The following is a 144,179-nucleotide window of genomic DNA, read 5'->3' on the forward strand; positions in this document are numbered from 1 at the left end:
GAGCCTTTGTCAGTTTTGTCTGTACAAATGAATTCAAGTATTTTGGAGGGAAATGTTTAGGCCACAAATCCTTCGGACGTTGTTCAGCTCCAGCTCTTTTACTGTACTCTTCTTTTTTTGTGTGGGAAATGATCCAAATTCACATCACAGTTTTTGTTTTGTTTTTTGTAATTATAGCCAACAGTGACACATTGTGGTATTATGTAAAATTATGCCAGTCAAATGAAATATGATAAACAATAACTCAGGTAAAGTTTGCCTTCCTGTCTGTAGATTGGAGCACAGAATGGACCAAAACGCATCATCAACCATCAACTCAGCAGGTGAAGAAATGGTGACGTCCATGGCTGAACAATATAACAAAAGAGATCTTTTTTTAAGTAATTATGAGTTTTGGCATATCACAAACAGCAATTAATTAGTTAATAGAAAAATTGCAACTTATTTAGGCCAACATGTCTAACTAATCTTGGATCCCTTTAAGCTGTTGCCACTAAGTTAACCATCGAGCCACGTATGTTGGTGTATAGAACACATTTTAATGGGCATCAAATATTAGAAAATAAAGGGAATTTTGTGGAACATTGAGTCATGTCACATAATTGAAGTATTTGTGTTGCTTTTTATGTGCTCCGATTCTGAATAGAACGTGTGTATTGGGATTAGGGGTGTGGAATTCAGTGTCTAGCTGTAAAATCATGAGGTACGTTATTTTTGCATTCTTGTTCTACTACTTAAAAAAATTCTATTCAAAAATCAGCTTACCATCTCCGAATTAACATGTATGCAAACATTATATTTAAATATTTATTTCAATGTAATAGCTATTACATTATAGTGAAATGTAATAGCTGTACCCCCAAGAGGTCAGATAGTTATTTCCTGAATGAAGTCAAATAACGTCAAAATGTCTTTTACTTTGATATTTCAGTCACGTGCATTCCAGGTGATTGAATCTTTATCTGGGCAAACAGCAGAGAGTTGTGTTGGAGTAAATTGAGTTTTGTGTCAGTACGTTCTATTCATTGGCAGTGAGGCCCATGTCACCATGTACAGCCTCATGCTGTGGAAATTGCATGAACTGGTGATCAATATCATTTTGAGTTTTGGGGAACATTGTCCATAGTCTGTAAACTTTAATGAACTTTTTCAGACATTTGTCAAAATAAAATGCCATTAAGCGACAGATGTGGTCTGCAGATGTTTGATAGACATTTGCTTCATGTTTGTAGAAAAATTTTGATGAATGTAAAAATGAAACTATTAAATGTTCGGACTCTGATGGGAAGGTTCTGAGAATGTAATGGTTACGGTTAGGCTGTAGAAATGAATGTAAGTCAATGGAAAGTCCCCACAAAGATAGCCACACAAACATGTGTGTGCGCGCGCGCGTTGTTTGCTACACTCTCACGCGCCTCCAAAATAAACTCCAGATACGCGTCGCCTCGTCCCGCCGCTGCCAGGCAGCAGGGCGGAGAGTCAGCCCGCTCTCATTGGATGACTTTTTTTCCGTGAGTTTCTCGTGAAGTGCTGGTGGGAGGAGAATTTCCAGCAAGAACGGATATCAAAAATAAACCCCCGTCATGTCCGAGGGAAGAGCAAGACGTATAAATACCCGTGATGTGTCCAGAATGCAGCGCGGTTCAGAGGAACACAGAAAGACTAACGCAGACGGTTCATAGACAGACACTGCCTGGGAGTGTAAGAGATTTAAGGATAATAGTCCCTGGACTGGGGAGGACGCATAACTTCCTAAACATCAAGCTGCATTTCCCCCATGGCAGCAGCTCTCTGCGTCTCCGCAGCTCTCTGCGTCTTGTGTCAGAAGATGCGCATCACGCCGCGTTTCGTCTCTTTGCTCCTCTGCCTAGTCAACGCAGCAGCTGCCTCCCAGTTTGAGTCGGAGGATGTTGTACCTGTTCGGATTAACGGCAGAGTCGGCGGCCGCTTCTGGAAGAGAAGCGAAGAAAACCCCATTTTCACCCTCAAGGCGTTCGGCAGGAACCTGACTCTGAACCTCATCCCAGACACCAGTTTTCTGTCGCCGGCCTTCAACATCCAGGGCGTCAGCGCCGCTTTACGCAGCGCCTCAGGTGCCCAGCCCGGGCTGCGCTCTGACCACAATGGCTCCAAGAACCGGACACAGGAGAGCGAAGGACGCCTGCGGAGATGCTTCTACTCCGGAAACGTGGGTCAGGACGAGAACTCGCTCGTAGCGGTCAGCCTATGCTCGGGCATCTTCGGCTCCTTCATCACGGACGGGAAGGAGTATCTGATCGAGCCCAAACTCCGCAGCGGCCAGCGGCCGGACTCTGCCGAGCAGCTGCATGTGATCAGGAGGAGGAGACTCGCCGAGAACCGCGGAGTTCCCCTCCTGTTTAATGGCGCTGCGGAGACGCTCCGAGCGGAACGTTTTACGCACCGCGGCAGTGAAGCACGGAGGGAAGCTCGCCGGAGACGCTTCGTTTCAGAGCCACGCTTCATAGAAACCCTGGCCGTAGCAGACTCGACCATGACCCACTTCTATGGAGATGAAATAAAGGTCAGGAGACGTGAGATCACTCTCTCTTTCACGGTCAACTCCAGCTTTTAGATTGAGCTTTCCCGAAAAATCAAAAACCCATTTTAACAGCATATTACAGATCAAAGTGTTGATGAACCTGCTTTACAGTGTATAAGACAGCTCCAGTAACAATACAGAAAACTTTAAGGGACCATAAGAACAAAATAAATAAACCAAATTAACTATGTGATGAAAACCAAGATATTCTGCTCAGTCTCTGCTTAAATGTAAAGAAATTGGGTTTCAGTATAGACTTAAAGTGATTATTGGTTTGAGAAGCTCCTCTTTCCAAAACATCCTCCCCCAAAAACTAATAGTCACGTCACAACTGGTTCCGTCCAGGATTGAGGAATGTCTGGTTGTCAGAGTCCAGACTGGTAAGACATTCTGTTTAGAATCTTAAAAAAAAGCAGAAAAATTCAGACTGAGTTCTGAAATGGACTGATGGTCAGTATACATAAAGTCTAAAATCAAGCGATATGAACCTTTTTGTGCAGCTTTCAGCCATGATTAATGATTAATCATTATGATCCACACTTTCACAAAACGGGTCAAACACACCAATTACTGTCTCTAACTGATGTCACAACCTGCAAACGTTAATGTGATGGTGAAACCTGACTTTCGTCAAATATCTCGCTAACTTTCCTTAGGGTCTGTCTATGAACCGGGTTGGGGGAACCCAACAGATGGGTTCCCCCAACCCATCTGTTGAGCCTGAATTCAATGCTGGAAGAAAATACACCAGGCATCGGTTTGTTTTCCTCGGCTGCTTCATAGAAGGTGCTTTTTGACGCAGAGCGAGGCTGAGAGGAAATCGTTGGGCTGCTGATCTCCACAGGCTGAGAGGAGTCAGGCAACAGAAACGCAAAAAATGCTGGAGCACATTCCTTTAAGCTTTGTCACACATTGGCGCCATTGCTTCACCATCATCCCAAAAGATTCATGGGGTTTGCAAGATTTATTGAAGGCCATTTTCTTTTCAGAGCATCAGAAAAGAAATCTGATGCTCTGATTTCTTTTGATATCTATAGATATCTATAGATATATATTGATATCTATAGATATCTATAGATATATATTGATATCTATAGATATCTATAGATATATATTGATATCTATAGATATCTATAGATATATATTGATATCTATAGATATTGGCTTTAACCAGTTTGAAGACCAAGTTCTTTGTAAAGGGTTTGACACACATTGAACTTCTCCACATTACATAATATTTAAGTTAATGTGACAGACCAACATGCAATAGTTGGTCTAGTAATTGGGTATTTGCAGTTTTAGTTTTCTGCTGCACGGAAAAAGATACATAGTGTCTTGTTTGTTTTTATGAAATGAAATAAAACGCATGTTGGCTATATTTAGGTCTCAGGAGCTTGTGAAGGAACTCTGTTTGCACATTGACCAGCTTTCTGCTGACACTGCGAGCTTTCAGAGGTATTCTGTCTGAATATTTATCACTTTAGCCAAAGTTCACAAAGTTTAAATCTGATTTATGTACAGCTTGCTTCACCAACCGCTGAGCTGTGCCACAAGCTCAAAGTTTTCTCCACTTTAAAACACCTGAAGCTCAGTCAGGTTGGATGCAACAGATTCTCAATTTGATTTCAGTCTCAATATTCACTGTGTCTATTAATGCATGAACATGATTCAATTCAAATATTGAACCTCCCCACAAGGAATGCACAATATAAACGGTATAGTATAAAAATTTGCCCTGCGATTAAGATCTGTAGTCTATCGCTGCTCCGTGTTTTACACTGATGGGACTATTATGTGCTATTAAGACAAATGTTCATTTTAATGCAACTGACAGTTTGCAAAGCTTGAGGATAATGTCCTGTTCACACTAAACGTTTATGAGCAGAATTCATTTTGGTGTTTAATAAAATTCATTATCAGATCAGAAATTTTGTTCATGCAATTCAAGAGTTTAAATTATTCTGAAGTAAAATAAGTAGTTATTTTAACTTGATATTGTGAGTACAAATAATTGCGATATGTGTTCTCTTTAACTAGGAGAGGAAAGTTTTTTCTTACACATTGTGAAATAATTATTTGGTTTAAATTGCAGCATTAAGTTAAAACTCAATACAATATTAATTAACTTTAAAAAAACAATGTTTAGACAACTTGACTCTTGTTGTTAAATCAACTTTATGAACTTTAATTTGTGAGTTAAAACCAAAACAATTTTCTTGTTGACTTTAATTGCATTTTCAAGGCAGCAGGTGGACTTTTATTTTCAAGTTAAACCACCTTTAAATGTTTTACAGTGTGCACATATATATGAAATTAAGTCAGACACATCTTGGCTCTAGAGGCATCATTGTAAAGGAAGATGAGTAAAATGCATGCCACATTTTTCATTTTTTTCAATTAGTAAAAGATAAAAAGGTGTGGTTTTACAGCACTTTTCTTCCACTTCACTATTAGAAGCTGCTTTGTGTTGACCTGCAACATAAAATCCTTATAAAACACTGAAGGATGATGTAACGTGAAGATCCTGGCTCTGCTGCCTTTAAGCAAAACAAAATCAGCAGATTTTCTTCAAGCTCTGTCTGTTTGCATTTAGCCCCGTCCTCGGCTGCCAAGCCCTCTTAGGCAACTACACAACCAGGATCAGATGAACTAAATCTTACACCAGCGACTCTCCAATACAAACACACATTTCAAATCCCCCCTCCCCCCCCACCCCGACCTGTAGCTGTTCATGTAGATGTGGAAAACTTTCTATGTGGGACTCTGAAAAGTGATGTCAGCCACATCATGGCATGTTTTCCAGCTTTTTCTCTTACACACTCCCAGTCAGCAAGCAAATCATTTGACCTCTAGTGTCTGAAAACCCGTTCCAGGCGTGGCATGACAAGACATCCCAGTTTTAGAGCTGATCAGTGTCTGATTTCTCCACGTGCCTCTGACTTTACATTCTAACTGACTTTAGGCCAATATGTTCTGCTCTCATTAGAAGCTGAAAGGGAAGCCATGACTTTATAGTATTAGAATGATCTATCTAACAATAGTCATTGCTACCTTGTAGTTTTAAGAAGATGGGAGCATCATGTGATTAATCTGTATCTTTATGCATTTACACAGCAAATTTGGAAGTGTTCCATCAACTCCTACAGAGTTAAATTTTACACCTTTAAGGTGTCTATATAGGTTCACACTGGATGGTGTAGAAGTAACACTTTTGAAAGTGTTATTTGTGATAGAGTTGAATCAACACTCACAGTAGTTGAAATCAAATACACATGTAGCACCCCACTGCTCCATCACCTGTTCTCAGGGCAGAACTTTAACTCACTTGCGGGGTGGCTACTTGGGTTGTGATTTTCAGGTAGATACCACGCAGGTTTACCTCATATGAGTAGCCATTACTCCACTACTGTTGTCATTCTTTTACCTTCCCAGTTAAATAATCCAGACATCCACGCACAAAGTTGCTTTTCTTATTTATCTTCAACACACAAACTAGCCTGGCTTCTTCTACCCTGAACGTTGGTAGGAATTTAACATATCAGTCTCTATAACCCCTTATATACATTTACAAACATTAACAGTTCTTAAACTTACACCAACTTCCCATTTCAGCATATAACTTCACACATCTCCGCACACAGGGCCCACACTCTCACACATACAGTCCAATACCCGTTGACGCTTCCGTTGCAGGCCTGTTGATGTTTGAGTTCGCTGACACGAACGCAAAGTCCTTGTTACTGTTCCTCTTGTTGGAACCGGGTGGACCCCAGAAACCGGCTCGCTCCGCCGACGTCCTCACCGTCACCGCTGCTTCGCGAGTCCACTTTCTTTTTTTTTCTTTTCCTATAGCGTCTCCACGCAGGATTCCTGTAGCTTTCTTTATCTTTAGGGAAACGTCCCCACCATCTTGCTGCGTTACCCAAAAACGGGCTCCGCTGTAGTTTCCTCTAATTAGTAACAGTCCTCGCTTCCCATTACTCAATTGTGAACTATACTCCGCGTATAATCTTATTTCTAACTCACCAACTATGTTTTACACGATTGTTTTTCGTATGGTTCCAATCCCTCTTTCCTTTTTTCTTCCCCTCTCTCCTTCCGCTCTCGTTCTCTCTTCCCCTTCCCAGAATCCTCTCTCTCTCCTCTTTCTTTCCCTCCGTACACTTCACTTCCCCTTGTAAATCTGTTACTCTCAGACATAGGAATTCATCCCTCTCCGTACTCTACAATAGGTAAATCACCGAAATATACATTTATGTAACTCCATTACCCATTCTTAACCCCAGTTACCTAGCAGAAGACATAAACCCCCACTTCTTGTGGTTCTCAAACCCCAGCAATATACAACAAAGCTCATACATTCATGGTGCTTTGCACTGAAGGTGAAGCTTTGAAAGTTCACTGGAAGCGGCCATGGATGGTCTTGTGATCACTGATGGTGAAGTGTCTTTGGTGCTGCTCTTGTTTTCACCAACATGCAGGAGGAAGACTTCCAGCCTGGGAGGAAAAACAAGAAATATAGCAGAAACATTAGGATAATAAATACATTTTTTAAAAGTAGTGTGAGCAAAACTAATCAGACTCACATTTGTGTGACCATCATATTCAAATTACTGTGCCCACCTGGTTTACAAGACAAAGAATAAAAAAGTCAGAAATAATTACTAAAGAAATGAGTCAGTTTATAGAAAAAAATTTGAACAGCATTAAAAGTTGTGCCAACCTGTCTGAAGAAATATGTTGAAGTCTTCATAACAGGCTTCAGTCACCAACATGACACACTGACAAAGAAAACACATTTTGGCAGTTTTTAGATGTGTCACAGGTACCAAACACCAGAGTCAAATGGCTCAATTGCCTCCTCATTGTGTAGATTTGTTCTCCAGAGTCCTGCTAATCACCTAATTATTGCATTCAGATGGTGCAGCAGCGGCACATCTAACTGTTGCAGGACAGTGGTCCTCCAGGACTGAAGTTTGACACCTGTGGCTTAGATCAAGCCACAGGTTTGATCTAAGCCTGTGGCTTGGGGGAGAGCACAGCCACTCCCCCGTTTTGCAGTCTACAGCCAAAAACTTAAAGAAAACGACCCCGCAGCTAAATAATGCTAATTCAAATGGCCTCCAGATTTTCCTGACAGTTTCAATGTTAGGTTAAGATAATAAACAGTCATATATACCGTGATATCCAAACAAATAAAAGTACGTTAAGCAAACTGTGTATATGAATCAATACTCGTGTAAACGGAAAAATAATGCCTCCATAAGAAATAGTCAAAAACATGGTAATTTTAACATGGAACTTACCTTGTTATAATAAGCTCCAGACAAGACGCCATACTGCTGCCTCCAGTCTTCAGGCAAACATATGACGCTGTAGCGGAACAAGATGGCCGGCCAGGGGGCGGGGCTAATGACCGGGGGCGGGGCTAATGACCGGGCCCAAATAATAAAGCTCACGATAATTTAACTTTACAACATGGACATGCCCGCAACAGCGGAGCTAACAAGTTTCACCACCACAGAGAGCGACTGCCATTTTGAATCCATCTGACATGAAGTACAACAAACCAAGAGAAGAACAGAAACATCAGGCTACTGGTCACTAATGATGAAACAACACAAATTCAAAACATGTTAACGTTCTGTAGCTCTAGCTAGTTTGCTATTTGTTTCCAAGTGACTGATGATGACGTTAGTGACAAGCTTTACCCAGAATGCACCTGGAGACAATAAGGACAATTAATTTGTAGGTTTGTGTGTCAAAGTCAAATATAAGAGTGAAAATAAAGCCAGTCATGTGGCACAACATTTTATTCAATATTTTACACCCACTATGTCACTAAAATCAGTCAGTCTGGTAAAGTTTTTAGCAACCAAGAGTCAACAATGGGGCACCTACTATATAAGCTATCTAAATCAACACCAGACTGAGTGTTGAGTTAGAAATCAACACTTGACTGGGCAAACTCCTTAGGGAATCTAACACTCACCAACACTCATGTTGTTGAATTAACACTGTATTCTTAACATTCCACACTTGCACTGGAAATCTAACACTTCTGAATTTGCTGTGTGGCATTAAAGCTGCAGTGTCCAACTTTTATAAAAATGTGTGTTTTTGCATATTTTTTAAAACCTTTTCTCTGTCATGATGATATAGTAGGAGAAATGTGATCAAATGGAGCAGAACCTGCTCTTCCCCACAGCAGCAGGCTCTGCTGTGGGGAACCAGCTGCAGCACAGCAGAGACCACGCACACAGCAATAGAAGCCACATTTTTTGCAGATGACCTATCTCATGTTATACTGTCATGACATAGTGAAAGCTTTAAGAAATATATAAAAATTACATTTATATAAACGTTGCATACTTCATTAATAAAACAAGCAAAAATATGTTGTATTTGACTAAACCTCATGCATTCAACTTAAATAAAGCAGACTCTGTGTAACACATACTAAATAATGACTTATAAGACATAACTAGTAAGCAAGAGATTGTGTCAAAAACATTGTTTACTTCAGAAGAAGTCTAAGACACAACATTATAATTTTACTAAATGGAAAGAAGCAACTTGTTCTTTTGCTTTTCTCTGCAGCACTACATCCTCACCCTCATGTCCATGGTGGCCCAGCTGTACAAGCACCCCAGCATCAAGAACTCAGTGAACATAGTGGTGGTGAAGATGTTGGTGGTGGAGGACGAGGAGGCTGGACCGGAGCTGTCCAGCAACGGAGGCGTAGCTCTGCGCAACTTCTGCTCCTGGCAGCAGCTTTTCAACCCACCAAGCCAAAGGCATCCTGAGCACTACGACACGGCAATGCTGTTCACCAGAGAGGTGAGAGGTGGACCACTGGTCTGCTGTGTGCTTGTGATGAGCTCAGGGTTTTACCTTACGCTATGCTTTTAGTGAAATTTGCTCAGAATATGGTTTAATCCAGATGGAACTGCTGCATACTGTGTGCCAGGCATCAGAAAGTAGAAGTGAGGTATCATGAGTGGAGGGATCAGTCAATCACTGAGCTAAGATCTGCTTGGGGATGTATTAAAAAGTCTCAAATGCACTCAGGGGAAATGCTTTCTGGAATAGCTTTAAGCCAAGCATTCAGGTTAAGTCATAACAGAGCAATTAGTAATGTTGTCTATCACATCCATTAGGCACATTCTGCATCTGGCAACTGCTTGTAGCAGATATCCAGACCAACCCGTAACTCTAACTAATGGTTGTGTTGATGGCAACAACTGCTATCAGATAAAGTGAAATTAGATTTAAGTCTTTGACTTTCACAGTCCAATACCATCATTTTTTGGCTCATTCAAAGGAGGACTAGCGTCTTTCACATATAATTTTGTCCACTTAACAGTTTGATCTTCGGGCATTTTCATGCCTCCAGTAGATTTGGTTCTATTGAGGACCAAAACTTCAACATTTGTTCCATTTTCAGCTGCTGCAGTTCTCTTCCAGACTGCACTGTGCTAAACGATCTAAACCATTTGAAGAAATGGTTCCCCCCCTCGCCTGTGGTGGCGCTGCACCAAGAACCACTTAGGGAAATAACAGGAAAACCTCAGAAGACACTGAGCACAACTTCCTTCTTCACAAAATGGAAACAAAAATGGAGCAGCATCAGATTTAAAAGGTTGTAGGATTTCTCTTTTGTCTTTGGCTAAAGACTACAAGCCATTTCTCTCGCTAGCGTTTAGCTTGTTCACAATAAGTAATAAGTCAATTAATGGCATGATAAATTAAAAATGTCTATTTGCATGATTCATGATTTTTTTCTCTTCTCTCAAAAACTGGATATTTGGTCTCAAATATTCTTTTTTTGAAGGATGGTTTTGTTTACAGAGACATTATAATTCATTTTATTTGTTGTTTCAGTTTTTTTGTTTATTTATTTTAGTTAATTTAAATAATTTCCAGTTTTCTACACAAGCGCTAGACTTGCATGTTTATTTTGGTTGTATTTACCCAGAATGCCCTGCCCTGTATTCATTCCTGCATTTGGAGTGGTCTTCAGTTTGCTTGGTGTTCACATATGCATTCAAAGTGCACCAGAGTTCACTTCAACTGTACCCATATTGAGGTTTGTAGGCAGACCAGAGTTCATTTTTTCTGTTTGTACCAGAGTTCAATTGCATATTCACACCTCCACAAATGAACTGGACTTTCTAGGCCAACAAACCAGAGGTTAAAGTGGACTAAACAGAGCTCGGCACCCACATACTATCAAACCACCAGTACGTTTTAGACTCAGTCTGAGGTTCATTTTCTAAAATCCATGACAAATGTAGCAGGACTCATGCTTTCCAGATAGTTCTTTACAGTCAAGAGAATATTTCCCCAAATGTTTTCAAAATCATCATCGTTTTTTGATTCATGTGAGACATTAATGTGCGTAATGTGAACTTTGTGCTCTTTCTTCTTCAGTAGCTATTTCTGCATTGAAACTCAACCATGGATGCCATTTTTGTCCAGTCTCTCTTTTCTATTGTTGAATCATTGGACCATTAGCTCTGATCTCAACATAAATAAATAAAGGATCCCAGATACCTTGTCTGGGACCCTTTATGGTGGATTTGGTGTCTATGGGCTGTTGAGATTTCATAGTCAACTTTACTGATTACCTACATTTCTTGTGTGACAAAGTCCTTCATTTCCCACAATCCAAATGGATACTAGCAAGTATAATTTAATTTAGTTTGAATTACTTCTTATACTTTTTTATAATTGTTTTGCAGTTTATTTGTGTTGTTTTGTATTTACTGTATTGATTGAATGTTTTGTATTTACTGACACAACTTGTATCATTAATTATTTTATTCTTTGTTTTTAGCAAGACAAACTGAGCATTGTCCAGGGACAACAGATGAAAAATAGCCGTTTAGCTAATTCTGGTGCATTTGCAGAAATGTCAATTAAAGTGCATTGTCCCCACCGGATAAATGAAATTAAATTTAATGTTTAGGCCCATTTTTTTCCCACTAGCTCAGCCGGGTTCTCACTGTGGTTTGCTGCAGTCATAAAGCCTTAGAACTGACTTTGTTATCCTTTCCAGTAATATTTTTCATCTATTCTTTAATTTCTATGAACCAGGGAATGATGTTTTACTTTATATTGTCAGACAGGTTGTGCGACAGACTGGCGACCTGTCCAGGGTGACCCCGCCTCTCGCCTGGAACGTTAGCTGGAGAGGCACCAGCACCTCCTGACCCCACTAAGGGACAAGGTGTAAAGAAAATGGATGGATGGATGTCAGACAGGTTCTATTTGAGTGATTTATGGCATTAATCAGATTTGTGTGTGGCTAGAAAACTGAACCACAACCCCTGGTCAAGATTGTTTTGTCATGTTACCAAACTGATAAAAAAGTCAAATAGAAATCATCCTACGTGTAATTATTAATGCTAGCCAGTACTATCGGTAAAAATGTGACTGTGCAGATGTGGGGCATGTGTTTAAATATGATTTATTTTTGAAATTGTGAATCTTGGCTACATTACTGAGGATGATAAAAAACAGGAAGCTACCCATATGTGCCAGAATTTGTGGAAACAGTAATTATTTATAACTATTCTTAATTTAGGTGCATTTAAAGTAGCCTTGGAAAATAAAATGGTCTATATGAGGTAACTCAGTGGGAGCCTTTAGGCATGTGGAGGACATGAAACCGATAAAGGTGCTACCAATATCATTCCAAAGTAATGTTCTGATTGAACTCATATTTCACCATGTGGGTGAACTTCAGTGTTCTCTGTTGACAGCTGGAATATTTCATAGCAATTGAGCCACTTGTATTTTATGTATTGCTGAGACGTCACTGGATGCATAAATGTGAAGGCCAGATTGAAGTGTGAATGGAAGAGCAACTGTATGGGTCTTACTGACTTACAGTGACGTGAAAAAAATAAAGAGTACCGTATTTACTGTTCATGACTACGTCTATATTTACATGCAGTCATGTAAATTCATTTTTTCTGAATGAGTGTGGTGCGTGCAAACAGACTTCATAAATTACTCCAGCTTCCACACTGTCAACAGGCAACAGAATGTGAGGGCTGAATCAGTCATGTATGGGCTGTGGACAGCTGACCGGGGCACCACCAAAGGTCATTCCAGACAGTTGTTTGTTCTCATAGACTTACAGTAGGCAACTTAATAAATCTAGAATTGTTAAAGTGGCTGAATGAATAAATGAACATTTGCCCAACACAATGGGCAAATCCACTCCACGAGCCACCTCTGACAATGGGAGTTATGAGAAGTTGAGTGGCAGGTAACACTGTGATAATGAAGAAAAAGATATTTCTCTGAATGTTGAAGCCTTCTAAATTCTCTCTACTTCTAGGAATTTCTGAATTAATCATTTGGGCACTAGACTGCTAATATGGAGCTAAAGCAGAAGTTCAGACTGGAAGACTGCGCTTCCTCCATTCGCCCATCGACGTCTGGCGTTCAATCAGCAATCAGGCTCTGCATAAAGGATCCACACCCAAGCCGTCAGCCTGTTCCAAGCTGCGTTCAATCCATTCATCTGCACGCCACAGCTTCTCAGCCAGCACGTCTCAGCTTCTCCACAGCTTCGTGATTCCCCGTCCTTCGACCTCTCATCCTGCATTGGTCCTTTCTTTTCCCCTCAGTCGCTCCTCGGATGCAAGAGATTTCTCCAGGCTCCAGCCTCGATCATTTCAAGCAGCTTCTCCCGCCTATCTCTCACCTGCCTGGGGTTTCACTTACTCCACGATTCACCTCCGAAAACATAACAAGCCCTCTGGTCACCTTGTTAACTTTGACCATTGGCCCGTGACGCATGACCTCCCGCACAGTCAGTGAGACAAGGTAGGTAACTGCGGAGCTCTACGTGGAGGTGGCAGCCTGTTTAAAGATGCCAAGTAAAGAAAGACGACAGAATCAAAAGAGAGGATTTGATGGAAGCAGCAAAAGGCCGTCTTACTTCGCCTGCCAAGCTTCTCTCACTTCCGCATGCCGTCATGGTCAGCGCCTTTCCGGATTTCCCCCTCTACGCCCGTCTCGGGCTGTCAGGACGCTCCTCAGATGCAAGAGATTCCTTGATGATTTCAAGTAGCGTCTCCCCCTTTCTCTCGCCCGACTGGGATTTCTCCATCTCCCTCACCACCTACTCCACGGTCCACCTCTGCCAAGCGGACACGTGATCCCACCGTTTCAACCCGCACCGTCTTTCTTCGCCTCAGCTCCTTCACACCAGCGCCACGCTATGGATCAGCAATGCCTACGGTTTCCCTCTCCTGCATGGCAGCTGTCAGTCCGCTCAGCAACACCTTTCTGGTTTTCCCTCACTACGCCTGTTTCAGGCCACCAGGGTAAGACGTAGAGTTCTCATGTCTCATTCGAGTTTCGCAATACTTCTTAACGCAGACACCTGTCATTAGTTTATCCCCTCCCGAACATGTTGGCCATATATTCATGTGCCATTCGAGTTCTAAGGTCTAAGGACTTTTATCCGAACATCGACTTAGTTAAAACATCGTCACCTGTTTCTCCGAGGCGCCTTTAAACATAACATTAGTTCAGCAAGTGACCAGCTGTTGCGTAAGAGCTGCAAGGCGTATGTTAGAATCCAGACAGACATGGAGGGATCATCTTCCGTATAAATAGCAGACGCATGCGCACTCAACTGCAGAGCAGTGCAGCCCATCTTTAACGGGTCGTTTGGTCACCACAGTTATCCATCTGCTTCACATTAGTTATTTGTCGCTAGTCAGTGCACTATTCTTTGTCATCTGAGCTATATTATAACTTATGCTACCCAGGCCCGGCAGCATGGGCGGACATCTGGGTGCATTGCCGGCTTCAGTTAGTTGGGTCCCGGATGTTCTGCAAGCCCCGTGTTTTACCTACATGGCCAACTCTTTGATACTCCTGCATCAATTTGATACCAGAGTTTCCTTCACTTCCCTTATCGTGTCCTCTGCAACCTCGTTCTGCAATTAAAACAGTTTTTATGTGCCGTTAACACATCGTAATCTATTTTTCAAACCTACAAACGCAACTTGAGCCCGGAGACGTTCACACCAGTCGCCAACGGCATAGGAGCTGCTAGTATAACGTCTAGTTAGTACTTTGCTCAATCTTTTTTAATCAAGGTCTTTTTATTATTATTTTTTTACATAAATCACAAACAAAAAACTGACAAAGACACACACAAGAGAAATCCCTCCCACCCCTCCCCTCCTATACCGGATCTACTGCCCCAACATGAATCCACCTTGTATTCATACATCAGTCGATATAAAGCACATGTTTGTGTACAAAGAGCCAATATTTGATCATTACACAAAGTTATCTGCCGAAATTGTTTCTACGTAAGATATAAATGGCTGCCAGATGTCAAAGAATTTGTTAACAGATCCCCTAATGGTATACCTGATCTTCTCCAAATGAATGTAAGACATAACTTCTCTTAGCCAGTGTCCATATACTGGAGGATGTGGATCCTTCCATCGAAGAAGAATGAGTCTTCTAGCTAGAAGAGAGCAGAAAGCCAACACAGTTCTCTGATGTTTGCTGAAGGAGGCCTCCGCTGGAGCCACCCCAAAGAGAGAGATGAGTGGTGATGGATGAACAGTTTGTCCAAATATTCCTGAAAAGGTGTCAAAGATGCCTTGCCAGTATCCATGTAACTTTGGACACGACCAGAATGTGTGTAAAAGTGTGGCTGGAGATTGTTCACAGCGATCACACGTCGGATCCAAGTTCCTTTTGAGTTTGCACAATCTGTCCTTAGACCAGTGTAGACGATGTACTACCTTAAATTGAACTATAACATGTCTCAGACATATTGAAGACGAATAGATATTTTGAATAATTTTTTGCCAAACTGTGTCTGATATGGATTCCTCCAAGTCCAACTCCCACCTGCCCCTCAAAGAATCTAGATTGGTGTCATTAAATGAACTGAGTAACGAATAAACTTTACTCATAGAATGTTTTGTTACAGACTTGCACATCAAGATCTCATCTACAAGAGAAGTTGGGGGACGTAGAGGAAAACACCCAGAGCTTGACATTACAAAATGTCTCAGTTGTAAATACCTGAAAAACTGTGACTTGTGGATGTCAAATTTCTGTGTTAGCTGTTCGAATGAGGCAAACTTATTGTCTATATAAAGATCATTTAGAGAAGTTATTCCCTTTAAACTCCAAGCATTGAAAGCAGAGTCCATTAGTGAAGGAGCAAACATGTGATTATTTGATACTGGAGCAGATAGTAATAATTCCGTACTTTTAAACAACCTCCTACACTGATTCCAGATTTTTATTGTGTGAGTCACCACCGGATTAGAAGTATAAGTTGAGATTGGTTGATTAAACGGTAACTGGGAGCAAAGTATAGCAGAGAGAGAGCTAGCCGTAACTGAATTCCTCTCTACAGTCACCCAAGTAGGAGCAGGATTGTCCTCTCTCTGCCAGTACAATAAGGCTCTAATGTTAGCCGCCCAGTAGTAATATAAGAAGTTGGGAAGTGACAAGCCACCAAGACCATGGGGTGTAGCTGTAGCATCTTACTGCCCATCCGTGGGTGCTTTTTATTCCAAATAAATGACGACAACTCACTATTTAAATTTGTAAAGAAAGTCCTGGTGAGGAACACCGGCACGCTCTGAAATAGATGAAGTAATTTGGGCAGTATTACCATTTTGATCACGTTGACTCTTTCCCACAGGGATAGAGGCAGGGATGTCCATGTAGCGACGTCCTTCCTAAGGTTCATCAGGAGAGGCAGATAATTTGCTGTATAGAGATCTTTGTGATTGTGAGTAATCCAAATACCGAGGTATTTAAATTTGGCAGGGCTAATTTTGAAAGGAACTGGACCCATATGCTGCTCTTCCATTGGAGTCACAGGCATCAATTCACTTTTTTGAAGGTTAACCTTATAGCCAGATATGTTTCCAAACTTTTGAAGTAAAATAAGTAACTCAGGAACACTAGATAAGGGATCCGAAATATAAAGAAGTGTATCATCAGCGTATAAGGAAACTTTATGTTCAGTGCCAAACCGATTGATACCTTTTATTTTGGGGCTGTTCCTTAAAGCCCCTGCAAGTGGTTCAATCGCAATTGCAAATAAGAGTGGCGAGAGTGGGCACCCCTGCCTCGTACCACGCTTTAGTTCAAAATAACTGGATAGATTACTGTTGGTGCGTACTGCAGCCATTGGCAAGGTATAAATCAGCTTCACCCATGAAACAAATTTAGGACCGAAATTAAACATCTCCAAGGTCTTAAAGAGATAGTTCCACTCCACCCGGTCAAACGCTTTCTCAGCGTCCAGAGAGATTAAAATTTCATTACAATTATGATCGGGTGGAGCAGAAGTATACAACACATTAAACAGCCGCCTGATATTAAAGAAGGATTGACGATTTTTAATAAAACCAGTCTGGTCAGGTGAAACAATTGTGGGGATAATCTGTTCGGCTCGTTTTGCCAACATCTTTGTAAGAATTTTAACATCAGTGTTTAAAAGCGATATTGGGCGATATGAACTGCAGCTCAAGGGATCTTTATCCTTCTTCAAAAGCAACGAAATTACAGCCTGACGCATAGACAGCGGCAATAATTGTGCGGCAAGGGATTCCTCAAAAACTGATAACAACAGGGGAGACAGTAAATCCGAAAATTTTTTAAAGAATTCTGCCAGGAAACCATCTGGTCCTGGAGATTTTCCATTTTGCATGTTATTAATTGCAGAGTTTATCTCAGCTGAAGAAAAATCTCTTTCCAGCTCATTAGATAGGTCAGAACTTAGTGAAGGGATTTTAATATCTTTAAAAAAGTCATCCAGTTCAGTTGGGTTAAGTGAGGCTTCAGAAGTATACAGAGATTGGTAAAATTAGCTGAAACATAGACTAATTCCTGCATTCTCACAACATCTTACACCATGCTCATCATTTATTGCTGAGATATCCTGTTTAGCTGAGCGCTGCTGTAGCTGCTGTGCAAGAAGGCGCCCAGCCCTCTCACCATGCTCATAGTAGCCATATCTAGATTTGGATATTAAATATTCGGCCTGTTGGGTAGATGAGATGTTAAACTCTGTTTGGAGTAATATACGTTTCTTAAGTGAATCATGTGTAAAAGTATGGCAACATTCCCTGTCCAATTGTAGAATCTGATCTGTTATCAATTTTAGCCGTTCGATGCCTGTCTTCTTTTTGTTTGCACAGTAAGAAATGATTTGACCTCTCAGGTAAGCCGTTAATGACTCCCAAACAGTGCTGAGTGGCATCCCAGGAGTCCGATTAACATCAATAAAAAACTTAATTTCGGAAGCAAGCATATCGACAAAGTCTTCGTCAGATAAAAGTATGGGATTAAGTCGCCAAGGACGATAGACCAATTGCGTAACAGGAACATTCAGTTTCATTATAAGCGGACTATGGTCAGAAATGACTATCGCTCCATAATCACATTCTCTCACTAAAGGTAGAATCCGTTTATCGAGGAGAAAATAGTCAATCCGCGAATAACTCTTATGAACATGGGAGAAGAACGAATACCGTCTTAGGGTCGGATTTCGAAAACGCCACACATCAACCACTCCGTAAGTGTTAAGAAATGAATTAATTGACTGGGCAGATTTAGAGAGAGAGGTCCTTCCCACTGTACTACGATCAAGAGAGGATAGCACACAGTTCACATCTCCCCCAATTATGAGATTATGTGTTGAAATATTAGGCAAATTTGAAAAAAGCGTATTAAAAAATGTTTGATCATCCCAATTAGGAGCATATACAGAGACTAAAATAACTGGAAGTGCGTACAGTTTTCCCACCACTATTACATAGCGTCCGGCAGCGTCCGTTTTAACACTGGATGCCGTGAATTGCACCTGTTTACCAACCAAGATGGCTACCCCTCTCGATTTAGATTGGAAGTTAGACTGAAACACCTGACCAGACCATCGCCTGCTTAGATTTACACTGTCTGCTTTACGCAAATGGGTCTCCTGCAAAAAAGTAATATTAGCATTAAGCTGTCTTAAATGTGTCATAACTTTCCTAAATTTCACTGGACCATTAAGGGATTTCACATTCCAACTCACACAGTTAACTGGGTGACTGTTGATGAACCTATTAGTATTAGGACTGCTCATGTAAGGTCAATTGGACTGTAGTACAGTATCCACAAACCATCACAAAAAGATAACCTGACAAAAGACATTCTCAAAACAGATAGATCCGGTATAGTCCCACCCCTCTCCTGGATAAAGACGGAGAACCCACCAAACCAAAAAATCCACACATTTGTGCTTATACTGGGGAACTTAACTCCCTGCCTGGGCTCCCGCCATAGCTAAATAACGGTAACCAAAGTAAAAAAGGTTTCCTTACTTTAAAGCATTATTGCTGTTTATGCTCCTTGCTGCATTAATAAAATGAATATATCACTAACCAAGATCTGGACAGTCCCCCTACAAACTCTCATACATAGAACAAAAAAGAAGAATGTTGTCCCTCGGAATAAAGTCTAAAATTAAATCAAGATATACCGCGGGACGTAATGTTGGAAGGTTCCATACAACCTGACAAGCATAATGGCTCAATGGGGATTGGACCTGCGGTTAACACCGGTCCTCGCTTGGCGACGCTGAGATGATTTTCTTTTTAACGTAATCCATTGCTTTATTGGCATCCAGGAACTCCTCGTCTTCCTCCCCATGATCAGTGGCGCTTTATCCATCTGTAGCACCTCCGCTAGCAGCTTAGCCACTGCTACAGTGCAGCTGGATTCTGGCGTCTCGGGAACCCCAATGATCCGCACGTTGCACCTTCTCACGCGCCCTTGCATATCGTCACACTTCTTTTTGAGCCCATCAACTTCTTCTTTCAGTTCCATCACGGTGGTGCGTAGAGTAACAACCTCATCGGACCAGGTTGACAAGCCTTCTTCTACCTCTTTGACGCTCTGTTTCACGTGGTCCAGGTCGGCACGAAGTAGCATTGTGCCGTTAGCCACTTCCGCTCTCACCGCTTGTAGCTCTCCCTTAATAAAAGTGAACTCTTCAGCCAAAGCCTCTTTTATTTTGGATTTAATCACAGCTGAAATATTGGTTTTTATAGCGGCAAGTATGTCAGACTTCAAGGAGAGTGCGTCCGCCTCGCCGCGGGAGGGAGAAGGAGGTGCTGAGCTTCGGGCTTTAGCTGTAGTCTGCTCCGAGGCGGTATCAGGCCTAGCAGCCGCAGAGCTAGAATGTTTGGATTTCCTCAAGTTTGTTGCCATTTTTCTACTCTTCCAGACAAGAATTACTCAGGGGTCGAGTCCGAACAGACCAAATGCTCAAAACAGCAAGGACAGTTAGTAAAGAACCATAAACAGAAGAAGTTTGAGCGGGAGCCCACGCGAAGCACGTCTTACTCCTCTTCCGCCATCGAGCGCCCCTGATACTTATTCTGACACAAACAAGAAAAAAAAAGCTCAATCTAACCGACCGAGTAGAGTAATGCGGCTGGATGCAGGTGATGTTAGCTTAGTTATGACTAATCTCAATACAACCCGTTAAGCTTGTGGCTATTGTCGTTGTGTATGTTCAGCTACGTAGATTCATTCTGCCTGTTAAAGATTTTAGGTTGTAATTTTGGAAAATCTCTGGCTCCATCTTCTTCTCACGGATCCCAGGTTCTCCCGGCGGGCCGAAGTGAAACCACACAGAAAACGAGTGTAGAGGTCACAGAATTAGAGTTTAATCCAAAAGACAACGTATGACATTACAACAGAAACTGCACAACAGAGACCTGCATTAATTTACCTGAGACAAATGGAAAGAAGGAAGAAAAAAGAAAGCAAAGATGTGCTTAGACGTCTTTGGAGAATTGCAAGAGCAAATCCGAATAGTTACTTCTGTGTACAAAGTTTTTTAGTAAAGGCGTATTCTAGTCTTTTATTTTCATTCAAATAAGGCGTATCCTTGCTCATCCAACCAGGAGCTGTCTCTGACCCTCTTTAAAGTTAGACACTCCATGCACTTGGTTTTCAAGATAAAGCCCCAGTTGTCACTTTATCTAAACAAAGTGGAAGCAGAACTTCTCTACTGGCCAGGACTCCTGCTGTTTCACGGCTTTTCACAGATCAGTGTGAAGCTGGAACTTCTGATGGTTTCCCACACAAAGGGCAGTTCAAAAGATCTTGGCAAACAAAATGCTTTATCTACAGGTAACATAAAGGTTAATAGGGCAGAATAAGTTATTAATCTGAAAACTATAATTAGGCTTTAAAATCAAGACATGGCAAATTTTAAAACTAGCATATTTTAAATTAATTTTTATGACCTAAATAGCCGATTCAATCAGTTAATCTCGTCTGGAGCAGGGGTTCGCGTCTCGGCTGGCCTTCACATATCAGCGGCTTGAGGCATGAAGTATCATTTACCTAATTGTGGACTTTTGCCCTGTTGCGATGGTGATACGTGCAGTAGAGTGGCTTGCCAACGTAACATAGAGTAGGCTAATAATTCTTCTTTGGTTTGGTTGAGTCTGTCCAGCGCTTCTACTAATTATTAATCAGCCTTAAATTTTTATTGATGAGGGCCTTTGTCCAATCATTGTTCCAAAAAAAAAATATAAAAATTTCTCAGTGTCCATTCACTACTTATCAAAACCAACCTTAAATAGAATCTGGTTTACTCTCAATGTAAAACATGTCTTTAGCATCTGATTTATAGGAACTTTTTTCCAGACGCACAATGTATAGTGGTGTTTCATATTTCATTCAGGTAGCACAGTACAGAACAATCCAGAGGATTTAAATGGCCTGGCAGTCACTATTCCAGCAGGTGATCAACAAGTGATTCTTTTTGTAGTTTTAGATTTTTCTTAGTTTTTTCAACTTCAGGATATTCCTGGTCTACTTGCTTCACCGCTATCAACCGATCTGTCCCATATTCTGATGTGTTCAGTTCAAGTCCCATTGGTTGCTTCTCAGTTCTTATCTCAAGATCTCCCGAAATCTGCAGATTATTTCCCAGGCCGTCCTGCCACTTTCAGGTTACGCAGTCGGTTCTCTTGCTTACCCTGGTCCCACACTCAAATGTGCTCATTCCAGTCTCACTTCTGGGCCAATAGCCATTAGACACTCACCAGTCATTCTTGAGGGTCTATCACTACGGCAACCAGCTCTTGCAGGTTTTGCAGGTCTTGCAGGCAAAGCTCACAGCCCATTCTAGTCTGAACTCCCAACCCCACTGCCGGGTCCAGTGCAGTTCATTTGCATGTCACGTCTCAACACGTCAAAGCTTTTTGATGAGTTTAAGATGGCATTTCCTTTCTATTTCCCATTTTAAATTCAGCCCTTTTTGGGGGGGATCTCCTATGTAATTGTTCCAGCTTCACCTTCATTTCAGCAGCTTGAGTTTCCAGCTTTTTACGAAATTGTTCCACAGCCTTGACCCGTTTCCTGAGTAGCTATCTCCGCAAGCAATCCCTAGTCGTCGCTCTCATCAGTTGTGTTACCATAAAGCTGAACCTTCACCAGTCCGTTTCATGTCATCAACCGACTTTAATCTTATTTCTGCTTGTTTCACCCATGATCATTTTGACTCTATTGTTGATGAGCCGTCTCTCTCCACCTCTGCCCAGTCCAGTTCAGCTATTAGACGGAATCGCTCATTTCATGTTTAATCTCAGGTCTCGCTCTGTAATTTATTAGCGAGAGCTCCCTCAGTGCCTAGGTGAGCACTGCGCATTTCGCTGGTGGGTGGTCTTTTCTTACCTAAAGCAAGCATTCTTATCCAGTGATCCGTCCCATTTTCCTACTCGCGCCTCCATGCTGCCACCTACAGGTCACGTCACAAGCACACTCCTTTTACTGCATCCAAAGTCTAGTGAGTTTCTCTATTATCTCTTTCATTATTGATTATTTCCCCTCTTGACTTTTTCCTTCTCTCTCCATTGCTAACTCCTTTTTTTGGCTTTTCCTCTGCCCCTGCAGCTGGCCCATGCCCTAGCCTTTCTCTGTGTTGGTCCATGTCTCAGTTGTTTTTTCCCTCATACTTTTCAGCGTGGCTCCCTTATCCTCCTATCCTCCATGTTTTTGTGTCTCCTATCTGATCCCGTTTCCTGCCAGGCTCCACGCCTTCAACTATCCTTCACTCTCATGTCTGGTATTATTTCTGCCCTTTCTCTTAGCAGGCCTTCACTCTTCAGTTGGGCATCACAATCTCATGAAAACCCCCCTATCAATGAAATTTGAATCCTCCTACCAGTTTCTCACCCCCTAGTCTTCTGCACTCCATCGGCTGTCAACCTGTACTGTATTTTTCTCCCTGCATCCCCTTGTCTGCACTCAAGTTTTAGGTCTCACCTTTCCTCGGGCCTCGGCCTCAGCCCCCTTTTTTGGGGGGGAGAGCATCCCTAATCAGTTATCGGGATGTTCATCAAGTTCACATCAAATCTCAGCTCAAATTAGCTGCCGGGGTCTGAGCACCAAAGAACTGTTACTCATTCCTGTCATTAAATATTTTAATTGTTCCCCTTTGTCCGTCTGAGTCTCTCCAGATTAAAATGGAGCTAAAGCGGAAGTTCAGACTGGAAGGCTCCGCCCCCTCCGTTCGCCCATCGACGTCATGCTCATCTCTGACCTCAGCGCTGGACCTCACCCGGCGCATTCAATCAGCAATCAGGCTCTGTGTAAAAGGATCCAACACCCAAGCCGTCAGCTGCTTCCCAGCAGCGTTCAACCCACCACCTTCCCTTCTCCACCCACATCCTTCTGCTCTAGGATGGCACCCTTTCCCGACCACCACCACCAGTGTCGGGCCCCGGGGGAGAGCATCTAGCTGCCGGGGTCTGAAGAACCATTATTCATTCCTGTCATTAAATATTTTGATTGTTCCCCTTTTTGTCCATCTGAGTCTTTCCAGATTGAACTAATCCCAGTAGTATGAGTTTTCAACTTGGTCAGTTCAGGTAATGTTTCTCATGTGATGGCACCAAATCAAAATAAAAGTTGCTTAAAAGCACTTTACATAAAAAACAAGTAAGCCCAGTTCAAATCCAATTACATGCATTTCAGTCACTGAAATGTTTGTATTCAATCCAAAGAGCTCTGCTTGATTCAGATGAAATTCCATGGTAAAAATATCTGATTTAGACTACTTGGTATATTTTTTTCCAGTGGTAGCCACTGCAAATTAAAAAGTCATTTCCACTTACCCTAAATGACTAGAGCCCAATCAACAGGGTCAAATTTGTTATTTCACACAACTTGTACTTCAGGAAGTGATTCTCTGGAACAAACCTTTCAGAGCAGACTATGCTTTCATTTTTATAGCTATGTTGCCAAATCTATGTTGCCAAACATCACTAGCATCACGATGCTAGTGATGTTAAACCTAAAACAAGACATGGCACAAATGTTTTCACGGCATGTTTCCTACATTAGGAAATTCTATATGAAAGACAAATAGCCACGTTTAGCTGCTGTCATATTAAGTCCTCATGTCTTGTGTTGTGGTCCATCGGATTACAAAACATGGAGATGGAGTGAGGACAGACAGGTCAATTGTGGATGCAGAAAACGGATTGAAATGGAAAAGCTGGAATCCATTCCAAGCTGGGGGGAATGTCAACAGAAACAAATTTTGCTTTACGGAGGCCTCGAGAGGAAATAATCAGGGTTTGAGTTGTGAGAAACCAGTTCTGTCAACTTCTAGCTGCTATGAAGATGCTAACAATGCTTTAGGTGAATAAGTCAGGTATTGTTAAAGTTTTAGAGATCAGCTCCCTGGTGTTGAGGTTGGTTTAATGACAAACTTGGCATTTATTTGCTCTCTGCTTGATGCTAGAAAGTAAATCTGGCCCCTGGATCAAGCGAACGGTGAACAGAACACATGGCTTCTCTCTGTCTTGTGTTGGACCTGTTGACGCAGCTTTCAATCAGGGGAAACCATCATTCATGCAAACCCAATTTATGATTGTTTTCCATTTATGTAGCAATACGGTTTGAAATGTAGAGGGCAGAAGTCTCCTCATGGACAAGCTGACTTTTGTTTCGCTACAAATCAGTCCCTGCTATGATGAAGATACTTCAGGGGTCGGGGTTAAATGTCTGGCTGGCTCAAGGCTGTGAATGCCTGCCAAGCATCTGTCAGAAGGAAACTCTGTTTGCTGTTGTAAACCTATAATTGCGCTGTAAACCTGTATTTCATTTAGTGGAAACATTTTTTTCTAGTATTTCTTTTTAGCAGTACTGCTTGCTAGTATGCTTCTATGATGGCATAGAGTTTCACATCTAGAGCTAGTTTTACATCAATGCCTATGCTTACCAGTGTGATTGCTACTATTGTGGAACACTGTGTACCTTTGCATGCTGGGGTACATATTAACTGTCTGCATCTTCGAGTCCAGATGTCTTTTGAATCCCAGAGTTTGGGGTGAGGTGAGGTCACAAATGCAAGGACAGGCTTCTGTCGCCACGGAAAAGATTTCTGCTGTGCTACCATCTTCTTTTTTCCAAATCAGAGCTGCGGACAGCTGCATGCTGACATTTAACTTCTTTACTAAAGAACAGATGCTCTGAACGACATGTTTATTTGAAAATAGGTTAGTATGACAGATGCTAAAGCATTAATAATTAAAAGATTAAACATCCAGCAGTATTTTGTGCAAACAATAATAACATGTTTATATCAAGCAGGCAAATGTATTTATCATAGGTTTGACTTTATGCCTTCTGCTGAGCCATTACATAGTTTAGAACAATTGAAGGAGCATCCAGAATCTGTGGCAAGATCAGAAAACTGCTGTTCACAAAAGCTCTGCATCTAATCTGACTGAGCTTCAGCTGTTTTGCAAAGGAGCAAAACTTTCAATCACTACATGTGCAAAGCCTGTAGAGACAAACCCTAAAAGACCAGCTGGAATTACAGCAAAGTATTCACTCAGAGGGGTGAATACTATTACACACCACATTTTTCAGTTTGTTTGGAAAAAAAAATGTTCTAAATTGTGTACAATCTTCCTTCTACTCCACAATTGTTTCCCACTTTGTGTTGGTCTTTCACATTAAATTTAAATGAAATATACTTATGTTTGTGGTTGTAAAAGGACAAAATATAGAAAAGTTTAAGGGGTATGAATACTTTTTTCACATATTGTTTTTTTATGCCAAATTAGTTTGAGAATTGAGCCATTCCTTCAAATAACAAAATACAGTACCCACACAGCATGATGCTGCCACCATCTTACTTCACAGTGGGGACGTTGTCTGGGCTGTAAGTTTCTGCCGTTTTCCTCCTCATTTTGACAGAGTGGCCATTCAGCTCCCTACAGAATCTGAATCAGAATGAGCCTTAATTGTCATTGTACAGATGCATAACAAATTTGTTTCAGTACAGAACAAAAAAAGATAAATGAGCAACGTAAGACAGGGGTAGACAGGTGAGGCTGCAGCCATCATGGGAGGCACTGCCCTTTCATTATTTCCTTTATTGATCCCCAACAGGAAATTGTTATTAATAATACAAATATAACCATATGAGACAAAGTTTATAATATAAGTTTATATATAAATAAACTTATATTTATATAAGTATATATATATATATATATATATATATATATATATATATATATATATATATATATATAAACCCTACCCTTTGCAGGTAGAAACAACTTTCTATGGCGCTCTGTGGTTCACTTTGGTAAAGCGGGTCTCTGGCTGAAGCTGCTCCTGTATCCGTCCAACACGGCATGGAGTGGATGAGACTCGCTGTCCAAGATGGCCTGCATCCTTGTCTCTGGCACCACTGTCAGAGAGTCCAGCTCCACTCCAACGACGTTACTGGCCTTCCGGATCAGTTTGCTCAGTCTGTTGGTGCCTCCACCTTCAGCCTGCTGCCCGAGCACACCACAGCACACAGGATGGCCCTGGCAACCACAGTGGCATCCTGTGTGCTGTATGCAAAGTCTGGGAGATGTTGAAGGACCTCAGCCACCTCAGAAAGTAGAGGCGACTTTGGCCCTTCCTGTAGACAGCATCAGTGTTTTTGACCTAGTCCAGTTTTTTATCATTGTGGACGCCCAGATATTTATAGTTCTCCACAATGTCCACACTCACCCCCTGGATGGTAACAGGGGTCACCAGTGTCCTGATCCTCCTCAGATCCACCACCAGTTCCTTGGTCTTTGTTGCATTGAGCTGCAGGTGGTTCAGCCCACACCATGTGACAAAGTTGTCCACAACAGCTCTGTACTCCGTCTCATCTCCCTCTCGGATACAACCAACCACATCTGAGTCATCTGAGAACTTCTGGAGATGACGGGTCTCAGTGCAGTGGATGAAGTTATATGAATAAGAGCGTGAAGAGGAAGGGAGAGAGGAGAGGCCCTTGTGGAGCTCCTGTGTTGCTGACAACACAATCTGACACACAGTGTCGCAGACGCATGAACTGTGGTCTGCCAGTTAGAAAGTCCACAATCCAGGACACAAGGGGGATCCACCTGCATCGCCATCAGTTTCTCACCCAGTAGAGCCAGACAGTTGGTGTTGAATGCACTGAAGAAGTCGAGCAAAACTATCACAGAATCTGCAAAACACATGTCTGCATTTCACATAACAGAAAAGACAATTACTTTATAAACATGTAGAAAGGAACGAATGTGTTCTTTTGTGCTTAGAAAATAACAGCAGGTCCTATGTGTGTTTTTATGGGGGTTTTGGTCATGTGACAGTTATGAGAGCACAAGAAAATGGGATGGTTAACTCAAGCAGAAAAGCAATGCGGTGCTTTAGGTGGTATCAGAAGTGTGGAGAAATTCATATAATATAGATGAGTAAAATATTGGTCATCAGCCATAAGAGGAAAAATAATACAGCGAACCCTTGTTTTTCTTAGTGGTTGCGTTCTGAAAATAACCCGTGAGGCGAAATCTGTGAAGTAGTTACCTTTAGTTTCTACAGTTATTACACAGCATAAATAAATACATTGAAACCAAAGAACAAAACCTGTTTTCAGGTCAGCGGATGTGCATGTGCATCAATCAGGCCTCAATGTGATCCAGAGTCATGTCATTAAAGCGTCTCCTCCAACCCGCCCCGCCAGATTCACATCTGGATCTACGGCAGAGCGATGGATCTCATCAAACGAGCCTCCGGTCGGGTTTTGCTGCCTCTGGCCACAGTTGTTTTCCAGCAGGCATTCAAAGTTTCAGTTTCCATCTCCTGAGTGGCTAATCTGTATTAAACACCGTAACGTTATTGGCACTCAGGTGAAGAAGCACGGAGACCGTTTAGCCAATCAGGACGCAGAACACAATGCACTGTGAAAAAAACTACACAAAAAAATCAGTGAAGGAGCGAGAGAGAGAAAGGTGAATCGCGTTATAGCGAGGGATCACTGTATTGTCAACTTCCTAAAATAATGGCCCGAGTTATTTTTGCATGAAGTGATTTGTTTTTGGCAAAATAACTTAGTCCATTATTTTAGGAAGGTGACAATATGGTATATTGATATTGGAGCACATTTTCATATTAGTGCCTCCTCACTTTAGGGGCTGTGAATACTTCTGTACACTATATGACCCCAAGTTTCCGAATACAACGTGAATGTAAGAGACGGCGCGTGAAGCTACGGTCATTCACTAAACAACACAGCTGTTTGGGAAGAACATTTTCCTTATGAGGCAGTAAACACAATCCCAATTGTTTGGACTCGATTTTCTAATTTTTTCTGCTTTATCATTGCAGGACATCTGTGGACAGAAGAGCTGTGACACACTGGGTGTGGCAGATGTCGGGACGATGTGCGATCCCAAGAGAAGCTGCTCAGTCATTGAGGACAATGGCCTGCAGGCCGCCTTCACAGCTGCTCACGAGCTCGGTGAGCTGTTCTTTACAGTCATTGATTAAGCTGCTGAGTGCGAGAGAAACCACAGAGTGAAGTAGAAAAGCTGGGTTGAGATTGTTTTGAGAACCTGCTGACTCTCCCCCTGCAGGCCATGTGCTGAGCATGCCCCACGACGATTCCAAGACTTGCGAGAAGCTGTTCGGTGATATGGGAGGGCATTACCTGATGGCCCCTCTGTTTGTTAGTCTCAACAAATCGGTGCCGTGGTCTTCCTGCAGCTCTCTTTACATCACAGAGTTTTTCGACAACGGCCATGGTGAGTGATGCTGTGGTTCAGGCTTATGCTTCAGAGACATCGGCTGTGGTTTTCTTATGGGGCTGATTCAGGGATATATTAAACAGAATGTTCTGCTCTCATGAATGATGTCTTTCCTGCTTAAACATGCCGCTTCCCCTCAAATTGCAGGTTCTGGTGATGGTTTATCTTACACCAGCTTTCCACATCCTCTTCTCTCCCTTTTGCGTCTCAGGCTTTTTTTCACTGAGAGTCCATTTCCAGTTCTGCCTCTCCTCTACTGTGTCATGTGTTTTGGATTGTCATGTCCTTACTAGACCAATCGGTGAACCTTTCTTTCCACTGAGTCATGGCATGGACTCCTTCCTGTTCTCCACCTCAACAGCCAAATGCAACAGCTGGTGCTGAAAAAAATCTGTTCATTTTATTGATATTTATTTATGATTTTTCAAGGTTAAACAGCCAAGATAGAAGAACAAACATAAAGAAAAACAACAAAAAGTAAACAAAAGCAACAAAAACAAAAATCCACAAAACAGAACAGTCAAAACACTGAAGGTCTGATGAGAGGATAAAATATGGGCACATCAGACCGTAGAGTGTAATCAAGCATGACACAGAGTCCAAGCGAACAACAGACATTTCTGGAGACATTGTATCAAACAGCTCACCATAGAATATGGAATATCAATAACAGGTAAAAACAATACATTATAATCACGGTAAAAATAATAATGAAGAAAAGATAAATAAAATAAATTAAAAGAAAATACAGGCCCAGATGAATACGACAGTCATTTTAGACCATTATTTTGTATGTATCTATTGAAAGGACCCCACACATCAAGGAACTTCTGAGGATTGTCAGACAAAGAGTGTCGAATTTCCTCAAGATAGATACAGGACACCATATCATTAAGGCATTTCTTAAAACAAGGCGAGGTAGAGGATTTCCATTCCCGCAAAATAACTCGCTTTGCTACCACTAAACCAAACATCAGTGACTGTTGTAGAGACATGGGAAAAGTAAGAGAGGATTTAGAGCAACCCAAAATTATCAAATGCTTATCTGGACATAAAGGCTTGCCATAAGCATTGCTATAAAATTCAAATATCCTACACCAGAAGTTCAGGGCAGGAGCAAAACAGATGACCCAGAGTCCCATCATCAACTTTACATTTGTCACATTTTGGTGAGACACAGCTTATTAAGTTTAGTTTTAGAAAAGTGCAGCCGATGGATAACTTTGAATTGAATAAGTTGCAGTCTAGAATTAATAGAACAGGTTTTGATTCTCGACAGACTCAAATCCCACTGCTCATCCGAAATCTCACCTAGTGTATCAGAAGCCCAGGCCTCTTTTATATGCCTAGTAGATGGGGATGAACTGAAAAGATTAACAAACTGAGAAATTAGCTTTTTAGAGGTAGGGGGCTTTTTATAAGCTCATAAAAACTATGCTGCACCGGTATGGAGTCATAGTGGGGAAAGTGTTGTTTGACAAAATTCCGAGCTTGCAAGTACCTGAAAAAATGGCTAGAAGGAAGACTGAATTTTTTTGATTGGAGTTACGTGAAGGAAGCAAAGTTATTATTGATGTATAAATCCTTAGCCCGCAGCCTCAAAGAGTGAATCACCAACTTAACAGCAGCTATGCCCTTATTTAACCAGTGCTTACAAACTACATCCGTATGGCTTAAATGCCGAGTTCTGACAAATCGGAGTATAGATGGAAAAACCAGGGAGATTCAGGACATTCTTAATCTGCTTCAAAATCATGAATGAATTTTTTTTGTATAAAATTATCCTTCAGCAACTGAAAAGACAAAGAAAGATTGGAAAACAATACTGCAGGTAAGGAGGAAGTAGTAAGTTGTAAGGACGCGAGGTTTTCATTCAACGGCCATTTGGGCAATAGCGAGTCAACCACCTCACCTCTCGAATGGAGATGAGTCCAGAAAACCCAGGATCTGGCATTACACGCCCAGTAATAATATCGAAAAACAGGAAGGCCTAGGCCACCCTCAGCAGTAGGTTTCTGTAGGTGGGACTTTGATATTCGAGGATGTTTACCGGCCCAGACAAAAGGGGTTATATATATCGTCTTAAAAAAGGAAGCAGTGAGATAAATGGGTATATTCTGAAAAAGACAGGTACATTTCGGGAGGACCACCATCTTGACAACATTAATGCGGCCAATCAATAAAAGAGGAAGGAGCCTCCACATGTCGACCATAGATTTAAGTTTGTTGATTAAATCCAGAAAATTATGTTTAAAAAGGAGTTTAGGGTCCCTTGTGATATTTATCCCCAGATACTCAAAATAACTAGTGGAAACCTTGAATGGCAGGTTGCTAAGAAAAGCAGCGTCTAGACCATCTGAAAGAGGCATAAAAAGACTTTTATCCCAATTAATAGTGAAACCGGAAAGCTTGCCAAATTTATTTATAAGAGTAAGAAGTGGAGAAAGAGAGACTAACGTCTGAAAGGGTCAGGATAACATCATCTGCTACAGGCCAATCTGTAGCATACTCTGAAATGCCAGTGAGCAATGGATGGGTCCTGATGGAAATAGCAAGGGGTTCCATGGCCAGTGCAAATAGCAACGGTGAAAGACAACACCCCTGTCTGGTTCCGCGATGTGATAAAAAAGAAGCTGACCTGTCGTGATTAGTCAAAACTGAGGATTTGGGCTGAGCGTAAAGCATTTTTAGTAATGTCATAAATTTATTGCCAAAGCCAAATTTTTGGAGAACCAAAAACAAATAGTCCCATTCAATTTGGTCGAATGCCTGCTGAGCATCTAATGAAATAACTGCAGAGGCAGGAAGGTTGGTCTGGTACATAACATTTAAGAGTCGACGAGTGTTGGAAAAAGAATACCTGTTGGGGATAAAGCAAGTCTGGTCGCTTTATTCCCAACAGGGGATTAGTCAAAACCTGTTGGGGATAAAGCCAGTCTGGTCGGGATGGATCAGATGAGCTATGTGTTTATTTAAACAAGTAGCTAATACTTTAGCTACTATTTTTTGGTCACCATTTAGTAAGCTTAAAGGACGGTATGAGGCAACGTTAGAGCCATCCCTTCCCTTCTTCAGGAGAAGACAGATATGAGCATCATACAAACTCTGGGGAAACACTCCCTCCTCTACTGAAGAGTTCACCATACGCAAAAGAAGAGGAGCAACCAGATCTAAATAACATTATAGAAATCTATTCCAAACCCATCCGGACCACAAGCCTTACCAGAAGATAATGAACGTATCGCAGATTTGATTTCTTCAATAGTAAAACTAGAGTCCAAGTGGTACATTTAAATTGTTTAGAAAGGCTTTAGTGTCCGAACTGGTAGCACTACTCTTGGAGGTGTATAAAGTACTGTAATAATTAAAAAAGGCATCATTTATGAGTTTAGGGTCAGTTAACAGTTGGCCAGAGGGAGAAGAAATTTTATGAATAGCTCGATCTGCCAGTGTGCCTTTTATTTGTCTGGAAAGCAAACTGTCAGGCTTGTCCCCAAGTTCAAAATGCTTTTGTTTAAGTTTGCGAATGCAATTACCAATTGTTCCCCAAGCATGTGGTTATATTCAGATTTTATCTTCAGAATTTCACTAAGTATATTTTCATCATTTGAATTCTGGTACCTGTCCCCCAAAACAGCCAATTTAGCCTGAATATCTGCAAGACGCTGTGATCTGGTCCTCTTGATTGAAGACTGATAAGAGATAATGTTGCCCCTCAACGCTACTTTAAACGCCTCCCACAAAACTGAATCAGATACATCACCGTTGTCATTAAAAAGAAGGAAATCTGAGATTTTAGCTGAAATGTAGTCCTTAAATGCTTGATCATAATTGATGGGGGGAATAAACTTCCAGTTAAACGATGGAGCATAAAGATTAAAGTGGATCTGTAGTAAAAGAGGGGCGTGATCTGAGATTAAGAGAGTGGTACGATGAGCTGACTGTACTTGAAATTAATTTAGAATCAATTAAAAAGTGGTCAATTCTGGTAAAACTACCATGGGAGGGGGGGAAAAAAGAGTATTTACGATCGGAAGGATGCTGAAGCCTCCAAATATCCACTAAGTTTAGTGACATAATGACAGACACCGATTTCAAAGAAGAAGCAACCTGACTGGAGGACCTATCCAGCAATGGATCGAGATAACAATTGAAGTCGCCTCCTATAATCATGTCCCTATTATTAAATTGTGCAATAATGTCAAATATCTTGCAGACAAATTCAGGGCAGTCGCAATTTGGGGCATAAATATTCAAAAGAGCAACAGGAATGGAATTGATTTTGCCAGTGACAAGCACATATCTCCCTCCCAGATCAGCAGACATGGAGTTAAAAATAAATGGAATAGACTTGGGGATAAGGATTGCAACCCCTCTAGCCTTGGAGGAAAGACTTGCCTGGTAAACCTGTGACACCCATGAAGATCTCAACCGTCTCTGCTCAGTTGGATGAATATGAGTCTCCTGAAGAAAGACGATATCAGATGAAAGTGATTTTAAATGTGAAAACACCTTTGCTCTTTTAAGTGCTTTACCAAGGCCTCTACAGTTCCAGGAAACAAAATGAATAGGACTCATGCCCGACTTAAAAGTTCTATTATCCTGCATTTATCAAAACGTAAAAAAAGCAGCTGACAAGATAAACCAAACAGAACACAGGAAGTTTAACAACAACAAAACAAAAACCCCAAAACTCACCCTGGCCGCAACAAGAACTAAGCGGCATATCCGTCAATCTAGAGTGGAGGCTGCCGGATAACAGAGAGGAAAAACCCAACATAGGTAATCTAAACCCAACGAGTCGTGCTTACCTCCGGAAACTGTATGAATGTTAATGTGCACCAAAGCTTAATTGAACTTGCAGACTAACTTTAGCATAGAATGATTAACATAGTCACTTAATATGAATATGAATTGGCAAACCGCTCTGCTTCAGTAGGTGAAGTGAAGGATTTCACAGTGTCATTTAAAGACACTTGCAGCTTGGCAGGAAAACGCAGGGAGCACTTTGCTCCAGCCTCCACCAGCCTTTTCTTCACGGTGTTGAATGCCAGGCGCTGCGCTGAAACCTCCGCTGTGTAGTCTGGGAATATGAAAACTTTCTGGCCTTGGTACATCAGCGGGGCTTGCTGCCGACTCAACCGCAGAATATTCATCACGTCGCGGTCATTGTGCACTCTGGCGATGACGTTCATTGGGAAGTGGCTTCGGTCTCAGGGCACAATGCGCCCTATCAATTTTTACGGGCTTCGGAAAGTTGTCCTGTCCCAGCAGCTCCAAGATAAATTTGAGACTAATTCTGCAGGGCGGCCACCCTCTACTCCTTCAGGTCGGCCACCCTCTACTCCTTCAGGTCGGCCACCCTCTACTCCTTCAGGTCGGCCACCCTCTACTCCTTCAGGTCGGCCACCCTCTACTCCTTCAGGTCGGCCACCCTCTACTCCTTCAGGTCGGCCACCCTCTACTCCTTCAGGTCGGCCACCCTCTACTCCTTCAGGTCGGCCACCCTCTACTCCTTCAGGTCGGCCACCCTCTACTCCTTCAGGGCGACCACTCTCTACTCCTTCAGGTCGGCCACCCTCTACTCCTTCAGGTCGGCCACCCTCTACTCCTTCAGGGCGACCACTCTCTACTCCTTCAGGTCGGCCACTCTCTACTCCTTCAGGTCGGCCACCCTCTACTCCTTCAGGTCGGCCACCCTCTACTCCTTCAGGTCGGCCACCCTCTACTCCTTCAGGGCGACCACTCTCTACTCCTTCAGGTCGGCCACTCTCTACTCCTTCAGGTCGGCCACCCTCTACTCCTTCAGGTCGGCCACCCTCTACTCCTTCAGGGCGGCCACTCTCTACTCCTTCAGGTCGGCCACCCTCTACTCCTTCAGGTCGGCCACCCTCTACTCCTTCAGGTCGGCCACCCTCTACTCCTTCAGGTCGGCCACCCTCTACTCCTTCAGGTCGGCCACCCTCTACTCCTTCAGGTCGGCCACCCTCTACTCCTTCAGGGCGACCACTCTCTACTCCTTCAGGTCGGCCACCCTCTACTCCTTCAGGTCGGCCACCCTCTACTCCTTCAGGTCGGCCACCCTCTACTCCTTCAGGTCGGCCACCCTCTACTCCTTCAGGGCGACCACCCTCTACTCCTTCAGGGCGGCCACCCTCTACTCCTTCAGGTCGGCCACCCTCTACTCCTTCAGGGCGGCCACCCTCTACTCCTTCAGGTCGGCCACCCTCTACTCCTTCAGGTCGGCCACCCTCTACTCCTTCAGGTCGGCCACCCTCTACTCCTTCAGGTCGGCCACCCTCTACTCCTTCAGGGCGACCACCCTCTACTCCTTCAGGGCGACCACCCTCTACTCCTTCAGGTCGGCCACCCTCTACTCCTTCAGGTCGGCCACCCTCTACTCCTTCAGGGCGACCACCCTCTACTCCTTCAGGTCGGCCACCCTCTACTCCTTCAGGTCGGCCACCCTCTACTCCTTCAGGTCGGCCACCCTCTACTCCTTCAGGTCGGCCACCCTCTACTCCTTCAGGTCGGCCACCCTCTACTCCTTCAGGGCGACCACTCTCTACTCCTTCAGGTCGGCCACCCTCTACTCCTTCAGGTCGGCCACCCTCTACTCCTTCAGTCGGCCACCCTCTACTCCTTCAGGTCGGCCACCCTCTACTCCTTCAGGGCGACCACCCTCTACTCCTTCAGGTCGGCCACCCTCTACTCCTTCAGGTCGGCCACCCTCTACTCCTTCAGGTCGGCCACCCTCTACTCCTTCAGGTCGGCCACCCTCTACTCCTTCAGGTCGGCCACCCTCTACTCCTTCAGGGCGACCACCCTCTACTCCTTCAGGGCGGCCACCCTCTACTCCTTCAGGTCGGCCACCCCCTACTCCTTCAGGTCGGCCACCCTCTACTCCTTCAGGTCGGCCACCCTATACTCCTTCAGGTCGGCCACCCCCTACTCCTTCAGGTCGGCCACCCTCTACTCCTTCAGGTCGGCCACCCTATACTCCTTCAGGGCGGCCACCCTCTACTCCTTCAGGGCGGCCACCCTCTACTCCTTCAGGGCGACCACCCTCTACTCCTTCAGGTCAGCCACCCTCTACTCCTTCAGGGCGGCCACCCTCTACTCCTTCAGGGCGGCCACTCTCTACTCCTTCAGGTCGGCCACCCTCTACTCCTTCAGGGCGGCCACCCTCTACTCCTTCAGGTCGGCCACCCTCTACTCCTTCAGGGCGGCCACCCTCTACTCCTTCAGGTCGGCCACCCTCTACTCCTTCAGGGCGGCCACCCTCTACTCCTTCAGGTCGGCCACCCTCTACTCCTTCAGGTCGGCCACCCTCTACTCCTTCAGGTCGGCCATCCTATACTCCTTCAGGTCGGCCACCCTCTACTCCTTCAGGTCGGCCATCCTATACTCCTTCAGGTCGGCCACCCTCTACTCCTTCCTTGACGCCAACAATCCGAATGTTTTGTCTGCGCGAGCGCCCCTCGAAGTCGTCCACCTTTTTTTTAGGAAGCCGGTTAGCCGCCGCTAGCTCACGACTCCAGGGCCGAAACACAGGCATCGGTAGAGGTCAGAGCTGCATCCATGTCATCCAAACGGTGCCGGACCTCACTGTGCTCTGTCTGCAGGGTTGTTTAACGAGCTTCAATGGAGTCCAGACGTCCTTCCAGTGATTTCTTGAGAGTATCCACGAGTGTGTAGACTTTAGAAAGATCATCTTTGTGGCTATTGACGGCGGCTAAGATAGCCTCGTTGCTAACAGCGGAACCCTAACCCTGGGCGGTCGACTTCTGGGCTTCGTCTTTCCTTGGCATAATGTGAAATGCCAAAACTGAAATAAACTGAAGAAACGGATGCCAACTAGTCCTTCAGTTAAAAAAACGTATAACTTTGGTGTAGTAATTAAATGTTAAATGAAGGCAGTGACACAGAGCTCTACAAAACACGTCTACTCCATTACTGCACACTAGCGCCCCGATGGAAAACATCTCTGGTAAAAAGTCACGTTGCTCTAAGTGTTCATTCTGAAATGCTAATGTGATTATCAACTTCACTCAAATGTAATAAATTTCATTTGAGGAATGATAAAATGCCTTGTTTTTTGATTAGCCAGCAAGTTCCGATTCTGAGTAGTAAGATGGCAAAACATGATGCATCTAAAGGTTACAGTTCATTTCAGGACATGACTTGCCCTGAATTTTTGCCTCATAGCGTCTCAGCACATTTACAAGGCAACTTTATTTATATAGCACCTTTCAGCCAGAGACAATTCAAAGTGCTTGTACTCTAAAAAGTTAAAAACAACATACAACAAGAAGATAATAGTTAAAAAATAATAGAAAAAAATATAAAAAATCAAGCAGATTAAAAATAAACAAAGCAAACATTAAAAAAAATTCATATAGTGAATGAATAGAATTAAAAAATTTAAGAATAGGCAACTTCAAATAAAAATGTTTTTAACCTTGTTTTAAATAAACTCATGGTTGGGACAGACTTACTTATTCCAGAGAGCTGGAGCATGAAAACTAAAAGCTGTTTCACCATGTTCAGTTCTGACTCTTGGAATAATTAGTAGGTTTGACTCTGATGATCTTAAAGGTCTGAATGGTATGTAGTGCTGAAGAAGATTAGAAATGTAGTCTGGGTTTTTATTATGAAATGCTTTGTAAACTACTAAGGAGATTTTAATTTCTATTCTTTGAGCTACTGGCAGCCACTGCAAGGATCTCAGAACTGGACCGATGTGCTGATCTCTTTTTGTTTTAGTCAGGACTCTTGCAGCGTCATTCTGGAGAAGCTGGAGCTGTTTTATTGCTTTTTTTGATAATCCAGTAAAAAATGCCATTGCAGTAATCGAGTCTACTAAAAACAAAGGCATGAACTCATTTTTCAGAATCTTGTGGGGACATGAGATGTCTGATTTTAGCAATATTTTTTAGATGGTAATATGATGTTTTTATGATAGATTTGATGTGATTATCAGGGTTCAGATCGGGATCCATGTTCACCCCCAGATTCTTGGCTTTGTCAGAACATTTTAATCCAACAGACTTTAGGTGGGTCATCATTTTAATCTATGCTCTTTTGATCCAAACACTAATATTTCAGTTTTGTTTTTATTTAGTTGGAGAACATTTTGGCACATCCAGACATTAATTTGCTCAATACAGTCAGTGAGTAGTTGAACTTGACTGTAATCTCCTGGTGAAAGACTATTGTACAGCTGTGTGTCATTGGCATAGTTGTGATATTCTATTTTATTTCACATAATTTGAATGAATGGAAGTATATAGATATTGAAAGAAGTGGCCCCAGGATGGAACCTTGGGGGACTCCACAGATAATATTGACATTTTATTACATCCAGTGTTAGACGGAGGTCATTGAATACTTTCACAAGAGCAGTTTCAGTTCTGTGATGTTGATGGAAACCTGATTGATTGACATCAAAACAGTTGTTCAGGGCTAGAAAGCAATTTATCTGTTTAAAACAATTCTTTCTAATATTTTAGCCAAAAAAGGTAAGTTAGATATTGGTCGATAATTGCTTAGAATTGATGAGTCAAGGTTATGCTTTTTGAGAAGTGGTTTAACTACCGCAGTCTTTAAATCCTGAGGGAAGACTCCAGAGGATTGACTTATTAATTATTTGTAAAAGATCAGGAGCAAAAACTTCTGAGACCTTTAAGAACAAACTGGTGGGGATAATGTCAAGGGAGCAGGTGGATGATTTCATATGATGTAAAGTATAACTCAGATATTTTTGACTGACCAGGTTAAAGTGAGTCATCCTAGTTAAGGTCTGATTAAGGGAAAACAGTTAACTGATTCTTTGTAACAGAGAGAGAGGAATTTACCGTCTCCCTTATTTTCACCATTTTGTTTATGAAAAATGTGGCAAATTTGTCACAAGCCTCAGAGGAGAAACATTCACTGTTAACAGAAGAAGGTGGATTTGTCAACCTGTCAATCAAACAGTTGTTGATAGAGGTAGAAATGATGTTTGGAAAAAAAACTCTTGCATTTCTCAGTTCAAGATTAAAAATGTTTCGTTTGTCTTTGTATATATCCAAGTGGGCTTGTAGTTTAGTTCTGCTTTTCAGCACTCTATTCCCTTTTCTAACTAACTCAGAATTTCTCCAAGGTGGTTTACGTTTCCCAGAGATTACTTTTGTAGTAACAGGAGCAATGGTGTCAATAACTTTCTCGATTTTGAAAATAAAATGGTCACTCAGAGAAATACAGGAGTGTATAGCAGTTGAAGGAAAAGCCTGAATAAATTGATCGGCAGTAGTTTCTGTAGTGCAACTTTTTGAAATGACTTGTGCATAGTTATCTTTTTGAGCAGGGAGAAAACTGTCCCAAAAAATACAAAAATGATCTGACAATGCTACATCAAGCACTACAATTGTATATATAATCAGTCCTTTAGAAATAATAAGGTCCAAAGTGTGTCCATGATTATGTGTTGGTTCCAAGACATGTTGGATCAGTCGGTAGTTATGCAGGATCTGACATGGCTCTTTACTGCCTCGATCCAATGGATTGTCAATATGAAAATTAAAATCACCAACAATAAGAACAAAATCAACCAAAATTAAGGACAATAATTCAGTAAAGTCATCAAAGAAGTTTGCACAGAATGTATGAGGTCTGTATATATTCAGCAGCAAGATGTGAGAGAATGAGTTTAATTGTAAGGCAACATATTCAAATGATAAAAAGTTTAAATAGGATACCTGCTTACAAGTAAAGGCAGAATTGAACAATACTGCAACTCCACCTCCTCTTATCGGTTCTGGTCTGGCTTATAAAGCTAAAATTTGGAGGACATGATTCAACAAGAATAGATGAACGGTTATTTTTGATTCAGCCAAATTTCGGTCAGGAACAAAAAATCAAGATGATGATCAATATTAAAGTCTTGAATTAAAAATGATTTTGCTGCCAAAGATCTGATGTTTAATAAAGCCAATTTTAATATGCAGCATGAAGTCTTCCTTCAGATTTCTGTTTGGTTTCAACATGGGTTATGTAGAATAGATACTAAATTTTGCAGTCTAAAGACTTTTTTGTCTCTGCGTGATTTTACTAATTTGTGTCTGTTATTTATTAGAATTGGTATTATTGAGGGTCCCTCAAAAGTAGAAGTTGATTTCACTGTGCTGAAGTCAGGGAGATGAATCTCACTAACTTGTATATTTTTTACAGCATTATTCTGTTATCCCTCAGTTTCATGATGTGGAGGAGCTATGCCTAAAAACAGGCTGTGTTGATGCACACAGTCAATTCTGATTACTTAAAGCTGATGATCTCTAACCGTAGGAGACTGCCTCCTGGATGTCCCAGAGAGCACCATTCCCCTGCCACCGGAGCTGCCGGGTACCATGTACAACCTGGACCAACAGTGTCAGCAGATTTTTGGGGAGGAGTTTGTCCACTGCCCCAACACGTCAGACAGAGATATTTGCAGCCAGCTTTGGTGCCGAGAGGACGGTACGGGGCAGTGTTCCACCAAGAACGGCAGCCTGACCTGGGCCGATGGCACTCCCTGCAGGTCCAATGGGACCTGTCTACATGGAGCATGCAAGATGACAGAGGAAGTGATGCAACCACTGGTATGATCATTACTTTGATGTTTGCTTTCAAAGAAATATCTTTGCAAAGGTAAAACATCAGTTTTTAATTGTTTCAGATTCAGTGCTGCACCCCCTGCCAGCATTGTCACAATAACACACAATGCGTGGTTGTGCATGTTCTCAACGCTGGAGGGCAAAAAGACTATTATTTTACTTTCCATCCATAGCCACGCTGCTGCGGTAGAACAACTCGGTTAACTAAATGAAACCTGGAGATGTTGGTATTATTCATTTAGCAACATGTCCTACAGCAAAGAAAATAAATCAGAAAAACAATTGAAGTCAAAACTGCTAGTATTCTCCATGCTTTCTAATCTAAACTTATGTAAACTTACTTATAGAAAAAAAGTTTATTTGGTTGAAGTGAACTCTGGTGCGGTTCAAATGCATATATGAATGTCAAGCGGACCGGAGACCAAAAGCCAGAAGCAGATTTTAGTGCAGAGTATTCTGGGCAAATACAACCGAAACAAACGCACAAGTCGAGTGCTAGTGAGAAATGGCTTGTGGTCTTTAGCCAAAGACAAAAGAGAAATCATCCAACCTCTAAAATCCGACGCCATTACATTTTTGTTTGGCCTTAGGCTGCACCCTTCGCCCCTCTATGAAGTGCGGACTCAGTCGAAGTGCACATAAGGGTTCGAGTGTGCAGGTTACAAGGGTGCAAAAATTTGAGAATTGAGACAGTACGCCCCCGTGTCATAACTTCAACATCCAAAATGGCGGAACTGGTCACTGTTTAACCATTTGTGCTGCTAAAAAGTACAACTACAAGAAAAATCTATTTTACATGATTTTTGCTTTCCTAATTTAATGCTAAGATATTTGACTGTTTAAATGTGTTTTGTTATGACTTGTTGAATACAGAGCAAAATTTGATGTAATCACACATTCTCAGTGAAACAAAAATGATTTCAGTACTTTACATTTGAAAAAAGCTCATACTTTTTCCTTTTTTTGCAGCTTCCTCTGTGAGCATTGCCATATTTCCAATATGGCAAAACATACACGTTAAAATGTATTCATATTAAATGTAATAATCTATGATTTAACTGATTAGAGACATGATTAAATATTCAACTGCTCCTAAAAAATAATTTCTTTTATGTGGCTAAAAGTTAGTTTGGTGTAAATGTGTTATAAAGTGGAGCTAATGTGCTAACAAGCATCAAGTTAAGGACAAACATATGGCATATATAAAAAAATAGAAAAAACAATCCTGATGCTACATTGTGAAAAATAAAAAGACTAATAGAACTAACACGCCCTTCTTTAAAGAAAACATGAATGTTGTGACTTTGTAGACCAAAAATGTTACAAGAATTTCATAAGCAACACCATGACATCAATTTTCTTCTCCTCTAGCCAGAGAAGAAACCCAGGGTTTCCCCTAGTGGGCTAAAGGCCTAGTGGGCCGCCAGGCTTTATGTGCCCCCCCAGCCCCACCCCCACCCCCGACTAAGTGTTGTGTGCTTTTGTTTTTATTAAAAAGATAAACAATTATATATATATATATATATATATATATATATATATATATATATATATATATATATATATATATATATATATATATATATATAATGTACTTCACCGAAGTCCACATGGATGCAAACTTAGGGTAAGAGTGGAAATAGGACCCAAAATGGGGGGGGCGAAGGAGAATGCAGAGAATATGGGACACACTACGCACTGAAGCCCTTCAACATGGATGAGCATTTGAAGGACAGAAGGGCGGAACAAGGGTGATAGTGCAAGTATTGGAACAGGGCCTTTGTCTTTTGTGAAGAAGGAAGTTGGCTCAGAGGTTGGTGTCTTCTTCAGAGGTTTTTGTGATGTTTCCTACAGTGGTTCTAGGTCCAGCGCCCCCCCAAGGGGGAAGGGTGAACAGGTTTTTCAAAAAGTTTGGTTCATTTTACTCAGGGCAGTGTGAAAGAGAACCACAGCAAATGAAAATGGAACAAATGTTGGAGTTTGGTCCTCATTTGAACCAAGTCTACTGGACTCTGATTTGTGAAAATGCCGTCAAATATCAATAGGTAGTACAGTTTGAAACAATGTGTGTAACTCGTGTTTGCAAAGCAGTTCAAATATACTGACCAGAGTTTTGAATTGCCAATGTTGAGTCAAAATGTAGACTTTGAAAAAAATATTCATAAATACCAATAATAGTTTATAACATAACCTAGAAATGAACCCAGTGACATTAGGGACCAAATGCAGTGATTTTTGTCTTTTGCATTGGATCTCTGACAGGAAAAATCTAATATTTCTAATAAAATGGCTCCAAGCTGCCTTTGGAGGAAACTGGTTGGGGCTGTATCACTAAGATTTAGAGCTGCAAATATTACACAATCTTTAGATAAAATACTTCCTATAGTGTTTGATAAACAATCACTAAAGATTTTTTTTTAGATTTTAAAATAAAGAAAGATAACATTTTTGTAATAAACTGGATGGATACTTTTTCTTCAATGGGATGTAGATGTGGAAAAAGCTATGAAAAATTCTTTATTTTATGTTCTCTGAAGTTCATCTATACGTAATGTCTTTGAGCTCTTGAAATCAAAGTCTAAATATTTGTTGGCACACAATCACACCCTGTAAAGCTGATTTTTGATTCTAAAAACATACAAAGTTTTCAGCCTTTCCACCCATTAAAAAAAAATTAGATTCTTTTAGAGGTATTCTTCTGTTTAACATTTACTGTAATTAGTCCATCAGACGGGCTGCATAGTGGTGCAGTTGGTAGCACTGTTGCCTTGCAGCACGAAGGTCCTGGGTTCGGGTCTGGACAGACTGTCCAGCGGGGTACACCTGTCCAGGGTGGACCCCGCTTCTCGCCCGAAATGTAAGAAAATGGATGGATGGTCCATCAGACCTGCATTTGTTTTTATATCTATTTTTAAAAACTTAGTTGGCTCTCTATTGCTTTATGCCAAAGTCATTGAGAGCCACTGTGAAAAGTGCAAAGAGCCAGGCCCCTGGATTAGAGTGAATACTCTCAAAATACTGATTGCATTATGTCTTGAATTTGGTGAGCTCACACAAAAAAGATTTCTTGGTACCTTTTACGCTTTTGTTTATGCTGTATAGCTATTGGCCTGTTCCATTTAGCTTGATTGTTCTGATACATACACACATCTCTGTGTGGATCCAGGTGGGATATTTACTGATCTGAACTAATAAATACGGTGGCCGACAGGTGCAAATGCGCAGCAACAGAGAAAACATGCAAAAATTTTTTTGTTTGCACAAAGGAAATGCAGCAAACAAAAGAAAAGAAGCAAACAAAAAGTGCTGAAAACCGGAAGTGCTCCAGGCCACTAGAGGGAGTCGAACAAAAATCAGCTGTGTCCAAATTTAGGGTCTGCATCCTTTCAAACGGGTGTTCAGAAAAGCAGCAAATTATTTTTGCTGTATTACCCTCAAAATTACACAAAAGGATTTTTTTTTACAATGTTTTTAGGTGAGAATGTAGATCTGAAATATCTACTCAGTACATCAATAAATCACTTAATTCCAATATTGCTCCGACGTTTTCAGACCTGTCTGCTCCCGCTGCATTAGCAGCAGCTGTCAGCTGGTCGGGCGCTCCAGGTTCGGTACACCGAGAGAGAAGCATGTCTCCCGGCAAATCGTTTTAAAAACTCCTAATAGTTTTGCTCTATGAGTGGAGGTGGAACACAGATATTCAGCCAGGTAATAGCTGTAAAATGTTTTGGTTCACTAAAGTATTTAATTTATTCCTGAGCAAATGGGTTTGACTGATTAAAGCTAAGTCTTGCTGCGAGCTGGAAGTCTGGGCCTCCGTTCTGAAGCTGCTGCCCCCGCGACCCGAACCCGGATAAGCGGCAGAAAATGGATGGATGGATGGATGGATGGATGGATGGATGGATGGATGGATGGATGGCGTCTCTCTTTTTTTGTTTGCTGCATTTCATTTGTGCGCGTGTCTTTTTTTTGTTTGCATGTTTTCTCTGTTGCTGCGCATTTGCACCTGTCGGCCACCGTATATAAAGCCTCCAGAAAGGAAACACCAAACAAAAACACACTCAGTTGCCACATAAAGTCCTGAAACATGGCAGCCTCTACTAGCTGTGAGTGACACATGCGGCAAGAATGTGGGCAGACAGCGTCAGGGAGCGTTTGCCACACTTCAACACAAATTTAGCCCTGAGTGGGTATTTTAATACACTGCAGCCTCAGACCCAGAAGCCCAGACTGTGGTTACGGCTGCAGCCTTTGGCTTGGAGTTCAAACCAACCACTGTGACTTGTTCTTTTCTTTCTCTGTGTTTAACCACAGAGGGCTGTGGATGGCGGCTGGAGCTTATGGGGACCATGGCAGCGGTGCTCCAGGACCTGTGGAGGTGGGGTGGAGTTCTCCTACAGGGAATGCACTGATCCAGTGCCTCAGAATGGCGGGAAGTACTGTGAGGGACAGAGAGTTCGATACCAGTCCTGCAACACAGAGCCTTGTGACTCCAGTGAAGGTAATATCAATTTAACTTACAAAAGGTCAATGGACACTTTACACTAGAACCGTCTTTCTCAAACTGTGGTCCCCGGACCACAGGGGGTCCGCAGCCGCCCCCTAGTGGTTCACAAGGTACAGCATGTCAATGGCCATTTATTTCCCATGAAGTGAGCTCGAAGTGCAACACGAACGAAAAATAACAGTGTTTAAAAATAACAGTGGATAATTGACTTAAAACTGGATCATTCAAAAGAAGAGCTATTGAGTGGAAGAAAACAACGACATACAATGCATATCTGCAGGAATATTTTTTTAGTTTTTCTGGCTGAGTTGCAGAACTTTTGTTTTGAGGACACTATTACACTATTACGATACATAGCATTCCACTGGCATGCAGATCTAAGTTTGCCCAGCCTGGTGTTGTGGCTGTGCGAAGTGCGATATGGTGAGCAGCGCTGCGCCTTGTGCTGACTAACTGAATCTGTAACACCTAGAATAAAATAATTATTTACGCTCTGCATACTAGGGCTGAAAGTATGCACAACCCAACCCTAACTTTTAAGTCTATTTTGCTTTTTTATGCTTCTAATTTACAATAAGGCATACAATATTATTAATGCCCACAGCATAGTAAATAATTTCTTTTTTGATTTCAATGTGTTCTCCATCATTGCAAAGCTTAGAATCCACACTTTCAGAATCTGTAAAAAACTCAAAGTGCCCCATATAGACATGTTCATAGTTCGACATGGCCAGTCACATTTACAAAACACCACCACTCTTCTCATTGCGATGAACAAGGAAGACAACACTGAGTCAGTGAGTTAAGAGATTAATATTTTAATGTCGGACTGCATACTTTAAAATATTGTGCTGTAGCTGGCAATTTCAATTATAAATTGTTTCAAATTCCAGCTTTTTCAAGTGAAGTTACAGTCAAATGTGATACACACCACATGTGGATCTATCCGCAGTAGGACGTTTTAGTAGCTGTGTCTCCATTAACTATAAAATTGCACAAATTAAAGCTACAAAAATAAATTCACTTATTGGAAGCAAGGCAATAAAAAATAAAAAAAAAACCTCAAATGTTTTGCTAAAATATTTTTGTGGTGGTTTTTCGCCCATATCAAAATAGATGTATTTCACAAAAACTCTAATGAAAACCCCTTTTGTTTACATCACTAGTCAAGTGATCAACACCCTGATGTTACTACCAGCAGAAAAGATGAAGAAGATGATGGGAAGTGGTAGGAGGATCATAGTATCTTTTTGCAGCTGGCTCCATCAGAGGTCTCTCAGCATCATACATTTCATAAAAATATTGTGTGTCATTCGAATGTGTTTGAATCCATAGTTCTCTAAAATGACAGACAGATTCCCCCAAATGCCACATAAGCTGGTTGAAAGTACAAGGGGTACGTTGCTCCAACGCCTGAATAAGTCGCCGATGTCTCTGTGATGGCTGATCGATGATGAGTGCTGGCAGGATGGCTGAATTATGAATATATCTTATGTACGTCCTTCACTGCCATAATTTGTAATTACTTATCACATGTACAATTTGATTTCGAGCAAAATCAAAACTCAGAAACTCCAAAATTACAAATTTGTGGGGTTTTTTATACAATAGGAGAATGTAGACAAAGATTTGTGCACATTTGTAATGGAAATGCAGCTACTGACCTCCATTCATTTCAGTAATAGATGGAGGTAAAACCTAAAATTAATGCTTGGTAATGACTTAAACATTCATGTTAATGTCAGGATTTATTCCTAATTCTAACACTTACTAACTCCTCCCATGTTCCTTACAGTAACCTTAACCAAAACTTCATTAAGACCATACCTATAAACTGTTCCCCCACATCAGACTGTTTCAATCATTGAACTGATTCAGATGGAAGTCATTGTGACACCGACAGTCACTTGAAAAAAGTGGGTCTGTTGCATTAGGACTGACCATTCAGCATATATCAGCAGTGGTGGCCCTTCCTACTACTACTACTACTACTATTACTACTACTATTACTACTACTACTACTACTACTACTACTATTACTACTACTACTACTACTACTGCCCACCAACAAATTAGTAGATTTTGTTTTCAGGAGAAAGCAGGTAACCTAGTCTCCCAGTACTCAGCTGAACTTACTTCAGTACTCATGCATGTAAGTAGAAGCAAACTTTCTGGCAACAACTGACAGTCAAGATATATTTTATTTTTAGTTCTTGAGCAACCTGCCCCTTTCTAATGCTGCCCTGGGCCACTGCCCATTTAGCCCATTCAAAAACTGCCACTGTATTTCAGACTATGTCCTAAACAGGTGACATGGACACAGCAAATTTGAAAGTGTCTATATTGGTCCACTCTTGATTGTGTTATAGCAGCACTTTTGAAAGTGTTGAGAGAGTTGAATCAGCACCCTCAGTAGTTGAAAGTTAACACACGTCAGTGTTGATTTACCTAACACTAGTGTATAGTGTCAAAAGTTAACACTATGAATGTGTGAATTTAACACAGAACTGTTAAATATAGATCAACACAGAAATCAGAATTTTAAAATACTACTGGTACGGTGTGCTGTGGTGGCGCAGAGGTTAAGCACAACCCACATATGGAAGCCCTAGTTCTCAATGTGGCGTTGCAGGTTCGCTTCCCAGCCTTTGCTGTATGTTTTCCCCTTCTCTCATTACCCACTCTTCTGTCAATTCACTATCAAATAAAGGCCACTAGAGCCAATAAAACCTTTAACCAAAATACTACTGACAGTCAATAATCCCCAAATTCACTTTAAAAAACATTAGATGTCACTTGAATCTACATAAACACCAACACAAGTTGCAGTTTGAATCTACTTGTATTTCAAAACAAGAACAAAATCAAACAGCACTGACAGCACCGAATACAATCTGCTATGTTTTCTTTCCCAAACATTTCAGAAAACTTCTTGCCATAGGGACTGTAATAAACTAAGTCCTTAGTTGGAAGAACATAAAACAAATCCTCTTATTGATACAGTATGCATTTAAATGATCATCATAATAAAGACTGTCCACTCTGCCAGGTAAAATAAAAGCAAGCACCTCAACTGTTGTGCAAAAATTCCATCAATGTTGAAAACCGTAGTTGTAGAAGTTGTAGAGGAATTCATGGTACTTTGCACTGATGGTGAAGTGTGCTTTGAAAGTTCATCAAAAGCAGCCATGGATTGTCTTGTGATTACTGATGGTGAAATGTCTTTGGTGCTGCTCTTGTTTTCTTTTTTTTGTTTATAACTTTATTTTTATTTTTGTTGATGTTATTAGAGCACACTCAAGAAGAAAAGTCAAACAATACATAGAAATTATAAAAGACAAAAAATACAGAACAATCGAAACAAAAATCAAACACCAGGGGGAGACTCCTATTTTAGTAACACAAAACACAAGGGGACCATTCATATCCAAAATTAGTCCTGTATCGTTGATGTGACGTTTGTCCAATTTTACCATTTGTCCAGGCATTGCTGTTCCTGTATCCTCAGTCTATATGTTAGAATCTCCATCTCAAATAATGAGTTCACTGTCTGTATCCACTCCTTTGTGGTAGGAGGTTCAGATTTACACCACTTTCTGGGTATCACCTTTTTGGCTGCCACCAACAGAATTTTTAACAAATACCAGTCATTATTAAGTACAATATTGTCCAAAAGACCAAAATATAAAACCAGACCAGACTTAGGTATTGAGTAACGTAATATTGTTTCAATCTTATTGTGTATTTCGTTCCAGAACTGTGTAATTCTAGGGCAAAGCCAGAAAATATGCGCATAAGAGATTCGCCATGTTGGAAAATCTCTCCAACATGGCTGCGCTCTAGATTTGAATTTACTAGTAATTTGGGGTGTTATAAAAAATCTAATTATATTCTTCCAACAATGTTCTCTCCAAATTCTGGAAGAGGATGTTGTAATTTGGGTCTTCCAAATATTCAGCCAGCCATTTGCGGTTAGCAGAATATCAAATTCCCTTTCCCATTTAGTTTAAATATTCAATGCGTTAGTACCTCTATTTTCTAACAGATATTTATAAAGTAAAGACACTAATCTGTGTTTTTTACCCTTATAGGTCTCGATCAGCATTTTGACAATCCCATTTTCATTTGGGTTTATTTTTTGTTTTATTTCTTTGTTATAAAAGTCCCTTAATTGCAGGTATCTAAAATGATCTTGAGTTCTTAGAGCAAACTCTTCCTGTAGTTCATGGAAACTTTTAAAGTGTCCATCTTTAAGGACTATGCATAATGCTGTTAAGTCTCTTTCTAGCCATTGTTTAAATTGTGGGTCCTGAATAAAATATTTATTGTAGGCTGGCCACTGGATCAGATATAATTGTTTCTCTAATTTGCATTTTCAGATTATATATAACCATTTACCCAGTGGAAAAACTAGTAATAGCATTAACATTCTTAAGCATATTCTTAGTGGTCTCTATATCTCCAATGATGCTCCGCAATTCTCTTCCATTTACTTTTTGTTCAATATTTTTCCATTTCGCTTCATAATTTTTGGCACTTATATTAATTATAGGAGCTATTTGGGCAGCTTAATAATATTTTCTAAAGTCAGGTAATGCCATACCTCCTTTCTCTTTTGGCATTTGTAAATTTTCAAATTTTATTCTGGGTTTTTTTAGCGTTCCATATGAATCTAGATATAATCTGGTTCCATGTTTTAAACTGTCTATCCAGGATTTCTATAGGTAATGCCAAGAAGAGGTACAATAACCTTGGTAACATGTTCATTTTTATCGCTTCAATTCTGGAGCTGAAGTCTAGTGTTAGGACATCCCACCTTCTAACATCCCTCCTAATTTCTTGGTCCACTTTAGTAAAGTTAGCTTTATATAGAGATCATCTATGTTTTTTGTTAATCGTATTCCTAGGTATGTCATTATAGTAGAGCTCCAATTTAAATATTTTCTACGTATCGTTTCAGATGGTGTATAACAGAATGTCAAAATCTGTGTCTTTTCCAAATTTAATTTGTGTCCTGAATAGAAACCAAATATCTTTAACTGGTTGATCAGACAAGGCAGCGAGTTTTCAGGGTCTGATAAATAGCAAATTACATCATCTGCAAACAAACCTATTGTATGGGACTCATTATTATCACTCACTCTTTCTCACTGTTTATTTAATGTCACATGCTGTTTTTATTTTAATTATGTAAAGCACTTTGAAATGCCTTGCTGCTGAAATGTGCTATACAAATAAAATTTGATTGATTGATTGATTGATTGATTGATTGATTGTGTATATCAATACCCTGAAGATCCTTATATTGTCTTATGTGTTGTGCCAGTGGCTCAATGTAAATTGCAAATAAGGTTGGTGATGAACAGCAACCCTGACGTGTAGAACGCTCTAGTTTTATATTATCCATTAGATTTCCATTAATCTTGATTCTGGCCACTGGTGATTGGTATAAAGTCCTCACACACTGTACAGCTTTTTCATCAAAACCAAATTTTTCAAGTGCTTTATATAAGAAGTTCCAGCCTACGCTGTCAAAAGCTTTCTCTGCATCAAGACTGATTAAGATAGCTGTTGTTTTTTAATTTTGAATATGATCTATTATGTGAAGTGCCCTCCTGATGTTATCTCGCGTTTGGCGACCTTTAATAAATCCTGTCTGGTCCTCATCTATGATATATATCTCCAATGAATTGCTCAAATCGTTTTACTAAAATCGAGGTATAAATTTTATAGTCCATGTTTAGAATAGATATAGGTCTATAATCAGAGCATGTTTCACTCTTCCTCTTTTTTGGAATGACTGATATAATTTCTTCTCTCCAAGATGGCGGCAGCACTGCATGTTCCAATGTATAATTAAATGATTTTTCTAGTAATGGTAGAAAATCTTCACTAAAGGATTTGTACCACTCAGATGGCAGTCCATCACTTCCTGGTGTTTTACCATTTTTTAACCTATTAATTGCCTTTTGTATTTCTATTCTTGTTATATGGGAAGTGAGAAGTTTGTTTTGGGTTTCTCCAATTGAGGGCAGGTCCAGTGACTCCAAGAAGGATTCTATCTGTCCATCTGTAGCAGAGGGAGGTTGACTGTAATCTCTGGTAGTATGTCCTAAACCTGTCCTCAATAGTTGCTGGATCATGTATTATTTGATTTGTTTCTTCATCCTTTAATTTATAGATATTTCTCTCTGACTGTTGCTTTTTCAGTTTCTTTGCCAACAGTTTCGTTCCTTTAGATCCCTCCTCATGATGTGATTGTTTAATAAACTTTGATTTCTTTTCAATTTCATATGTAAGCATTTTATCAATGTTGTTTCTTAGTTATTTTATTTTTACAAACAGGTTGGGATTTTGAGTTAATTTATGTTGTTTTTCTAGATCTGTTAGTTGAACTCTTTCTTTTTCATAGGCTTCCATGGTGGATTTCTTAAAGGCCGCAGTTTTTGAGATCAATTTTCCTCTTAATACAGCCTTGAATGCATCCCATAATATCACTGGATTAACCTGTCCATCATCATTGTCTTCTATGTAAGTTTTTATATCGTGGGAAATTTCAGCTTTGATTGTTTTGGAGTTCAACAAGCCTACATTTAATCGCCATGCTGTTTTGCGTTTTCCGGAAGATAAATTTAGTTTTAATGTTAGTGAAGAATGGTCAGATATACTTGTTTCTTCTATTTTACATTCCTTTACCTTATATATATGAGATTTATTCATGAAAAAGTAACATGAAAAAGTAAGTCAATTCTAGAATAACTTTTATTGGCCACAGAGTAATGGGTATAATCCTTTATATTGGTTTTTAATTCCCTCCCGACATCAACAAATCCAAACTCTTCAAGTGCCAATTTAAATTTTTTTGTAGTTGCATTTTGTTGTTTTTTACTGTTTGTTGTATCAAGTCTTGTGTTTAATACCATATTGAAATCCCCAGATCAACATTCCCTCTGTTTCTATAATTATTTTATTGGGGAGGCTATTTAGAAATGATATTTTACTATTTGGGGGTTGTAAACATTGACCAGTGTTACCTTTACATTGTCAAGAGTCCCCTTCACCATCACATACCTCCTTCTTTATCTGACAGATCATAGCTACAATCAAATTTTACTGAGTCATGAATTAGAATTGAATCTCCTCTTTTGTTTCCATGTCTGAAAGAGCTGTGAAATATATTTGAGTATCCAAAGCCCCTGAGTTTTTCATGTTCAGATTTAGACAGGTGTGTCTCCTGTAAATAGATTAACTGTGCTTTCTCTTTTCGCATTTTAATTAGAATTTTTTTACATTTTATAGGATTATTCTTACCATTTACATTCAACGAAACTATCTTGATATTATCAGCCATTATTTAGTTTCATAAGGTCACCATGTGATTTTAGAAAAAGAGTCCCCAACAAATAGCTGAACAAGCTATTAAAACACAGATGAACAAATAGAACAGAAACTTCCAAAGGTAGAGATGTGTGAAGACATCCCTCAGAATCCCTGCTGGTGGGGTGAGGGCAAAGTACCACCCTAAGGTGGGGGCCCTCTAGTAGCAGACAGGTCTACTTGTACTAGGCAAGTCCAACATTTGCTAAACGCTACAACGTTTACTCCATTCGGTATTTTGGTTAAATGTCTAACAAATGACTTTAGTAACAGAGGGGAGACTTATATCCAAAACAGGATTAAAACCAGCTGGTAAAGACATTCGGTTCTTAAATCGCTCATACATTACTTGAAATGTTTTTTATAATAAAGTAAACCTGTTCTGATTCAACGTTCAGAGTTACTGGTTCTCACGTCTGAACTCTGAGCTTCTCCCTCGCACCTCGTCCTGCATCGGTGTCGTTAATCCGTTTCCATGGTAGCATCGAGTCCAGCCTCTCCTTGGTCACTTTTAACTTGTTCTCTCTTGGTATCCAAGTCAAGCCGAAGCCTCTCTTGATCATGTCTGACGCTGCTTCGTCTGCGTTCTCGTAGGTCCGAACTCCAGAGTCCCAGAAGATTCTCATCTTTGTGAACGGCGTCTGGAATCTGACACCTTTCTGCTTCAGGGCTGCCTTTAATGGGCTGTATGCTTTACGTTTTTCTATGACCTCCGACGCATAATCATTATCAAAATAAAAGCACTTGCCTTCCACCTCCACTTTCTGTTCCCAGGCTTTCCTTAGAACCATTTCTTTTGTGTGAATTGCAAGAAATTCACAATTATAGATCTCGGGGCCGCGTTGGGAGGCGGTCTGGGTGCCAGAGCTCGGTGTGCCCGCTGAATCCGTAGTTCACTTCCATCCGATAGCTTCAGCTGCTTGATCAGCAGATCGGTGACAAACTCAGAAACCGATCTACCTTCTTTACCTTCTGGAACTCCATAGATACGAAGATTATTTCTCCGGCTTCGGCTCTCCAAATCCACAAATTTGTCGATCATAGCTCTGTTCTTTTCTTTAAAGATTTTTTTGGCTCTAGTGGCCTTTATTTGATAGTTAATTGACAGGAAAGTGGGTAATGAGAGAAGGGGGAAGACATGCAGCAAGGGTCACCAAGGCCGGGAATCGAACCTGTGACAGCTGCGTCAAGGACTAAGGCCTCCATATACGGGTTGTGCTTAACCCCTGCGCCACCACAGCACACCCTATAGCTCTGTTCCTTTCTAATGTCTCAAGCAGCGGCTCTTTCATTTCCAAGCACGCAGCCTCCAGGTCAGCTATCCGGGTCTGCGCCTCGGTGATGCTGCCCTTCTGGTTCTGCAGCTCGCGCATCATTTCCTCCCTGAATCTGTTGAAATCTTCCTTCATTGTTGCATTTACATCTTCTTTGAGTTCTTCCATGTCTTGCTTCATCTCATTTTTAAACTCTTTTAAGTCTTTAGAAAGCATCTTGATACTCTCCAGTAACGCGTGTTGTTGTAAGCTAACGCTAGCCTTCCTCGTGGTAGCATTAGCCTCGTCCTCACTACCGTCTCCCGACTGTTCGCCAGTATCTTGTGTTTTAGATGTTTTCTTTTCGATCTTAATTTTCAGCATCTTCGCCCTTTAAGTGGTTTAGACTGAAGTTTTGCTAATTGTCTGAGTTAAGCAAGCAGGAAAATTTAAATACTGACATGGAGCAGCCTGTTTTAGGGCTGTAGTGATGCAATAACTTCACAATACAATACGATACACAATATTCTGCTAATGATACAATATATATTGCGATATTCAACAAATGATACAATTCAATACACTTTTGCGATTTTCTGAAAGATTTTAGAGGGACAGAGTGATTTTGGTGACATTTTGTGACTGTTATAGAGTTGGACTGAATTAATTGAACTGAAAACTGATTAAAAGCACCAACTACACAACACCTGGCTCTGGTTGGACATAGACACTGACTTAAAGTCGACAGCTGGACAAAATGAATCAAAGTAGTGGTGAGAAAACATGTTTCTTTTAATTGAAACAGTACAAACTGTAGCTTACATGCATTTGTAAAGTACCTGCTCTGAATAGTTTGGTACCATTTTAACCTTGACGCTTAACATCTGAAGGAATCACTCTAAGCCTGATGACCGAATCACTCTCCCAGTGAAGCAAGCAGTGAGTGAGCAAGGTGACAGTTGGATGTTATGATACTTGCGGATGAATATCAATTTTTTTCTAGGAAAGAAAATATCGATATATATCGCAAAATCGATATTATTGCACAGCCCTAGCCTGTGTCTACGTGGCCATCTTGTTGCAGCGCTGACCCGTTAGTCCGCTGCTCTTGTTTTCACCAACATGCAGGAGGAAGGGCTGTCCTGGTTCCACACCAATGAGGAAGGCTTCAACATTGGCTTTGGCAAAATGCTAAGAAGATGAATAATAAAAAATATTTATTATATATAGCAAATGGTAAACTAAGCCAATGAGAAAGTGATTTTACACAAGAAGTAGGATCATTGCAATAACCACATAGTTGCTCATAAAGGACAACATGGTCCACAGTTTGATATGAGCCGTCTGGATTCTTCATGTGGCCTTTGGACGTAGGAAGAAGCACATGAACCAACAGAAGAATGCCTGTTTTTCCAGCCTGGAGGAAAAACAGGAAAAATAGTAGGAACATTATAATAATAAAATATTTTAAAGAGAAGTGTGAGCAAAACTAACCAGATAGATAGAAACTTTATTCATCCCTTTGGGATTTACCCTCAGGGAAATTGTAATACAGTCTCCCACACAGCACCAATACATCAAATCCTTAACATTTTTTTTTTAGCATTGTTTTTTAGCATTTAGCCTGATTCTATAGTTCCTCTATTTCTATTGTACTCCTGTTAGCCAGTGAGTAGTTGAAAAGTTTACTTGCATGATTGACAAAGGAGTTCTATAGTCTGTCGGTCCAGCACTTTGGAAGAAACAGTCTCCCACTGAACCTGCTTTCCTGGCTGCTGATGACAGTGTGCAGAGGGTGGCTGGTGTTGTCCATAATAGCCTGGAGTTTCTGTAGGATCCTCCTCTCTGGCACTGTACTGTGGTGTACTGCCACCCCAGCACACCACAGGGTATATAACAGGACGCTGGCGACAACAGACTGATAAAGCAACCCAGCAGCTTCCACAGATGTTAAAGGATCTCGGCCTCCTCAGGTAGTACATCCTGGTCTGAGCCTTCTTATAAAGCTGCTTGGTGTAGCTTGTCCAGTCCAGCTTGTTGTTCAGCCACAGGTCAAGATATTTCTAAATCTGCACGACCTCCACCTCTCCCCTCCTATCAGAACTGGTCGTGGACTGCCTCTTTCCCTCCTGAAGTCAATGACCAGTTCCTTCATCTTGGAAGTGTTTAGCTGCAGGCTGTTTCTATGGCACCAGACAACAAAGTCCCTCTGCAGGCTCCTGTACTCCTCTTCACCCCATGATGGCAGTGTCATCAGTGTACTTCTGAATACGGCATGTTTCAGAGTTATAGCAGAAGTCTGAGGTGTACAGGGTGAAGAGGATGGGTGACGGCACCGTCCAATGCGGGGATCCACCTGTGTGTGTCACTGTCATATTCATTCAAAATACTCTGTCTACCTAGTTTAGCCCAGAGAGCATTTTTCACCATCTACAAGATAAAAAATTCAGAAATAATTACCATGAACACAACTCAGACATTAAGTATCACATAATCATTAGGGATTATAGAAATTAGTCAGCTTACAGAAACATTCTGGACAACATTAGAAGTTCTTTCTGAAGAAATGTGTTGAAGTCATCATAACACGCTTCAGTTACCAACATGATGTACTAATAGAAAAAAAAGGCAGCCACTGTGTCATTATTTAGTGTATGTATAGAGACAGAAACATTTTGGCTTAGCTTTGATCGCATAGCTCAAAGCACCGGTCCAGCACAGCCACTCTCCCCATTATGCCGTCTAAAGCCAAAAACATAAAAAAAAACGACTCCGCAGCTAAATAATGTTAACTCAAATGGCCTTTCTTACAGTTTTAATGTTCAGTTAACCACTTCACACCTCATGCTACTCCTGCTTGGCTAGCTGCTAACAAAACTATTAAGCCTAGTGTGTTGAAGTCCAGTCCTCTAGAGCTGCTGTCCTGTAACGTTTAGACGCATCTTTACTCCAACAGACCAGGATCAGCTCTGAACAGACCTGCTAATGAGCCTTTCATTTGATTCAGCTGTGTTAGAGCAGGGACGCCTCTGAAGGTTGCAGGATGGTAACTCTCAAGGACTGGAGTTGAGCAGCCCTAACAGTCATATATACCATGATATCCAAACAAATAAACTTACATTAAGTGAACTATGTAAATGACTCGATACTCTTGCGCAAACGGAAAGTAAATGCATCCATTAAAAAAATCATCAAAACCATGATAATCTTAACATGAAACTTACCTTGTTACGATAAGCTCCAGACAAGACGCCACACTGCTGTCCCTGCTGCTCGGACAAACACGTGATGTCACAGATACATTACAATTGTGGGAGCAACTCTGTCTGGTGTTGATTTCAAAATCAACACCAGACAAATTTAACACTCTGGAATAACACCAACTCTTTAGGGAAATTAAAGAACTAAAGGTGAATTAGACTAAACAAGTGTTGAATTAACACTGTATTTTTAACATACAACATCAGCACTGGAAATCTAACACTTTTGAATTTGCTGTGTACATATGCACACACAGGCATAGTTTGTATTTTATTAGAATTTTGTGTATCAGGCCACTGCAATGGAGCAGATATATTTGTTCACAGAACATCTATATTTATACTAGAGCTAAGCAAGATCAGGTTTGTACATAAAAAATATCACAGTTCCATTGGCATCAAAAGAGTCAAGTAATGTAACCTCTTCTGGCTTTTACAACAGCAAGGTGTGTCAATGATTGGTCTTCCGCTTTTCAACTGATTTTTTTATTTATTTATTACAAGTTGTCCCAACAACCGAAATGAATCCCTGCTTTAAGTGGTGGTGGAAACTTCATTCAACATTCCAGGATTTTTTTGGTCATAGCTCTAAACTGTACCCCAACTTCAGAGTTGAAAGCTTTTGACATATGAACCCTTTACTGCAAATCAAGCTGCAGCATTTCTAGACTAGTTCAAAATAAATTTAAACAAGACATGTTGTGACATCTTTGCTAATAATGAGGTGATCTGATTATAAGAGTTCTACAATTAAGCAAATGTTCTATATCCCATGTGTAGGTAAAAGTTTCAGAGAAGAGCAGTGCGAGAAATACAACAGCCCTAACTACCTGGACTACAATGGAAATGTCAAACAATGGATCCCAAAGTATGCAGGAGTTTCCCCCAGAGACCGCTGTAAGCTGTTCTGCAGGGCAAGGGGCAGCAGTGAGTTTAAAGTATTTGAATCAAAGGTACAGTATCTACATGGAACTGCACAACACAAATGAAATATCAATTCGGTTAGATGTTTTGAGATAAATAAAATAATTGTGCAAACATTTTTTAAAAAATATAATTTGCTATCAGATATTTTTTTAAGTACGGTATTTTCCGCACTATAAGGCACCTAAAAACCTTCAATTTCCTCAAAAGCCGACCTTATAACCCGGTGCGCCTTTTATATGGACCAATATTGAGCCACAACAGGTCTAGCACCTACGGTAAGCAGCCGTTGACTTCATTTTGCCCCGTAGAAGCAGCCGCCCCGGTGCATGCTGGGATAGTAGTCAGAACGCTGACAACTATCCCAGCATGCACTGCGGGCCCAGTCGCACAAGGCTCTCCTCGCCGACCGGAGTCTGACTGTTTTGCTGACATTCCCTTTAGTGCAGCTCCATCTAGTGGATGCATAACGTAACTCCAGCCTCTACTGTAGCGTCTATTCTATACACCTTATAAATGAAAAAAGTTTTAAAATAGGCCATTCATTGAAGGTGCGCCTTATAGTGATTTATTGATTTATTTCACAGTATTGATCTAGTCTCCACTAAAGTCCTTTATTATAATGTTAGGAAACTTTTGTGGATCTTCTGATAAATGTTACTGATTCAGTAGCTGTTTCATTAGCTTTCTGCTCTCATTTATACCTTTAACTTGAGGGTTATAATCGGATCTAAGCTTGGATGTTTTGTTTTTTTTACCTGAATTCACTGACAAAATCTTGGAATTAAAACTATCCTGAAAGCTTAAATATGTAACTTTTATAAAAGTATGTTTTTTTTACATATTTGTCAACTATGTCATGACAGTAGGCTATATGACAGATCATCTATGACAGTTGCAGAAATGCATTGCTGTCAGAAACGTCCACTCAGAGCCAGGAGGAGGGTCTTAGCGCTGTTAATCAACCTTGTGTACTCCTTGCTCAATGTGCTAATGGCTGAGAAACAACTAACAGTTACAGGAAACTGTTTATTTGCCATAATCTGTGACCCAGCTAACTATCCAGAGAGCAAGAAGGAGGATGTGAGCAACATGGGTGAATTTCTGCCTCCACAGGTCAGAGGAGGCAGAATTGCTAAATCTTTTCACAGATTATCTGTCTCATTAATATGAGACAGTCATAGTGAAAAGTTTAACAAGATTATCTTCCCTGTATCATTGCTGAGTTTTTAAAAAAATAAAAATGCGGTTTTATTTGAATGCTGCTGATGCGTTACATTTATAATGATACCTGTGCGATTTCTCTCTGCGCCCCAGCAGGTGATTGACGGGACAACCTGTGGCCCTGACACCACATCAGTGTGCGTTCAAGGCCAGTGTGTGAAAGCAGGCTGCGACCAGGTGATCGGATCTAACAAGAGGGTGGATAAGTGTGGAGAGTGTGGAGGAAATGGGCTGAACTGCAGAAAGATAACAGGCTCCTACAACAAAGGAATGTAAGACCACAACAACAAGCCGACACATTAAAATCTGCCTTTATTAGAAATGGTAGAAGTTTCTGCTTGCTAGTCAAACAAAACGGCAATAACCTTGTGAGCTCATTTAGAAAAGCAGTTTGAAGCTTATCATTGTTATCACAGGATAACCTAGCTTAGCTTAGCATACAGTAGGGTAATATAAGACTTTACTAACAGTTGATATATCAGCTGAAGTAAAAAAAATTTTGGTAGCACTTTATAATAACTAGACCTTACTTAGCCGTAAATAGCCAATAATAAATAGTTAATACTCAATTTTATTCATGAATAAACATTGAGTGTGTTGGTTTTGGGAGTAATTAGTCATTGTAGGTAAAGGATTCATAAATGTGTTAATTTATAGCTTATTAAGTATAAATCATTCTTAATTAATGTTGTTTTCAAGGTTAATTAACTTTTTATTAGGAGTTCAATATGGCTAAATAAAGTGTAGTTATTATAAAGTTTCACCAAACTTTCTTAGCACCTGATGTTGATGAAACACAAATTTAGCAAGTGAGAGTGCGACCTAAAGGCTTTTCCTTTTTGCTCTATTAGCTATGGCTACAGTGACATTGTCACTATTCCCATTGGTGCCACCAACATTGACATCAAGCAGAGGAGCCATCGAGGAATCAAGCATGATGGGAACTACCTGGCTGTGAAGCGAGAAAATGGAGCTTACATCCTCAATGGTAACTTTTCCGTATCCACAGTGGAGCAGGACATTCCCATACTGGGCGCTGTGCTGAAGTACAGCGGCTCCTCCACCACATTAGAGAGGATCCAGAGCTTCAGGCAGCTGAAGGAAGCCATAACCATCCAGGTCCTGGCCACAGGAGGGGGTGTCAATCCCCCCAAGATCAAATATACCTTTTTCATCCCTAAGGACACGGCGTTTAGCAAATCTAAAGAGAAAAAGGGCTTGTACTTGTCTCTACATATGATCAGCGATGTCTCTGACTGGGTGCTGGGAGAGTGGTCTGAGTGCTCCAAGAGCTGTGGCTCTGGGTGGTCCAGGAGGAGCGTCGAATGCAGAGACGGTGACGGCTTCTTCTCCAGCCAATGCGACAGGGAGCTGAAGCCCACAGACATCCGGCCTTGCGGAGATGTACCGTGTCCTATCTGGCAGATGGGTCCTTGGTCTGCCTGCTCACGAACTTGCGGTCAGGGTGAGCGCCGCCGCAGTGTGTTCTGCATAGACTACACAGGGAAGACTGTTGAACCAGAGATGTGTGATCCAAATAAAATCCCAGAGCCAGTCTCTGGGCAATGTAACAACCATGACTGCTCATGAAAAACATGATTACAATGAACAGTCTTTTTTTTTGTTTTTTGGTCAGAGTGCACATACAAATCCTGGATGGGAACACCAGCAGCAGACATTTTGGAACAAAAGGACCTGGACTCTAAATTTTAGAGAAAAGTCTTCAACTTTTGACTAAAAAGAAATGACAAACAACTAAAATCTAAAACTGCCTTGGTTTTATTCCTAAGAATTATTTCTGAGATATGAGCATGATTGAAGGGGGTTGGATGAACTTGTATGTTGATATTCCTGGTCCCATTATAATTTGTCTTTTGTTAGCATTTGACATCCACTATTAAGATTGGGAACAGTGAAGATCTACCTCAGGATGCACATGTGATGCTATGTGTAAATGCTAGTGTTTGATGTAGTGTGTGCTTTCTCTAGAATGAGTTTTAAAAGCAAAGAATTAACTTCAGGAATAAATTTGCCATACTTTGCCATTTGTTTTCTAGATTTAGGTGCCACTGTGAGTCCAAAACATTAGCAAGAGCCAACAGAGTCTGTATATCCTGGAGAACTTTGATTGAACGATTAAGACATGAGGCTATGTAAGCCTTTGGGAAAAGTGTTCATCTTGATTAAAATCAGATCTGAGTGAATTCACCAAGATGATGATGTCAGTTCTTTCAAAACCATCCATTTTATACCCTCATTGATAAACCACTGCATCCATATTTTCTATGAAGATGGTAATAAAAATGCTCAGATCTCATGTTTAATTTAATGTAATTTTGTAATTTCATATTATCTCCTGAAAACTTTTCATCTGGCCATATTTTTGCAGTTATCCATATTTTTGCCTATTAGCTTTTATGAAATGTGTGAAATTGTAACCTCTGGTCAACCATTGAATAAATGCTTTCCTGTTGATAGAAATTATTCAAGAGAATCATAAAACTGCATTATTTTAACATTTCTTATCTTCCCACCCTCACCATCACCCTGTAGGTACAAACTCTTACACAATTGGTGAAGAATAACTAAAACTATAAAGGTACAAAAAGATTGTTCATGACTCTGTTTCTGGTAGAAAATGCAGTATAATTATAAAAGAAAAAAGTCAATGAAAAACAAAAATTCACTGTTCATAACTGAACAGTTATGAACAGTGCTTAGGGCTTGCACTAAAAGACTTCCACTGAAAAAAATAAAAAACTTTTCTGCAAGTTATTATATTGTGGATTATGTTTTCAGTGTTCTTCTAGTTGATTGTTTTTTATTCATTCTGAGTTTTCACCAAAGAAGACAGATGTAGTCCAAAGCCACAGAAGCTGAAATGATCAAAACATGAATTTGTTCCATTTAAACATCGTGTGAAATGTGTAATCTTTTTTACACAGACAAGACATCCTCTGTTTTGTAGTTTGAGCAGCGATAAAATATTTATTGCAACAACAAATCTTTTTTTCAGTTCCTTTATGTCTTATAGTGCTAAGTGATAAACATGATATATGTACTGATAATTTAATTTGCTTTCAGACTTTGTGGTCATTTCTAACTCCTGTATGTATATTTGATGTATTCATTTATTTTGTTAACTTACAGTATAATATAAGATAAAAGAAATGGGATATAAGGCTAATATTCCTTCAATGAAGGATAATACTAAAGTATTGTTACAGCTTTCTAAGCTGTTTATTTTTGTAAAGTTTTTACTTTGATTATGTCATTATCATGGTATATGCTGCTGTCTTTGAATATTGTTCATTTTTTGTTTTTTCATAAAATGGTCAAATAAACACTTTTATGTTAACAAATGCCTCCTCTCTGCACACGAGTAAAGGAAAACCCCAGGTAAAACCATACCGGACCCCATGAAAGTAATCAGATTTTGTCACGTTAAGCCATGAGCTTCAATGTTTTGAAGACAGAGCGACACAAACTGTAGCGTAGCAGTAAAGTGAAAGAAAACCAGACATGTTTGTTTTGAAAGTAAAAATCTTGAAAGTGTTGCATACATACTGGTTCAACTTCTCTTGATTAGCTGATTGATTCATTTTATTTTAATGGGGCTGTGCATATTAATGACTGTAAATATACCAGATTTAGCATAATGTTAATTTCCATCCATAGTCCTCTAATAACTCAAATTGACCTAATTACCAGAAGAACATTCCACCTCTGTGTATTTTTTGTAAGTTGTAAGTAAAGTCTGGAAAACAGCAGACAGATCAAAATCATAGAGAAGTTTAAAGCAGAGTTTTGAACATCTTGCATTTGTTCAGTCCATCATCTAAAATGAAAGGAGTGTGACAGAGCTTCAAAGCTACCAGATGACTGCCTACATAAACTGAAATATTTAGCAGAGAAGCAGCCAAGAGCCTCAAGGTTCCTCTGAAGCAGCCGCAGAAATCCACAGCTCTAAAAGGAAAAGCTGTGAAAAAGGACAGCTTAAATCTTGTCCTCCACATATTCAAGAAAGCCTCAGTTTCAAACTAACGTGGAAGAATATGAGTGTGAGTAAATGAGCCCAAACCCGAACTTTCTTGTTTATGTGTCACTAGTGAAAATCACCATCTGATTATCACCGTTTTATCAAAGAAGCCTAATTGCCTAAGACATTTTTTGGCAAAATTGAGATACATGCCTACCTTTACTCTCATCCCTCTGCTGCATCATCCTGTCTTATTACCGATGTCTTCAGCCCATCAGAACTCTTGTTAGAGTCCAAAATCACTGTCTGTCTAAGTCATCTTTTTAACTTAGGCATTTTTGCTGCCACATACAAAGATGACACACCACATGAGAAACAGGGCTCTGCTTACCACCAGTGAAGCATTAGCTTTTCTCTTTGAGTCATTTGGTAAGTTAGTTCACATTTCTTCTACTTTGTAGACAGTAAATGTACATCCAGTCTTAGGAAATGTGTGTTTAAACTTTTCACCACATTTCTGTATGATGAAGTAGTTTAAGACTTTGCCAACACTAACAAAGTTTTACCAAGAATATTGTGTGTAATTTCTAGTCCAAACAATTTCTTTACACTTAAAATAATAATATCAATAAAGTGTTGTCCAACTTGAGGAAGCTGATTAACATCTGTTCTGGTGAGTTGCTAGGTAACCACTCCCCTCTGTCTCCCCTGCAACTTTCTGCAGCTCCTTTCTGCCTGTCGGTAAGGAGAACCAGGTGGACTCAATCTTCAACCTCCTAGCAATCAGAGTGCAGCTACTTTTGGTGTGACTGACTTGTCAGTCCTGGTTTGAGAGCATGAGATGCAAACAGTGCTGGAACATTTAAGCTCAGAACTGTGAAAGTTTCAACAAGCTGTGAGAGACGGCTGGTGAGGCTCAATGCTGCTGCTCATGCTGAATTGTTTGTTGTATTAAGTTGTTTAGTCTTGTTGAGGTCAAGTTACTAGGTTGAAAAGAAAAAAATATAAAGAAGGTAAATACACTTGGTGTTTATTGGTTAAAGTAGAAAGAAAAAGGAAATGTTGGTTGTAATGTTTGTGAGGGTATTTAACAAATATTGATAAAAATGCTAATTTATTTATTGCTGCTGAATTTACTATAAAATATTTTCTATTTATTATTCTTTTGATATAATTGGTTTGAAAGGGTAGAAGTTTGATTTCACAATGTATTTACCTTGTTAAATTCAGAATGTAATATATGTGTTTCTGTTTCTTTTGAGGTTTTTCACCTATGGGCTATTGAGCTATTGAGATTTGAGCTATGTGGACCATCATGAAAATAAAGATGAGTCAATGAAATTAAAGTCTGAGTGAAATCCAGTTCAAAGATCACAGTGGAAACGATCCCTTTCAAGTGGGGATCACACAGTAAACCAAACCGGGAAAAAAACAAAAAAAAACTTGACAACATCGCAAAAGCGCAAATAAAACCTCAACTGCATCCACAAAAAAGAGGTGCCAGGGACAAAAATGAGGAAGTTCAAACCGTCTCTTCCATTCATTGTAATGGGCAAACAAGATGGATGCTTTGGACCCTCCGGAGCATCTTCTTTATCAGGCAGTTATAAAACAAAGTGTCTTCAGTCAGAGGCTTCTGCAGAGCTGTAGTAACAGATTGCTGCAGGAGAACATTCCTGTTAACAGCCATGAGCTTCTACAACACATTTTTAATGAAACATAAGTTACAACATTAAATTTCCCTTTGGGATAAAGCATTTTTTAAATTAATTGAATTATACAGGTAAATGAAAACCAACAAATGTGGCAAGTTGATTTCAAGACAATGAAGTCATGAAGGAAGGATTTAAGTTATAGTTTTAGGAAACAATATGTTGAAAAAACCATGGTGATGGAAACAGGAACAGTTGTGCTCTGTAGACTGTGGAGAAGATAGAGGTGGACTGTAGCACTACTTTGACTAAATATTAACCTGTATCATAAGATAAATGAGTAGAGCTCTTAATCAAAGATAAATGATTAAAATTTAATGTCATTAAATACTTTTCTAGGGCCCCCAAAATGGTATGTATATATATAAAAATAATTAAAAAAATTCCCTTCTCACCCTCTGCGGGTAGTCTCTCTCTCTCTCTCTCTCTCTCTCTCTCTCTCTCTCTCTCTCTCTCTCTCTCTCTCTCTCTCTCTCTCTACCAGAGGCCTGGGAGCTTGAGGTTCTCCTCCAGTATCTTGGCTGTGCCTAGAACTGCACATTTCTGGACTGAGATGTCTGATGTTGTTCCTGGGATCTGTTTTAGCCACTGCTCCAGTTTGGGGGTGACTGTCTGCCCCGAGGGCCCCGATGACCCACTTTGATCTTGGGGCTTCCAGTCCATATTCTGCACAGATGTTCCTGTACACTATGCCCGCCACTTGGTTATGTTGTTCCATGTATGCTTTCCCTGCCAGCATCTTGCACCCTGCTATTATGTGCTGGACTGTCTCAGGGGCCTCCTTGCACCACCTACACCTTGGGTCTTGTCTGGTGTGGTAGATCTGAGCCTCTATTGCTCTGGTGTTTAGGGCCTGTTCCTGGGCGGCCAGGATGAGAGCCTCTGTGCTGTCCTTGAGTCCAGCTTTCTCCAGCCATTGGTAGGATTTCCTGACATCAGCCACTTCAGTTATTTGTCGGTGGTACATCCCATGTAGGGGCTTGTCCTCCCATGATGGTACCTCCAGCACCTTGTCTTCTGTTCCCCATTGCCTGTTGAGGCTTTGTCCTTGATGTATTTATGGATCTTGGATGTTTCATCCTAGACAGTGGCTCTCACACTCACTAGTCCTCTGCCTCCTTCCTTACGGCTCGTGTTCAGTCTCAGGGTGCTGGATTTGGGGTGGAATCCTCCATGCATGGTTAGTAGCTTCCTAGTCTTAACATCCGTGGCCTTCATCTCCTCCATTTTCCAGCTAATTATTCCGGCAGGGTATCTGATTACTGGTAAGGCATAGCTGTTTATTGCACGGATCTTGTTCTTGCCATTGAGCTGGCTTCTCAGGACTTGCCTTATTCATTGGAGGTATTTGGCTGTGGCTCCTTTTCTTGTGACCTCATCGAGGTTGCCATTTGCTTGTGGTATTCCCAGGTACTTGTAACTGTGCTCTATGTCTGCTATTGTTCCTTCTGGGAGTGAAACTCCTGTGTGGATGACCTTCCCTCTCTTTGTAACCATCCGACCACACTTCTCTAGTCCGAATGACATCCCAATGTCAGTGCTGTAGATCCTGGTGGTGTGGATCAGTGAGTCGATGTCTCGCTCGCTCTTGGCGTACAGCTTGATGTCATCCATGTAGAGGAGGTGACTGATGGTGGCCCCATTCTTGAGTCGGTATCCGTGGAGAGTCTTGATGATTTGGCTGAGGGGGTTCAGATGCAGACCAGCAGTGGGGACAGAGTGTCTCCTTGCCACATTTGATGGACACTTGTGCAAGTGGTTTGCAGTTGGCTTCAAGGGTGGTTTTCCACAGCCCCATCCAGTTTGCAATGAAGGCTCTTGGAGTCCTATTGATGTTGTACATCTCTAAGCATTCAATGATCCAAGTGTGTGGCATTGAGTCATAGGCTTTCTTGTAATCAATCCAAGCGGTACACAGGTTGGTGTGTCGGGTTTTGCAGTCTCAGGCGACTGTGTGGTCTACCAGGAGTTGGTGTTTGGCTCCTCTGCTATTTATGCCTATACCCTTCTGTGCCTTGCTCATGTATTTATCCATGTGCCCACTTATCTTAGCCGCTATGATGCCTGACATGAGCTTCCATGTTGTAGAGAGACAGGTTATTGGCCGATAGTTGGATGGGACTGAACCCTTCGAGGGTTCCTTCTGTATCAGGATTGTGCGCCCTTCAGTTAACCATTCAGGGTGAGTCCCATTTTGTAGCAGCTGGTTCAGTTGAGCTGCCAGTCGCTCATGGAGGGCAGTGAGTTTCTTAAGCCAGTAGGCATGGATCATGTCAGGTCCTGGTGCTGTCCAGTTTTTCATACCCGAGACTCTGTCTTGGACATCTGCCACAGTGATGGTTACCGGGGCTTGTTCAGGGAGGTTGCTGTGGTCCTCTCGTAGAGAGGTTAGCCACTGTGCATTGCTGTTGTGGGACGCCTCCCTTTCCCATATGCCTTTCCAGTATTGTTCAGTCTCCAGCCTGGGTGGGTCTGCTCTGTTGTTATTACCCTGCCATTGAGAGTACACTTTAGCTGGTTGGGTGGCGAAGAGCCGGTTAATCCTCCTGGCTCTATATATATATATATATATATATATATATATATATATATATATATATATATATATAGCTAGCTATACAGCTGACCGGGTTCGAGGCCAGGCTGGGGCAAAAAGTTACAACGGTGACATTGAGCTGTCAGTGTGGGTCCTTAGGCAAGACCCTTGGAGCTATATAGCCTACCTCATACCATGAGAGACACAAATAAGCACGACATGCCGGCTCAGACGTCGCCCGGTCAAACAAGCTCTGCGTCAGGTGCTGGGGAACCAGAGCACCCTGATGAAAAGTGGGCTACTGGAACAAGACGGAAATGGGCGAGAGGTGAAAACATGGATCTGTTGGAATGCTACTACTCAAGTAATCCTAGTCAGAGGGGCTACATGCAAAGACTGTGGTTAGCTCGACATCCCCAGTCAACACCAACTGCCAAACAACTAGTAGCTCAGTGTTCCAATTTCCACAAACGGCAACTGCTGTCACAACTTGAGATTGACGAGGTACGACACAAGTGCTACGGGAAGGAGCCAGGATGCCAGGTCAGAAGGGAGTCAACTACAACTCCCCGCCCAGAGATTGGGCATGTAGCCCCAGTAATGAACGAACCATCTGAGCTGAACGAGGCAGCAACTGACCTGAGAGAGAATCATGGCCCGAATGAACACCAGACGACCCCGACGCCAATTACAACGGCTGAGTGAAGTACCATCAGAAAGGGAATTTTTTTTTTTAATATATATATATAAATTCCCTTCTCACCCTCTGCGGGTGGTCTCTCTCTCTCTCTACCAGAGGCCTGGGAGCTTGAGGTTCTCCTCCAGTATCTTGGCTGTGCCTAGAACTGCACATTTCTGGACTGAGATCTCTGATGTTGTTCCTGGGATCTGTTTGAGCCACTGCTCCAGTTTGGGGGTGACTGCCCCGAGGGCCCCGATGACCACAGGCACCACTGTGGTCTTCACCTTCCAGGTCTTTTCCAGTTCCTCCCTGAGGCCCTGGTATTTCTCCAGTTTCTCCTGCTCCTTTTTCCTGATGTTGTAGTCACTTGGTATTGCTACATCCACCACAACGGCTTTCCTCTGTTCTTTATCCACCACCACAATGTCCAGTTGGTTCTCCATTACCATCTTGTCTGTCTGGATCTGGAAGTCCCACAGGATCTTAGCTCGGTCATTCTCCACCACTTTTGGTCCCCACTTTGATCTCAGGGCTTCCAGTCCATATTCTGAACAGATGTTTCTATACACTATGCCCGCCTCTTGGTTATGTTGTTCTATGTATGCTTTCCCTGCCAGCATCTTATCATGCTTATCAATGTCTCTCATGGTATGAGGTAGGCTATATAGCTCAAAGAGTCTTGCCTAAGGACCCACACTGGATAGCTCAATTTCACTGTTGTATCTTCTTTTTTGCCCCAGCCTGGATTCGAACCCAGGTCTCCTGGGGGAATGACATATATATATATATATCTTCTTTGTGTGCTTTGGTAGCTAACAGCTGGTAGCTCTTGAATTGCTACAAAATAAAGCTGTATTTCCTCCTTCGGCCCACTGGCTGCAAGGTTGACACCTTGAGATGCTATTGATCCTGTGTCCAGACAGAGATAATCAGTAGCCCAGCATCATGACCTGTTTGTTCTGAAGATCCTGCAGCTTCCACTTCTCTTCCTAACATGGCGCCTCCTCACCCTGACTCTCATACTGACAGGAGGAACCACAGAGCTCTGTTAGGTTAAAGCTCATCTTCTGAAGTTGGGATATTTTTCCTCCAACAGGTTCCAGAGGAATCAGAGGAAGATTTCATTTCTATGTCATTTGTGAATCTTAGAGCCTCATTTTCAACAGTGGAGCTATAAAGATTGAAAAAGGTTATTATTTAAGTCTCATCAACATCAATATTTCCATTAAATAAGAGGCAATATATATATAACTATTTTTTAAAAATTAGACAATTTAATTTCACATAATTATCACGGTTTGTTAAATACTTAATGAAACATATTTACCGTGTTTGATGTTTGTTGTAAATGACAATAATCACAGACGAACGAGGTAATTAGTCCAAGTTTGTTGAGCGTTCAGAAACTACAGCGGCTGTAAAGCACCACAACAAAGGTAAACAAAGGTAAAATAACTGAACAGGTGATCAACTCAAAACCACCCGCACCTTTTTACTCTCTCTCTCTCTCTCTTTGTCGTTTAAGCACACCTGTTGCCGTGGCAACCGCCATGAGCCGAGCTCCTCCAGCCGAGCAGGGATTACGTTAAAAACATAACATTCAGTCCGTTATGATATCAGGTTTTCAGGCTTGGTATTTATTTTGCATCATTAATAAGCTCCCTGAACACAGCGGTGGTTGATTGGTTCATTTTAACTCCTGCTCTGCTGGTTATTTTGGTAATGGAACCGAAACGCACAGAATTGCGCAACACCTTGTTGAAACAATAATCACTGAGATTATTATTGTTGTTGGGTCATTAATTTGAACATGTTTTGTTGATTTTTTGTTCTTTAATAAAGTTATGAACGTTATAAGCCAATCAGAGGAGGACCTGCTGGTCTCAGCCTCCTGGCTGCGTTCAGTTTGTCACCTGATGCTGAGATCCACGTGTTGCAGCCCTGCTATGGTAAAGCATGAACAGTTCAGAAACAATATGAAATGGGAAAAAAGCTATTAACTAATTAAGTCGTGTTTTAGATTGTTCTTGAAAAACTAATCAGTCACGGCTGCACAGTGAACCCATTGATTTTTTTTACAGCTGACAGCCGTACCCCCGCTAAATATTTTAAGGGTACGGAGTACCCTACCGTACCCGCCTACTTTCACCCCTGGATATATGGCCGTCAGTTCCAAGTACACCTCGCTGCAGCATGCAGAAAGGGGCGGGGACGGACCACTGTCAGCCTCTTACCTTATATGGAAATGGGACCATTGCACTCCGGAAGTGAAGGGGGCGCTAGTGGCGCTATTTCCTGTACCAGCCGCGTTAATAATAATAATAATAATAATAATAATAATAATATAATAATAATAGAAATAAAAATGTAACGTGGTATGTCCCTTTAAAAAAATAATTAAAACTATTGTTTTTTAATGTTAAAATCACATTAGTAATAAACAACTTAAAACAAGCAACAATAATGAATTATTATGTATATGTATTTATCTATTGTCACCCAATCTAGCTGAAACAAAAGGCTTAAAAAATATTTAGGAACACATTTATCCATCCATTAATTATCATACACGCACGCATGACCCTGGGCAGATCACCAGTCCATCCTAGATTAAGAAAACAGATACCAAATACTTCAAGAACGCTGTAGTTCAATTAATAGATTGTGATGTAGTGAAACGTACTCTTATAATAAATAAATTTAAATCTAAAATATAACTAGTGCCAAAAACTATTATGCTTGGTTGCAGGTGAGCTCAACTATTGTCATTGTTTACCATAAAGTCTCATTGGAAACCTTTCCTGTAAGGACTCCAGCTTAACCAGTAATCTGATAAAAGACACTGGACTGGTGTCCCACTATTCAATTTAGAAATTCTATATCAACTCTACCAGTTGTATTTGATTCACAAACTGCGCTCAAATATTCAATTGTTGCAAAACCCAGAGAGACTTTTGTAAAACTTTAAATGTAGCTTCAAACTGGAAACACTCAGAGAAAATAGGTTTTAGAAAGTTTATTTGACAAGAGAATGATCCACTGTGGATTAATCATTGTTTCTGTATGAAAAGCTTCTTTGAAGTCACCAGATAAATAAATCAGGCTTATGTGTACATTCTAACGCTCTTCAATTCAGCCAATCAGCTCATCATGCGCCTCCGTCTCAGCCTATCGGCGCCGGTCTCCTCATCTTCTTGAATTACCCTTCATAAAGTCCGGCTTGATGTGAACAACTGCTCCTCACCTGAGTTTCCATCACCTCCACCCGGTCTCCACCGTCGCTCAGCATACCTTTAATCTTTGTATTATGGTATGTTTCTAACTGAACATGTTTCTGTATTTGGTTGCTTTATTTAAATAAAAACTGTTGATTCTGATTGCTAAAACATAAACGACTGAGGTTTGCAAAGACAATTTTTATTTCTTCCAGTCATTGTTAAAGTATATGAAACGTTACACATGAAATACTGAAAGGTATTATCTTTGCTTGTATTTCAAAATTTTAAAACAAGGTTATCCAATTGTTAAACAATGCTGTTACAATATATTTACAACTACTTTATTGGTTCTACTTTCTCTTTAATATATTAGAGCCACAATGTTACTTTTCCTGGAAACAACAGTTCTACCAAAAAACTAAATAATATAAATCAACTGAACTACAACAAAAGGAACACTAAAAAATTTACATAATGTTTAAAGAACACATTGTGAAAAACTAAAGGATGACAGAACAAATCCAAATGTCAGCAGAACAGATTTACAAAGATGTCACCAAAAAAGAACAATGTGTGACAACTGAAATGTGTGAAAGACTGTGGAAAACAACTATTATTCTCCTTGCATTCAGTACTGACATCCAGGGCAGTGTCCAGGTCTGCCATCACAGTAGTAACGAGGGTAATCTCCTCGTCTTCCATTTCCAGTGAAGCCCACACAGTCTTTATATTGCCGGTTACAGGAAGAACACGTAACAACTGCAAAAGGAATCCGGTTTTCTGCCTTGAATGACTTTGAAAATTTACCCGTTGATCTCACCTGTAAATGAATGATAAATTTCATGTAGTTTAAATCTAATTTAACATGTTTTATGTGGAAAAAAGTCAAAGGTTCTTACCATCCAGCCAAGCAAAGTGAGTCCTCTTCCTGAACACTGGGTCAGACACAATGGCTTTAAAGCGCTTGCAGGTTAATGCCAAGGTGAGGTAAGCTGCATCTCCCTGTGCTAGTATCACCTCTTGGAGAACAGCTTCCAGTACATCCAAAGGCATCTGAAAATTACAGAAAAACAGGTGCATTGCAAGAATATCACCAGAATAATGGCTATGACGCATATGATTATGAATGTATCTTTACCTGCAAAATTGGTGGCATCATTTGTACCTGCATGGTGAGAAGCATATTCATATTGCATGTTCTCCCTGTGCATGGTGGGTTTTCTCCAGGTTCTCCAGTTTCCCCCCACAGTCCAAAAACATGACTGTCAGGTTAATTGGTCTCTCTAAATTGTCCCTAGGTGTGAGTGTGTGTGTGCATGGTTATTTGTCCTGTGTGTCTCTGTGTTGCCCTGCAACAGACTGGCGACCTGTCCAGGGTGACCCCTGACCCCGCCTCTCGCCCGGAACGCCAGCTGGATATTGACACCAGCAACTCCCGACCCCACTACACAAGGGTGTAAGAAAATGGATGGATGGATGGATATATACATACACGAACTATTTTGTCATATGTTATACTCTTATTTGAGTAGATTTTGTTGATATGCAACCTAATGCGAGTTACTTCACAGAATGAAGAGCATATTTTAACCCATAAAAAACACGACACACAGGTTTCTTCTAACCTTTATTTGTTGACTTATATTAATATTTTTAATTTCCATTTTTAAAATAACTATCAGTGCACATACCTTCATTTTAATTCATGTCTGCAGAAATAAATGGGTAATATTACACTGCACATTATGATCAGTAAAACCGTACTTAATAGTAGATATATCACCTAATACTGTTACTCTTACTAGTGTTTTTTGCAGTTATTTACTACTATAAATATATGAAGTAGAGGGAACTACACCCACCTATGATGGCAGCTTTTAGTTTATAAAAAGTGTTAGACTTTCCAGAAATGTTGGCGTGCAAAAACATATTTCAAAAAGGATTAACCTTTTTCTAGTCTTTTTTATGAAAAAAAACCAACTACAAAACTGTTAAGAAGGTAAATAAATAAATGATAGTGTAAGTGTAGCTTTACATACCGTTATGTTGAACCGTAGCAGTTCTTGTTATGTGATTCTGTACCTTGAACGACTCATCGGCTTTGTATGAGCAAAGAGGACAGAAATATCCGGAATAATCTTCTCTCCGTTACGAATGTTACAAATAGAAACGTGGATCTGTTAAATAAAATAAAAAAACAAAGTTTGAGCATAAAATACACTTATCAATTATACATTTTATTTACTTTTCTATTTTTATCTAATGGTGCCCTGCAGGGAAATAATTAGCTATGCTACATGCTAAATTTAACCTTACCTTCTATGAATTACGCATTTCAATAGTCTACAGCTGTTTATTATATGCTCAACGTCATCTAGAAAAGCGTATTGATTTACTATGTGATAAAAATTTTAAAGAAGGTAAAAATACCTTTTGCTGACTTTGCGCCTTTTCCATTTTGGATCGTGTGCCGAACACATGAACCCTCTCAAACTTCTTTCAATCGGCATCTCAAACCCGCTTCTTTAAGGTATTTATACTAGAAATTAGGAAAATAGCGCCCCCTTCACTTCCGGAGTGCAATGGTCCAATTTCCATATAAGGTATGAGGCTGACAGTGGTCCGTCCCCGCCCCATTCTGCATGCTGCAGCGAGGACCTTCTCGTCAGTTCGTGCTAAGCTATAACGATCTGACAGCGTCTGATGATCTGATAAAACATCGGAGCGTCGCTGAGCTTCGAGGCCTCAAACACAGCTGGCAGCTTTAATTTCAGTTCTATCCTACGGATCTACGAAAAATAAAAAATAAACTAAATGTAACTCTGTTGAAAGGAAAACAGTATTAATAGTTCAACCCATTTTGAACTATCCGATCTGATCTCACGCTGAGACCGTTCAGACTGTAGGAATGAAGCGGAAGTGTTTCGGTTTCCGAGGTGACGCTTGTGTCGCCAAATGTGACACTTCCTGTTTCTTCCAGTATGACACAGTGTGGGTTGCGCGTTGCATTGTGGGGGTAAAATATAGCACATAGAAGACAACGGGGACCACAAAGGAATGAAAACAGCACCTCGGTAACTTTTAGGACCTGTTTATGGGAATGTGACTCCGTCAGAGCGGCATTCAAACGGTGAGCCGGGGCGGCAGGCAACTGCCTCAGAGGAGCGGGGAATGTGAGCGGGTGAAGCGGCGCAGCTGCAGCAGGGCGCACCGCTGTCTCCGACTGCTTTTTGTCAGCTGAGCCATCAGCATCCAGAGGCCCCGGCTGTTTTCCCAGGCCTCCCGCCCAAAGGTAAATTCAATTCTTACTGTCATTTACAAATGAGGAGAACCCGTGTGTGAGACGCTAACTCGCTTCTTAGTTGCGTCTGCTTTGGGGAGACGACCTGAGTTAACTCGGTGATATTTGATCAGGTAGCGTTAGCATAGCAGCTAACGACGGTTAGCTGTACCATCAAAACAAACGGTTGGACAGGCCGAAGCGAAAACTGTTGACTTCCAAATAAGATTAGTGACATGTATTGTTTGAAGTTGAGGATGAAGTTACTCAGTTTTGTGCACTGATTTGTGGAAGTTTGTCTTACATTAAGACTTAATAGAAATAACAGATTTAGGAGAACTTATCGATGCAACCAGCTGTTTTATGTTAAGTGGGCTTCTGTTGAATGTTCGTCTGACTTGACACTTGAGTTTTAGCCAGTTAGCCCTAAGCTGCCCTTTATAATCATAGCAGATTTGTATTGAGCATCTTTCCTCTTGCCCTGCAGTTGATGCCAGCTTTCCTCTACCTGTTTTTGTCCTGCCGATAATGAAAACACTAGATTAGTAGAAGGTCTGAGTTGATGGCTCCGCCTCAGGGGCGCCGCCAGGAATCTTGGGCCCCATGACAAAATATTAGATTGGGCCCCCTGCACTGTTACAATTTTTTGAGTCTATTTGACCCATAAAAAGCGTCGCAATTTTAAAGTCTTACAATTGCCTTGCTTTCTTTTGTCCAAGACTGACACTAGCACAATATTTACTGCTAGTGAATTTTACATGCAATAGTCCGCAGACAGAATGCAAATAGGTTGCTTAATTTTTTCTATTACTTTTAGATCACTGAAATGTCTCTCCCCACCAGCAACAATTGTAGACAACGTGCAAAGTATAAATAAAGCAATCCAGACTTCTCAAAAAATGCTATGTAGTTGCATTTTATTCAAGCTTCTCCATATTTGTAAAAGCTGTCATCATATGATAGTTTGCTATGAAACAGATAATCTATGAAAATATCAATCTCCTCCACCTCCTCCCTGAGCTACTATTGCTGGCTAAAGTACTACAACATTCCAGCCAAAACAACCAATCAGAACCATTAGAAGTGTCTTAGCACTGTCAATCAAGCTCATTCATTCACTGCTAAATGTTCTAATGGCAGAGAAAAAACTTATTACAGGAAAACAGTTTATCTGCCATCATTGGTAGCTATGCTAGCTAAACTCAGCATTTACAACAGGCTATGCTAGCTGTAGCACAGAGCAAGGGGGAGGGAGGATGAGCAGCCACATGAGATTTTGACTGACGGCGCTAAAACCCGCCTCCTGCTTCTGATTGGTTGTTTCTAGATAGCACTGGGAGAAGGCAGAGGAAATGTTTCACCGATTATCTCTCATCCTATACTGTTACAACATAATTACAGTTTTAACAAATATGTAAAAAAAATATATATATAAAATATACATACTGCAGCATTAATTTCAGTTAGGAGAGGACAGGTCAGGACGGACGTGGGTTAGAGCTGCTGCTGACTGACTCATCTGTTAAGTGTGGTAAAAGGTACAGGGACAAGTTAAATATATGAATATGTTGGAAACTTTTATTTCCTTAATTCATTAAATGCTAGTGAAATGGAGGTAAACAATAGTCTGTAGCTAAGCTAATTATGCTAAGTGGTTGATAATCTCACGCAGTCTACTCGCCTCTCGGAGCAAAACTGTGTTACAAATTGACACTCTTGTCTTTTTCCCTCTCTTATCTCTATTTTTTGGAGAACCTGACTGAATTATTTTTCTTGACGGCATAGTAACTGCCACAGTCGTTCTGGTCTTCTACTGACTGAACACTGTCACAGTCAAGTGCGCTAAGCATGAATGAACCATTTCATATCAGATAGATTTTAACTTTTCCCCCCTATACCGTGGCCCTGCTCCGCCAACGATCAAAATGCATTTTTAAAGATGTATTTGTGGAATGGACGAGCTTTAGTTTTTGTCTTTTAAGCTTTGACTGTTGCAAAAACACACCACCACCAATGGACTGCAGCTCTAACAGTTTTCCCTCAGAACCCGACACACAGTATACAAGAGTCTTCTGCTGTAACCACAGTAACGGTAACATAAAGTAACAGAGTTCTATATATGACATCTCCCCTTTTTCAAAACAAACCATGTTTGTAGAAACTTTAAACGCCATTACAGGATTCTTTGTTAGCCACAATGACTAATTGTAATCAGTCTTTCTATTCAGATGTCACTTCATGCCTGTGGATATATTTAACGGAACTAAAGGTGAATACTATAATTAAAAATTTAAATGAACCTCTTGACACTTCCTAAATAAAGTATGCAATTTAAAACATAACCAAAAATACTAGCTCTCTTTTATAAAGTTCAAAATCAAGATTGTTACCAAAGTAAGCTAGTTGCATGAACATACACACATACTTACGTCTCTTATATTTCCCCCCCTTTTTTAAGTTTTTTTTAATTAACAATCCCCTCCCCCCAAAAGAGAGCATCTAACAAATTGCTTGAGAATCTACAAAGTTAATCTCTGAACTGGTTTGCATAAGCATCTGTATCTAGTTCGAATGTGTCCTAGTGCACTCGTAGGGGTGGGTGCTGGGACCTCAGACTCATTCGAATCTGCAGAAGCAGAATCTAGAGCAGGGGTATCCAAAGTGGGTCCTCGAGGGCCGGCATCCTGCATGTTTTAGTTCTCTCCCTAGTGGTAGTAACAACCTACTCAGCAAGTCAGGATTCTGTTTAGGCCTTCTGTTGAGCCATCATTTGATGCAGGTGTGTAAAACCAGGGAGAGAACTAAAACATGCAGGATGCCGGGCCTCCAGGACCCACTTTGGATACCCCTGATCTAGAATGACGACTTGTGCTGGGGCACTACTGTCCATCTCAGCAATTTTAGTTAAAGCAAGTGGTGCAGATGGTGCTGTTGCTTCAGCTCTGAGTAGGGGTGTAGCGATACAATAATCTCACAATACAATATACGATATTCTGATCACTGACATATCCCGGTATTTGGCAGGCGATACGATTCAATGCACTTCAACAATTTTCTGAAAGATTTTCGAGGGACAGTGTTTTTAGTGATATTTTGTGTTCTATAGACTTAGATTTAATTAACTGAAAACTGATTAAAAACATCAACAACACAAAATCTGATTGGACAGAGACTTAGAATCTACAGCTGGACAAAATGAACCAAAGATGCAGTGAGAAATTAGTTTTTGTCATTTAATTCATGTGGATTTGACATAAAACTCAAAAGTTTCAACAGTGATCCGGGAGCTGAGTGGGGAGATTATCAACCTCTGTAGACTCTCAATTTGCAAATGATTGCACTTATGTTTTTCTTTTGGAAATACTGTGGCTGCATTTTGGACCTTGAGTCACAGAAAACCAAAATCTGATTTGGAAAAATTGTAATTTTTTTACTGTGAAACGCTCAAATATGAATGGTTTTTTATAATTTAGAATGACAATATACACTGTAAATTTTTTAAGTGATGTAGAAATATTGCAAGCAACACAGTTTTATAACATTAGCATGAAAATGAAGGCAGTTGTTTGTATACAATTTTTGACAAAACATTATAGGTCAAAACAAGATGCTAAAAAATGTGTGGGTGCTGGGAGGAGTAAAGTCTCTTGGACTATTGGGAAAAGGCTCTTCTACCTTGGCTCCCGGAGTTAGCCGTAGCTGTAAGTTGTTTACTTCTAGCTGCTCGGGGAGTGGCTCTGCCTCACCCCGTAGTGATCGACTCCTTGCAGCTGCGCAGGGTAATGGTAGCTACTCTCTGAGTAGCTGCCTCTCAGGCTGCCAGGATCTCATCGTACTCTCAGTCTCTGATACTCTTTGTCAGTTGCTAATAAGAATGATCGATCAGCCATTGTCATCATGGCAATCCTCAGTGTGCCGCGGACTCTGGCTGCGGATTTCTCCTCTTCGTCTTCCAGCTCAAAACAGAGCGCCGCTGCCTGCTGCGCATTCATCCTTCAGGTAATCCTTTATATACACAACAGAAACCACTAAGCTAAAATAAAATTACGAAATGGATGCCACCAGTCGCTCCAATATCCAAACTTTGCATTAATTACGCGATCTCACTGCTTTTGCCGCTGCTCCATTCGCGCCTCTACTCTGTTACCGCTTCACTTTCACGGTTACTTGCGCAACTTTACTTAATTTCTTATCAATAAAATACAGCCCATCATTATTTATTGAAGATTTGAGATTTCCAAAACAAAGGAATCTAATGTTGCGTTTCATTTTTTTATGTTTGGAAGCTCTTTCCCTTTCACATCACCGGAAAAAACGGTTTTTAACATTTCTCTGACATTCGGAAAAATATGGTTTACTTATTTTAGCATAACTCTGGTTTTACTTGACCTATTAACAATTTAAAAACTGGTGTAGGGCTGTTGTAAACAATTATTTTAGTAATCGAGTAATCTATAGATTTTTCTTACGATTAATCGAGTAATCGGATAAAAACTTATGAAATAAAATATTGGTAAATCTTCCATAACACCAGTGTTGCTATCGGATATCAACATCAGTCTATTTTTTCCACATTTGAGCTTCCCTACCAGTTACTTTTTTGTAGACCGGGGGAGCAACAGGGATATTTACGGCTCCTCCGTTCAGAAACTCATCTACCAGCCATGTTCCGCCTCCCGTTTGATCAGACCGGGATGATATAAGTTTATTGTGCGGTTCGTCCGTAAAGCTGCTCTTACCCTGTAAGCATCAACCCTCAGCCACCCGCCGTGTTCAGTCTCTCCGCTCACCTGTAGAAATCCTCCTCAGCTTCTTCCCGCCGTTCAACCAGCAGCTCCGGAGCAGAAAGGCTGCCGAACTCCCGGCATCGCGCCGGTCATTTTAAGGATGTTTATTGGTCCCACAAAAATGATGAAAACCCGGAATTATCACCAATCAGTAAAATCCCCGCGGGCCCAACTTGAAGATTGGACGTTATGCCGCTAACACATAGCTTCTATCAACAACTCGGAGGCGGAAGTCAGAGCTCCGCTCAACGCAAATAATGTTCCGGCTGAAACACAGTGCGCTAAATGATAAAACATAAATTAATGAAGCTTCGAGGCAGGTCAATTTTCCTCGAGGAATTTTAATAATCGAGGTACTCGAATCACTCGAGGAATCGTTTCAGCCCTAAACTGGTGTGTAGTTTATAATGTGCACTTTAAGAACACGTTGAAAGTTAGACTGGTGGAGGCAGAGTCTTGCTGCTTTTTGCTTGCTTTTTAACCAGACATGTTAAAAAGACGGTATAAGCCTATGACCCCTATGGTTTAACGTATCGGTACTTGCGGATGAAAAGAGACTTTTGTGGAACATGGAGTTGATCTGCGGCACGAGAGCTAATAGAGGGTCTTTATTTTGAAAAATCCTCTTTGCAGTCTGCATTGCTCTCTGCGCATGACCAGTTCCTTGTGAATGGTGAGGGCTAGATGTGATGTGTTTAAAATCAAACTCGCTTGCCGTCAGCTGAAATTCTGCACTGGCGAACTGGGGTCTATTGTTGCTCACAATTTCATCTGGAATTCCAAACCTAGCAAAGGTTGCTTTAAGCCTCTGAATTTTTTGGCTGGTGGTTGTAGATGGCAGGTGTAAAACCTCAAAAAATCAAGAGTAATAATCTGATATAAGATAACTGTTCTTTATGTATGTCAACACCAATTCTTTTCCATGTTCGATCAGGCAAAGGAGTGAAAATGAGTGATTCCTTCTATTGTGTTTGTTTCTGTTCTTGGCAAATCTGACATTGCATCACAACTTTACTGAGATCTCCAGAGAAACCAGACCACCAAACAGATTAATTTGCTCTCTCTATACTTAGTGAGCCCCTGATGGCCATCATGTATTCTGTTGAAGATCTCTGCCTTCTCTGACTCTGGGATGACAATTCTGCAACCTATTATGACCAAGACATTAGCTTCTGAAAGTTAATTTTTCACTTTCATTTATGCTCTGATCTTCACCGGCACTTTTCTGCTGTATTCTGGCCACCCATTTCTGATATGTTTGACGATAGTCTAAAGCCCTCCATCAGCTGCTGTGGCCTTTCTAAGACTGTCCATCCTTGATGGTGATGCAGGGATGCTTTGGATTATGGGAGCCACATAACTGTCCAGCTCTGTGTGCATGTCCCTCTTTTTTTGTCATGTGACAGTGGGCTTCGAGACAGAGCATCAACAAGCATTTTTCTTGGTACAAATACTGCTTCAGGTTTGTATCTCATAAGTTTCGTGAGAAGACGCTGACACCTCAAGGGAACATTATCAATGCTCTGGTTATTTACTAATGGCACCAGTGGTTTTGATCAGTTTCCAGCTTGAACTGATCCAGACCACAAAGATATTTGTCAAACTTCTCACAAGCCCAAATACTAGCCGGACATTCTTTTTCTATCTGTGTGTAGCATGTTTCAGCATCTGAGAGGCTTCTGGAGCAGTAGATAATCGGCCTCCATTCTTCTCCATGAATCTGGAACAGCCTATAACTTCTTGTGTCTGCTGAAACTACTGTGGGTTTGGGGATGTCCTAGAAGGGAAGGACTGGAGCTGTAGTCAGCATGTTTTATTTTCTCAAATACTGACTGCTGCTCAAGGCCCCAGGTTCAGACGTTGTTACTCCTCAACAGTTCATTGCATTACAGTGGCAAGGAAGAGAACAAACCTCCCAAGGTTGTTCATAATTCCCAGGACTGTTTTAAGCTCCTGCAAATTCTCAGGTGGTGATAGCAGCTGAAAAGCTTCCATTTTTTCTGGGTCTGGCCTGACCCCTGGATGGTCGATGACATGTCCCAGGAAGCGCAACTGGCTCTGTCCAAAAGAACATTTTTCCCTGTTTAATTTGAGACCAACCAGTTTGATGTGCTGCAGCACCCTTTCTAGCCAGTGGTTGTGTTAGTCTTTTGTTGCTCCATGTATACCAGAATATCGTCCATGAAAACGTCCACACCCTCAAGCCACTCCAATATCTCCAGCATTTTCCACTGAAAGATCTCAGGTGCGCTGATGATAAAAATGGTAACCTCTTGAAACGGTACCTGCCAAATGGAGTGATGAAAGTTGTTAATCTGCAGCTTTCTGTGTGTATTAGGATTTGCCAGAACTCACTGGCTGCATCAAGAGAGGAAAATACTGCAGCTCGATTTAGTTTAGAGGTTTTTTCATCTGGAGTGGGCAATATGTAGCGTTCCCTTTTCATTGACTTATTTAATTTAGTAAAGTTTACACAGATTCAGGCTTTGCCTGAGCTCTTTTTAAGAACAGGGACAATGGGAGCACACCATTCAGTAGGTCGTGTAACTCGTTCTATGACACAATTAATCTCCATTCTTTCCAGCTCCAGTTACATCTGTCCATTCGGGAAACAAAACCACACAAAAAATTACTGTAAAAGCGCACACCCGGATCGCGAACAGGGTGAAAAGCTCGCAGAGTTCAGTTGATTGTTTTGGATCAGATAGATCCAACTGACTGAACTAGTGCAGATTTCTCTGCAGAAGCGACCAGGAGGAGTTTGTGAGGCTGTGCGTTCAGACCCCAGTGAAGTGCTTGTAATTTAAGTGGAGTTTAATTTCATTTATTATAAGTTATTGGAGTCACACAGTCAGTGATTCTTGTCACTGCGGAGAAAAAGTTGGATGCGTTTATCGGATTTATTGGTGATGGGATCTGGATTCACGGTTCAACTAGGTGAACATTAACTAAACCGCATAAAATGCGGCTAAATAGCCTATGTTAATATGTTATATAATATAATATAGAGGTGTGCCGATTGATCGGCCACCGATCATAATCAGCCGATTTCCGTGAAAAAGTGTATGATCGGTGATCGCCGATCACGATCTCTTGTTGTCAATCACCAAAACGATCACTTCTCAGCCTGCCTGTGCAGCTCAACCCCTCTTTCCTTCACACTGCGCAGGCGGGCGGCAATAAATCCTGTAGTGTGGAACTTTAACACTCTGAGTGAATGGGGAAGTGTGTGTGTTGCAGCAGAAAATTACCTCGGGGTGAAGCACGTCAAAATTCATCAACGCAACGAATCTAATATGGCATTTAAAAAAGCAAACACCTGACGAAGTTTGGCTATATTGAGGCTTAATGCAGGAACAAAGGGACATCCGGAGTGGCCGGTAAAGCAGCGCACAACTACCAACACTCACCTGTATTAGCATCACGGTCAGAAAGTTAAACAAATAACCTGAAAAATAATTGAAGTCTTCAAGCTGCCGGTGTAAGACGCTGGTTCTGCTCTTGCTCTTGGACCGCTACGCGCTACTGGTAGCATTTATTTCACAGACGGAGCGCCGCTCAACCTCCACCCAGCAGTGAACTCTCACACCGAACGTTTGCCTAAAGCTGCAGGACGTAACTTAAACAGTAATAATTTTAGACAGGATGGCAAAAGTTTTAATACATAACATAAGACAGATGATCTCTGAAAAATAATCGATCTCCTCTGCCTCCTCCCCGTGTTCTGCAGTCCTCACAGTCAGAAACAACCAATCAGAACCAGCATTAATCAGCTGGCCACCATCAGGAATTTATGATTTAGCAACTCAGGATTGTTTATTTTGATGCAGCCTGCATTTGAATGTTTCCTTTATTACTTGACATTATTTGATATAGGCAGATTTATTTGACTAATTTATGGAACTTGGAGCCTTGCTTTTAAATATTATTTTACTGATTGCAGGTTTGATTGTCCTTTTGACTGAATAGCTGCTGTATTGTGCCTGCAAGTATTTTGCATGTTTATGTCTAAATTAGGTGAATTTATTGCCAGAAATTTTTTAATTTTGCCAGATCACTTAATATCATTTTTACCTGAAGCGAAAAATTAACAGTCAATTCAGGCGATTGGCAAAAATCGGTGATTGGCTTCATTGGTGATCAGTAAAGGTGTGCCGATCGATTGGCCACCGATCATAATCGGGCCGATTTCCGTGAAAAAGTGCATGATCGGTGATCGCCGATCATTGGCTCTCGTTGCCGATACCGATCACCTGCATCTCATTTCTCAGCCTGCCTGTGCAGCTGGTCTCCTCTTTCCTTCACACTGCGCAAACGCGCAGCAACAAATCCTAAGCGATGTGGAACTATAACGCACTGAGTGAATGGGGACGTTTGCGTGTTGCGGCAGAAAATTGAAGCACGTCAAAATGCATCAACACAACGAAGCTAATACGACATAAAAACAATGCTATACTTGACGGAGTTTGGCTACATCAAGGCTCACTGCAGTAAAAAAGACATATGGAGGATCAGATAGCAGGTAAAGCAGCGCACAGCTACAAACACTCGCCCGGATTAGCATGACGGTCAGAAAGCTAAACAAATAACCCGCAAAATTATTTAAGTCTTCGAGCTGCGATGTAAGACGCTGGTTCTGCTCTCGCTATTGAACAGCTGCTATGCTACAGGTAGTAATATTTGACAGACGGAGCGCCGCTTCTGCTCCACCTGGTAGTGACTCTCACACCAAACCACTGCTTAAAGCGGCAGCATCTAACTAAAAAAAATACATTTTACATACGTATTAAAACTTTCGCTGTCCTAACATGAGACAGTTAATCTCTAAAAAAATAATCGACCTCCTCCCTGTTCTGCATAATTACTCAGCTCAGTCAGAAACAGCCAATTAGAACTAGCAGTAATCAGCTAGCCGCCATGCTATCAGGAAGTTTTCATTCAGTAACTCTGGATTGTTTATTGTAATGGATCCTGTATTTGCCTTTGAATGTTAAGTTTTATACTTGAATATTTTGGCAATGTTGAGAGGTTTTATTTTGGCTCTTTGCATTATTTAGCCTCTTCAGAGCCTCCATATGTTATCAGTCTGTTAAAGATAGTATTACTGATAACAGTACAATTTGCACAATGCTTGTTTTGATTTTTTTCTTCTTGGAAAAAGTTATTAAAAACAAGTTTTTGTCTAAATTTAGGTAAATTCATGGTTCCTTTTTCCACATAATGTAAGGTAGTGTTTATGATAAAAAAAAAAATAATAATAATAATTATGTGATCGGTATCGGTGATCGTCCCTCATGGGTGATCGATATTGGTATCAGCAGGAAAAAACCTGATCGGCACATCCCTATATATATTATAATTTAACCGGTAAAAATAGTACATGACCGATCTTTTTTTTTCTTTTTCTTTTTAATGTTGTCCATCAAGATGACGGAGGACAAAAGTCTAGCGCAACCTCTTTTCTTTATATATATATATGTATGTATAGGCCTGTTGCGATAAACGATAAATCAATTAATCACACGATAAATTAAACCTATCGACCTCATTTTAATTATCGGCTTATCGTCTCTTCCTGCCTTTTTGTCTTTCTATTGATGACACTGATTGAAAAAAGGCTCAGCTCCGGTGCTCTCCACTGACCCTCCCTTCCTCATTTCCTTAGTCTAATGTCCAGCGCACACTACACGAGTTGTCGGCCCATTTTCAAACCCTGAGAGACACATTAGCCGACAGAAATCCTAGTTATGACGGTTCGATCAGGTTCGTCGTGCCGTGTGGTGTCCAGCTACCTGGGCCAAAATAATGGCTATAAGTCCAGTTAACTAATTTTAAAATCAGGCATTAATCAATGCTTCACTAGAATCTACCTGTGATGCAGCGTAAAGTCCTGACTGAATGAAAATCATTATAATCTATTTATGTCACGTTAACGAAGAACAGCTGAAAACTTACTGGGTTTATCAACTGCAGTAGCAATTTGGCTCCAACTCCTCTCCTTGTCGTTTCTAAATTCTTTGCACGAAAGGTTGAATAAATATTAATGTGGTTTCCACAAATCATCTCTAATGTCCGCTGGACTTCGGGTTGAGTCGTGTCAGCTGTTTGGGATTCCCCTCACTATTTCCCCCCAGAAAGCGCGGAGGAGAATCTGCGCCTTCTGATTGGCTACCTGTCACATTCAGCTTTAATCTCCCAGTCGGGGAAAACCCCTGATTTAGATCGGAGCGGCCACGACGATCTAAATCACTACAGGATGATCGGTTACGAAATCACCAGCGACAATCTTAGAACGGCCAATGATCTAAGATTGTTGTAAGGAGAAAATTGTTGCCCCCATCTTTCCACTCCATAGATATTTCTCTAGAACTGCCCCTGGTTGAGCGTTACCACTACCTGACAGCTTGATGGAAGCCGAGAGCAGAGGGGCTATTGCAGAGCAGCTGACAGTAAAAAAAGAAAGTATGCTTTTATTTCTTACCATCTTCTAGTTTGTGATCATGTTAGCGATGGGATTTGTTTGTCACACACAGAAACACATCTACCAGGTATGCAACGTCACGATGCTCTTCGCCACTCACTTGTTGCGCCGGGGATGATATGAAATTTATTTTCCGGTATTTTCAGTAAAGCTACGCATCTATAGCATAGCAGCCTTAATGTTCGGTCTATCCGCTCACCATGTAAATAATCCCGCCGTGTTCATTCCTGCTGTTTGCTCTGAACCAGCGACTCCGGGAGGAGAAAAGCTGCCATACTCCAAGCATCGCTCCCATCACTTTAAGGATGTTTATTGGTCCCCCAAAAAACGACAAAAACCCAGATATTATCATGAATCATTAAAATCCTCCCAGGCCGAACTTGAAAATTGGACGTTATGCTGCTAACACTTGGCTTTCGTCAACAACTCAGGCAGAAGTGAGAGCGCAAATAAAGTCCTGGCAGGAATATGGTGTCCTAAATAATAACATAATATAACAAGGCTTCGAGGCAAATTAATTTTCCTCAAGGAATTTTAATAATCGAGGAACTCGAATCACTTGAATTGTTTCAGCCCTAGAGACACTGAACCAAACTCATATTTAAACATTTGAATTTTAGTTTGGCTTCTATGGGTCTCAATAGTTTGCTTACTGAGAAATACACGTTTGTTGAGCATTACCAGTTATACTAGACATTTTTGGTCCTGCAGCTTGAACACATTTAAAACTTTTTAAACCATATTACATTTCACTGTAACTTTTCTGATACTCCCAAAATTACGCTTAAGAAATTTCCTTGTTTATTGTCCCCCCAATAATGAGATGGGATTTACTCCCTTGCAGGAGGGGTTCATTCCACCGCTCTTAGAACTGCAGGAAGCTTAAAAATCCGGATATTCATTTTTAGCTAGCTTCACTACGTAGCCAAATTTAGTTTACAGAAGGAGCAAAAGCCACTCGAGTGGAATCCGTTCATGTGTTAATATTTGTGGGGCATCACGCACATTGATTCTACAGATTTGGTATCAATATAATATTAAAGCTCACAAATTAGTCTTTATTTTGATACCCATTTCAAAATAAATTCTTTGCGAATAAATAGAAAGATGTCCAACATAATGTATCTGATTGTTACTTTTACATGTTCGGGTTGCCATTGTATACCAGAGAGGACTGCTTTCTTCAAACAGAACCCGAGTTTTGTAAGGCAGACATTTGCTTCTGTTGCTTGAACAAGAAAGACGGCTACATCAACAAACATGGACAGACGTGACTAGAAATACCTTTTAAGGAAGATGAAACAAATGTTTTTCTAGAAGAGTTTAGATATTGTCCAGTTTTCAGATGTAAATCAATCAGGACTGAAATGATTCCTTGAATGAATTTGAGTACCTCAATTATTAAAATTCCTCGAGGAAAATTTACCTGCCTCGAAACTTTGTTAATTTATGTTTTATTATTTAGCGCATCGTTTTCCGGCCGGAACATTACCCGTGTTGTGCGGAGCTCTGACTTCCGCCTCTGAGTTGTTGACGAAAGCTAAGTGTTGGCAGCATAACGTCCAATTTTCAAGTTCGGCCTGTGGGGATTTCATTGATTGATGATAATGCTGGGTTTTCATCGTTTTTGGGGGACCAATAAGCATTCTTAGAATGACTGGCACAATACCTGGATTACAGATGCTGAGGAGGATTTATACATGTAAGCGGATAGACTGAACAAGGCAGGCGACTAAGTAGTTGATGCTTATAGTGCAAGTGTAGCTTTACGGACGAACCGCACAATAAATTTCATATCATCCCGGTCTCAACAAACGGGTGGCGGAGCGCATCGTGGCGGAACATGGCTTGTAGATGAGTTTCGTGTGGCAAACAAAGGTGCCAAAAATATCCCTTATTGCTCCCTCCCGCTCTTACTTTCGTCCCCTGGTCTACTGGTCCCCGGCCTGTCCCCTGGTCTATTTCCTCCTCTCCACCCCCATCTTACGTTCGTTCGTTCACCTGCCCACTACCCTAAGCCTCCCACTTCAGGAAACATTTTCCATATTCTCATACCCAAAGCTTGACAGGTATGGGGCAAGGTGAGAGTTCATCTATTAAACTGACTGAAGATGAATACATAAACTAAAAGCTGGAGCATAGACATTTTTATAAGCGTATTTGTGAGCCTGCCTCTTTATTAACTTGAATATAATTTCAGATTGTTGCATAACTTTTCTTCAGGTTAACTTAGAAAGTGAGACGTTATTGTTACAGAGTTGCTCAAAAATGGAAAATTGGACTGATATCCAATAGTAACACCGGTGATATGCCAGATTTACCAATATTTTATTTTATAAATTATTTTTATCCAATTACTCAATTGTAATCGATAGATTACTCGATTATTAAAAAATTCGTTTACAACAGCCCTAAAATTAAGACTTTGAAAGAGAATCTTCTTGACAAACGTTTTTTTCTGTTAGTTCTGTTTGCTTTATGTACTACTGCAGCCCTGTTCTGTGTCTGACTTTGCCTCTACAGGACCAACACAGAGCGTTCCCCTGTCCTCTGTATGTGCGGTGGCTAGAGCTCTCTCCCTGTGAGAGCCCCCTCACTTGAGCTTTGGCCTAATGGAAAGTCTCATGCCTCAGAGTCCACATGTCTCATAGACAGCTGCTGAGCGTCCTGCAGCACATTGGCTTCAAATGGGGCTGGCTCACATCGCTTTGCATCTGCTTTGATTGTTCTTACATAACTTGGCATTTTGTTCTCCAAGCTCCCCGCCCTCTTTTCAAACCCTTGCTAATGCTGCCCTCCATTCCCCCTCAAAGAACACCATTGTAGGGCGCTCACTGCCTTCCATGATGCACATTTTTTTGCAGCTAACAATTATTTCAGTAATCGATTAATGGATAGATTAATCAAAAATTGGCACATCCTGCTGATTTTTTTCATTTTCCACTTAACCCTTTTTAATAGACATACATTAAACATCCAAATATGCAATCATTTAATTCTTTTCACTGCACAAAAAGTGGCGTTTTTGACCCTGTACACTGAAGCGAACTCAGCTCGTAACAACTTGCAGGACAGCGCACTGTCACTCACGGGAGTCAAAAACTGTTGATTGCAGAATCCCATAAGTGGGGGTTGGAGGTGCGGGGGAGCGGACTGGCAGGAGGTGTTAAAGACTCTACTTAGCATATGAATAGCCTAGCATATGCAAAGGCACTTCAGCAGACCAACGTGAATTCTCATTAGATGAAAAAAAATGACATCGCAATTCATCACTGACGTGATTGGTTGGTTGATGTGTCCCCATTGGACAGCACACATCTTTATAAATAAACCCCACCCCAAGTAATATTTTTAATGCTGTTTTAATCTATATATATATATATATATAATATAAACAGTGATCCCTCATTTTTTGCGGGGGTTGCTTTCCGAAAATAACCCGCCTTAAGCGGAATCCGCCAAGTATAGTTACCTTTATTTTTTACAATTATTACACAGCATAAATAAATACTCTATATTGAAACCAAAGAACAAAACCTGTTTTCAGGTCAGCGGATGTGCGTGTTCATCAATCGAGCCTTAATGTGATCTGGAGTCATGTCATCAAAGCGTCTCCTCTAAGCTGCTTTGCGAGATTCACAGCTGTATCTACGGCAGAGCGACGGATCTCATCAAACGAGCCTCCGGTTGGGTTTTGCGCTGCCTCTGGCCACAGTTTTTTCCAGCAGGCATTCAAAGTTTCAGTTTTCATCTCTTGAATGGGAATGCTCTGTATTACGTATACCGTAACATTATTGGCACACAGGTAGAGAAGAAGACCCGAAAAATCCAAGAAGCAGCGAGACCGCAAATGGTGAACTGCGTTATAGCGAGGGATCTCTCTCTCTCTCTCTCTCTATATATATATATATATATATATATATATATATATATATATACTGCTCAAAAAAATAAAGGGAACACTTAAGTGGCCCGAATGAGCACCAGGCAAACCCGATGCCAATTACAACAGCTGAGTGAAGTACCATCAGAAAGTCTCATTGAAGATGTGAATGCAGCATTGAGGTCGATCCCTACCAACACCATAACGGAAACCAATGAGCTGATGTAGAACTCGGTATCAATGATCCATGAGGTTCAATACCCACCATGGAAAAGACGAGTAGAGGCTAAAATCAAGGTAACAAAGAATGAAGTGAGCCAACTGTTAGAGCACCAAAGAGGTGCGATAAAAAGATAAGTACCCAAGAAGTACAACCAGATACCCATACCTGAAGCACTCAAAACTGCCAAACAAAGGCTCCAAGCCTTGGCCAGCCTCCTAAAGAGATACACGAGAGAGAATGAAGCCAGGAGGATTAGCCGTCTCTTCTCCACCCAACCAGCTAAAGTTGAAGGAATAACAATACTAGAAAGGCATATGGGAAAGGAAGGTGTCCCACAACAAAAATGCATGAGCGACTGGCAGCTGAAATGAACCAGCTGCTACAAAATGGAACTCACCCTGAATGGTTAACTGAAGGGTGCTCATGTCAGGCATCATAGCGGCTAAGATAAGTGGGCACATGGATAAATGCATGAGCACGGCACAGAAGGGCATCGGCATAAATGGCAGAGGAGCCAAACACCAACTCCTGGTAGACCACACAGTCGCCTGAGACTGCAGAACCCGACACACCAACCTGTGTACCGCTTGGATTGATTACAAGAAAGCCTATGACTCAATGCCACACACTTGGATCATTGAATGCTTAGAGATGTACAACATCAATAGGACTCCAAGAGCCTTCATTGCAAACTGGATGGGGCTGTGGAAAACCACCCTTGAAGCCAACTGCAAACCACTTGCACAAGTGTCCATCAAATGTGGCAAGGAGACACTCTGTCCCCACTGCTGGTCTGCATCTGAACCCCCTCAGCCAAATCATCAAGACTCTCCACGGATACCGACTCAAGAATGGGGCCACCATCAGTCACCTCCTCTACATGGATGACATCAAGCTGTACGCCAAGAGCGAGCGAGACATCGACTCACTGATCCACACCACCAGGATCTACAGCACTGACATTGGGATGTCATTCGGACTAGAGAAGTGTGGTCGGATGGTTACAAAGAGAGGGAAGGTCATCCACACAGGAGTTTCACTCCCAGAAGGAACAATAGCAGACATAGAGCACAGTTACAAGTACCTGGGAATACCACAAGCAAATGGCAACCTCGATGAGGTCACAAGGAAAAGAGCCACAGCCAAATACCTCCAACGAATAAGGCAAGTCCTGAGAAGCCAGCTCAATGGCAAGAACAAGATCCGTGCAATAAACAGCTATGACTTACCAGTAATCAGATACCCTGCCGGAATAATTGGCTGGAAAATGGAAGAGATGAAGGTCACGGATGTTAAGACTAGGAAGCTACTAACCATGCATGGAGGGTTCCACCCCAAATCCAGCACCCTGAGACTGTACACGAGCCGTAAGGAAGGAGGCAGAGGACTAGTGAGTGTGAGAGCCACTGTCCAGGCTGAAACATCCAAGTTGGATAAACCATACTCGGTGAATTTGACGGCGAAAGTTTATTTGAACAACATTTTATACTTGATAGTTGCGATATAGCCATTTTAAATATCATAAATTGAAATTACCACAATACATCGGGTGTACTCAATATATCGCCCAGCCCTGCTCTTAGGTATATATATATATATTTTTTTTTTTACAAACCTTGTGTTTATTACCTAAGATGGAGTAGCTTTCAACAAATAAGCAATTTCACCTTGGAGATCAATAAAGTATATTCTATTCTATTTATTAGAATAAACTCTCAATAAACTCTATTTATTGAGAGTTGTTTTCTCCTCTAAAGGTTTTGAATTTTAACTGATTGAGAAATGAAGCTTGTGCTTCGCTGCTTCCAGAATATTCAGGCGTATACAGGGTTTTATCTGTCAGAATCTGTCTCTTGCTTTATGTGCTCCCTCCCTGCCCTTGCCTGCCCTGCTTGCTCTGTTTTTGTCCTGTCTTTTTCTATATTTTGGCGCCTTTCTTTGCACATACTACAAATCTACAAATTATGGATCTACAAAACCGGTCTCTCAATGCAATTGATCAAATTTTCTCGATGAGAAGGCTGGGCACAGGAGAGCCCTCTTGTCCTGCAGGGAACTGAAATGTCTTAGAGAGACTTTAGGGAAGATTGAAATTTATAATCCTACTGACCTAAGACATTCAGTATCTGAATTGGCTTTCTCCATGTCGCCTCGGAAAGGTTGCATATTTCCAATCTCCTTGAAGATATGTAAACATAACGCTCCTTCCCACTTCACCCCCTCCTGTTGTCCATACAGCTGTGGAGCTGAGCGCTCCCAAGGCCTTGATAACAACATCTTATTGGACTTCTGCCAGGAGGCTGAGCAACGTGGTTTCATGGCCCTGTGGTGTCACCGCTTTCACTCATGTCTTTCTTTGCCCTTTGTTTTGTCTGAATGTTGCCATTTGCCCCAATGTGTCCTTTACTCTTTTTTTGTTTTTATTTTGTGAAACTGTGGAGTACTCACTTTAACCCAGAAAAGGAGTTGGAACAAACTTGGAATTCAGAGACTCTAGTTTATTAGTCACTCTTTAGCTTATATTTTAGAAACTGTAGAGTACTGACTATTGCAGAGAGACTCCTATTACTGCAACCCAGAAAAGGAATTAGAACAAAGTTAGAATACAGAAAAAATTCTTCCAAACAGAAACACTTAGGTTTTATTATTACTCTGAAACTGTGGAGTACTCATTACCTTTACAAATTTAGAGCATACTTAGAAAGTGCAGAGGATACTTACACTTATCAAGCATCCCAGAAGTCCACAGGGATACTTATTCACTTACACTAAAGCCCCTTTTGCACTGCACAGCTGGACCCAGGTCGACCCGATCGTTTTTGCATTAGCACTTCCAGCCTGGTACCACCCGGCTCCCTGGAACCCCGAGAGCTGCGGTTCCAATCGGGCCGGCCAGACTGGGCCTGTTTGGAGTTAGCCCCCGCTGGTTCATTGGCTGCGGGGGCGGAATAAAGACCAGATCTCTGGATCACAGGAGCACTAGACTTTCTCGATTGCTGTCATTTCAATATGTTGCATCAATAAATTCTCGTCATAATACATTTTTACCCTACAGTAAGATTACAATCACCTCTTCAGCCAAACATTTCAATGGTAAAGGTAAATAACATTTCTCCAATTGAACCGATCAGGAAGTCGGCCAGGCTATGAACGAGGGGATTTCCGCATCTCGCGTTGCTCCAGCCGGAAAATCCTGCCTGCCGCAGCGGTAGTTCAGCTGGCTGCGAGTCCAGCTCAGAGACGACATTCAGATGAGATTTTTTTTCCGTTAAATGTAAAACTGAGGTAAATGTTTCCCTCAGCTTTCACGCTCATGAGCACATACAGAAAAACAGGACGGGAGACTCAAGAAGAAAATTGTTCTGCGGTCGCTGGGGAGATCGCCTCGGTAGCTATAGCAACAAGTCGATTTATGTGACGTATCCTGCTCAACGCACAACGACCAGGGCCATAGCACCAATAGAACTGGGTCGAATGGAGCTGGGCAGTGTCCGGACACTGCAGTGCGAAAAGGGGCTTTATTTAGCAACCCAGAACAGGGATTAGAACTTAGAATCCAGAAAACCTACCTTAGCAACTACTTTTCAAACTCCTATTCTTCCAAACCAGAAAAGAAATTAGACCAGAGGATACTTGCTTATACTTATCTACCAACCCTGAATATGAGTTTCTAGATTATTTACTTTGAATCAACATTAGCTTTATCTTCTTTTGCTCTTTCCTTTGTATTTTATTTTAATTCCTGTAAAGCACTTTGTATTGCCTTGTTGCTGAAAATGTGCTATATAAAATTACCTTACCTTTTATAGAATTCTCTAAAATTTGTTAATTTCTGAAGAATCTGTGGTTAAAATGTCTGATTTTGATTTTACATTGATTACACTGCAGCATATTCACTAATTTCAATACTATTACACCACCAGTTCTCCACATGAGATAGGAACTCTTATGGAAATGAGAAAGTAATCAATACGCGAATGGGATTGGTGTGAGCTTGGATGACATGAAAATTCCCTGTTACTTGGGTTCCTTGTTCTCCATACTTCATTTATTCTTACATCCTTTATATAGTTAAGAAGGATTTTCCTGGTCTGGTATCAGTTTGAGTAGATTTATCCAGACTTGGGTCCAGGGTGCAATTAAAGTTCCCTCCATTAATTATAACATTTCCAGGGTTGACAAAGTTAGGAATAAATTTTCACAAAACAATGTGTTAAAATATCTTATCGGTTTACCTGTTTCTAAACCAGCTTGTCTTTCATGACTCACTGATCATAGGTAAACCCTAACCCTTACCCTGATTTTAGCTCTTTTAAACTTAAGCTATGCGAGCCATGTTGGCGTCCGCATGGCAATGGTGTTTTTGTGCTTGTCTTGCTTCTTGAAAAAAGTTTGCACTGTTTCACAGATGAAGCTTTAGACCAGGGGTCCCCAAACTTTTTCCTGTGAGGGCCACATAGCTTTTCCCTTCTCTGGTGAGGGGCCGGAGTCAGTTTGTAACAGAAAAAGTGTGACACGTGTATCACCTGCGCTGGTGGAAATTGAGGGGGGGGGCGCATTACTCGATTGATTTTTACCCAGAAAGCATATGGGCAAAAACCGTTAGTGAAACGGTCACTGGGGCTGACTAGTATATATTACATTGAGGGAAAGTAATTTAAGTAATTTTAACATATGAATTCCTCATATGTTAACATAAAGGCTCGTTTTGAAGTATAAACTGCTACTTACAGGCTTCGAAGAACTCGACCTGGAATTCGACCGTTCATAACAAACACGTGTGTTCATCTGCTCTACCGCTAGCAAACAACCGTACTGATTAAATAGCATAAAAGTCAAGCAGTTCCCTAAAAGTCCAACAGATGGCAGCAATGCGCCATGCAAAACAAAACACCCTCAGTTTACAGGACACTCTTCCTGCTAAAGAGCCCCCTGGTGGTTAAACCGGAAAATACAGCATATGAAAAAAAATCTGAATGCTCCTTGGTATTGTTCAGGGGGCCGGACCAAATGTGGAGGCGGGCCGGATCTGGCCCGCGGGCCGTAGTTTGGGGACCACTGCTTTAGACATATCAGTGTCATATATTTTGAGCCTTACAGGGGTTTTTAAAAGGAAATTTTGAACACTGTCCTAGGAGCTATTCACTGTGCCACCATCTTGGATTTTGGTCATATGACCCCCCTTCTCCACATGGTTTTCTTTTAAGTGATACGCACACAGACACAGGGTTTTATCTTGTTTGCTTGGTGCATGTGCCAAACTGGCATGGACCACACATCTCAGAGAAATGATGAGTCCTCCCCTACGTGCTTAGAGGTTTGAACTTTATAATTTTTCAGTTTCACGTTTCCATTAGACCTAGATCCACTAATAGATGAGAAACCCTGGGTTTCATCAGAACACATTTGACAATATCAATCTACTTCTCTTTGGAAAATTAAAGTGAAACTAATACCCATCTGAAAGCATAAGTTTTTAAAATTTCCAACAAAGTGAGTGGAACCAAGAGAAATTCAGCTGTTTAAGAACTGTTTGACTGAAGAGGCCAGTAAAGAGAAGGTTTTAGTTTTAGGCCAAATAATGCCGAATTACAAGAACTGCACAAAAATGTCAAAATTCGCACAGACATTCAATCAATCAAATCAATCAAATTTTATTTCTATAGCACATTTCAGCAGCAAGGCATTACAAAGTGCTTTACATCATTAAACACAAAAACACAGTCATGCAACATTGAATAAACAATCAAAAACATAACATTTCCTGCTGAAATAAAAAAGGGGGACTGCAACCCACACCCCTTTTCTTGCCAACGCTTGAACCCGGGTTGGGATTCAAATGCTAATTGTTGTTTATGACATAAAGACCCTCAATAATAGAGTTTATCAGGGAAAACAAATATTCCATGGTGAATTTCACTTAGTTTTTTTTTTTTGCCTTTTCCATAAATCTTTTCTAATTTTGGTACTTAAATACACATCATAAAATGTTGATGAAAACATGGATAGTGTTATATGAGAAACAATGATGTTCAAAAATGGATAGATTGTCTTTTTGCTGAGCATTTCTGACTATAAGAATATATATTTCTTTCATTTCTACAGCATGCAACCAACATAGTGGAAAAGAAAATATATTTGAAGTAGAGATGCGCCGATCAGGTTTTTTCCTGCCAATACCGATTCCGATCACCCATGAGGGCCGATCACCGATACCGATCACATAATTATTTTTTTAATCAAAAGCAATACCGGTTACATTATGTGGAAAAAGGAACCATGAATTCACCTAAATTTAGACAAAAACTTGTTTTTAATAACTTTGTCCAAGAAAAAAACTAATCAAAACAAGCATTGTGCAAATTGTACTGTTATCAGTAATACTATCTTTAACAGACTGAAAACATATGGAGGCTCTGAAGAGGCTAAATAATGCAAAGAGTCAAAATAAAACCTCAACATTGCCAAAATATTCAAGTATAAAACTTAACATTCAAAGGCAGAAACAGGATCTATTAAACAGTCCTGAGTTACTGAATGAAAACTTCCTGATAGCATGGCGGCTAGCTGATTACTGCTAGTTATGAGTGGCTGTTTCTGACTGAGCGGAGTAATTATGTAGAACAGGGAGGAGGTCGATTATTTTTTCAGAGATTAACTGTCTCATGTTGTTTTTAGTTAGATGCTGCAGCTTTAAGCAGAGGTTCGGTGTGAGAGTCACTACCAGGTGGAGCAGAAGCGGCGCTCCATCTGTCAAATATTACTACCTGTAGCGTAGCAGCGGTTCAACAGCGAGAGCAGAACCAGCGTCTTACATCGCAGCTCGAAGACTTAAATAATTTTGCGGGTTATTTGTTTAGCTTTCTGACCGTCATGCTAATCCGGGTGAGTGTTTGTAGCTGTGCGCTGCTTTACCTGCTATCTGATCCTCCATATGTCTTTTTTACTGCAGTGAGCCTCGATGTAGCCAAACTCCGTCAAGTATGGCATTGTTTTTATGTCGTATTAGCTTCGTTGTGTTGATGCATTTTGACCTGCTTCAATTTTCCGCCGCAACACGCAAACTTCCCCATTCACTCAGTGCGTTATAGTTCCACACCGCGCGTTTGCGCAGAGTGAAGGAAAGAGGAGACCAGGTGCACAGACAGGCTGAGAAATGAGATGCAGGTGATCGGTATTGGCAACAAGAGACCGTGATCGGCGATCACTGATCATACACTTTTTCACGGAAATCGGCCGATTATGATCGGTGCCGATCGATCGACACACGTCTAATTTGAAGTCTTGTTTCTATTATCGCACGCAAGTGATGAAGGGCATCTGGGGGAAAAAAATCTGTCACTTTTTGGAGTCTTTTCTTCCATCCAACACAGGAAAAGTGAAAAAAAAGTAACTTTAGTGGAAAAATAAATATTTTCCTGTGTGTTGGATGAGAAAATAAAGACCCCAAAAAATGGCATGAGTTTTCTCTCACTTGCCGTTCAGGGCTTTGGTATGGAAGTGTTTAACTGCCAGAGCTTGGAAATAAATTCAGGAGCGGCATCTCATAAAAATGAGAAAACTTTGTTTTAACGAGATGCAAAACTCGTTAAAACGAGTTTCTTGTTTTAATGAGAAACTTTCCTGATTTAACGAGATGAGTTTTATGTCTCATTGTAAAGAGAGAGTTTTTTGTTTTAACAAGGTAAAATCTGACAGATTACGACTTGTTAAAAATGTATAAATGGGCTCACCATGACTACTTCTCATCCAGTTTACTCTAGATGGCATCTAAAGATTTTGAAGTGTTTTTTTTTTTTCTTACAATCCATCATATTTAAAAGAAGATATTTTGAATTTTGTGAGCAGGGGTTGCATTAGCAAATATGTTCCATATTTGACCAGTATTTTTTTGACGAGCTATAATTCACACCCTTGACTGACGCACATGCGCAGACATTGTAAACTTTATATAAAGAGGCAACTAAAATTAGTTTTTAAAAAAATCCTTTCTGAGTATCATCCAGGGTGGAAATTATCACCCGCCACTGGCCAAATGTGGGTAAAGGTATGAAGTGGCGTGTAAATTGGAGCAACGTCCGCCACTGTGGCGGGTTGACAATTTTAACAGAGAAAAAAGCTGCATTCAGTTTGAACTTCTCTCACTAGGTTAGGACTGACTGTCTGGAGTACAGAATGATGGACATACTGTCCATATCTGGCGGTCCTACGTTGTCATAATTTAATAAAAACAAAAAAAAGTATATAAATATATTTTTTATGACTGCAACAGCCCAGTGGTTAATTTTATTGTCGGACATTGAGCTTATCCAATGAGCTTCCTCAGTCCTCCTTGGTCCGACCCTTCCCTCCGCAAAACTACAAAAAAAAAGCTAAAAAGCACATAAGCTAATTCAGAAAAATGTGTCAAACTGAACGATGTGTCAATTATAGGGATGCTCTGATCAGGTTTTCTGCTGCCGATTCCGATACTGATCACCAATGAAGCCGATCTCTGCCGATCTTTGTTCTAAGTTAATAAATAAGTTAACTTAGAAAGTGAGCTATTATTGTTACAAGCTAATTTTCTAAACTACAGAAAAGTAATCGTTAGTGAAGCTCAAATGCGAAAAATTGGACTGATTGATATGCGATAGTAATACTGCTGTTATGTTAGATTTACCAATGTTTTATCTTTTTTTTATACGATTACCCGATTAATCGTAGGAATAATCGATAATTACTCAATTACTAAAATATTTCTTTACAACAGCCCTAAATGTCACTGATCTAATATCTGCTCCACCTTTACAAAAATTTAAGACTCTAAATAAAAACAAGTTTTAATGAGTGACTCCACTTGGTAAAATTCCTCAAATATTGATTTATTGTAGTGGCTCTCAATACAAGTTATATGCTATTTAAATTATAACTTAAGTTGCTTTATTTTTAAACCTTTTTTGGTTTTCCCATGTCCTGGAAGGCTGAGAACCTGGTCAATATCTGGGAAGTATAACTTCAACTTAACGTTCAAAGCACCAAGGTTTTTATGGAAAAATATTCAGATTTTATTGTGTAGTTTTAAAGGCTATACTTTGAAGATGGTAAGAAATAAAAGCATACTTTCTTTTTTTACTGTCAGCTGCTCTGCAATAGCCCCTCTGCTCTCGGCTTCCATCAAGCTGTCGGGTAGTGGTAACGCTCAACCAGGGGCAGTTCTAGAGAAATATCTATGGAGTGGAAAGATGGGGGCAACAATTTTTTCAGGGCTGGCAGCATATGTCAGTGTATTAAAGATATATATATATATATATATATATATATATATATATATATATATATATATATATATATATGCCTGTCACACGATGACCACTTTTGCTGGACGATTGTCTAAAAAATTATTGCGATAAACGATAATATTGTTTCAAGACCTTTTGACACTGATTTAATGGAAATGACTAATAATGCCTGCTATTTCCTGCCATCCATAGATACACTTTATTTTCAAAAGAACACATAACACTGGAACTGATAAACTAAATAAACAAAACAACCCAAAACAAAATAAAATGGATTCTCATTCTCCATTAACAAAAAAAATGTACTTGAATAAAAACTAAACAACATAAAGCCAAAGTGGAAATAAATATTGCATTCAACCAAAAGAGTGCAGATTATGAAGTCTGTATACTATATTGTCCTTCAGTAATCACTAGATTTAAATGGAGAAGATGATCCCACTACCTAATGCAATAGTTCACACTACACCATTTGTTGCCCCTATTTTCTCCTTACAACAATCTTAGATCATTGGCCGTTCTAAGATTGTCGCTGGTGATTTCGTAACCGATCATCCTGTAGTGATTTAGATCGTCGTGGCCGCTCCGATCTAAATCAGGGGTTTTCCCCGACTGGGAGCTTAAAGCTGAATGTGACAGGTAGCCAATCAGAAGGCGCAGATTCTCCTCCGTGCTTTCTGAGGGGAAATTATGGAGGGGAATCCCAAACAGCTGACACGACTCAACCCGAAGTCCAGCGGACATTAGAGATAATTTGTGGAAACAACATTAATATTTAACATCTCGTGCAAATAATATAGAAACGACAAGGAGAGGAGTTGGAGCCAAATTGCTACTGCAGTTGATAAACCCAGTAAGTTTTCAGCTGTTCTTCGTTAACGTGACATAAATAGATTATAATGATTTTCATTCAGTCAGGACTTTACGCTGCATCACAGGTAGATTCTAGTGAAGCATTGATTAATGCCTGATTTTAAAATTAGTTAACTGGACTTATAGCCATTATTTTGGCCCAGGTAGCTGGACACCACACGGCACGACAAACCCAATCGAACCGTCATAACTAGGATTTCTGTCGGCTAATGTGTCTCTCAGGGTTTGAAAATGGGCCGACAACTCGTGTAGTGTGCGCTGGACATTAGACTAAGGAAATGAGGAAGGGAGGGTCAGTGGAGAGCACCGGAGCTGAGCCTTTTTTCAATCAGTGTCATCAATAGAAAGACAAAAAGGCAGGAAGAGACGATAAGCCGATAATTAAAATGAGGTCGATAGGTTTAATTTATCGTGTTATTAATTGATTTATCGTTTATCGCAACAGGCCTATACATACATATATATATATAAAGAAAAGAGGTTGCGCTAGACTTTTGTCCTCCGTCATCTTGATGGACAACATTAAAAAGAAAAAGAAAAAAAAAGATCGGTCATGTACTATTTTTACCGGTTAAATTATAATATATATAGGGATGTGCCGATCAGGTTTTTTCCTGCTGATACCAATATCGATCACCCATGAGGGACGATCACCGATACCGATCACATAATTATTATTATTTATTTTTTTTTATCATAAACACTACCTTACATTATGTGGAAAAAGGAACCATGAATTTACCTAAATTTAGACAAAACTTGTTTTTAATAACTTTTTCCAAGAAGAAAAAATCAAAACAAGCATTGTGCAAATTGTACTGTTATCAGTAATACTATCTTTAACAGACTGATAACATATGGAGGCTCTGAAGAGGCTAAATAATGCAAAGAGCCAAAATAAAACCTCTCAACATTGCCAAAATATTCATGTATAAAACTTAACATTCAAAGGCAAATACAGGATCCATTACAATAAACAATCCAGAGTTACTGAATGAAAACTTCCTGATAGCATGGCGGCTAGCTGATTACTGCTAGTTCTAATTGGCTGTTTCTGACTGAGCTGAGTAATTATGCAGAACAGGGAGGAGGTCGATTATTTTTTAGAGATTAACTGTCTCATGTTAGGACAGCGAAAGTTTTAATACGTATGTAAAATGTATTTTTTTTAGTTAGATGCTGCCGCTTTAAGCAGTGGTTTGGTGTGAGAGTCACTACCAGGTGGAGCAGAAGCGGCGCTCCGTCTGTCAAATATTACTACCTGTAGCATAGCAGCTGTTCAATAGCGAGAGCAGAACCAGCGTCTTACATCGCAGCTCGAAGACTTAAATAATTTTGCGGGTTATTTGTTTAGCTTTCTGACCGTCATGCTAATCCAGGTGAGTGTTTGTAGCTGTGCGCTGCTTTACCTGCTATCTGATCCTCCATATGTCTTTTTTACTGCAGTGAGCCTCGATGTAGCCAAACTCCGTCAAGTATGGCATTGTTTTTATGTCGTATTAGCTTCGTTGTGTTGATGCATTTTGACCTGCTTCAATTTTCTGCCGCAACACGCAAACGTCCCCATTCACTCAGTGCGTTATAGTTCCACATCGCTTAGGATTTGTTGCTGCGCGTTTGCGCAATGTGAAGGAAAGAGGAGACCAGCTGCACAGGCAGGCTGAGAAATGAGATGCAGGTGATCGGTATCGGCAACGAGAGCCAATGATCGACGATCACCGATCATGCACTTTTTCACGGAAATCGGCCCGATTATGATCGGTGGCCAATCGATCGGCACACCTTTACTGATCACCAATGAAGCCAATCACCGATTTTTGCCAATCGCCTGAATTGACTGTTAATTTTTCGCTTCAGGTAAAAATGATACCAAGTGATCTGGCAACATTAAAAAAATATCTGGCAATAAATTCCCCTAATTTAGACAAACATGCAAAATACTTGCAGGCACAATACAGCAGCTATTCAGTCAAAAGGACAATCAAACCTGCAATCAGTAAAATAATATTTAAAAGCAAGGCTCCAAGTTCCATAAATTAGTCAAATAAATCTGCCTATATCAAATAATGTCAAGTAATAAAGGAAACATTCAAATGCAGGCTGCATCAAAATAAACAATCCTGAGTTGCTAAATCATAAATTCCTGATGGTGGCCAGCTGATTAATGCTGGTTCTGATTGGTTGTTTCTGACTGTGAGGACTGCAGAACACGGGGAGGAGGCAGAGGAGATCGATTATTTTTCAGAGATCATCTGTCTTATGTTATGTATTAAAACTTTTGCCATCCTGTCTAAAATTATTACTGTTTAAGTTACGTCCTGCAGCTTTAGGCAAACGTTCGGTGTGAGAGTTCACTGCTGGGTGGAGGTTGAGCGGCGCTCCGTCTGTGAAATAAATGCTACCAGTAGCGCGTAGCGGTCCAAGAGCAAGAGCAGAACCAGCGTCTTACACCGGCAGCTTGAAGACTTCAATTATTTTTCAGGTTATTTGTTTAACTTTCTGACCGTGATGCTAATACAGGTGAGTGTTGGTAGTTGTGCGCTGCTTTACCGGCCACTCCGGATGTCCCTTTGTTCCTGCATTAAGCCTCAATATAGCCAAACTTCGTCAGGTGTTTGCTTTTTTAAATGCCATATTAGATTCGTTGCGTTGATGAATTTTGACGTGCTTCACCCCGAGGTAATTTTCTGCTGCAACACACACACTTCCCCATTCACTCAGAGTGTTAAAGTTCCACACTACAGGATTTATTGCCGCCCGCCTGCGCAGTGTGAAGGAAAGAGGGGTTGAGCTGCACAGGCAGGCTGAGAAGTGATCGTTTTGGTGATTGACAACAAGAGATCGTGATCGGCGATCACCGATCATACACTTTTTCACGGAAATCGGCTGATTATGATCGGTGGCTGATCGATCGGCACATCTCTAGTTAATTACTACACAAACTTTGACCTGGAGCAGATTCAGAGCAGAGAAGAAGGCGGAATTAGTGATTCAGGGGTTTTGTTATTGTCCTTGGAGAAGGAGGATGATGAGAATGACGTGACCAGGGGAAGATTTAGGAAGTGTTCAGATTAACTGCTGCCCGATAAGAAGGTGAGGATGTGTCCATGATACAGGAGCGTTTCATGCAGGCAGGTCTGCTTGTGTGTGTGAGAGTCCGGTCGGGGGATGCCAACACCTACCTAGCAGGAAGTCAGAAAAATAAGAATAATTGTGAATTTCAATAGAAAACGTAATAACTAAAGGAAAACGAATAGAACAGTTAGAAAACAGCTATTGATACCATTTAAAAATGTTTAAAAAAATGACTAGACGCCTCCTAACTAAATACTATCTGGGGAGTTGTAGCCAAAATGTAGAAAAATACGAAATTATTACAAGAACTTTAGGGATGTGTAGTTAAAGTAACAAGAACCCAAAATACAAGTCATGTTTGTTAATGTCTACTTTATACAACATCATTCTTTCCACTCACTGTTCAGCTGTCTGCCTGGAGAATCTTCAATGTAAGAAAGTGAGAAAATGTGTCCAAAACCTGTAACCTTAATTAGTGATAAATAAAACTGAGTTTAAACTTTTAAGCTCCTGATCAATTCTTAGTGACCAAAATGTGAAAACATGAAGGTTTGATTCAAACTAGAACCAGTCAGATTAGAAGGAATAAAGCTTTGTTTGTTCTCAGTACAACTTGAACATCAGATGAATCATAATTAAATGTATTGACAAGTTGAAAACAACAGATTGTTAATGCACTTCAACTCTATAAGAACATCAGCCACATTTTTTAAAATTAAAATGTGTCATCAGCATATTGAGCTCATGTGATTCCTGCTCCAGAAAGATGAAGGTCTCTGGACATCTTCTGTCCTCTGGCAGTCAGGAAGATGGACACTGATGAGACATCCTACAACTCAGGCTACAAGAAGAACCACGGTGGTCTGCGGCCACAATTTACTGACATCTGAAAACACATTAGAATATATTATGAATGTACGGCGCCAACATGCAGTTCTGACACTATTAAGTTATTTGCAACACCCGGGCTAAAATTTGTGTATATTCGGCACTGTATTACAAATTTTATAGTAGTTTAACCCTAAATCACCAAACACGGCTGAAAAGGTATATCCAAATTAAATCAGCTGTTCTTGAACAATTTGGAGTACATGCACAAGCTTAGTTCTTTATGAAGACGACGAGCCAAATTTTCTATTTTTGCAGTTAAAATACTTTAACTGTAAGTAGTTTGTAGCTATTATGTTTGTAACACAAAAAAAGAAAAATGTTGCTTCACCCAGATTTTTCATTTTTATTTCTTGTACATTGAGCGCTGAATGTATGAACTGGAAAATACAATAAATCTGTTGAATAAAGTATTCTGCTCGTGGATTTCAAGACTGATCAAAATAGCACAAAAAAAGAAATGTCATTTTGGATATGTTCATTTTTGAGGATGTACTGTTGTCCAAGTGTGTCATTTGGAGACTGGAGTCTCCAAATGACACACTTGGACAACATACTTCAAATGACTAACTCCTCAGTGCTTCAACATTCAGTCATCAATGAGGCTCTGAAAGATAATGGCCAGAGGAATCCTCTGGTAGACACATTATTGATAGTGGAAATTGCTTATAATTATATAAATAAAATAACATATCTGGGGGGCAGGGGGGCTTGGCGTACAGTCAGACCTCCCCCTTCTTGCAATACGCTGTCCGTCCGCCCCTCCCCCAAGCACTCAACGGTACGCTAGCAAATGCAAAACTTGTCTGCACTCTTACGGCCATAATCATCCACTCCCATGAGTCGTGAAGTTCTGCTGACGAAACACATCCAGTTTTGTGTTTCTGGTTTGTTGGTTTTTTACCAACGGAGAGACACGTTGCCACAGAGAGACAATGTGTTAAAAAGTGTCAAATTTGAATTGGTGAAGCCTTTCTAAATACATTTGATTTCAGGATATGTTTTAAATAAAGATGGATCCGAGACTAATTGCATTTTGCATTCTAATGTGATATGTTTTTGCTGTTTGGTTGCAGGACACATTTCCTTTATACAGTAAGGAGGACTCCACCATGGGGGTGAAAACCTTCACCCACAGCTCAACCTCCCACAGCCAGGAGATGCTTGACAAGCTGAATGCCTTGCGCAACGAGGGTCACCTCTGTGATGTTACCATCCGGGTCCAGGACAAGCTCTTCCTAGCACACAAGGTGGTCTTGGCATGCTGCAGTGAATTCTTCCGCTCCAAACTTGTGGGCCGGCCAGAAGACGAGGAAAAGTTTGTGTTGGACCTCCATCACGTGACGATTAGTGGCTTTGCTCCACTTCTGGAATATGCCTACACCTCTACTCTTTCCATCAGCACAGAGAACATCATCGACGTCCTGGCAGCAGCCAGCTACATGCAGATGTTTGCCGTGGCTAGCACATGTTCCGAGTTCATGAAGTCCAGCATCCTGTGGAGTCCAGCGAACAACAGCAGCAGCGGAAGTAACATGGCGGTGGATAAGGCGCACGAAGCGGCACCTGAGAGCGCTTCATCACACTGTGCCCTGACACCGCTGGATGGCAGTGTGTCCCCTGTGTCGTCCGACTGCAGCGTGATGGAGAGGAATGTTCCCATCTGCCGGGAATCCCGACGAAAACGGAAAAGTTTTGTGACAATGGCGTCGCCAGAGAGCCCGCTCAAATGCACTACACAGATGGTCAACACCTCCCCTCAGATCCCCAACCCGTCACCCTCATTTTCGGATGGCCCGGCCCAGCCGATGGAGTCTTCCCTGGCTTTTCCCTGGACGTTCCCCTTCGGCATCGACCGGAGGTTTCACTCGGACAAATCTAAGCTGACGGAGAGCCCCCGCTGTTTGGAGGCAGGTGTCCCCGGGACCTCGGAGGGCGTGGTTGCCCGCCGGCTCAGCGACTTCCTGACGTGCGAGAGCTCCAAGGTGGTGTCATCGCCGGTTGCTACAGAGGAGGAGGACGTGAGGGTGAAGGTAGAGCGACTCAGTGATGAGGAGGTTCAGGAGGCATCGTCCCAACCTGTCAGCGCCTCTCAGAGCTCCATGAGCGACCAGCAGACGGTGCCAGGGAGCGAGCAGGTCCAGGAAGAGCTTCTTATCAGCCCACAGTCCTCTTCTATAGGTGGGCTTCTAGTACCTAGAAACTCCTCTAAAAGGGCAGTATTATGTAATTTAACTTTTTTGAGCTTTCATGTTTTGTTATCCCATCATCAAAAACATACGTGGAATGTCGCTTTGATTCTTTCATGCATGTTTGAGAAATCTTTTAGTCTCCCTAGCAACCTTTCAGCTGTGTAAAACACCTTGGTTGATCTAGCTCCACCGTCAAAACGCAGCTTCTCCTCTGAGCTGCAGTTTCCAAGCTTCCTAGTTTCTGCTTCACAGAGCACCCCTCCCCTGTTACTCCCCCACTCAGCTCCTTCAGACTAGTCAGCAGCAATTAGCAAACACCTGGTGCAACTGCTCATTTGCTGAGCTACGTCTCTCAGCAACACTGGTGAAAATGTTGATAAAGGGTCAACAGAGGAGGCATGTTGTGATGCCTCCTCTGTTGTTTGTTGGACTCCAAATTTCTTTTTTCCCCCTCATTTTATTTTATTGATTTTCAGAACTTTGTGTAAACAAAATTACTAAAGCAAGCAAACAAAAACCACCCATCCCAAATCACCATGGAGCATACATGCATCCAGTCTTCATACATAACATACAGACAATCCCAAATATGATTTAAAGTAGCTTGTCCCCAAACTTTCGAGGACAGCGGAGTTAACAACACATTGAAGGTAAAATGTAGTCAGTCCTTATCTCCAGATGATATCATAGCCCATGGGTGCTTTTTGATACATTAATTTCCCCCTCTCATTGAAGAAAGTACTGACAAAAGCCGTGTTAACGTCCAGCAATGGATGTGAAATTCTGTTAAGGTAGTGCTACAAGTCTGCAGTAGTTTTTGGCCTAGAAGGAAAAACTTTAGGTGCCAGATGGAAGCTGAATCATTTGGGAATAAATCTGCTTACATAGTAGCAGCTGTTGGTACCTCCTCAACAGGTCTCTGTATTTCATGTCGGTGCAATTTGTGCCACATCCAAGCTTAGAGGATTGTGGCACAGAGGTGGGACTAAAGCAGAAAAAGCTGCTGCGCAAATAAGCTGCAAAGTGGAAAAGCAAACTGGTTCTGATCACATGAACATAATCAATGCTGTGTGCATTGTGGGTGACAGGCAGAGTGGCAGGTTTATGGATTTGAAATATGGAGCAATTTTTCAACAACAGAAAAAAACGGCACAAAAATGAGAAAGATCTGAAAGAAACAAGACTCCTCTGCGACTGTGGTGCATCAGCCACGTGTTTAACCTCTGAGTGAGGTTTAATTTAGTGCATCATATTCAAAATATTTAAAGGTATTAATGCCTGAATATTCATGTTTGTATGAAATGCCTCCTTTACAATGTTGAGCAGATGTGAATCCAGGAAGTTTTTAAAGAGGGTCAGTGATGATCTTGGGGTGTTAGTGTAAAAAATGCAAACATTAGAGGTCACTACCGCAAATAGATACAAATTGAACCATGTGAGTAAGTTGTCCTAGTACATGCTTCAAAAATGTTCACACTTCCACATCCTCCTGTTTTGACAGAGGGGGCTCAAACGTTTTCTGTACGTCTGTGGATGACTTTTTACTACACTAAACACAACTAATGATTGTCTTGTTTTCACCGACACATGAAGAAGTTGGTTCAAGTACCCATCGCAGAGTACAAACCAAACCTAAAGACAAACTTGTAAAAATTAAACACTGTCAGGTGTCCCACTGAAGCCTTAGGGACTAACAAAATAACAGTTTCAGCAGGTAATGTGGTATAAAATTGCTGTGTGGCTCGTTACAGTCACAATGACCTCAATTTGGCTTTTAAAGCTGCTGTATGTAACTTTTTCAAAACCATGGACTTGGCCTGAAAATTTGAACAAGCCCCACCCTCTTGCTCTCTACTGCGTCACGCAGCCCTCCCTCCACAGCCCCTCCCGCACAGAGAAGACTAGCGTGCATGCGCAGGATAGTAAACAAGGCTCCACTACGGCGGATAAGCAGCTATAGCATCGGTAGGTATCAACGTATGCTTTACATTTTAAAAATAGTCAGTTCATATTTGAACTGTCGAGCACGATGTAATAATGAGAACCTTAACCCTTGGAAACAGAAGTTCCAACATGACCAAAATCCTAAACATGCATTTATTTGAGCCTTTTTGTGTAATTTTTGACCCTGTGAATGAGTACCCAATTAAAGCTATGACCTTTATTGAAGCTGTAGGTTTTTATTAATCCATTCCTGGGGGAAGAATAGTTTAGATGTAGCATTTAAAACCCAGAATAGACATTCATGTTGATGATGAAAGTGCTGCAGTGACTGTCTGTCACTATTACAGTGACACTATTACAGTGGGGTGTCCAAAGTGTGGCCAAGAGACCATTTGTGGCTCTCAAAATGATTTTCTTTGGCCCTTGACCACAGGTGTAGAACAGTAAAAAGTATTTTTCTTTTTAGGTCCAAATCCTTATTTTTTGAATCTTTAATGATATACACATTTCATAAAAATTTTGTTTTTTGTAAAACTAAAAAAAAAAAAAAAATCTAATTTTTGCATTTTTAATTTAATACATTTTGTGACCTGCCAGTAGTTTATAATGTGCCTGTTTTGTCCCCAGGGACAACACATTGGGACGAGACTGTTACTCTGTGTTACTCTGCTTCCGGAGTTTCCTACCCTCCACACTTTTATCAAACAGTCCCAGCAAAATTTACAAGGATTTTCTGTATTGTCATAATGATTGAAACTGGAATTTCCCCCCCTAAATGATTAGGTAGCCAGGCTCATCGTTAATAAGCAGGCTCAGTTCTTTATAAGGGATTTCCCCGTAAAGGCATAGACCAATCTAAGCTAAGCTCATCTGATATTACCCCCTCTACGTTCACAGAAATGATTCATGGCAGAGTTAAATTTTATGTATTTACATCTATTTGGTGTTATTTAAAAACTCATATTGTATACACATACAGTGGGGCAAAAAAGTATTTAGTCAGCCACCAATTGTGCAAGTTCTCCCACTTAAAAAGATGAGAGAGGCCTGTAATTTTCATCATAGATGTACCTCAACTATGAGAGACAAAAGGAGAAAAAAAATCCAGAAAATCACATTTTCTGATTTTTAAAGAATTTATTGGCAATATATGGTGGAAAATAAGTATTTGGTCAGCTACAAACAAGCAAGATTTCAGGCTCTCACAGCCGTGTAACTTGTTCTGTAAGAGGCTCCTCTGTCCTCCACTTGTTACCTGTATTAATGGCACCTATTTGAACTCGTTATCAGTATAAAACACACCTGTCCACAACCTCAAACAGTCACACTCTAAACTCCACCATGGCCAAAACTAGAGAGCTGTCAAAGGACACCCGAAACAAAATGATAAACCTGCACCTAGCTGGGAATACTGAATCTGCAATAGGTAAACAGCTTGGTGTAAAGAAATCAACTGTGGGATCAATTATTAGAAAATGGAACAAGACCACTGATAATCTCCCTCGATCTGGGGCTCCACGCAAGATCACACCCCGTGGGGTCAAAATGATCACAAGAACGGTGAGCAAAAATCCAGAACCACACGGGGGAACCTAGTGAATGACCTGCAGAGAGCTGGGACCAAAGTAACAAAGGCTACCATCAGTAACACACTACGCCGCCAGGGACTCAAACCTGCAGTGCCAGACGTGTCCCCCTGCTTAAGACAGTACATGTCAAGGCCCGTCTCAAGTTTGCTAGAGAGCATTTGGATGATCCAGAAGATGACTGGGAGAATACCATATGGTCAGATGAAACCAAAGTAGAACTTTTGGTCAAAACTCTACTCGTCGTGTTTGGTGGAGAATGAATGCTGAGTTGCATCCAAAGAACACCATGCCTACTGTGAAGCATGGGGGTGGAAACATCATGCATTAGGGCTGTTTTTCTGCCAAGGGACCAGGACGACTGATCCGTGTAAAGGAAAGAATGAATGGGGCCATGTATCGTCACATTTTGAGTGAAAACCTCCTTCCATCAACAAGGGCATTGAAGGTGAAACGTGGCTGGGTCTTTCAGCAGGACGATGATCCCAAACACACCACCCGGGTAACGAAGGAGTGGCTTCGTAAGAAGCATTTCAAGGTCCTGGAGTGGCCTAGCCCGTCTCCAGATGTCAACCCCATAGAAAATCTGTGGAGGGAGTTGAAAGTCCGTGTTGTCCAGCGACAGCCCCAGAACATCACAGCTCTAGAGAAGATCTGCATGGAGGAATGGGCCAAAATACCAGCAACAGTGTGTGAGAACCTTGTGAAGACTTACAGAAAACGTTTGATCTCTGTCATTGCCAACAAAGGGTATATAGCAAAGTATTGAGATGAACTTTTGTTATTGACCAAATACTTATTTTCCACCATATTTTGCAAATAAATTCTTTAAAAATCAGAAAATGTGATTTTCTGGATTTTTTTTCTCCTTTTGTCTCTCATAGTTGAGGTACATCTATGATGAAAATTACAGGCCTCTCATCTTTTTAACTGGGAGAACTTGCACAATTGGTGGCTGACTAAATACTTTTTTGCCCCACTGTAGGGCTTTACATTAATTATACATTAGCTAATAAATTCTACAATGTATTGAATGTAATTAATATGTACTAGCAAAGTTTAGATAATTAAATTTGTAAAACAAACAAGATTCTGATATTTAAACTTTATATGATTCTTTTTCATTGAAGTTATGAGAAGTGAAATGGGAAATCGGACGCAATGTCCTTCACAAGTAGGTGACCGTAAAGTCCCTTTAAGTTGACTCACCCGTCTTAAGACGGTATAAGAGGATGTACTTTCCCCAGCACTCATGTCTATGTGGCAGATAAGCTACTGTGGCTCTGTGGATAGAAAAGTCATCTTGTGATTGGAAGGTTGTAGGTTTGATTCCAGCTTCCTTCTGTCAATGTGCTTCTGGGCAAAGCACATTAACCTCAAATTGCCTACTGATCTGCATCTCTGTGTATAAATGGGTGTGTGCGAATGGGTGAATGTGAGTCTAAACACTATACGTTCAGTCCATTTACCATCACAGTTGACTGAATGGGAGGGAATAGCATAAATGTGATCAAATTTGGTTTATTGCATAAGCCTAAATGACATGTAATTCAAAGAAATATATTGTAAGTTGCATAGATAACTTGATTGTTATGAAATTAAAACAATGTACTTTATGTATTTAAAATAAATATACTTATTAAATTAATATAACTATAATACCAAATACATAAACCTAAGGATTATGCAATTAAACATAAATAGGCTTTATTACACTGATGAATATGAATCATGTAAAGTTTATTTGATAGGTTTGCATTAAAATTCTCTACAAAAAAGTTAAATGGAAATTTGTCATAATAAAATTACATAAATCTCACAGGGTTAAGTATTTCTGTGAGTGTAAGACATTTTCATATAGTTTCATCATGTAGTATAGCCTCCATGAATCACTCGCTCCTCTTTCTCCTCCCAGGATCAATGGATGAAGGTGTGTCAGAAAGCCTGCCTTCCATGCAGAGCACCTCTAACGCTGGAGGACACGCAGAGGATGATGAGAGGTACCTTTGTCAGAACTTGCCATGAACGTGTCATAAGTCATAAACAACTTATAGACATGAAGCTCATCACAGCATGTCTGGACCACCCCTGTTTAGGTAATTCATCTGGACCTGAGGTGATACACCCAATCTAACTAGTGGGGTTTCATTTTTTTATTTCTTATTTCTTTTTTTTGTCAAATTAAGAGATGTGATTTATTTTATGAGAACTGACTTCCATTCAAGAGGATCATCTGCAAATGTCAGACATAAAACGACTGACTCATGTTGTCATCCTCACCTACCACTTAGTCCAGGGATTTTTTTTAAAGGTGTGAACTTGATGGAACTGAGGAAGAGTTAGAAGTGCGGACTCCACTTTTTTGAAAGGATTACATATTTCCACACACCTCCTATGTATACATGCATCCACCTTAAGGTTTTAAGTGGTGGTGAAGGTTGTCGAACATCTTTTAGCTTCTTGCTTTACCCTCTGGTTACTTTTTTATCTGCATAAAATGATATGTTGGTATATTTTGTTAGTCAAGTAATTGGCGGAATAATGCTTTGTTCTGTTGATCTCAGAAGTTGAAGCTGGGTTTGATGTCACACCCGAGGAGATGGTGTTCTGCATTGCATAAGCAAGACTACCTTGGAATTTTTAGTTTGGACAGTGTTGACTGTTCTAACCGAATGATTGGTAAAGAAGACTAACATTAAGCTCCATATGTCAGTTTTATTGGAAATTGATTGATTATACCTAAAACCAGATGCTGGATGTGGCAGGAATCCAATCAGTTTCACAATAGTTACCAATTTTCCAAAAATCATGAACTATCAAATTAAATATTTCATGGTTTCCCCAGGAAATATACTAAGCTTGGGGGTAGGGCAGTCCACCAGCAGCCCACTGAGTTTTTATCTTAAGTTGCAAAAATTTGGTGTTACATGAGCCGGCGTCATAATTTGGAAATTATAATAATGTGAGGCCAGCGGGCAGGTTCAGGGATGGCGCAATTGGTGTGCACACCCTCGTGCCCAGTTCAATATGTGAACTATAAACCTAGCTAAAAGTCTTTATTGTTGCTGTTACTGCTGTATAACAAACCTATTTAAAATAAATAACACTTAGTGTGGCGGGGAAGTAAAACCTGGTGACCCTCCAGGCTTATGATACACTAGGGAAAACCCTGAATATATCATATAAAATGTAGGATTTAACGCTAAAAAGTAAACATAAAAGTACTTATAGGTAATGTTCCATGTATCCACCAAATCAAAATTGACTCTGGTGTTCTTTGTTTCTGTTTTAGGCTGGAAGGTATTCAGTATCCATACCACCTCTATATAAGCCCATCGGCTCGACCTGGCACCAATGGCCCAGACCGGCCTTTTCAATGCCCAACCTGTGGAGTCAGATTCACACGCATTCAAAACCTGAAACAGCATATGCTCATACACTCCGGTAGGTGGGACCGAGTCAAACAAAAGTATTGCAGTATTAATGTTTTGCACTTGAAATCAGGCTCGTTCCCACTCCGCCTTGATGGAAGTCAGAACACCTGAGTGAAGCTAACCCCTTGCCTTCTTGAAATCAGACAAGCATGGTGTCAAACGTTTGTGTTAGGTTTGAGATGGTTTGTGCGGCAAAAATTTTAATTTATTCCACTATCATTTCAAAGATAATAATAAATGTTTCCATGATGTCCCCTGTGCCAGATCACTTCAAAGTTTCTCCGATTTATCCCTGTCATCACAAATCAAACATGAGGAAGAATCCCTCTGAATCTGCAATGTCATGTATTGTATGTTGATGTTTTTATCCCGCTGAGAAAAATCGTGCAAACATACTTGCGTAGATGTTGCAGTCGCTGGTATTGGGTCTGGAAAGTTAATTGTTGGTTCCTTTCCACCGATGAAACGTAAAAAGCCTGCACAGTTGTCCTTGGTCGTATTTTGTGCAGTAAATCCCTCTCACTGACATCTAGTATTCTGCGTTGATATTTCTTTGTGCTCCCCTGGGGTTTTGAAAATGGAATTAAAAAAAAAAACTTCCGTCATATGCTCCTGATCACCATATTCCGACATTTGTTGTGGCTACCTTTTACACTAATCTACGCAAATGGGCAAGAAATGTCTTTAATGCACTGTAAATTGTCTTTAAGCTTCAGTACACTGAAAGTTTTGACACTATAATTTAGTTATTTTCTAAAAAATTATCTGTTTCTATTGTATAGTTTTTCATGATATAATAATATATTTACCAACATCGATAATATTAGCCGATAGTCTAATATCGGCTAATATCGATATTAGACTATCGATATTAGTCTAATATCGACTAATAGTTACTGACATATTGGTTTCGGTCAGATAAATAAAACTGACATTAACGACCAATATTTATCTCCATATTGTTGCCATTTTTTCCTGGGAGGACGGGGGGGACATTGGTCATGTGTTATTTGTTTGGTCATATGTCGGTGACAGTCAGTGGTGGAGAAAGTACTCAAAAAATTTACTTAAGTAAAAGTACAAATACACAGACAAAAATGTACTCAAGTAAAGTAAAAGTACCACATTAACCTTTTACTTAAGTAAAAGTAAAAAAGTCCTGGCTTTTAAAAATACTTAAGTATTAAAAGTAAAAGTACTTGCTGAATAATACCTAATCGCTAATATCATTAAGTGTACCGATCGTATTTAATTTTAAAACATCAGAAATGTGCCATTTTAATGAACAATGCCACAGATTAAACGTGTTTTTATTGTGTTTACTCTCTGTAACATAGTTTAGACTTTGATATGTGATTCTATGCATCATAATTTCAGGGATGGAAACATCTGGTCTCCTGTCCTAACTTCACTTTTTTTGCCACTAGTGGCATTTATTTTGAAAGAAATCCAACTGGCAGGGGAGACATGCAACCAAGGAGCCACGTAGCAGAGTTGTAGTCTAGACCACCGAACCCGAGACCAAATCAAGACCAAGACCAGCACCTCGTGCTACATGACAACAAAATTAAGTTTACCTATCAAAATTGCTTCTCAAATTGATCTGAATGATCCACATTCCCATAAAAATACCTAGATATTAGATACTTAGAGCTGAAATAAATGTAACCAGTTCAATTCAAACTCTTCTTCATTCTGTTTTGCTTTCACCTCTGTGCCACAATCCACAGAGGTCTCCTGCCATCCGTAAAAAACATAACACCCTGGGTGATTGCCCAATGCCCATATTGCCCATGTCAGAAACCACAACTGTCTGCACCATTAAACATAGCAATTAATGGTAAACAAGTCTCAACTATGAACACTGACCAAGGCGCAATAAGCAAGAAGTAACCAAGCAGGAGGAGCACCGTGACTGTTTTCATCCTCCATCCTGCTGCAATGTCTGCCACCAAAAACAATAATTCAGCACACTGGTGACAGTGATGCAGAAAAGGATAGTGGGGACTTGGGACTTTTTGGGTTTTAAGCAGGAAGTGTCAGAAAAGTTACCACAGGGATAACTGGCTTGTGGCGGCCAGGCGTTCATAGTGACGTCGCTTTTTTGATCCTTTGATGTCGGCTCTTCCTATCATTGTGAAGCAGAATTCACCAAGCGTTGGATTGTTCACCCACTAATGGGGAACGTGAGCTGGGATCAGGCCATTGTGAGACAGGTTAGTTTTACCCTACTGATGATGTGTTGTTGCAATAGTAAACAACACAGAGGTATTGGCGCAATCAGCAGGGTGGTCGGTTTTTATTTTCCAAGCATCAAAAGGGTAGTGAAATGTGTGTGTGTGTGTGTATATGTATGTATATATATATCCATCCATCCATCCATTTTCTTCCGCTTATCCGGGGTCGGGTCACGGGGGCAGCTGCTTCAGAAGGGAGGCCCAGACTTCCCTCTCCCCAGCCACTTCTTCCAGCTCCTCTGGGGGAACCCCAAGGCGTTCCCAGGCCAGCCGAGAGACGTAATCCCTCCAGCGTGTCCTGGGTCTTCCCCGAGGCCTCCTCCCGGTGGGACGTGCCCGGAACACCTCACCAGGGAGGCGTCCAGGAGGCTTCCTTACCAGATGCCCGAGCCTCAACTGGCTCCTCTTGACATGGAGGAGCAGCGGCTCTACTCTGAGTCCCTCCCGGATGACCGAGCTTCTCACCCTATCTCTAAGGGAGAGCCCAGCCACCCTGCAGAGGAAACTCATTTCGGCCGCTTGTACCCGTGATCTCGTTCTTTCGGTCATGACCCAAAGCTCGTGACCATAGATGAGGGTGGGAACGTAGATCGACCGGTAAATCGAGAGCTTCGCTTTTTGGCTCAGCTCTCTCTTCACCACGACGGACCGGTACAGCGCCCGCTTCACAGTAGACGCTGCCCCAATCCGCCTGTCGATCTCCCGTTCCCTTCTTCCCTCATTCGTGAACAAGATCCCCAGATACTTAAACTCCTCCACTTGAGGCAGGACGACCCCCCTGACCCGGAGAAGACACTCTACCCTTTTCCGGCTCAAGACCATGGCCTCGGATTTGGAGGCACTGAGCCTCATCCCGGCCGCTTCACACTCGGCTGCGAACCGCTCCTGCAGATCACGTTCCGATGAAGCCAACAGGACCACATCATCCGCAAAAAGCAGAGATGCGATCCTAAGGCCACCAAAACGGATCCCCTCAACACCTCGGCTGCGCCTAGAAATTCTGTCCATAAAAGTAATGAACAGAATCGGTGACAAAGGGCAGCCTTGGCGGAGTCCAACTCTCACCGTAAACGAGCCCGACTTACTGCCGGCAATGCGGACCAGACTCTGACACCGGTCATACAGGGACCTGACAGCACGTATCAAAGGGCCCGGTACCCCATACTCCCGGAGTACCCCCCACAGGGCCCCCCGAGGGACACGGTCGAACGCCTTCTCCAAGTCCACAAAACACATGTAGACTGGTTGGGCGAACTCCCATGCACCCTCCAGGACCCTGCTGAGGGTGTAGAGCTGGTCCAGTGTTCCACAACCAGGACGAAAACCACACTGCTCTTCCTGAATCCGAGGTTCGACTATCCGACGGACCCTCCTCTCCAGGACCCCTGAATAGACCTTACCAGGGAGGCTTAAGAGTGTGACCCCCCTGTAATTGGAGCACACCCTCCGGTCCCCCTTTTTAAACAGGGGGACCACCACCCCAGTCTGCCAGTCCAGGGGAACTGCCCCCGATGTCCATGCGATATTGCAGAGTCGCGTTAGCCAACACAACCCCTTAAGGAACTCCGGGCGGATCTCATCCACCCCCGGGGCCCTGCCACCGAGGAGCTTTTTGACCACCTCGGCGACCTCGTCCCCAGAGATTGGAGAGCCCAGCCCAGAGTCCCCAGGCTCAGCTTCCTCAACAGAAGGCATGTTTGTGGGATTGAGGAGGTCTTCGAAGTATTCCGCCCACCGGCCCACAACGTCCCGAGTTGAGGTCAGCAGCGCACCATCCCCACTATAAACAGTGTTGGTGCTGCACTGCTACCCCCTCCTGAGACGCCGGATGGTGGACCAGAATCGCCTCGAAGCCGTACGGAAGTCTGTCTCCATGGCCTCTCCAAACTCCTCCCACGCCTGAGTTTTTGCCTCGGCGACAACCCGAGCCGCATGCCGTTTCGCCCGCCGGTACCTATCAGCTGCTTCTGGAGTCCCACAGGCCAAAAAGGCCCGGTAGGACTCCTTCTTCAGCTTGACAGCATCCCTCACCGAAGGTGTCCACCAACGGGTTCGAGGGTTGCCGCCGCGACAGGCACCAACGACCTTGCGGCCGCAGCTCCGATAGGCCGCCTCGGCAATGGAGGTACGGAACATGGTCCACTCAGACTCAATGTCCCCCACCTCCCCCGGAACGTGTTCGAAGTTCTGCCGGAGATGAGAGTTGAAGCTCCGTCTCACAGGGGACTCCGCCAGACGTTCCCAGCAGACCCTCACTACACGTCTGGGCCTGCCAGGTCTGACCGGCTTCCTCCCCACCACCGGAGCCAACTCGTCACCAGGTAGTGGTCAGTGGACAGCTCCGCACCTCTCTTCACCCGAGTGTCCAAGACATACGGCCGCAAATCCGATGAGACGATGACAAAGTCAATCATCGAACTGCGGCCTAGGGCGTCCTGGTGCCAAGTGCACATATGGACGCCCTTATGCCTGAACATGGTGTTCGTGATGGACAATCCGTGACGAGCACAGAAGTCCAACAACAGAACACCGCTTGGGTTCAGATCGGGGGGGCCGTTCCTCCCAACCACGCCTCTCCAGGTCTCACTGTCATTGCCCACGTGAGCGTTGAAGTCTCCCAGTAGAACAAGGGAGTCCCCAGGAGGGGCACTCTCCCTCTAAGGACTCCAAGAAGGGTGGGTAATCTGAACTGCCGTTCGGCCCGTAAGCACAAACAACAGTCAGAACCCGTCCCCCCACCCGTAGGCGGAGGGAGGCTACCCTCTCGTTCACCGGGGTGAACCCCAACGTACAGGCGCCCAAATGGGGGGCAACAAGTATGCCCACTCCAGCCCGGCGCCTCTCACCGTGGGCAACTCCAGAGTGGAAGTACGTCCAGCCCCTCTCAAGGAGACTGGTTCCAGAACCAGAGCCATGCGTCGAGGTGAGGCCGACTATTTCTAGCCGGAACCTCTCAGCCTCGCACACTAGCTCCGGCTCCTTCCCCACCAGAGAGTTGACGTTCCACGTCCCGAGAGCCAGCTTCTGCAGCTGAGGATCAGACCGCCAGGGTCCCCTCCCTTGGCTACCGCCCATACCACAATGCACCCGACCCCTTTGGTCCCTCGGACAGGTGGTGAGCCCATCGGAAGGGGGACCCACGTCTCCTCTTCGGGCTGAGCCCGGCCGGGCTCCGTGGGTAAAAGCCCGGCCACCAGGCGCTCGCCATCGTGCCCCACCTCCAGGCCTGGCTCCACAGTGGGGCCCCAGTGACCCGTGTCCGGGCGAGGGAAAACGCAGTCCAAAGTTCGTATTCATCATAGGGGTCTTCGGGCTGCACTTTGTCTGGTTCCTCACCTAGGACCTGTCTGCCTTGGGTGACCCTACCAGGGGCATAAAGCCCCAGATAGCATATCTCCTAGGGTCATTGGGACACTCAAACCCCTCCACCACGATAAGGTGGCATATATATATATATATATAATATTAGTATTTCCATCCCGGATGTTATTTTTATTTTGTTTGATAATAAAAATACAATTGCATCAAGATCTTAAAAAAAAGAAGTTTTAATTAAGTTTGAAAAGACAAAACTGAGAAAAATTGTTGACTGAAGAATCTTTTAGGAGGAACAAGGGGAAGAAATTTAAACTGAATTATGTTTTCCTTGTTTTGTCCCGTTCCTCCAGGCATTAAACCTTTCCAGTGTGATCGCTGTGGGAAAAAGTTCACACGGGCCTACTCCCTAAAGATGCATCGGCTGAAGCACGAAGGTAAACGCTGTTTCCGGTGCCAGATTTGTAGCGCCACATTCACGTCCTTCGGTGAATATAAGCACCACATGAGGGTCTCCCGACACATAATCCGCAAGCCGCGGATTTATGAGTGCAAAACATGCGGCGCCATGTTCACCAACTCTGGCAATTTAATTGTACACCTGAGGAGTCTGAACCATGAGGCATCCGAGCTAGCAAACTACTTCCAGAGCAGGTGAGGAGTTTGGGGGCGTTGGCCCCCCTCATTTACTCAGATCTCCCCTGGTTCAGAAAATAACTCCAGTTTACATGCTGATGTCTGAAGTTCATTGGATCGTTTTCCTCATTTGGTTGTATTTCTGAGATGATAAGTTATTTGAAGTTTTTTGCTTTAACATGTGGAGATTTAATGACACATTCCAAATCAGGTTTCCATTTCAAGATGTTAAACCTTTTCATAACTTATTGGAGGCAGAATATTATTTACATCTGAAATTTATGCCACAAACAGTAGGGACGGCTGGAATACTGAATAGCATTTAATGAAGATTTTTTTCTGGTATTGCAGTGATGATGTGACTGTAATTTTTTTTTTATTATTGCAAAATGAGTAATTATTATCATCGATCATTAAATTTATTTTCAAGTTTCCCATAAATGATGCAGTGTTACTTATAAGAAACACAAATCATTCTTCTGCAACTGGTTGGACCCACAGTCTACATCATTCCCAGAAGATTCAGAATTTAATAACTGCTGTTAAAGATTTTGACAACCAAACAAAAGAATATTAACGACCAACTATGCATCCATCTTTGATTGAGACCAACATGTAAAACATTTTTGGATGATTAAAAGCAATAAATTTATAGAGATAAAGAAATCAGTTAATTCATGTTCAAAAACCCATAAAAACTAAAAGGTAGTGTGACTCGGAGAGGGAAAAAAAAAACTTCATTTATCAGATTTTTTTTATTTTTTATTTTGTTGCACAAAATTCTGTGTACTTTGTCCGGAATTGTATGTGGTAGATCAACATAATAACATACAACATTGCACAGTGGAGATAAAATTAATGTACATTTACAGTTTGGTTGTATTATTTTTTTAAATTATTATTAAAATCTGCAAAGTGTGGCATGGATTTTTACTTAGTCCAATTAACTTAGCTTTGATATTACCATTAAAATCCAGTGCCACTACTTTCCATTGTAAGTCACCTGGTTAGTAAACAGACTCCATATTTGTTTCTTTTTTTAGAATTTTTTTTGGCTCTAGTGGCTTTTGTTTGATAGCCAACCGACAGGAAAGTGGGCAATGAGAGAAGGGGGAAGACATGCAGCAAAGGTCCCCAAGGCCGGGAATCGAACCCGCGACTGCTGCGTTGAGGACTAAAGCCTCCATATGTGGGTTGTGCTTAACCCCTGCACACCCTTCTTATTTGTTTCTTTTTAACCTCAGTTTAAATCCATCTGATCTGTGAAGCTCAGATGGAGCTTCACATCTGACCATCTGAGCTAGATGCACCAGTATCTATACTGGTGCATCTATACTCATACTGGTGAGTATAAATGCACCAGTATGAAAAATTGAGCCAATATTTATATCCAAAGCCGATAACGATAATCCAACTATATTTAGTTGAATTCTGACATGAAGTTCCATGCATTCAAGCTTTGGCTGCCAATTACATATATTGCCAGTTATATCTACCATCATTTGTATGGTTTTATTAGCTAGAATGCTAATAACTTGGCATTCTAGGAATTTGTTGCAAGAAAAAAAGGAAGCTACTTCCTTCCTATTTTTTATTATGATTTCCATTGCAATACAGGGTTTCCCCCAGAAAACTTGCTAAGCCCGGTGGTCAGGGTGACGAGGCCGGCCACCATGTTTTTGTATGAAAAAATGTGAAGTAGACAGGAAAAGTAAAAATATTACTGGGTAATTATATGTTACAGGAAAACATCGCCAGCAAAATGCTATACGATTAAAATATCAATTATTTGCGCTTCTTCAAATGCAAATTAGTGAACTGCGATTACAACTTATTGCTATTAAGGTTGGCCAGTTAAACTTACTCCCCCTCTCCCAGATTTCACTAAATCTAACACATAAGCTGTTAGAACTGTGGAGATGTTCTTAGCAACAAAAGGGGCCCCTATGTGAGATTTGAGATTTTCAGATCTTCGTGCGGCTGTGCGCATTAACTCTGGCTACCTAAGCAAAGCATTTGATATGGTTTGTTGCATTGTGTAACTGGAAAAAAATAGTAAAATAATATAAAACCAGCATGAAGCATGACTACGAGGAGAGTGAGAGTTAAACCTGCATGATGAGTGGTTAACGTTGGTTCGTTAACCATTAACGAACCAACGTATGTGGCCAACCAGGAACACATACGTAAACTACAGGGAAGACAGAGCCAAACGCTGGGCAGCGTTTTGAGTTGTAAACACTACACATAATGTTATGTTCACAAATATAAGTCATTCTCACCGCTTGCTCAACACGCACCTCGGAAAGCTCTACTACAAGTTATTCGTATGGTTCACATTGAGCTGCGCAACCAGAGCTAACGCGGTGCATTTTAGACGCTTACGTTGATGTGGAGTTTGCCAAATAAAAATCATTCCACACGGGGTTGATGTAAATATCCATACAGGTCAGCCTGTCTCTAGTGTCAGCGAAAGCAGGTGCACATGATCCATGCTGAGGTGAACTTAAGAGACCAAGCAGTGCCAGCGCAGGCGGCAGCATGCAGTTGCGCCAACGGTGTGATTGGTCCGCTCTTCGACTTTATATGCATAAACTATAAACATATTGTTTAGAAATAAATTTGCTCTGCCAGTGAAACGCTCAGAGCAATAGAGACGTTGCGATCTGGATAAGATTAGTAAAAATAAATAAATTGGATTATTATTTTTTTCTAAAAACAAAAACAAGCAACGCTTGGCCTGGCGGGGGGGCTAGTAAAGCATGGCGGGCCTCCAGGCTTATAACACACTGGGGTAAACCCTGCAATATTCAGTAGTAATATTGTGGTTGCATGTTTTCCTGATGTCACACAGAATATTAACCATGCCGCACTTTTCAGATTTTTATTTATTAATAGTTTTTAAAAATGTCCAATTTGCTTTCCTCTTACGGTTATGTGACATTCTGAGTTGATCTATGACATAAAACGACGACAAAAAATAACCCAGATAATAGCATCAGTCACCAGATAGATTGTTGCTAAGGAGGAAAAAGCTGCAGTATTTAATCAATTCTTAGTGCTTATTACCATACAGGTGCTGTAATAACTCTTTTTAAAACCATCAGTTCCTGACTCTTATTTTAGGACAATAGTTTTGGATCGCTTAAATCAGTTTTTTGCTGTTCCAGATAAATCTAATGTTGTTTATTTGGAATTTAGTTATTTAGAAAGGTTAACGTTACAATAAAAAAAATTAATTTGCACATCAAACCTCGGCTTGACCCTGATCTGCCATGACAAAAACAAACTGATAACTCAATTAAAAGTGGTCACAAAAACAACAGTTCTTAATGCTGCCTTCTATTAAAAATCAATGATTCATGACAAGATTAAAAACCCAGAAGAGGGACATAAAAGTGGAGCTCAAGTTTTATGAAAAGGATTTGCATTGAAGACGTATTACACTTTGTTTTCCATTGACCGGTCTGTATATCACCTCACAATTTCCGTCTGCAGCAACAAAACGAGTAGGTCGCTGTGCGTAAAGGAGCTCATCAGTTTCACTTCTTGGTACAGTTTGTTCCCAGAGTGTGTAAAATAATGTTAAACCAGGTCCTGCCGATTAAGACATCACACTTATTTGCACTTCTACCCAAAACCTTCCTGAACAAAACCATCTAAATAAACTCCAAAGTTCAACTTGGACTAATTAAATTGTTGATCTGATGAACAATACAGCATCTGAACTGCTGATTTTCCAATCTTTTGGAATCAGTCAGGCTGGCAGGTTTCCCACTATTATCAGTATTTACTAATAATAGTGAACAATTCAAAGGTCAGGATATTTTTAATATACTAAATCCATATTTATTTAGCAATGCAAGTGGGTTCTACATCACTTGTGTTGTCTTTCAAGAAATAGAAGTGGTTCATTTCCCCCAAAAGTCAAGGTATTCATTTTTATGTCTTCACAGAGAGGACTTATTAAAAATAAACATTCAGTTTGCACTCAGTTTTTGTTATATAGAAACAAAAAGTCTTTAAAATATAATAGTCAGAATACTTCTTTAAGAAGTCAGACATTTTCTTCTCCCCCAGACTTTTCCACTTCTTAATCAACTCAAGCCCTCACAGGTTGACGGGACTCATATGGGCCATTGACTGCTCAAGTGTTTTATGGTAGAAGGTCAGTGCCTGAGATCATAAGTGTGGAAAATTGTCTGGCTGCTCAGGCGGACTCTTAATTCCCATTCTACGTCTTCACATAAAAAAACAATGTTTATTGCGCTGTAGATGCAGATTTTCAGACCCGTCTCAGATTCAGATGTGTTCAGAACTTAACTATTTCATCTGGATACTTTGCTTTAATATCCAACATCTGATCAGGTATACATGTATACAGGTTTACATTTTAAACCAGGTGATTGGACTTGTTTGAACTAAACTAGAGATCCAATACTGAGTGCACATTCAATTGAATCAGATTATGCTGTGATGCTTATAGCTGTTTTACAGACAATTTTGTGTTCATTGAATCTTATTAGGGCTGCACAATATATAGCCAAAAAGTTGTAATAATATCAGCAGGTGTAAAATTCACATTGCAAAGGACTGTTTAGAGTGCAATAATTGTTGGCTAATATGTAATATCATGTAATATTTAGGTGGGTGAATAGTTTCATGGCGGCAGAGGATCATACTTGACTAGGCCTGTTGCGATAAACGATAAATCAATTAATCACACGATAAATTAAACCTATCGACCTCATTTTAATTATCGGCTTATCGTCTCTTCCTGCCTTTTTGTCTTTCTATTGATGACACTGATTGAAAAAAGGCTCAGCTCCGGTGCTCTCCACTGACCCTCCCTTCCTCATTTCCTTAGTCTAATGTCCAGCGCACACTACACGAGTTGTCGGCCCATTTTCAAACCCTGAGAGACACATTAGCCGACAGAAATCCTAGTTATGACGGTTCGATTGGGTTTGTCGTGCCGTGTGGTGTCCAGCTACCTGGGCCAAAATAATGGCTATAAGTCCAGTTAACTAATTTTAAAATCAGGCATTAATCAATGCTTCACTAGAATCTACCTGTGATGCAGCGTAAAGTCCTGACTGAATGAAAATCATTATAATCTATTTATGTCACGTTAACGAAGAACAGCTGAAAACTTACTGGGTTTATCAACTGCAGTAGCAATTTGGCTCCAACTCCTCTCCTTGTCGTTTCTATATTATTTGCACGAGATGTTAAATATTAATGTTGTTTCCACAAATTATCTCTAATGTCCGCTGGACTTCGGGTTGCGCCGTGTCAGCTGTTTGGGATTCCCCTCCATAATTTCCCCTCAGAAAGCACGGAGGAGAATCTGCGCCTTCTGATTGGCTACCTGTCACATTCAGCTTTAAGCTCCCAGTCGGGGAAAACCCCTGATTTAGATCGGAGCGGCCACGACGATCTAAATCACTACAGGATGATCGGTTACGAAATCACCAGCGACAATCTTAGAACGGCCAATGATCTAAGATCGTTGTAAAGGGAAAATAGGGGCAACAAATGGTGTAGTGTGAACTATTGCATTAGGTAGTGGGATCATCTTCTCCATTTAAATCTAGTGATTACTGAAGGACAATATAGTATACAGACTTCATAATCTGCACTCTTTTGGTTGAATGCAATATTTATTTCCACTTTGGCTTTATGTTGTTTAGTTTTTATTCAAGTACATTTTTTTTGTTAATGGAGAATGAGAATCCATTTTATTTTGTTTTGGGTTGTTTTGTTTATTTAGTTTATCAGTTCCAGTGTTATGTGTTCTTTTGAAAATAAAGTGTATCTATGGATGGCAGGAAATAGCAGGCATTATTAGTCATTTCCATTAAATCAGTGTCAAAAGGTCTTGAAACAATATTATCGTTTATCGCAATAATTTTTTAAACAATTAATCGTCCAGCAAAATTTATCGTGACAGGCTTATACTTGACCTTAATGATGTTGCTCAAAAGCCTAAAGATGACAAAGTAATGGAAAGAAGAAAATAGGCATATTAGCAACAGATATTGTCATCACAATATTTGCTAATATACAGCTCTAACAATAAGAATAACTACAATTTTTGCAAAACCCATAAATGTAAGATTCACAAAAAGTGGTCAAGTCAGATAATTGTTCACAAGATGTCAGATAAAATGTTATTCAAGTTTTCCATTGAAAATTTCTGTATTTTTTTCCAAATGCATTCTTTTTCTAAACCTATTTCCAACACCATTTAACCCTAAATCTGATCCATAATAAGAAAAAATTGGTGTTTTGTAAACTTTAAATGCATTTAGATGAAAATGTCCCAGTGCCATGGGACCAACAAAAAGTCTTAGCATTGGGCAGATGAAATGGCCATAATCCATATGTGTAAAGGGATTTCAAACATGAGAACAATGTTAGGAATTTCTCAAAGGACCGGCTGTTATACTGAAAATGAGCAAACATGGGCTTTCACATTATGTTATGTCTTTTTTAGTCTGGAGCTTCTTGTTAGTGAAAACAGAAACCTATGGTGACCCAGAAGAGTCAACAAAAGGCATAGGCCACAACAAAAGTTATTGTAGCAAGTTTTTCCTAACTTCCATTTTAGCGTAAATGTCATTGTGACTTTTGTTGTTACGTTGTGGCTTTTGCTGAGCTTTTAGGTAGAAACCAGTAGTCAGCTGCTGGAAACAAGGCGCTCCTGCTCCACCAATATCCCAAGCTGTATAAAGATTCTTGGCAAAAGCCAAGTGAATTGGAACGCTTTTGCTTTCTGACCTCCTCTATAATATTGTGTATTAGTTATATTGCCAAAACTTTAGCAAAGTTAGATAAATGTATTTCATTTGATTATCATTCCAGGTACAGATAATCACTAGTAGATTAAAAGTCTATTTATAATATGGCTGCACAACATCACAGTAATATTGTGACCATAAGTTTACAGCAGAGATGGGAAACATCAAATTGTTAATCATTGTCAGGGTAAAGTATAATGGTGATAAGGATTAGTAATCTTGTTATATAACCACAACCCGTATGGTGTTGTTTGTTAACCCAAAACTCTGACTGGCTGTGGTTTTCTGTCATCTCTGAACTGAACATACTGTTTAGCATGAAAAGTGTGCTTTCAAAGTGTCAAGAAATACTCCACATCAGGCAGGTCTTTATTATATTAATATTATGTTGATTATAAAGTTGTGATGTATTGTCATGTTTTTTGGAGTAAATTTACCAGCTGTGCCTGAAATGATCCATTACTAAACAGTGTAATCAGAGGGCTCTACTGGAATAAATGATCTGTGCTCTGATTATGTTTGGTTCACATAGCAACATTTTCTAATTATCAGCCCGTTTTTAAAACCTGAAAGACCCACATTTATGATGCTAAAACATGTCGGGATAATACGTTTATCTGGTTCTACAGATTTCACTCCCCCACATTCAGCTGTCAGATGGGAAATCTTGCAAAACCTCACAGGACAAAACGTGAGTTCAGTGTAAACAAACATGGCCGGTTGGGAAGAAGCAACAGCGATAGCTTGTGGACTACATTTAACAGAGAAAAAAAAACAATACAAAGATTTGTGCACCGTCCTCTGGACTTTCAAGTAGCCACGGCAGATATTTTGTCTTTGTTGTATTGTCGATTCTCCTTGTGTTTCCATCATTTTTGTTTCTAATTGGCTAAACGTCACATTCAACAAGTTGCGTTGTTCTTCTTAAGGGAAAACCACACACGCTGTGATATCGGGACAAGATGATCCAGCATGTTGAATATCCCTGATTTAAACATTCCTGAATGGACCAGATCTGTTAACATTCCACACTCAGCAGGAGGAAGATCTGTTAACAATGCCGTGGTCTTAGCGTGACGCTCAGCAGAAACAGGGGGTGATGGTGGTGGTAAGGGGAGAGGAATGTTCCGTCAGACTGTTGATTCTTGAAACGACACAAAAAAAAACTAGTGACATCATGCATGAGGTTAGAGCCAACCTGCCAGACTGCGCACAGGGTAAAAAACTGGTGGGTTCCAAACTAAAGACAATACAGTAATAATACTGTTTGGTTTTTAGAAATGAAAATAAAATATCGTCACAAGGACGTCGCCATGTTTACACTGTAATGCATTCTGTGTAAATGACATTCGTCATTGTCTAAGTCCTATTTTGAAAAATAGGACTTAGACAATTATGCTTCATCCTAATAGCATAATTACCTATGTCCAGGAAATTATGCTATTAGGCTGACGATGGGTTCGATTGCACTAGCAACTGTAAACAGCGATGAGTAACATCTTCAAGCCTTTTCAAACTGAACCAGAGCTCACTGAAATGGCAATGTAGAAATCACAAGAGGCGATGAAGATGAGTAGGACCAAATGGAGGAAGTGGTCGGAGTTGCTGCTGCGGCCCTCAGCTTCATAAATGAAACATTGAATGACACGTAGCTCTGGTCAGTCTGTGTGATTCGGTAAGTAGCTCTGTGTCCGGTCTGATCTTTCGTTAGGTAACACCTATTTGGGGTCCAGTCTTCAGTCCAGTGTCAGGTCTTCACATTCAGTTCTGGTGGCAGTTGGTACTGAATGGTAAATAATAGCTCAGGTAAAGTTAGCCTTCCTGTGTTTACTCTGTAGTCTCAAGTACAGAACGGACCCAAACACATCATCGACCCAGCATGCATTGTGCAGGTGAAAAAGTTCTGATTTTCTTGGGTGAAAAATATAACGGAAGATATAAAATTTTAGAAGTTATTTTTAGTTTTTATGCATCACAAATAGCAATTTTGTAGTTAATAGGAAAATGACTAAATATTTAGGCCAGCATGTTCAACTTGTTACTTGTAAGACTGCAGGTTAGGGTTATCTTAAGAGCCATCCTGATTATCGGGGCATCCTTAAGATTGTCCGAAGAGGGAAAATCTTGCTGTGTGAACCAAGCATTAGAGACTAATTTTTATTCAAATTAACAATCTCATCTACTTTTATTGGGGGAACTTTCCAGATTGCTTCTACTGTTTGTTGCGAGGTAAGAATGAGAAGACAGCGAGGTCACATGTTCTCTTGGTCCTTTCAGTGATTTCCTCGTGCCCGACTACCTGAGTCAAGTACAGGAGGAGGAGGAGGCACTGGGGGTTCCGTATGAGCTGGAGGAGTCCCAACATCACCCAGTTTACCTGGGCAGCACCTCCAATGTCGCCGCCACCACCACTGCCTCGTCCTCTTCTTCAGTCCAAATGCCAGTCATCTCCCAGGTCTCCTCTTCCACACAGAACTGTGAAGGTTCCTCCGGCTTACTTTCGCCCGAGCCCCTGGGCCCCCTGGAAGCCCCAACCTCCAATAAGATGGACACCGATGAAACGGCAGTCATGACGGAGAATAAGATGAGTGACGGTGTCAGGGGCAGTTCCCCAGAGGAGTTTGGAGAGGAGCAACCTAAGGAGGTGGCTTCCATTACCATAGAGTGATCCAAGTCTTCTTCCTGCCCCTGATGTTGTATTTTGCACTCAGGTTATATGGGAATATAAGTCAAAATGATCTGAAGACTGAAAGAACTCGGAGATCCACACATGCAGCCCTTATCACGTGGAACCATGGAAACGCTACAGAGTTTTTAAAAGATGCTGTTGATTTGATGGCATCGTTTTACATGCAGAAACTGCAGCACTTCTTCAGATTTACACTAGTTCATTGGCTGAAGAATCCGGATGCCCCAGCCTTCTTGCTCCCTGAAAGCCAGCAGTATTTTAGCAGTTTTAACAAGCCTGTCTTGTCTCCCATATGACTTGAATGCAGCGCTGTCTCAAGTCAGTGAAGTGTCAGCCAATTGGAGGTCTGTCCGATCCAAGCCTTGCTCTACTTTTAGAAAGTGCCTGAGAGTTCACACTTTAGCAAAGTCACATAGGAGAAATGAAGTGACAAATCAAGTCTTTGCAAACTGAGCTAAAATAGTCCTTGTATTACATTTGTAATAGTAATGCTAGTTTGTATGGGCAGAAACTGTGTTACTCATTTGGTGCCGTTGCTATTGGCAAATATTACATGTTAATATTAATCTATCCTGCAATAGCTTGTACTGTACTTCTATATGAATGCTGTGTATGTTGAGTGTTGTTCTATGATGTGTAAGATGTGTGTGTATGTGCATTTCTATGACCAGTATGAACACAGTGCATTTCCTTTTTTAAAAGTTTCAAACTTGAACTGTATTGACAAAGTATTCCCTAAAGTTATCTGTGCAGTGGAAACACTTTTCTGACTGGTTCCACAGTTTGATTTGTCAGTGAACACTATTGTGAAATCCAACTCTGGTTCTACTCAAAAGCAAAATTCTCTGTTTCTACATCAGTTTGCAAAAGTGTTTTTGCCCCTTAAGTCCAGGGTCAAACAAAAGATGGACAGTTTAAGGTTACTTCATGGTGTTGTGTGGGATTTTCATCCTGATATTCACATGGATAATTAGAACCTAATGTCTGTGATCTGATCAAATTGGTTTTATTGTGAAGGAACAGCAACAACTCCTATGACTTTTAGAATAACAGAATATGGACATTTTATCTGTAACATTCATTCAGTGTCAGTTTCATTTTGATCCGTTGAAAGCAGCATGATGAACATGTTAGCTAGCTTTTGCTAGCCTTTGTGCACTTATTGATCCCAGTAACGAGCTCATACCTATTTCCAGCTGCAGGTATTTATCACAAAGTTCATCCTAAATATGTAATCACTTACTATTTTACCCCAACTGAAGCTCAGACACTTTTTTGTCATTGTTGTTTGCAGTTGCTTGATTATCAGTTTTGTTTATTTTACTTTAAGCAGAGACAAAAAAACGTTTCCAGTAGCTCAATTTCACAGTTGCACGTCTCTGTGCTCTTTGACATTTTAAATTTCTGCATTTATGGATTTTTTTCTCTCAAAAATGATCCACTTTCTGTGTGATGAGCTGATGACTCACCATGCAGCAGTTAACAAGTTATCTATTAATAGTCCAACTATAAGTACATGTGGTTTTGAGGCTGTTTTTGGTTTGGATGAGGGCTGAAAAATGAATTTTTCATAAGCTTAAACTGGTCCAATGTGAAATCTTCAGAAATTACTGTTATATGTAAATTCATAAGTTAGATTTGAAGATTTCTATGATCAGAAATTTCTTCAAATCACTGAAGACAGGTAACTAGCAAGATGCAAAGATAAACTAATACACAATGATTACATTTGTAAGAAAATGTTGATTCATGGGAAAGAAATGAATGTTGGGAAGGATAAAGTGGCACTGGTCAAGAATCTCATTTTAGACACATTATTAGGAACACCTTTGTGGTTGTGCAATCAAATATTGCCTCCAAGTTCAAGTAGACTATTTCAACATCAGTCATCTATTTACAATATGGAAAAAGAGAAGATGTCTTCATTTCCTTCTTGTAGTTTGAGGCTTTTGTGGGAAATTAACTGGAATATGTAGGATTCATTTTTGTCATTGTAGCTGTTAGGATTTACTGTAAGCAAGAAGTGATCAGAGCTTAACTCACCAAGACTGAGAAATATTGTGGTGACGTTGCTTTAGGAATAGAGAAGCACTGAGCGGATGAATGTCTCTTATTTGATGTGCAGTTTGACTAAAAAGTCAGATTTCAACTCTGTGAAACAAATTGTTCCTATTTGTCTTTTTTCTGTAAGAACAGCATTTAGAATCTTGTTTTACTCCAAGTCCTGCTGTAAACGGCCATGGTTTTTTCTTTATTTTACCTAGAAGAGCTGATGTCTCTGTGAGGGAGAGCTGTCACTGTTTAGCTATTTAATTTGACAACAGAGTGATTATTCATTTTTAAATGACTTTAGGATCTTAAATTAGCAATTAGACTGGCTTGAGCACTTGGCATCGTTAAAATAGAACAGACCCAACACTGACTGAAATTATAAAAAGGGTTCAAATATTTCAATTGAGTATGTTCCATATAATATAGTTAAGAGTGTCAAATTACAGTATATACATAACTTATGAAATAATTTAAATCTGTCATTAATTTAATAAAACTGGAAATACATGCCTATATAATTAAATATGAATGAATTCAATGGGCTTAAATTTAATAGGGTTGAAGATATTTCAGCACTTTCCAGCAGAGATATTGACCTCACAGTCCTACAGTCCTGATCAAAATCTTAAGACCAGTTAAAAAACTGCAAGAATTTGCATTTTGCACTATTGGATCTGAAGAAGGTTCTAAGTACAATGTTAAAAGAAGAAATCAGCGCAAGAGACAAAAACGTTTGAGCAGGGAATTAATTAAAAACTGCATTTACACACAAACATGATTTTTTTCAGCTGATCAAAAGTTTTAGACCATAGTCTATAAAAGCCAAAATCTGTGCAAAAATCTGGATTCCATGTCATTTTCTGTCAAGTCTTTAACATGTCAGGACCTGATGGCAAAAGCAAAAAAGCTCCCTGACTTTGAACCTGGTAGGATTGTTGAACTGCATAAGCAAAGCCTCTCACAACGTGCCATCGCTGCTGAGGTTGGAGGCAGAAAGAGTCATTTTGCATTTTTTAAATGATCCTGAGGGTTATGGAACAAAAAGGTCAAGTGGTAGACCCAAAAAAATGTCACCAGCTCTGAGCCGCAGGATCTGATTGGCTGTCCGTCAAGAAACAGGACGATCCTCTACCCAAATGAAGGCCATTACTGCTGACTGCAGCCCAATAACCATCAGACGGCATCTGGAGAGAGAGAGAGAGAGAGAGAGAGAAGGGCTTCAGAAACAAAAAACGTCTTCAAAGGCCATGTCGTCTTCAACGCCATAAAATTTCCCGTTTGCACTTTGCAAGAGTTCACCAAACATGGGACATTGAAAGGTGGAAGAAAGTTGTCTTCTCTGATGAGAACAAATGTGACCTTGATGGTCCTGATGGCTTCCAACGTTACTGGCATGACAAGGAGATCCCACCTGAGATGATTTCTACACGGCACAGTGGGGGGGGCATCATGATCTGGGGTCCGTTTTCCTTCAATGGAACAATGGAGCGTCAAACAGCAGCTGGCTATGTGGAGATGTTGCAGCGGGAATCCTTCATGACTGAGGGCCTGTGAGGTAATGACTGGGTTTTTCAACAGGACAATGCTGCAGTTCACAGTGCTGCAGTTCACAGTGCTGCAGTTCACAGTGCTGCAGTTCACAGTGCCCGCCTGTCAAAGGAGTTCTTCATCACTCTTTTGGACCATCCATGTTCCCCAGATCTAAACCCAACTGAGAACATTTGGGGACGGATGGAAAGGGAAGTTTAAACATCAGTTCCAGACAGTGAAGCTGTTCGTGAAGCATCTTCAGCACTTGGAGCAACGTTCCCTCTGGCCTCCTGGACACACTGGCATCAAGCCTTGACCATTGTTGGACGTCATCAAGATGGTGGAGCTGCTCATTACTGAGTCCTTTTTTTTTTGACACTTTGATTTCTGTTTTGCGGGGTTTTGGGTTTTTGAGCTATGGTCTTAAACTTTGGATCAGCTGAAAAAATCATGTTTGTGTGTAAATGCAGTTTTTAATTAATTCCCTGCTCAAACGTTTTTGTCTCTTGCGCTGATTTCTTCTTTTAACATTGTACTTAGAACCTTCTTCAGATCCAATAGTGCAAAATGCAAATTCTTGCAGTTTTTTAACTGGTCTTAAGATTTTGATCAGGACTGTTTCGGTAAAATAGAAGAAGGTCTTAATTTGTTGCTTGAAGCAGCCAATCAGACGTCAGGATCTCCAATGAATTCAAATGAAGTTTGTTTCTTTAGGGTCCTCATTATCCTTTGCTGTAACGATGGCTGGCCTTCCTGGGGTCCACATGATTAAAAAAAGCATTTATTACAAAAACAGTTATACACATTCAACATATTATTAGGAACACAGCATATTGATAAATAAATGTACAGTTCTAACACTTTATGTAGTAAAATAATTAAACAGGGTTGTTTAAAAAGCTTTTGTTACATTTATAACAGATGAAAGAAGAGAGTTCCATGTTTTCGTTCCTCTAAAATCAGCTGGAAGAGGAACAAGTATTTATGGAGTCTCCATGTTCTCCCTGTGCATTGTGGGTTTTCTCCGGTTTCCTCCCACAGTCCAGAAACATGACTGCTGGGTTGATTGGTCTGTCTAAATTCAATTTAGGGTTATGATGATTGTACATGATTGATGCAAAGCAAAAAACCTGCAAAATTCGGATTTTTCAAAATAGTTCTTCTTTAATTAAGCCACCAAGCTTTTGTGTAATGTTAGTGCTCCATGTGTTTCTGTTGCCCTGGTGACCTGTCCAGCCTGTACGCCGTCTCTTGCCCACTGACCGCTGGAGATGGGCACCAGCCCCCCTCATAACCCCGGCTAGGGACAAGGTTGTAAGATAATGGATGGATATATAAAACAATTGGTATTTTCTAAAAAGCATAAGAGGGCAATGTACCTTATTTTTAAACAAGGGCCATTCTAATGCTTTTTGCATTTCATCAAGGACAATGTTACATTTTTTTAACTTAAATTTTATATAACAGTTTAGTGCATTGTTTTATTTATTTCCTTTTTGTATAAATTAATTATTTCATAGGTCACTCTCCATAGTCACTTTGTCTTTAGCACAACCTGGTAGCTCTTGGGTTTATTGTGTTCACTGACCAGTGAAAGGTTGGGATGTTGTGCATCTATTGTGTTTATGGAGCAGCTGGTGCATGTTGATGTATGGATGTGATTACTGAGTACATAAAGCCGGAGCTGGTTTCATGTTTTAGAACAGTTTGTGTGTTTTGGAGTTGCTGTCCTGCTCATGTGGGTAGCGGTGCCTGAGTCTGGAGGAGATGATGATCGCCATGGTGATTCTCCATGAAGGAAATGCTGCTGACTCTGTTTCTCCTTGTTGTTTTGGGATTAGTCCATTCAGTGTAGAACACAGGTGCTCACATACAGGGTTGATTGTAGAGGTTGGCTTCAATAGTGCTGTCATATGGCCACGTCTTGAAACCAGTCAAAACTGGTGGTACCTTCCTCACAGTCCCATTTTTTATTGTTTGTTTTAAATGTGCCATTTGCCCTTTATATCTGGGTAGAAATCATTTTTTTAAAAACGGGACCAAATGTTCTCTGTCTCATTGGGGATTTGCCACGGCAATCAGTTGTTGCACATGATGGAAGAAAAAGATAATCATTCTAAGTAGTTGATGCTGTTCAGCATAGGGGTCCTGCTGTTTGGCCCTTAAAACACTGTATGATGTTGTGCATTAAGAGGCTAGCCTTAGTAAATGGACCTATGTTCTCTAGTTGCACAATATTACAATGTAAAAAAAACAAAAAACTTTTCTATCCTCCTTGTATGTCATGCTTTTCAGTTGTTGTGCTTTGTGTCTGTACTCTAACATTTTGTTGTTTTAAATGATGAAATGCTGCTTTTTGTTGAAACGCAAAAGTGCCCAAAATATTTTTGTGAACCGATGGTGTGCAATAAATGAACTGGTGTTGTTTTAAACTTTCTTTGGAATCACACACACACACAAATATATATATATATATATATATATATATATATATATAGTCCAAAGGAATATAAAATAATTTTTTGTTTCAATCAAATGTGACTGAAGGTTTGCCGCACAAGCAGAAACCCCGAGATTTTTCTGATCTGTGAAACAAGGAGCACAGCTTTGGTTCTCTTCAGCTCCGAAACATTTAGTTTTTTGAAAGTTTGCATGTTCATATCGTTCTGTGAAGTGACAGAGAGCATGTGTTGAGTTGGTAGCGAGGCCTTATGACTCTTCAGCCAGTGTAGCTCTGATATGGACAGCATGCCCTCTTATTCTGTACATTATCCCTTTTTATGTGCAATGTTTTGAAAATCTCTTGATTACATATAGGACATGCCTTCTCAGTGTACACTTGATGTGGTATACATGCTCCAGTCCATATGGTTTATTTAACGGTAGGGAAATCCAGTAAAAGCTCCACATGATGACATCTATTTTTGGTGACTTTTTTTTGTATTCTAGTTGCTATTTTAAGACATCTTTGGATATTCTTGTTAAATGTGAATGGGCCACTTTAGTCTTTGTATGTATGGGAGGACCTTTTTGTGACTGTCTACAGTGTTAGTATATATATTAATATATAAATGTACAGTATATACACTCATACTATGTTGGATATTCTTTATGCAGTAGACTACTTGGTTTCAACCTGCTTTCTCACAGATGTTGTGTTTTGCGTCTTTGATACTGTATTTCAACAATGTTTTGGAGAACCTGTACACAGATGTTTCAGCTAATTCTAGACTGTATTAAGTGTTTTAACTGGATCATATTCCATAGTTGGCAGTGAGAAAATCCAGCAGGACACTCTTTATGGAAGAGTTTATGGTTGCTTCAAATTTTTGCTATTGTTCTGGCTTTGCAGTCTTGTTGTTCTTATAAAAAAAAGAGCTGTTTTTGTATATGTATAACATGTAAATAAAATGAGCGGAGTCAGAATAAAAAATATGTTTCCATCAAGATTTCTTTAGCCTTTAAGTGTTAAGTGTCTTTTATTTATATGTATTAAATATGCCTAAGTTTTGTCGCATGCTCAACTACAACCCTTCTGTATGTTCAATGTATTACTTTTTCTTTTTGTGACTTGAGGCGGTTGAAGCTACTGCTAACTCACTGCATACATACCCTTGCTATTTCGCTAGCACTTTCATTGGTAAGTGCTAAGTCTGACCAGCTGGCTGGACGAAGCTGTGGACACATGGGTCTTAAATTCCATTAATAATTGTCTTAATTTGAATTGGCGACTGTGACAGGCGTTCGCTGCCATTAGCTCATTCTCTGTTGCACCAAATTTAATTCATTAAATTATTCATACTACTGGAAGATTTTGCAATAAAATGTATTTAATTGAACCAAGAAGTTTGTTTCTAACAAAGAATTAGACTGGCACCGCTCAAAAGGATATAAACATACCTGTCAAGTTTCTCATTTTGGCCTGTAAAATATTTGACCCCTCTGACCCTGCAGTGCTCCCATATTAGCATTTTCCTATATAAGAGTAATTACGCCATGCCTCTACCCAGACAGTAGTCAGTCTCTGCTGTACTGATTAAGAGCACAGCAGAGACACGCCCAGTGTCAAGCAGACTGTTCAATAAAGTTGGATATAAAAAAATGGCACTCAGTGTGAGAGTCAACTCAATACATGGTACCAGGAGTGGTTGATGGAAAAAAAGAGTATTGTAAGGTATGCTCCAAAAGAATGATCTGAATCTGGGAAAGATTGCAGAAAACAGAGCCATTATGCTAAATGCTGCTATACAAAGAAAGAGGTCATGCTATGGAACAATATAAGTCAGAAACATGCAGGGAGGAAGATGAACCATTGTATGTGGAAACGGTAACGCTCCACACAAGTGACAGTGAGGATGAGATTTGTACATAAATGGAGTTACTGTCCCAATGACAATAGATACACGTGCACAAGTATACTGTCAATGGAAAATCAGTAAAAAGCCCACAGTGAAACCTAGGAAGCTGGGAGCTTTCACCAACCAACCAATCCCTACCAAAGGAGAGTGTAAAGTAACTCTTTCAGGAAAAGGTCTCAGCACACTGTTTGTTCTGGTTGAAAACGACAGACAAGCTATTCTAGGACTGAAAGCAAGTGAAAGACTAGGACTTTAAGTTAGAGTTCATATCGTCGATTGCTCCCTAGTGACACCTAGAGGCAACAAAGAAGTAGGAAGATGAAGATCAAGGCTCAGCAGCAGAGATCATGGCTGAATTCAAGGATGTGTTTCATGGTGCAAGATGTCTACCAACCAAATATAAAATACAGCTGAAAGACTGAGATAAGAACTTAAGTCACTCACAGACAAAGGAACTGAGAAAAGTTGAAGAACCTACAGACCGGGTCAATTCACTTGTTATTCTTCAAAAGAAACATTGAGATTTAAGACTCTGCCCCTCGCCCAAAATGTTAGCTGGAGATGGGCACCAGCAACCCTCCCGACCCCATTAAGGGACAAGGGTGCAAGAAAATGGATGGATGGATGGATGGATGGATGGATGGACTCTGCATTGACCCAAAAGACCTAAACAAGTGGCTCAAGAGAGAGCGCTACAAACTCCCAACCAATTCAGACATAACTAGTGCAATGGCAGGAGCAAAATTCTTTTCAAATTTGGATGTGTCTTCTGGGTTTTACCAGATTAAACTCCTTGAAGAAAGTGCAAAGCTGTGTACATTTAATAGACGTTTGGCAGACCCCGTTTTCTTCACATGCCCTTTGGTATTGCACCCACACCCAAAGTCTTTCACAGAACTGTGAAACTGTTTGGTGAAATGGAAGGACTTGAAGAGTTTCTGGATGATGTAGTTTTGTGTGGAACTACAAGGAAGGATCATGATGAAAGATTGTAAAAAGTGACGGGAAAAGCACGAGAGTCTGGGCTGAAGTAAGCAAACAGAAATCTGTTTGGAGTGAGTGAAATGACTTTAGTTGGGGGACAAACTGTCCAGCCAGACCCCAAAAAAGTAAGAGCAACAACTGACATGTCACCAAAGGACAAAGTGAAGAGTTGAGTCTAAAAACCTACAAATAGGGGAAAAACCGACAAAGACATGAAAGAGGACTTGAGAAGCATCATAAATCATTCAGTTGATCAGTTATTTATGTATTGGTGCATCATGTTAGCATCATGTTAGCATCATGGTGTGATCTGGGTGACATAGAAGATGAGGTGAGAGCAGTCAGATATTCAATTCAAATCAGTTTTCTATGGTGCCAATTCACAACAAATGTTTCGAGACACTTCACACAATAATTTTAAATTCAATCATACATGCTGTTACAACTGATCCTAGTATCAACAGTACAGTATGTGCAGTTAATTCAAATTAGTTTACAACATTTTTAATCTAAGGAAACCCAGCAGATTGCTTCAAGTCATTGACATCATTCACTTCTGGACGAAGCAACAGGAGACGATGGTTTGTGTTGTGTGGAAAATCTTCCCTTTCATAGGAAGAAACCTCCAGCAGCTGGAGGGTTAAACAGTTAAATCTAGTTGAAACTTTGCCAAAAGAGTAGAAATCAAGCAAATATTGTTGCTTCACCTCCTCCTATGGAAATCTCAGACACATCACATGAACCTGGGGATCTGCACCCTCCACCTCCTGTGGGTCAGACGAGTAAGCTTTACTTTCATGTCTTTATTATTTAGTATAATTTGTAAGCAGATCTAATCCACACATTATGCCAATGTGGCCTGCATTTGTGTGGTTCAGGTTTTGTGCGACACGCACATGATGTGTGTTGGTGATGTGGTTGTGCTCTTGTGGGTCAGGTGTACAGTGGTAGTATTGTGCGGACCTCTGATGACCCTACAGGCTCCTGGCCGTAACTGACTGAGGGTTTGAGAAAACGGATGTTGTTGCGCAACACCTCCCTCCCCTTCTCTCTCACTCTACTTCCTCTTCTCAGAGGAGGGAGATGTGCAGCCAGCTCTCCATCTAACGGGTAATTTGAGTTTTCTAAATCTGATGGGATTTTACCCTGTTCAGAACTGAGTAAACTCTGTTTAAGCTGGCGTCGAGAAAGACTAGCCTGGTTTCTAACGACCTCCATCCAGATGTCCCACCTTCTTCACCCTGTGAATTAGCCAGATTGAGCAGCCTGCAACCAGCTAGCTTCACAGAGCTTCACCTGTTAACGGTCGCTCTTTCTCTTTATTACAACTTGCACTTGTTACTGAACCAGGTTGGTTTTAGTGACTCGGGCGAGTCCCAAGGGTGTTTTAGTTTTGGCTAAAAGCAACCTATAAAACATTTCTACTTTTTCCTCCCAGAATCAAACTTCATAGCTATTTCACAACCATCAAAGAACTTTAATGTGACTCATTAATTGAATGTCCACAACATCTTTTAGATTTTCTTAATGCTAATTATTGCAATTTTGCAAGGGTCAGTGCAGCTTAATTCAGTAGCAGAAATAATCAAATAAGTAAAATCAATAATCTAACCTATCTTTCCCTAATGCTGACACTGAGAACTAAAAAAGGGAAACTTTGAGAGAGACGGACAGAGTTTGGCATCTTGAACCCCAGAACTGGCCTGATGATGAAGAAGGTGTTGCAGCAGCAGGAGGTTCCCAGTACAGGAAGAGTACTGACTTAGAGCAGCAGGTCTCGGGCATCAGGGTGACTTCCTCATGCGCGTAGCGGTCCTCAGCTTCTTGTCTTGCAGCTCTGTAGCTCCCTTCTCCTCGTCTCACGATCTTCCTGGTCCCACGGAAGGAACACACCAGTTCTTCCTCTTTGCCTTTGTTCTTTGCCTTTGTCTTTATCTTTGTCTTTATCTTTATCTTTGCCTTGGTCTTTGTCTTTGGGGGTCTAAACCCAGCTGATGAGAGAAGTGCGATTTGAAGCCACATGTTGCTAACGGGTTGGTCCCCATGTGCAGAACAGTCTCCGGCTCTGTGGCCCCGGCTCTTCTTCAGCTGCAGAGTTCTTTGTCCATCTCCGTCTTGGCTCGAAGCTGCCTGAAGGATCCAACCAAAGATTCCTCTGTTGCACCCACCTTATAAAGGGTTTATCCACCTTTTGGTGCGTTTGCATTGGCTAGCTTTGTTGCTGTGCCTGTCTCATTGGCTGACTGCTTGGACAGATGATCTCATATCCGTCACCCTGGAGACCTTATGACCGGATCTCTGTTCTAATGTCCCCAAGTTGCTCAACAGTTCCTCCTACCTCTGTTTCCTGCCCAACCTTTTCTTAGGAAAGTTGAAGTTTAGCAATAAGGCCTTGTCTTCTCCGCTCTCCTATCAGTTCCCCTTTTCCCCTGACCTTTCACCTACCATCTACCTCCTACACAACATCAGTGACCTTTAATTACAGTTACAACATTTTACACCTTTCCAAGTTCAATGTCAAAATCACATTTATAACCTTTTAGTTTCTCTGATTTAACATTCATTTCTAATGTTATAATAACCATAACTTATTAGTTACTCTTATTATAATCATAAGGTGATTATTACAGACATTTCTGAAAAGAAACCAATAATAATCCATTATTCTAATTATCTGATATCATGTTACAGTTTCTTGTTTCACCTTTAAGTACTTCCACAAGTGTAAGAGTAAGTGTAAATATTCTTATAATCAAACCAACATCAACCACTGGTTAAACTAATATTAATTATTGGCATAATTATAAGTCATTATTTTAAGTATTTCACTCTGGGTTTTATCCAATCTCTCAAAACGTTTAGATTTTATTCTTTAAAAACCTTTAATGCTTTAAAATAAGGAATGGTCTGAACTATTTTTAGCCTGATGCAAGAAAGAAACTTCCTCTTTTCTTCAGGAAACCAGCTCTTCCTGTTCCATGACTCTCTTTCTGCCTGACTTTGATTTTTTATGATTAAATAGAAAAAAGTAGAATTAAAGCAAAGTTTGCAGGACACAATAACAACACACACAACCAGATTCATTTTATTACCGTCTGACTCTACTGTTGGGTCTTGATGTCACCTGTGTAATTGATTTTAAGGTAATTTTATTTATTATTACTATTAAACTAAAATCTCCAGCATGAGGAAGTAGGATGAGCTCGACTTTTCTCGACACGGAGCAGAGACACAAAAAGAAACAGGATTGTGTTGGTGCTCATAGATATAGAGAAACTCGTAACAAAACCCAATCCAGAGTGGAATCAGACTAAGGTTTATTTTTATTAGAAACTGTGGAGTACTTACTTTTAACCCAGAAAAGGAATCAGATTAGTCACTCTTTAGCTTATATTTTAGAAACTGTAGAGTACTGACTATTTAGATGCAGAGAGATTCCTGTTACTGCAACCCAGAAAAAAAAATAGACCAGAGGATACTTACTTATACTTATCTACCAACCCTGAACAAGAGCATCTAGTTTATTAACTTTGGATCAACATTATTAGCTTTTCCTTCTTTTGCTCTTTCCTTTGGTTTGTTATTTTATTTGTATTTCTTTTTAAATCCTGTAAAGCACTTTGTATTGCTTTGTTACTGAAGATGTGCTATATAAATAAAATGACCTTTACCTTTACAACATCTTCCAGCATGGCAATGACCCAGAAATGGACAGCCAAGAGAGCAAAGGGTGAGTCTGAGAATGTCCGGCCAGAACTCGGACCTGAACCCAGCGGAACATCTGAATCTGCTGAGACGACCGGTAGAAAATAAAAGGGATGTGATTACTTTTGGAAGTGTCCTCTCATTTCATTGGTAACACATTTGTTTAAAAGTGAATAAATAAAGAAGACAAAAAAAGCAAACAAAGGCTGGAGGCTAATCATTAGCAGGAAAAGTTAGATCCACAGTGCAAACAGGTGGTTGAATAACAGAATGTAGGATGGAAGCCATGATTCTGTACCCTGTAGTCCAACAACACCCCCACTCAGGCAGCATATATTACCTTCATTACAGCCCCTCTGTGTAATCCATGGCTCTTACTTCATGCCTTGTAAACTTTTACTACAGAGACTGAAATGTGTTTGCAGATGCATTAAGTGCTTGTTTAAATTTTTTGGTTTATCTCTTGGAAACCAAGAGCCTGAAAGGTTTCAGACAAACTAGATGCAGCCGTTTCTGAGGACAGTGATAATACTGTGGCGAGTTTTGCTGCCAGGAAAAATAAAACACACTGCATGACTAATACACTTGTCATCCATTCCCAATCAATGGTGGGGTTGGATTTAATGGAACATTCCACATCTCCCATCCTTGCCAGATTCATTAGTTGTGTGTGTCTATAGAAAGTATCCAGCCTGGTACTTGAAGCAGGGAAGCTGTGAAATATTAGCCTTTGTTCACCTGACAACCTGCAGCCACACCAATTGAAGACACTTGTTCTTTTCCAAAGCTTGGGGACAGGCGATGACACCTCTGATGGGAATGATTTCTGCATTTTTCACTTGTTTACTCTGCCAAAAGATTCACCAGACCAAGTAGTAATGAAAGAAATAAAGACATTTATAACCCCAGCCGTTCTCCAGCTCCCTCCTCGGCGCTCAGAGGTTCACTTAGGAACGGTCGACAAATTTCTGAACCAAACACTCCTGTCAAACAAATATTAATAAATGCCTTGAATTGTAACCAACTGATTCAAAAAAGTGGCAATTTATGCTTTTACATGAGACACACTACCCTCTATTCAAATTTTAAGTCATATTCAACAGTTAAAATAATTTTAATAGGGTTAGCGTAAATAATTTTACGTTAAATAATGTGTCTCCTTCAGTAGCTTCCATGTTGAGCCACATTGACTAAAAATCAGTGTGTGATTGTTGTACTAAACTGTATGTATGAAGCACATGTATTTTTATTCCATTTCACCCTTTTTATTCCCTGTCAGTGGGTCACATGATATGTGAGCTAATAAACACCAATCATATTTTTTATATATAAAATAACATAAGAAATATAAAACCATCTAAAATGGGGAAAGATTAGTCCTCCAGTCCTCCACCATCCTGCAACCTTTAGATTCACCTCTGCTCCAAAATGTCTGAATTTCCTCACCAGCATTCATTCCTCTCTGCAACAGGCTGGAAACGAGCAGCTTATTTGATCCAGGTGTGTTTGAGCAGAGACGTCTAAAAGTTGCAGGACGGTGACGGCAGCCCTCAAGGACTGGAGTTGGTGACCCCTGGTTTACATCAACTCTCCAGTCTAGCAGAACAATTTCACATTGATTTTCAGTTAATGGATCAAATGACTTACAGGCTATTGAAGAGAAATACTAAATTTGAACTAAAAAAATAGGTAACAAAAACAAAAAAATGGTTAAAATGGAATAAAAATGCTGGAGAACGGCTAGCAGAAATTAGCGTTCATAAATCGGATCAACCTTGAGCTAAACGCCGCTTGTTCCGCAGATATTGGAATATTCAATATCCAACTTGAAACTAACTTCACTGCAGTCGGTGACACAACAAAACCTCCGGGATCAAGTTTGTTTTGGTCTGTGGCCTGTAAAGATGGAACCGAGCGACTGGAGCTAAACGCCCCACAACGTCTGACGCAGTGACGTTGGTTCCAAAGCTCCATCGGCCAATAGGAGAGGAGCTGGACATAGAAGGCAGCTCTTCTCATTAACATAGCGATGCTCATTAACATAGCGATGCTCATTAACATAGCGATGCTCATTAACATAGCGATGCTCATTAACATAGCGATTCACACGGAGAAGCAGAAAAAGGAGAGGAGACAACGACAAAAGAACGAGGGCTTGTATGAAACAAAATATCTACTTGACAAAAATGCATGTTTAGAGGAAATGAAAAAGAAAATATATACCAAATGTGTAAGGACAAGGAAATATATATTTATGCTTTTATTTCTTATTATGTCAGTTTTGGTCCTCCATATTTTTGTCTTGTTTCTAGTGTAGATAATTTTATTCTATGGACTTGAAATAGGACAAAACTAACTTACAAGAAACCTTTCAACAAAATATAGCAGCTTGTTTTAAGATCATTTTTTAGTATATATAAAAAATGCTCGTTCCATCAGCAGATTATTTCACTTATAAAGTGTGAAAATGGTTTTTCAGACAATTATTCCCTCTGGTTTTGGATGATCTGCAGCTTAACATATTTTTGCTCATACTTTTTTACTTTCAGTCAGCTGTATTGAAGTGTAGTCATGGCAACAATGTGTTGTTAATGTGTTGCTGATTAGCATCCCTTAAAGCTCAGATATTACCAGAACTACAATAACAAAGGAGTTGAAAGTTCACGGGTCCAGAGCAGGACCCGGGAGCAGAGACCGAAGGAGGAAGTTCAAACCAACTCTTCCAAAAATAATAATATTCCTGACTCCCAACGTTTCTCTGCCCGGATTCCTATATGACCACACGCAGATTTAGAGACGTCCTCAAAGCAAACAGCATCACCATCCACAATGACTCTGAAGATGATATGAGTTATGACAACATTTCATTTCCTTTCGGGATGAATAAAATGTTTTTAACTCGATCTCTTTCCTCCTGGTGATTTA

At 40.8% G+C, this 144,179-nt stretch overlaps 2 protein-coding genes and 1 long non-coding RNA gene across 9 annotated transcripts in view; 2 read left to right on the forward strand and 1 right to left on the reverse strand.

Moving 5' to 3' along the window:
- The first annotated feature begins 1,499 nt into the window (after positions 1 to 1,499).
- LOC103474364 (A disintegrin and metalloproteinase with thrombospondin motifs 8) lies at positions 1,500 to 62,253 on the forward strand. Of its 2 annotated transcripts, none has more exons than XM_008425250.3 (9): positions 1,500 to 2,542; positions 9,161 to 9,400; positions 28,295 to 28,427; positions 28,543 to 28,710; positions 40,039 to 40,331; positions 44,661 to 44,847; positions 57,524 to 57,696; positions 58,985 to 59,163; positions 59,743 to 62,253. In XM_008425250.3, exons 1-9 carry the CDS (start codon positions 1,778 to 1,780, stop codon positions 60,479 to 60,481), a joined length of 2,877 nt encoding a protein of 958 aa, XP_008423472.1. In that variant the 5' UTR covers positions 1,500 to 1,777; the 3' UTR covers positions 60,482 to 62,253. The 2 variants fall into 2 exon arrangements, with proteins under 2 accessions (XP_008423472.1, XP_008423473.1); XM_008425251.3 differs by having other exon boundaries at positions 58,988 to 59,163.
- An 8,943-nt stretch (positions 62,254 to 71,196) lies between these two features.
- LOC145554466 (uncharacterized) lies at positions 71,197 to 73,619 on the reverse strand. Of its 2 annotated transcripts, none has more exons than XR_014090422.1 (3): positions 72,157 to 73,613; positions 71,918 to 72,071; positions 71,197 to 71,838 (listed from the first exon to the last, which is right to left on the reverse strand). It is a non-coding gene; the product is annotated as an uncharacterized LOC145554466 (long non-coding RNA). The 2 variants fall into 2 exon arrangements; XR_014090423.1 differs by lacking the exon at positions 71,197 to 71,838 and having other exon boundaries at positions 71,855 to 72,071; positions 72,157 to 73,195; positions 73,449 to 73,619.
- A 393-nt stretch (positions 73,620 to 74,012) lies between these two features.
- Positions 74,013 to 144,179, forward strand: part of zbtb44 (zinc finger and BTB domain containing 44) — a 78,053-nt gene continuing 7,886 nt past the window's right edge. The window contains exons 1-6 of one of the 5 annotated variants that reach the window (XM_017308271.2): positions 74,013 to 74,310; positions 104,866 to 105,970; positions 111,427 to 111,511; positions 112,804 to 112,955; positions 118,851 to 119,151; positions 141,239 to 141,378. In XM_017308271.2, the coding sequence (XP_017163760.2) occupies positions 104,902 to 105,970; positions 111,427 to 111,511; positions 112,804 to 112,955; positions 118,851 to 119,151; positions 141,239 to 141,362 (1,731 nt within the window). In that variant the 5' untranslated portion in view covers positions 74,013 to 74,310; positions 104,866 to 104,901 and the 3' untranslated portion in view covers positions 141,363 to 141,378. Of the gene's footprint in view, positions 74,311 to 104,865; positions 105,971 to 111,426; positions 111,512 to 112,803; positions 112,956 to 118,850; positions 119,152 to 128,213; positions 135,665 to 141,238; positions 141,379 to 144,179 lie in introns of those variants that run through there. The other 4 variants (XM_008425247.3, XM_008425249.3, XM_008425248.3 and 1 more) reach the window with 4 other exon arrangements.

This window comes from Poecilia reticulata, chromosome 13 (assembly GCF_904066995.2).
Source record: "Poecilia reticulata chromosome 13, P_reticulata-male-v2, whole genome shotgun sequence".
In the NCBI taxonomy this organism is placed as follows: domain Eukaryota; kingdom Metazoa; phylum Chordata; class Actinopteri; order Cyprinodontiformes; family Poeciliidae; genus Poecilia; species Poecilia reticulata.

Bases quoted from the DNA above. Each gene is read 5' to 3' on its own strand.
- LOC103474364 (XM_008425250.3), top strand. From the start codon at position 1,778: ATGGCAGCAGCTCTCTGCGTCTCCGCAGCTCTCTGCGTCTTGTGTCAG. The intron at 2,543-9,160 runs GTCAGGAGACGT...TTTTCTCTGCAG, and splicing joins TCTATGGAGATGAAATAAAG to CACTACATCCTCACCCTCAT. The intron at 9,401-28,294 runs GTGAGAGGTGGA...TTATCATTGCAG, and splicing joins CAATGCTGTTCACCAGAGAG to GACATCTGTGGACAGAAGAG.